The 137,470-nt window shown below is 41.2% G+C and overlaps 1 protein-coding gene across 1 annotated transcript; it reads left to right on the top strand.

Moving 5' to 3' along the window:
- The first annotated feature begins 41,052 nt into the window (after window positions 1-41,052).
- AP4E1 (adaptor related protein complex 4 subunit epsilon 1) lies at window positions 41,053-111,121 on the top strand. The gene is made up of 21 exons (XM_070422944.1): window positions 41,053-41,232; window positions 44,117-44,188; window positions 47,920-48,043; window positions 55,144-55,217; window positions 57,330-57,451; window positions 62,228-62,387; window positions 64,251-64,417; window positions 69,827-69,900; window positions 78,638-78,760; window positions 78,863-78,972; window positions 80,165-80,304; window positions 81,781-81,893; window positions 81,996-82,114; window positions 86,690-86,992; window positions 88,864-88,978; window positions 92,975-93,098; window positions 98,229-98,484; window positions 101,861-102,412; window positions 103,603-103,793; window positions 106,678-106,835; window positions 108,050-111,121. The coding sequence occupies exons 1-21, from the start codon at window positions 41,083-41,085 to the stop codon at window positions 108,208-108,210; spliced, it is 3,408 nt and encodes a 1,135-aa protein (XP_070279045.1). The 5' UTR covers window positions 41,053-41,082; the 3' UTR covers window positions 108,211-111,121.
- Window positions 111,122-137,470: the final 26,349 nt, after the last annotated feature.

Genomic DNA, 137,470 nt, shown 5'->3' with positions numbered 1-137,470 from the left:
TCTTCCTGTTCCAGATTATCGCCGAGTACCACTTGATTCCTTGGGGGTGGGAAGCATTCAGAGGGGAATGAGTATTGCTCCAAGTTTATCTCCTACATTCTCTCCATCACATAGATAGAGTGTAAAAGCATGAATCCTAACCACATTTTAAGCAAGTCTCTCTTTTATATTTTATTGGTCATAATAGAATTTTATCTGCAATACAAATATAACAAGTGATTTATACTTTCCTTCTAGTAATTGGATGTAGGAATCACATACTCTCATTAAACTATTCTCAGCAGTTTACACTGTAACTTCAGTTTAGGACAGTGCCTACCTGCAACAGCCACCAGATACTCCCCTCCCTGAAAAGAATTTTCTTCTCTTGTGCTTCCTTTGCTCTTTTGTGTATAAAATTCTTTTGATATACTTTCACGGTTTGTCGGAATCCTGCTGTCTACGCCCTTCCTTTTCCTCGCCGGGTTCAGAGGCTTGGGGGTGATGCGAGTCCTGGGCTCCTCCCTCTTCAGTGGATTCTCTGGTTCCTCTGTGCTCTTTCTTCTCCCGTCTCCTGCTCTCTTGTCACTGGCATCTCCAACCTGCCTTTTCTTTTTTTAAATATGTTTTATTAATTTTTTACAGAGAGGAAGGGAGAGGGACAGAGAGTTAGAAACATCGATGAGAGAAAAACATCGATCAGCTGCCTCCTGCACACCCCTTACTGGGGATGTGCCCACAACCAAGGTACATGCCCTTGACCGGAATTGAACCTGGGACCCTTCAGTGCGCAGGCCGACACTCTATCCACTGAGCCAAACCAGTCAGGGCAACCTGCCTTTTCTTATCTCTTTCCTCCTTTGCCCAGCTTTATAGTACCCTCTAAGAAGTGTTTTTAGCAGGAAGAAGGTGCCTGTATAATTTCTTCTTTGGCTATCCAGTTGACCCTTGAACAATGTGGAAGTTAGGGGCACCAACTCCCATGCAGTTGAAAATCTGTATCTAACTTTTGACTCCCCCTGAACTTCAGATTGGTTCCAAGACTACCACAGATAATAAAATCAGCGGGTGCTCAAGTCCCCTACATAAAATGGCATAGATCAATGTATATGGTCATCCCTCTGCATCCATGAACTCACTACCACAGATCAAAAACCATACAGATATTTATTTGATTTTTTAAAAAATTGGTTTCTTTTTATTTGTTTAAACATGTTTTTATTGATTTCAAAGAGGAAGGGAGAGGGAGATAGAAACATCAATGATGAGAGAGAATCATTGATTAGCCAATGCACGCCCCACACTGGGGATGGAACCCACAACCCCAGCATGTGCCCTTCACCAGAATTGAACCCGGGACCCTTCAGTTCGCAGGCCGATGCTGTATCCACTGAACCAAACCAGCTAGGGCCATACAGATATTTACAGAAAAAAAAATCCACATATAAGTGGACCACGCAGTTCAAGCCTCTATTGTTCAAGATTCAACTGTAGTTTTTGTGTAGGATCTGAAATTTCTGTTGCAGTAACATTTCATGGAGGATAGTTGGGCACTAAGGAACAGAGAGGGGAAGTTGGGCAAAGAAAGAAAAGAGTGAAGGGGTGGCCCAAACAAGCTAGCATGGGGTACTTGGGAGTTAACCCTGAAAATAGACACACTTTTATAATATTTATCATTTATAAAATGCTTTTCACATTTGTTACCTGAATTATTTGGAGCATCCCTATGCTTCTTCACATTTTGTAGATGAAGAAACTGGGGCTTTCCATTAAGAATGATAGAACTGTGGCCCCAGCTGGTTTGGCTTAGTGGATAGAGCGTTGGCCTGCGGACTGAAGGGTCCTGGGTTTGATTTCAGTCAAGGGCACATGCCTGGATTGTGGGCTCGATTCCCAGTAGGGAACGTGCAGGAGGCAGCCAATCGGTGATTCTCTCTCATCATTGATGTTTCTATCTCTCCCTCTCTCTTCCTCTCTGAAATAAATAAGAATATATTTAAAAAAAAAAAAAAAGAATGATGGAACTGAGGAGATGCAGCTTGTAACAGCAGAATTGGGATTTGGAACCTCAGCTCTGTTCCTCTGTTGGCCATTCCATAGTGCCAGGAGAGATGAGGAGGTTGAACGCGGGGAGAATTAGGTCATACAGGCTATGCTTTTCACAAATTTAAAAAACCCAAGAGTCAAGACTTAAGCCCTACATTATTGTAATTAATTTTTCTGGTGGTAATCAGATAATTTAAAAATTAGGCATGTTTGTTATAGCATCAAGCAGTGAATTATTGTCCAAATTGGGAATATCCCTTCATAGTCAAAAGAATAAGTAAAAGTGTGAAAGAGCAAATGTGCCTAAAGATAAATACGAGATAAATGTGCTGAAATTTAAAACATTCCTGAGACATTGACAGAGTACTCGACCTGATTTCCCAGTGGGCAGGAAGCTCTCTGTCCAGAACAGCTTTGCTGTGGTCCTGTGTAGAGGCAGAAAGATGGGCGTGGAGGCCACTCGAGGTCCCCTCAGCAAGTCGGGAATGGTGGACGTAGTAGGGGGTCATTTTTGTGATTTCAACAGTCTGGCAGATCCTAGACTCCCTCCTTTCTGTGCCGACGTGAACTGCTTGTCCTCCTTGACAGCGCCTCAGATCCACCAGGGCAAACATTCTGAGCAAGGAGCTCACTGAATGTAAACGGGCCGCCCTGTCACCGCATTTGGCAAGCCATCATCTTAAGAGTTTTGAGGTGGGTGAAAGAACCAGCACGACAAACTGACACCATGGCCTCCGCAGCCGACCTGATGGGCGTGCGTTCCTGTTAGGAACCTGAGCAGAAGCTCTGGCCCGGAGGCCTCTATTTTGCTGGAATCCTGCCCCAATTTAAAGGTCAGATTGCAGCTCTCCTGAAAAATACTCCGTAACAGGCTGCACTGCAGAATTGAAAATTCCAACAAAGCACCAAAATGTCTGAGATAAGAGAGCTCCTTGTAAATTAAGGAGAAAAATAAAGGACATCAGCACAATCCTATCTCTCAGCCAAATCTGGGTAATGTTAAAGGACTTCCAAATAACACCATTTAACTCCTTCTTTGCTAGAAGTACAAGAATCTGCTCTTAAAAGGTGTTGTTGTTTTTTTCCCTCAGCAAAGCAAGTAGCAACACCTCGTGAACTTACTATTTAAACTGTGGGGAAAATGAAGGAGAACAGCGGAAATGAAGATAAAGTGAGAAAACAGCAAGGAGGTGACCCACTCTTAAATACTTAAAAAAAATTGCAATGCTGATATTTGCTTAAAGAATTTCTACCCCCCATTATACCTTTACTTCCCTCCTTAGGCAACTTTGATTCATGGTCCTCGAATACACCCCGTTTTGTGGCCCCTCTTTCCTTCTATAGTATTTGCCTGCCAAAGCACTAACTCCAATTAAAACAAGCTCTGTCTAGCCCTAGCCAGTTTTCTCAGTGGTTAGAGTGTCGGCCTGTGGACTGAAGGGTCCTGTGTTTGATTCTGATTAAGGGTACAGACTTTGGTAGCAGGCTCCACCCCCAGCTCCAGTTGGGGTGCATGGCGGAGGCAACTAATCGATGTGTCTCTCTCATATCGATGTTTCTCTCTCTGTGTCTCTCCCTCTCTCTCCCACTTTATGGGAAAAAAATATCCTCGGGTGAGGATTAACAACAACAAACAAGTAACAAAACAAAAAAAACAAGCTCTGACTATTTCACCTGTAAAAACGTTGGCTGAAAAAATACAACCACTGGACTCCATTTAAATTTATGATCATGGGTACCCCAAGCTGCCTGACTATTCCATTGCATGGCCTGCTCCTCCGGACGGCTAGTTGCACCTGCTGCTCCTTTGTGCTTTGAGGGTCACCTTGATTACTATTTCCTTATATGAATAACCGGAGGAAACTCCCATGTGCTCCCATTACCCCAGTTCCTCCATGACTCACATCTCGTAAGCCCTTGGAAGATGGGGCCCAGCATTGTGTTCATGCTCCTACTCTAGTTGTCATTTACTTAAACGGCAGGATATTTACTGAGGTTAAAACAATCAGAGAGTACGAATCAAGATAGCACCTCCCTGGGCATGCTCCCTGGTAGCAGTACACCTTTGCCTCCTGTTGCTGAAGCTCTTCTGTTTGAAGCTTCAGTAAGTGAACGCAGGCCTGTTTAAACAAGGGCCCGAGGGAATGTCCCCTGCCTACATTTCTTCTGAACTCCAGGTGACATGCCTCCCCGAGCCAGCCCTGAGAGAATGCTGAGTGTACAGACCGCTTTTGGTTCTCACCACTGCTGTTAACCATGTCCAGATGCCTCCCAGAGCTCTGCCCAGGGGTTGCAGGTGCATGCCCCAGAGGGAAGGTGGGACCAACGGACAGCACCTGCACAGGGCTGCCCACGGAAAGTTACTTTATGAGAGCTGCCCTGCTTTCTGCCGCTTCTGATGTCTGCCAGAGAAAGAGACCATGATAGGGCTTAGGAAGACAATACTGGCTATATTCATAATATCTACCACGATCGAGTATCTGTTATGTGCCAGAGCCTTAGGTGCATTAGCTTACTTAATTCCCACAACCACATTCCAAGGTGAGTTTCATTGTCCTTACTTTCTAGATGTGAACACCCTTGTAGTCTCTAGGGCCTCCGTTTCAGATTTCTAGATAGTAGTTTCTCTGGCAAGAATAGCCCCCGCCCCCGTTTTTTTTTTAAAGGTACAAGCAAGAGGCTGCTTTAATTGGTTTAGATTCATATAGAAAGACACGAGACATTACCTCCACCTCAGAAGAGACAAAGCAGAAGGGATGAAGCACAATCTCAGAAGTCAACAACTATGTTACCAACGAGAACACCTCCGCTGCGAACATCTGCATGTAGGTTTCCTCAAAGTGCTCTCCATGACCCAGGAAACTATGAGTTTCACTTTTTTTTTTTTAAATATATTTTATTGATTTTTTACAAAGAGGAAGGGAGAGAGAGATAGAGAGTTAGAAACATCGATGAGAGAGAAACATCGACCAGCCGCCTCCCGCACATCCCCCACTGGGGATGTGCCCGCAACCCAGGCACATGCCCCTGACCGGAATCGAACCCGGGACCCCTCAGTCCGCAGGCCGACGCTCTATCCACCGAGCCAAACAGGCTTCGGCAAGTTTCACTTTTTATAAAGGGTTCATTTCACCAGAACAAACGGTGACATCGATGAGTAGTCAATTTTTTGCCTCTTCCAGTGGTTCTCAACCTTCTGGCCCTTTAAATACAGTTCCTCATGTTGTGACCCAACCATAAAATTATTTTCGTTGCTACTTCATAACTGTAATGTTGCTACTGTGATGAATTGTAATATAAATATCTGATATGCAGGATGGTCTTAGGCAACCCCTGTGAAAGGGTCGTTCGCCAAAGGGGTCACGACCCACAGGTTGAGAACCGCTGTTCTAGACTAAAACAATAGCTTTTCCTCACCTTTTAAAATCTTACAATGTCTGGGCATCCTGTTGAAAAAACTCCATTCCAAAGATTAGAAAACTGAGATTTAGAGGCTTGATATCTTGCTCAAGATCTGCCAGGACATGAGCCCAAATCTTTAGGTACATATATTCCCTGCATTCTTCATTGTGGAACGCTGTCAGTTTAAACTACTATAAACTCAAAGACTTTGAGAGACATTCCTTAATAAGGCCTCAAGTTTGAATATGCCCCTGTGTATTTTTTCTATGGAAAAAAACTAGCCCTAAATCTCCACGTGACTATAGGTGGAAAAATAAGTACTGATGAATTCTACACCATTGGAGCTTAGAGGTGTAAGCAAATTCTAGTTATTATTTAATCCAAATACATCATAAATTTTAAGTATAAGGAAAAACTCAGAATAGCCTTATTTAAAACAAAAACATGCCTTTAGATAGAAATAATGCTATTTTCATTGATACATTATTGATACATGAATATATTGAGACAAAAATTATATTAGGATAAGATATCTCTGAGGCCATGACTGGTCCTTTTTATATTAATGGTAAAATTACAGGTTCAAAATAAATGTTAGGATGAAGGTGAAAAAAGTTACTTTATGAGGACTGAAAATATAATGAAAGTTTTGGCTTTCATACAAGGTTTGAATTTGTTTTGTAGATTCTTCTTTATAATTAGATTTAGGGTTTAGATTATCCCATGTGACTCTTACAAAAATAGAAGTTTTAGCCAAGCACTGACAAGCAAAATATAAACAAACATCTTTTTTCTTCAGGGACTAACCTAGCTATAGTTTTAGCTGGAAGTTCAGTAATGCATATACACATATTATGGCAAGTATATCTAGCTCCTAATAAACTTAAAGTTAAATTTTAATGTCCTTTTATAGCTGGATAATAAATTATGTAAGTGAGTCATAGATGGAGACCTTAGTTTATCAAATGTCAAAAGATAGGACTGATGGATACACTGCCAAGAAAAGGGGCCTTAGAAATCTTATCTAACTCTGCCCCCACAGGTCCTTAGCCAAATCACTTAGCTTCTTGATTTCCTCATTGGTAAAATACGATGGTTAGGCTCGGTAATTGTAACATTGTCACAATTACTGTACTGTGTACAGTACTTAAGTCTCCAAAGCTCTTCTCTGTGCATGGTTTACCTTAATGCTTTAATTCTGCGAAGTAAGGATGATTCTCATTAAACAGATGAAGAAACTGAGGCTCACAGAGGTAAAAATACACGACCAAAGCCTTGCAGTTTGTAACTGGTGGAGCTGGGGCTCAGACGCAGAGCTCCAGACACAGTTCTGTGTGGGTGGGTGCACACCGCGCCTACCACCTCTAAAAGTCCGATAGAATAAAATCGTGTTTAGTCATTACTCAATTATAACCAGACTTTTAAAGCACCTTAAACACTATTCAACAGGTACAACATGTTCTCTAGCCTGCAGGACTGAATGCTCTTGTGATTCCACTGTAGGAGGATCCAATTAAGTGCTAAGTTAATAGCCAACTTTATAGCCACGCTAATAAGAAAAGCCACATTACACTGGCTCCATCTTGTCAGACCAGCCACTTTTAAGACTTCGTGCTGATTTATGTCCCCTGATATTTGTTGGAACCTCTAGATTGCTGGGGGAAAAAAAGCATTCTCCCATTGCTTTGTTACTGAGACGTGTTGAGTCACAATAGTAGCCAACTAGTTACACCCTGGCTGGTTTGGCTCAGTGGATAGAGTGTCGGCCTGTGGACTGGAGGGTCCCTGATTTGATTCCGGTCCGGGGAACATGCCCAGGTTGTGGGCTTGGTTCCTAGTAGGGGGCATGCAGGAGGCAACCAATCAATGGTTCTCTCTCATCATTGATGTTCCTATCTTTCCCTCTCCCTTCCTCTCTAAAATCAATAAAAAATATATTTTTAAAAAAAAGAAACTATGCTAGTTAATTCTGGTCAGGGGCACATGCCTGGGTTGTGGGCTTGGTCCCCAGTAGGGGGTGTGCAGGAGGCAGCCAATCAATGATTCTCTCTCATCATTGATGTTTCTCTCTTTCTCTCTCCCTCTCCCTTCCTCTCTGAAATCAATTATATATATATATTTTAAAGTTTGCTTGTATTATCATCTTAAAGACAAACAATGTCCCATACACTCCTTTCTTCCCAATCATAAGAGAGAGCATAGAACAGTAGGGATGTTAGGAGATCCTGCTGCTCTCCTTAACTTGCTGTATTCACTATTTCGTTTTATACTTATGAAACACCAATGTGTAGGTTGAAGTTATTCTCTGAGGCCTCCAAATAGCTATTCATTTATTTACTTAGGCTCTGATTTTCTGTCTGTTTTTAACCCATTGGGGCATTCTAAACATTGAAGAATGAATACAACAAGAGGTCCATAGAACTTCCATGAAGATAACAGAATGAAGAACAGTAAAGTGTGCTATAATCCCCCTAAAGTCTGTAGTGCTTGGAAGCAACAATGATAAAATAGAGCAACACGTGTTTCAAAAGCTCTAAATCAACTTAAAAAACATAACCGAGGTTTAGCAAATGTGTAATTTGAAAGGATAAGAGAAAGTTGGTAGGAATTGACAAAGAACACCTTTGTAGAAATGCCAATAACAAAGAGGCCAAAATAAATTAATACTACTTATTTTTAAAAGACAAATAAAGAATTGAACACAACTTTACCAAAATGCATAAATGGTCAACGTAAGAGAAGAGAATGTGGCATGATGTTAATAGTTAGGTATCATGATTTAATAAATAATCCTTTTCATAACAATGTTTTAAAGATTATTTGAAAGTGCTAGTTTTTACAAAGAAGAAACATAGTCTGAAGGCATATATACCACTTTATTAGCAGCAATTGTCAAGGAGAGAATATTTATTTGTATGGACTTTCATCTGATCTCACACAGAAGTTTCCGAATGTTCTTGAAATGAGTGACAGTATTCTCTTTCATTCATAAGACAGTAGGCTCAGTCTGCTTTAAAAATCCCAGCTGGAGAGCGACTGATCTGCCCGTGAACTTACCGTCCCTTGAGACATTTTAAAAGTCAGTGTGTTTCAATCGTGGGCCCGTCAGAAGTTGGCTTTGTGCCTTTCTCATACATTCTAATGAGTGAGGGAGAAGGAAGAGAGGAGAGAATAAAATCTAGAAGTCACAAGATGGAGGATAAAATATTATGGTCGTATTTTAACTTATCCAGGAGCAGAGCGAGGAGCATTTTAAGTCGAATGTTCATCGTAGTGTATTTCAGAATATTCAGGGCTTCCTAGCCATTTTATATCCGGAAAGGCTCCAGACAAAGCCCAACGTGGTTTATTGCCTTTTGGGGACTATCTGGCTCCGGGCTGGAGTTGTTTTCCTCATCTGTCCCCTCTGAGTGCACCTACGTGGCCACCTAGTGGCTGGGTTAGGAATTGCAGCTTCCCTGTAACCAGGGGCAGTTGGGTCCATTCAGATGTGGGATGAGAGAAATTAGGTTTGCAAGCCTCTCCCTAACAGAGATGACCTTAATGACCCACTTTGCAAGTCTGTCTCTTTGTCCAGAAGCATCACTCAGAGAGCCTTAAATTCTCATATTACCTAACAAGGGGATAAGCTGAAATTACATAAACTGGAACATATAAATGTAGTTTTAAAATTACTGCTATTGTTTTTGTTAGTCAAACCCTAGGACTAGGTCACTGAAGAGCCTTGTTAAGAGCTAGTATGTCATAAAATCAGAGATGCTAAGGTAGGCAGGCTTGAGAAACTGATTTCAAGAATGAGGAAGAGGCCCTAGCTGGTTTGGCTCAGTGGATGGAGTGCCGGCCTGTGGACTGAGGGGTCCCGGGTTTGATTTTAGTCTGGGGCACATGCCCAGGTTATGGGCCGATCCCCAGTGGGGAACGTGCAGGAGGCAGCCAATCAGTGATTCTCTCTCATCATTGATGTTTCTGTCTCTCTCCCTTTCCCTTCCTCTCTGAAATCAATAAAAATGTTTTTTTTAAAAAAAAAGAATGAGGAAGCAGAGGCTCAGAGAGGGAACCTCTACCAGTGGTTCTCAACCTTCCTAATGCCGCGACCCTTTAATACAGTTCCTCATGTTGTGGTGGCCCCCAACCATAAAATTATTTTCGTTGCTACTTCATAACTGTAATGTTGCTACTGTTATGAATCATAATGTAAATATCTGGTATGTTATATGTGTTTTCTGATGGTCGCGACCCACAGGTTGAGAACCACTGGTAGGCCCTAGAGTCTAGGGCTTTATACTTTCACTCATTTCTTTATTAAGAGACTAGAGGCCCTTTACATGAAGAGATTCGTGCAATAGGCTTCCCTTCCCCTAGCTGCTGGCACCGGTTTTCCTCGGGCACCCAGGACCCAGGCCTTCACTCCGGCCGGAGCCTTCAGTCTTCACGGCTCCGCCACTTTGCCCCTACATATGCAAATTAACCACCATCTTTGTTGGGTTAATTTGCATACTCTCCTGATTGGCTGGTGAGCATAGCGGAGGGACGGTTAATTTACATGTTTGCCTATTATTAGGTAAGATATTATTCACTGAATTTCTACCCCAAGCTAGGTGCTGGGGAAGCAGAGATGGAGAAGGCACAAGGGGCACTCTGTCTAGAGGGGAGTCAGATTCAGAAGCAAGTGAAAAAGAGTGTGGCAGGGCAATGGTGGAGCAGAAGACCTGCTCACACCAGACCCATGGGGGACACTGGATTCCATATAAAGAAACACACTTGCCGAAACCGGTTTGGCTCAGTGGATGGAGCGTCGACCTGCGGACTGGGGGGTCCCAGGTTCGATTCCGGTCAAGGGCATGTACCTTGGTTGCGGGCACATTCCCAGTAGGAGATGTGCAGGAGGCAGCTGGTCGATGTTTCTCTCTCATCGATGTTTCTAACTCTATCTCTCTATCCCTTCCTGTCTGTAGAAAATCAATAAAATATATTTTAAAAAAAAAAAAAGAAAAGAAAAGAAACACACTTTAAAAAGCACACAGAATAAACAAAATGTGGTACATCCATACAATGGAATGTTATTTAACTTTAAAAAGGAAGGAAATTCTGACACATACTACAACATGGGTAAACCTTGAGGGCATTATGCTAAGTGAAATAAGCCAGTCACAAAAGACAATGCTGTAAGATTCCACTTATGGTTCTTAGAGTAGTCAAATTCATAGAAAGTGGAGTGTTGGTTGCCAGGAGCTGGGGGAGGGGCAGATGGGGAGTTATTGTTTAATGGGTATAGAGTTTCAGTTTGGGAAAATAAAGAAGTTCTGGAGATGGATGGTGGTGATGATTATACAACATTGTGAATATACTTAATACCATTGCATTGTACTAGTGGTTAAGAAGGTGAATTTTATGTTATATATATTTTACCACAAATTTTTTTTAAAGTATGTAGAAAACAGAATGAACCAACTATGGCTCCACATATTATGACATGGAAATCTCACAATGTTGGACAAAGGAAGTCAGACACAGAGAAACTGAAGAGGAATCTGTAGGACAGTGGAGGGACTTTAAACCTTCCTAGGAGGAAAGGTTGAATGTTTTCAAGATGGTCAAAGTAGTTTGTAGTCTTCAGACATCTGAAGGAGTGGCATGCGAAAGAGGTTAAGAAGGTGTTTAACTCTGTAGCCTCAGGCTTGTGAGATTTCCATGTCATAATATGTGGAGCCATAGTTGGTTCATTCTGTTTTCTACATACTTTAAAAAAAATTTGTGGTAAAATATATATAACATAAAATTCACCTTCTTAACCACTAGTACAATGCAATGGTATTAAGTATATTCACAATGTTGTATAATCATCACCACCATCCATCTCCAGAACTTCTTTATTTTCCCAACTTTGCTTGCTATATCAAGAGGAGTAGAGTTTGGAGGTGGTGGAGGGGAGAGGCAGACAAATTACAGCTCATTATAAAGGATGCTTCAATTGCAGGGTGTTGGGGGAGGAGCCCCAAAAGTCTAAATTTAGGGTCCACTATGAAGAACTGACATGTAGTCTTATTCAAATTCATAAGAGCTTTAATAGGAGGAACTTACAGACACGGGCACAGGGGTGGCTAGCCAGGAATTATCCAGATTCCTCCCAAGACAGGGTCTCTTTTTTATAGGGGGTTAATAGTAAAACCATATGGGGGGGGGAGGTTAGTCCTGTAGACCACCAGAAAGAACAGTGCATTTCTAAGGTAATAGGTAGCATCGGGCAGTTATCCACACTCTGTAAGTTCATTAACCTCCTTCCTGGGGGCATGTTTATCTTTGGACAGAATTCCAGATTTCTAGGCGTTCAGCCAAGCCTGAGGCTACAGAGTTAAACAGTCACAGAAGGTTAAGCAGAGTGCAGCATTTCCCAGATGCCTTTGCTGCTGGCATCATATTGCATCTCTAAGTGAGTTCCCCTCTAAAGGGTTAGGATGGGGTCTCTCAGGAGATCACAGTTAAGTTGAATAAGCACCCACTTCTGGGCCAGCTGTACCTGGGTGTGAGCCCTGGTTCTGCCACTGGCCTATGTCACTCTAGGAGTCTCAGTTCCACATTTGTAAAATGGGGCTAGTGCCAGCGACCTTGCTGGGTTACTTTCAGGAGTCGTGACAATGTCTACAACATGACTAGCACGGGCCTTGGCCCATAGGAGGTTCTGAATAAGTTAGAGAAGTTATTTTCAGTAGAAAATTAAATAGAAGGTGGATAACACCTCAATAAGGTGTTAGAATATGTATTCAAGCATTAGTCACTTCTGAGTCCAAGAATTTATGATTCTTTGTACTGTTCTTTGTAACTTTCCCAAGATCACACAGCTACTAAGTGGCAGGCCTTCTGTCCTGAGAGCAGTCTGCTCTGTGGGGCTGCCTTAGGCAAGAGGATTACTAGTTGTTAATCAGTAGTCACATCCACAGCAGGCCCTGAGAAATAGGAGCCCGTTCCTTTAAATTTGAGTGTTCTCTGGAAAAGTTCGGAGAGGGGAAGGTCGTTGAAGTGGTGGCTATGAACACACAGGCTTGAGGATACCATGACTCTGGGGGTGGGTGGGTGGGGAAGATGGGAAATTGTTTTTAAAAAGTGAATTAAACAAAAAATTGGAAGACAAACAGCCTGCCTCACCATTTTCCAGGGGATTAGATTAATACATCATCAGGCATAAATGAAGAGATGCTATTTGGAAAACCAGTTTCTTCATTTGCAAGGAAAGCCATAGATTCAATCCACATAGACAAGAAAACCTGGGTTAGTGGTAGCACTTTGGGTTAAGTTTTCCCAAAGCCTCTTTCTTACTCTGACTCTAGGCTTCTTTTTTAAAAATATGTTTTTCTTGATTTTAGAGAGAGGGAGAGGGAAAGATAGATAGAAACATCGATCAGCTGGCTCCAGCATGCCCCATACTGGGGATCAAGCCCACAATCCGGGCATGTGCCCTGACTAGGAATCAAACCAGCGACCTTCTGGTGCATGAGTCAATGCACAATCCACGGAGCCACACTGGCCGGGTGACTCTAGACTTTTTAACCTTTACATTTCCAAAGAAAAGACTTGTTGGAGTGGGACCTCTCAGTTTTACTCTAGGCTCCTTTCCTGACCCCTGTTGGGTATTTATTTCCTGAGGAAACAAAACATTTAGAAACAGTGTCTCCTTGTTTTAGGCCTTGTGCACTGTAGCCAGACTCACTTTTTGAACTTGCTTATTCTCTACAGCTGCTCGAATGCTATATCTTGGCCCATACAACTTTCATATTGGATGAAAAATAAAAGGTATGAATTTAGCTCGCTATAGCTTTGGCCTTAATTAAAGGACAGAAATACCAGCAGCTTCCTTCGGCAAGCAGCAACTTATTTTAGCATTTTCCCCTGTTCAGACTAAAGCCTTTGGTAAAAACCAACATTACAGCCCAAGCCCACACAAAAACCTCAGATTTTAGTCATATGTCTCGCAAGGATGTTACATCATTTCTCAGTTTACTAAACACAGACATTTCCTGAAACACAGAGACCCATTGCAGAAGTTTGCCTAAACCATTTGGGATGATCTGAAACTAGATCTCCTTACTTAGTTATCCCATTAGCACAGTGGTTCTCAACCTTTCTAATGCCGCGACCCTTTAATACAGTTCCTCATGTTGTGGTGACCCCCAACCATAAAATTATTTTTGTTGCTACTTCATAACTGTAATTAATCATAATGTAAATATCTGACATGCAGGATGTATTTTCATTGTTACAAATTGAACATAATTAAAGCATAGTGATTAATCACAAAAACAATATGTAATTATATACGTGTTTTCTGATGGTCTTAGGCGACCCCCTGTGAAAGGGTCATTCGACCCCCAAAGGGGTCGCGATCCACAGGTTGAGAACCACTGCATTAGCAGCTATTTCTCCTCCTTGGACAGCGGGCCTGTTTTTTTCACAGGCAGAATACAAAGCAGTTGTCTTATTTTTGTGATCCCAAGAAGCCCCTAAAAGATGATGTTAGGTCCTGTGGAAACGATGGCACACTCAAAATGAGAAATTTGAGGAGACTATGACAAAAGGACTATTTACAAAGATAAACAGAATTTTTTTGGAGGGGCGGGGGCGGGGGAGGGAGGGGGAATAACAAGGGATTGGACAGTATCCCAGAGTTAGTAACTGCAAGTAAAGGAAAGGGAGCGGTTAGTGTCAGCAGTGGTTTCAAACTTCACAGGCATCAGAATCTGGGCCTCACTCTGGACCTTCTGCTTCAGTGGGTTTGGGGTAGGACTGGGGCATTTATATTTCTCACAAAGTCCCTGGTGATGGTGAGGGAAAGCAGAGTTTGCACCCCAAAATATGCTTCTTCGGATATTGATTATTTAAAGCTGGTTAATTTTAGGAAACAAAAGACTCAGAAAGGACCTTGACCCTCTCCCTTACCTGCCTACATGAATTTAGAGATCCTGTTTCAGGGAACTGTTATCATAGATAAAGTACAGTTTAATAGGAACTGAGTGTGATAGACAGGGAGGGACCTCGCAAGGTTGATCAAAGTCCTCTCTGTGTCAGATGTTAAAGATGATGGCCCAGCAAACATTTGTTTACCAAACTCATGTGAATTGCCTTCCTGTCCTTTGAAGTCCCAAACTACAACCCCCGCCCCCCTTCTTAGCTCAAGGTGGCAATTTAAGCCTCAACTGCCCGATTTGTCCTCTGCCCCCATAGTCTTGTGGAACCCCTGTATGTACATACATAATAAACTTGGTTATTTTCTCCTGTTAATCTGTCTTATCTCAATTTGATTATCAGGCCAGCCAGAAGAACTTAGAAGGGTAGAAGGAAAATTATTTTTCCTCCTGCACAAGGGCCGTGCTGCTGGGCTGGGAGAAAACTGTATGGAGAAGGCAGTGTGACTTGAGCTGGACCCTCCATAGGGAGGTGCAGCCACCCTGAGGAGACCCAGCAAGGAGGATGCTGGTGGAATCGAATCCAATCAGAGGAATAGCTGCCCCTCCATTCCCCTCTGTTGCTACTCAGCCATTAAATTCAATCAGCAGCCAAAAGACAAGGGAGACCATTAGTTCAGTTCAGAAAAAACAGCCTGCAGGACACAGACCAGAGTGGAGAGTGAATCTGGAAGAGCAAATGGCGAATAGCAGCACTTTCACCCAAAATGCCTTCATGTACCTTGTCTTCACCATTTTTTTCACACTATGTTCTTTTTCTGTCATGCTTTCCAATGTACATGAACATGCGTGTACAAGGTATTATGTGATTCTCACAGTAATCCTACTGGGGAGGTGGAAATGATATTTATGCTCATCTATACTAATAAAAGGGTAATATGCAAATGGTCGGGACGTCCTCACACATAGACTGATCAACTGGAGGCTGCAAGTGCAGCAGGCGCGGGTGGGCAGGGACTTGCAGCATTGGGGATGGGGGCGGGGCCACGGTGGAGGCCTCCTCCGGCTCTGGCCTACCTCTTTGGGGCAATTCATTGAGGAGCCCTGGATGGGTGGGCAGGCCTACCTCCTTGGGGTGATGGATCGTGGGGGCTCCCACATTGTGACAGGGCACAGGCCAGGCTGGGGGACCCCCGCTCCCCGAGTGCATGAATTTTGTGCACCAGGCCACTAGTTTACAAATAAGGAAACTGAGGCTCAAAATGCTGCACTTTGGATGAGCTGGAACTTGAACTCAAATATTCTGGTTCTCAATTTGGAGCTCTCACCAAGACTGACTTCACACTTGGGATATGAGGGAGTCTGGTAGTGACGCTGGTCTCTCCACCCCAGGCTCCTGCAAAGCTGTCTCTTCATCCCTCGTGTGCAAGCCCCTCAAGCTGCATTGTCTTCTAGAAAAGGTGCCTCCCTTTCTAACTGAGAAGCTCAAGGGCATTTGGTGAATTTCATCTCCTGCTAGATTCATTTCTTTGGGTTATTCTCTGGTTTTCAAACTTTTCAGTGGCAGGGCTACTTAAAGTCTTGATTTGGGGGCTTTGAAAAGTCCAATAAACCACAGCTCTTACCCCTCCATGTTCAGAACCTTTTGAGAAACAGGCACACAATCAGACACAGGGAGATACAAATGTCAGCTTTGATGGGGTGAGGCCAAAGTGGAGGAGAAACCAGACTTTCTAAAACTCCTCCCCTCCCCCCGACCTTCTGGGGAAGCTGGGGAAGCAGGAGTGTATGTGTGTGAGGGGCTTGGGGCTGGATGCACCTGTCTGCTGGGCAGGCTAGTCCCAGGAGAAGGTGCAGACGGGGCGCACATGCTCAGCTCCTTTCCCAGTGCCTCTTTAGATGGGCCACTCCTCCCTCGGGGAAAACTGAGAGGGGAGTAACAGGAAGGTAAATGCTCTTCACAATTTTAAAGTGGAAGTTTCTATTTTATGGAGCGAGGAGAGGGAGATAATGGCTTCCCCCAGCAATACTGCCCCTTGAAGAACATCTTGCACTTAGCAGTAGGTAAGAACAATCGATGTGATCGATTCTGTCAGACGATCTAGATACCGAATTTTTAAAAATTCTTTATTGTTGAAAGTATTACATATATCTCCTAGGTACTGGATTTTTAAAGACCTGGCTCTCATTAGTACATTAGTAGAGCTTTGGGCCTCAACAGTACTATCACCTGTGGAATGCTACTTTTGCTTCCTTTAAGGTGATTCATTTCTTGGTCCCTTGATCACTTTCTTTTTATATATATATATATATATATATATATATATATATATATATATTTTATTGATTTTTTTACAGAGAGGAAGGGAGAGGGATAGAGAGTTAGAAACATCGATGAGAGAGAAACACGGATCAGCTGCCTCCTGCACACCTCCTGCTGGGGATGTGCCCGCAACCGAGGTACATGCCCTTGACCGGAATCGAACCTGGGACCCTTGAGTCCGCAGGCCGACGCTCTATCCACAGAGCCAAACCGGTTAGGGCGCTTGATCACTTTCTACAGTGCTTTGGGATCAGGGCCTATTTGAATATTGAGAGTTCCCATGGTTTCCTTCTGAGAAGATTCTTGCTTATCAAATCTACAGCCTATCTCTTTTTCTTGTCCAGGATTAGGTAGACTATTGGGAAAAGTCCTTACAAAGACTTCTTGGGAACTGCATTTTTAAAACTGCATGTCTGTGGGAAAATACTCTCCAAGTGCAGAGGGGGCTCTGTTTTTGCCTCCACTTATTTCTCAGGCTCCTTGGGGAAAAGAAACTATTACAGGTCAAGTCTTTTCACAAGTAAGCACCACTGGACTATACAAATACATGGTATGGATTAGAATTTTGTTTCATTGACTACAGCTTGAATTAGGTTAGACATACCCTGGGCTCTGGAGGACTCCTCGTTAAAGATGTGCATTGCGAAGGTATTTGTTGTAGGGGAGTTTAACCTGCTAAACATAGCTCTCTCCCAGCTGATGTTTTTACCAGGCTGATTCAGAGTGGGGAGCAGGAGTGGGAAAACGCTGTGTACACAGTCTGCTGGCCAGCAATCAGGGCAGAGGAAAGAAAACACAGGCAAAGGTCTGTGTGAAATGTGCATCTGAGTCACAGAGGGAGAGGAAGAAAATAGCATGTGTCATCCTGAAAAAGCTACTCTCAGGGCAGTTTCTTTTGGCTGTACCTGCTGCTTCTCCCCTGGAGAGTCACAAGGCCTCACTTGGCTCTTTCTGCCGCCTTTTCAGACTCAGAAGGAAGCCACCTTCAGACAAATTCCTTCTTCTGCCCAAGAAAGAAAATAAACGGAAATTGAACGTCCTGGTCTCTGAAGAACCTGGGTTGGTTTTTGAATGAACCCAGGAGAGTGCCCTGCCTTCAGGGGCTGGGAAGGCCTATGGGCACAACTGGGACTTGCTCCTCTGGCGCCCCCTTGGGCATGAGGGTGGAAGTGTGTTCTTTAATGTTGCCTAAATCCCCACCGTTTCAGTCCCTGCAACTCTATCCAGTAAGTCTCCCTTTCTAATCCTTGCCTTTCAGCCTAGATAGTTTCCTCACCAACTTCCGGCCATTCCCAAGGCTGATCTCTTGAATGTTTTCTCTGGTTGTCCCAGCGGTTCTCAACCTGTGGGTCGCGACCCCTTTGGTGGTCGAACGACCCTTTCACAGGGGTCGCCTAAGACCATCCTGCATATCAGACATTTACATTACGATTCATAACAGTAGCAACATTCCAGTTATGAAGTAGCAACGAAAATAACTTTATGGTTGGGTCATAACATGAGGAACTGTATTTAAAGGGCCAGAAGGTTGAGAACCACTGCTAGACCCTCCTCAGTATTACTATTTCTTAAAAAATTCTTTCTCTTTCCATGTCTGCATTCATCTCTGGTCACTAAGTCCCAGAAAAAGCCTGGAGCAAGCTGTCAATTAATAATAATAAGTATTTCTGAAATTCATTAAAAATTTTTATCATTTTATTGAAATGTAACTTATATACCATTAATTTCACCCATTGTAAGTGTATAGTCAATTATTTTTAATAAATTTATAGTGCTGTGCAACCATTGCCAACAATCTAGATTTAGAACATTCCCAAAACCTCATAAAGTTCCCTCATGAGTATCTGCAATCAATCCTCAATTTCACCTCCAGTTGCAGGCAATTACTGACCTGATTCTTTGGTCAGTTTTTGCAATTGGCTTCTTTCACTTAATATGATGTGTTTGAGTTTCATTCGTGTTGTAGCATGTATCAGTGCTTTATTGGTTTTATGGCTGAAAGATAGTCAGTTGTATGGGCATACCACATTTTGTTTATTCATTCATCCGGTGATGGATATTTGGGGTGTTTTCGGCTTTTGGCTATTATGAATGGTACTGCTTTGAACATTTATGTACAAGTCTTTGTGTGGACATACATTTTAATTTCTCTTGGGTAGATACCTAGTAGTGGAATTTCTGGGTCTTATGGGAAGTTTGTTTAAAAAACTTCCAAGATTCTTTCAACAGTGTGGCTGTTCATTTTGCATTTTTGCCAGCAATATATGCAGATTTCCCCATATCCTCTCCGATACTTGGTATCATCTGTCGTTTTTATTATAGCCCGTGGGTAATAAGATGTAATGCTAGAGATCAGCCAAAGGACTCGTATGCATGCCTATAAGCCTAACCAATGGACACAGACACCAGGGGGGTGAGGGCATGAGTGGGAGGGTGGGAGGGACATTGGGAGGAATAAGGACACATATGTAATACCTTAATCAATAAAGAAAAAATTATTTAAAAAAAAGATGTAATGCTATCTTATTGTGGTTTTAATTTGCATTTCCCTAATGACTAATGATCTTGAGAATCTTTTCAAGTGCTCTTTAGCCATTCATATATCCCCGCTGGTGAAATCTACATTCAAATGTTTCACTCAGTTTTTAATTGGATTGTTAAACTTATTAGTGGTTCTTGGTATATTTTGAATACAAGTCCTTTATCAGATATATAATTTGTAAATATTTTCTCTTAGTCTCTGTCTTGTCTTTGTACCTTATTATGAGTATCTTTTGAAGAACAAACATTTTCATTTTGATGAAGTCCAATTTATTACTTTTTGTGTGTGTGAACTGTGCTTTTGATGTCATATTTAAGAACTCTGCCTAGTCCAAGGTCATAAAGATTTTATCCTATGTTTTCTCCTAGAACTTTTTTAGTTTTACTTTTACATTTAGGTGTAATCCATTTTGAGTTAATTTTGTATATGGTATGAGTTAACTTTTTTTGCACATGAATTTCAAATTGTCCTAGCATCATTTGTTGAAAATAATGTCTTTTTCTCCAAACTGTTAGCTAGTTCCTTGAAAATCAATTGACCATAAATGTAAGAATTATTTCTGATTCTTAATATTGTTACATTAATTCATATGCCTACCTTTTTAAAAATATACTTTATTGATTTTACAGAGAAGAAGGGAGAGAGAGATAGAGAGTTAGAAACATCGATGAGAGAGAAACATCGACCAGCTGCCTCCTGCATACCTCCCACTGGGGATGTGCCCACAACCAAGGTACATGCCCTTGACCGGAATCGAACCTGGGACCTTTCAGTCAGCAGGCCGACGCTCCATCCACTGAGCCAAACTGGTTACGGCATATATGCTTATCTTTATACCAATACCACACTGTATTGATTACTATAGGTTTATAGTAAATTTTGAAATTGGCAATTTTAAGCCATCCAGCTTTGTTCTTCTTTTTCAAAATTGTTTTGAATATTCTACATAAAAATTTAGAATCAGGTTGTCTGCTTGTGCCAAAAAGGCTACTGCAGCTTTGCTTAGAATTTATAGGTCAATCTGAGGGAGATCTGCAATCACAATATTGGTTCTTGCCAATCCATGAACATGGAATATCTATCCAGTCACTTAAGTCTATCTACTGTTAGAAGCAAAAACTGACAAAATTGAAGGGAGAAATACAGGCTACAATAATAGTTGGAGTCTTCAATATCCATTTTCAATAACAGTTAGAAAACCAGACAGAAATGTAATAAAATGGAGGCCTTGAACAATGTTGTACATTACTAGACCTAATAGATATATACAGAACACTCAAGTAGAATATACATTCTTCTCAAGTGCAGATGGAATAGTCTCTAGGATAGAGTATATGTTTGGCCATAACACAAATCTTTTAAAATATATTTTTATTTATTTCAGAGAGGAGGGGAGAGAAAGAGAGAGGTAGAAATATTTTTTTTTTTTTTTTTTTTTTTTTTAAATATACTTCACTGATTCTTCACAGAGAGGAAGGGAGAGGAACAGAGAGTCAGAAACATCGATGAGAGAGGAACATCGATCAGCTGCCTCCTGCACATCCCCCACCGGGGATGTGCCCGCAACCCAGGCACATGCCCTGGACCGGAATCGAACCTGGGACCCCTCAGTCCGCAGGCCGACGCTCCATCCACTGAGCCAAACCGGTTTCGGCAAGAGAGGTAGAAATATTAATGATGAAAGAGAATCATTGATCAACTGCCTCCTATTGGTGATCGAGCCCGCAACCCAGGCATGTGCCCTTGACTGGAATCAAATCCAGGACCCTGCAGTCCGCAGGTTGATGCTCTATTCACTGAGCCAAACCAGGTAGGGCCCACAGTACAAATCTTAATGCATTTTAAAAGTTTGAAATCATATGTGCATGCAAAGTATTTTTTTTCTCACCACAATGAAATGGAACTAGAAGTCAATAGCAGAAGGAAAACTAAAAATATGTGGAAATTAACATACTCTTGAATGATCAGTAGGTCAAAGGAGAAATCACAAGGGAGATTAGAAAATACCTTGAGGTGAACAAAAATGAAAACACAACATACCAACACTTATGGGATAAAGAAAAATCGTGCTAAGAGGGACATTTATAAGTATAAACATATACATTAAAAATGAAAAAGGAGCCCAGTTGGTGTGGCTCAGTTGGTTGAGTATAATTCCATGCACCATGAGTCGCTGTTTTGATTCCCGGTCAGGGCGCATGCCCAGGATTTCAGGCTTGACCTCCAGTAGGGGGCATGCAGGAGGCAGCCCAATCCATGTTTCTTTCTCTCCCTCTTTCTTCCTCTTTTTAAAAATTAATAAAAACATACTTAAGCCCTACCTGGTTTGGCTCAGTGGATAGAGCGTCGGCCTGAGGTTTGAAGGGTCCTGGGTTTGATTTCACTCAGGGGCACATGCCTGGGTTTGCAGGCCCGATCCCCAGTAGCGGGTGTGCAGGAGGCAGCCGATCAATGATTCTCTCTCATCATTGATTTTTTATAGCGCGCTCTCTCTCTCTCTCTCCTTCTCTCTGAAATAAAAAAATATATATATTTAAAAAAACACAACAAAAAAAACATACTTAAATAAAAGAAAAAGGTTTTCAAGTCAGTAACCTAATTGTACATGTTAAAAAAAGAATATTAAAAAAAAAAAACCCAAAGCTAACAAAAGGAAGAAAATAATAAAGACTTGACCAGAGATAAATACAATGGAAAACAGTGAAACAATGAAGAAGTCAAAATATCAATAAAAAGATAAACAAAATGGACAAACCAAATTGACTTAAAAAAAAAGAAGACCCAAAAAAGTCAAATCAGAAATTAACAAGGGGACATTATAAAATGATGCCACAGAAATATAAAGGATTATAAGAGTATACTATGAATAATTGTACACCAACGAAATGGATAACCCAGATGAAACTGATAAACTCCTAGTAACACAAACCTACTAAGACTGAATCATGAAGAAACAGAAAATCTGAACAGACTCATAATTATTAAGAAGATTGAATTAGTGCCAGGACCGGTTTGGCTCAGTGGATGGAGCGTCGGCCTGCGGACTGGGGGGTCCCAGGTTCGATTCCGGTCAAGGGCATGTACCTTGGTTGCGGGCACATCCCCAGTGGGAGATGTGCAGGAGGCGGCTGGTCGATGTTTCTCTCTCATCGATGTTTCTAACTCTCTATCTCTCTCTCTCTTCCTCTCTGTAAAAAATCAATAAAATATATTAAAAAAAAAAAAAAAAAAAAAAAGAAGATTGAATTAGTAATCAAAAGATCCCAATGAACCAGGCTGGTGTGGGTCAGTGGTTCATCGTCAACCCATGCACCAAGGCACATGCCCAGCTTGTGGGCTCTTTCCCCAGTATGGGGCATGAGGAGGCAGCCAGTTGCTGTTTCTCTCCCATCAGTGTTTCTATCTCTCTCTCCCTCTCCCTTCCTCTCTTTCTAAAATTGAAAAAAAATTAAACAAACAAACAAGCAAAATGTCCCAACAAAGATGAGGGTCACTGTTGAATCGACCAACATTTAAAGAATGAACACCCATCCTCTTCAAACTCTTCCAAAAAGGAGAAAAAAAAGGGTCACTTTTCCAAACTCAAATAAATCAAGAACCTAGCATTACCTTGACACTACAAAGTCAAAGACACTACAAGAAAAGAAAACCACAGATCAATATCTCTTGTGAACATTGATGCAAAAAATCTTCAACAAAATACCAGCAAACAGAATTCAAAGAATGTTAAAAGAATGATACACAATAACCAAGTGGGCTTTATTTCTGGAATATAAGTGTGATTTAACATACAAAAATCCATCAATGCATTATACCACATTGATAGGATGAAGAAAATACAAGTAGCTCATACAGATTTAATATAATTATAAATATGGTTGGATTCATGTCTGCCATTTTCTATTTGTTCTCTATATGTCACGTGTTTTTGTTCCTTTTTTATTGTCTTTTGTTATATTTAATAAATATTTTTGTATCCCATTTTAATTACTGTGTTTATTTTTTCCTACATTTTTGGGGTTATTTTTAAGTGGTTGTTCTAGGAATTACAATATGCATCTTAATTTATCACAATATATTTCAGATTAATAATAACTGGAATAATAATAATATTTCAGTAAAATACTATAGAAATTTTTCTTCAATATAGTTCCTTACTGCTCTTTCTTTTGTGTAAATATTATAATACACATTACATCTGTATATGTTATAAACCCAAGAATAGTGTTATGATTTACTTTACAAAATCTTTCATTTTTTAAAAGTTCTTAAAATAAAAGAGAAAAGGAGAGTCGACCAAGATGGCGGCGTAGGTAAACACCGGAGACCGCTGCCGCAAACAACCATTTCAAAAATACAACTAAAAGACTGAACGGACATCACCCAGAACCACAGGAAGGCTGGCTGAAGAGAGACTCTACAACTAGAAGGAAAGAGAACAGCAAATCGAGGCTCAGAGGCGGCGCAGTGTGGAAAATACAAAGGTACCGAGGTGCGCGCGAAAGCGGGCTGGTGGCTGAGGGCGCGGTTGTCGTTTTCTGTCGGGACTGAGTCTCAGACTCTGGGCTCCAGATCCGGGCGAGTCTCTAGGGACCCAGACTCAAACGGGAGAAGCGGGATTACCCGGCATCAGTTGGAACCTGAGGGCAGCTTTCTCTCCGAGGTTTGCAGCGGCTGCCGGGGTTCTGAGAAGCAGAGCCTCTGGGAACGGGACTGAGCGTGGCCATAACTGCTCCCTCCGCCCGCCCTGTTGATCCCGCCCCGCCCAAAGCCTGCGCACAGCCATTTGCTGATCGCCTCAGGCAAAGGCTGGATTAGCGCCTCCCCAGAAGACAGAGTTTTCCGCACAGCTGATTACTATAGCCAGCCGGCCTGAGGGTCAAATCCCCCTAGTGTTAACTACAACAATTAAGGCTTGGCTAGAACAAGACTGCGCACAGAGACCACAAGGGGGTGCACCAAGAAAGCATAAAAGATGCGGAGACAAAAAAACATGACAGAAATGGAGGATATGGAGCTAAGAATCGCAATTTTGAGGGCTTGCCATAAATTTGTGCAGAACCTCACGAAAACTAATGAGACCCTCGATGCTACGATAAAGAAATTAGAAAGTAAGCATACACGGACTGAAATAAAGAATATTATACCCAATAGCAGACCAGAGGAGTACAATAATCAAACCAAAGATTCGACAAAAAACACCCAATTGGAAAAGCAAAATGAAAAAAGAATCCGAAAGTGTGAAGATAGTGTAAGGAGCCTCTGGGACAGCTTTAAGCGGTCTAATATCAGAGTCATTGGAGTGCCAGAAGATGAGAGACAGCAAGATATTGAAAACCTATTTCAAGAAATAATGGCAGAAAACTTCCCCCACCTGGTGAAAGAAATGGACTTACAGGTCCAAGAAGCGCAGAGAACCCCAAACAAAAGGAATCCAAAGAGGACCACACCAAGACACATCATCATTAAAATGCCAAGAGCAAAAGACAAAGAGAAAATCTTAAAAGCAGCAAGAGAAAGAGGCTCAATTACCTACAAGGGAATACCCATACGACTGTCAGCTGATTTCTCAACAGAAACTTTGCAGGCCAGAAGGGAATGGCAAGAAATTTTCAAAGTGCTGAATACCAAGAACCTACAACCAAGATTACTTTATCCAGCAAAGCTATCATTCAGAATTGAAGGTCAGATAAAGAGCTTCACAGATAAGGAAAAGCTAAAGGAGTTCATCACCGCCAAACCAGTATTATATGAAATGCTGAAAGGTATCCTTTAAGAAGAGGAAGAAGAAGAAAAAGGTAAAGATACAAATTATGAACAACAAACATGCATCTATCAACAAATGAATCTAAGAATCAAGTGAATAAATAACCTGATGTACAGAATGAACTGGTGATTATAATAGAATCAGGGACATAGAAAGGGAATGGACTGACTATTCTTGGGGGAAAAAGGGGTGTGGGAGATGCGGGAAGTGACTGGACAAAAATCATGCACCTATGGATGAACACAGTGGGTGGGGAGTGAGGGTGGAGGGTGGGGTGGGAGCTGGAAGGAGGGGAGTTATGGGGGGAAAAAAGAGGAACAAATGTAATAATCTGAACAATAAAGATTTAATTAAAAAAAAAAAAAAAAAAAAAAAAAATAAAAGAGAAAATATATATTTATAATCTATTTATCCATATATTTACCATTTTTCTGTGCTCTTCATTTCTTTGTATAGTTTGAGTTGCTATCTGGTGTCATTTCCTATTATCCTGAAGAAATTTATTGAGTAGTTCTTCTAAGGCAAGTGTGCTAGCAACAATTCTTTGATTATGTTGAAATGTCTTTATTACACTTTCTTTTTTTTAAACAGGAGAAAAGCATACACATTATTTAAGTTTTATGTGAAATGGGAGCCTTCAAAAAGAAAGACCTTCACTTTCATTTTTAAAGGTCAGTTTTACTGGATATAGAAGTCTTTTTGTTTCTTGATTGATTTTTAAAGGGAAGAAAGGAGAAAAAGAGAGAGAAAGAGATTGATTGATTGATTTGTTGTTCCACTTATTTATATAGGCATTCATTGGTGGTTTCTTGAATGTGCCCTGACTGGGGATTGAACCTGCTTCCTTGGTGTAATCAGGATGATGCTGTAACCAACTGAGCTACCCGGACACAGCTTTGGATATATACTTGAATTTTCAGCTCTTTGAATATATTACCTCACTGTCTTCTAGTCATTGCTTCTGATGAGAAGTCAGCCATAACCGAATTGGTTTTCCCTTGTACATGATAGATTGTTTTTCTCTTGCTGTTTTGAATATTTTTCTGTTTTTTAAAAATCAGATGTGAGAAGTTTTTAGCCATCATTTCTTTTAAAAAATATATTTATATTGATTTCAGAGAGGGAGGGAGGAGAGAGAGATAGAAACATCAATGATGAGAGAGAATCACTGATAGGTTGCCTCTTGCATGCTCCCACTGGGGATGTAGCCCTCAACCCAATCTGGGCATATGCCCTGACTGGGAATCCAATCATGACCTCCTCGTTCATAGGTCAACGCTCAACTACTGAGCCACCCGGCCTGCAATGGTTTAAGTATTCTTATTCCCTCATCCTTCCTCATTCTCTCTAAAGATAAATAAAAACATATTTTAGAAAGAAAATAATACAATAATTAACAAATAATGATACAAGAATAAACTGTTTTGTGTACTCACAACTGTAAACTTACCTTTGCCCCACCCTGTGTTTGTTCCACAGTTTAAACAGCTCATCGATCCCAGCTTTTACCAAATGGTATTTTTAAGTTGTTAATAGATATTTATTATAAAAGGTAATCTGTGGCAAAATTCACTGGAAAATGCTATACACTGTGTTCTGCTCACAGCCTTGCTCTTGGAAATATGGACTAGGTCTTGTCATATACATGACATTTTGGATTCAGACTATTTTGACCTGATAATAAATAATATGATCAGATTTCTAAGATACAAAGCTCTCTCTGAATGTTTGGCTGAAAAAAGAAGCTGATAATAATGGGTGACTAATTAGAGTATTTTTATAATAATCCAGGACAGAGATGAGGTAGCTAAAGCAAGATGGTGGCAGAGAAAATGGAGCAATGGGGGTGTATTAAGCATGTTATTAGAGGTAAAAAGAGGCAATTAGCTATAAATGGGAAATCAGAATTATTGGTCAAAGCTGACAAGGGTTTTGCAGGGAAAGCATTGCCAAATGTTAAACCCATAGGGCAAAAGAATGAAGAAACCTAAATAGAGTTGAGATGTCTAGGGGGTTGGGAATAGAATGGATGACTTGGAGCCTACTGAAGAGTCTGGCCAAGGACAGAGGGTGAGAACTGAATGGATATGTGTGTGTCCTGGAACTCTCCTTTCAGATGGTTCCCAGGCAAATTCCCAGAATGGCATGGCAGCCTGGGGTAAGTGCGCATGAACAACTGCTGTCAGTCTTCAACAGGTCCATTGAATGAGGGCAGACATTTTCAGAAAGCTGTTACATGAAGGAAAGCTTCCCTAGAGATATATCCTGGAAAAAAGGGGGCTGAATTCTCTGTGGACATGGGGGTGGAACCTAAGACTTTCAAAGAGAAAGCTAATGTTTATGTATAAAATATTTTTGATGAAATAGATTATGCCGGTTGCTTTTAGGGAGAGCAAGTGGGTCGCTGGAGGATGGGAGGGGAAAAAGACTTTTCTCAGTATAACTTTTTTCACAATTTGTATTTTTAATAAAGTGAATTTAACATCTATTCAAAATAAAATATTTTTATTTTTTTGTTAATCCTCACTCGAGGCTATTTTTCATTGATTTTTAGAGAGAGTGGAAGAGAGAGGGAAAGACAGAGAGAAATATCAACATGAGAGAAACACCTGAATAAGTTGCCTCCTGCATGTGCCCTAATCAGGGCCCAGGCTGCGGAAGAGCCTGAAACCGAGGTTCGTGCCCTTGACTGGCCTTTGGTCCGCAGGCTGACACTCTATCCATTGAGCCAAACTGGCTAGAGCAAAGATTTTTATTTTTACTTTAAATATATTTTTATTGATTTCAGAGAGGAAGGGAAAGGGAGAGAGAGAAACATCAATGATGAGAGAGAATCATTGATCAGCTGCCTCCTGTAGGCCCTCTACTGGGGATTGAGCCAGCAACCGGGGTATGTGTCCTGACAGAGAATTGAACAGTGAACTCCTGGTTCATATGTTGCTGCTCAACCACTGAGCAACACTGGCTCGCCAAAGTAAAAGATTTTTAAAAGTTAGGAAATACACTGAAGAGAAATAATTTTTTTTTATTGTCCTTTCACACATCTGCATGTATTTCTAAGTGAGTCAGCCCTGCTTGGAAAGTTTGTGGTGGGGCTGCTGATATTCTTATGGGGAATACACTAGTTTGTGTCCCGCACCGCCCCCCGCCCCCCCCCGCCTCCCCCCCGCCCAATGTCCTAGGACCACTGCATCTTCTCTTCATAAGGAACATGCAGCTCATTCATGTACTGAGTCACTTCGCTACCCTATTTTTAGCTCAGTGAAGCTGCCCTCCTCCCTGACTGGAAGAGACAGAGGACGTCCAGTTCTACAGGGTTTAATTTACTAGGTGCAATCCCCGTGATAGTATGGCTTTCTGAGTGAAATTACCTGGGACAGAAGGAAAGATGGGAAAAGGAGGAAGAAGAGTCCATATTTACGGGAAAAGGGACAGTCCGAAATTATAAGCTTAAAAGAGAACATCCATCCCCCCTTCATTTCAGGGCAGGGCTTGGAGCCAGAGTCTCAGAACAGGAAGCCACAGGCAACCACTTAGTTCTCTGTCAATAGCATGAAAGTATGGGGAAAGGAAGTCGGGTAGGGTGTTGACAAAAGCTCCAGGCTCAAAGTCTACCCCTAAGGTTGTGCGACTTTGGTCAAGTGACTTCCAAAGCCTGAGTACAATATCTTTTTTTTTTTTTTTTTTTTACAAAATTAGGTAATTAGATGGGTTGATGACCTCCAAATTTTCTTCCAATTTCCATATCCCATTTTTCTAAATATCAGGAAGTCCTGCTATATAATTTTATAGCATTTCCTACCAAGAATTTCACTTCTGGGCTTTTGACATTTGTTTCTTGGCTTTATTTTCAATTTTTAACGTTTAAGGTAGAAGCTTGAAAAGGAATGGCAGGAACTGATGAGAATTCAACGATCTTGGTGTCTAGGTCACAGGGTAGAAAGCTCTGAAAGTTGCTCCAGCAACTTCTTCATAACCTGGTCAATTGGAATAGTTTTGTCTTTTAACCAAATTTCTCTTTTCTAAGAATTCCTTTGTCTTTTCTTGAAACCATTCACCTTACCCCTAAACTCTTTTTGCTGTTCACTAGCCTATACTCATATATCAATTGATGTGACTGAATGATAAATATAATGATTATTTAAACAAATAATCGAGCACCTACTATGTACTAGATAAGCAGTTTTCAAACTTTGTGATCTCAGGACTCTTCTACATGCTTAAAAATTGAGGACCTCCAAAAGCTTTTGTTTATATGGGTTTTATCTATGATACCGAATTTTTGGACTGGAACCGGATTCTTTGTCCGCCGGAATCGAAGAATGAATCCACAGAGAGAAAGTGGTATAGCAAAGGTGGAGATTTATTGAAGAACAAGTACAGACTCCCACGTGGGGAGAGGGAAAGAGTCCCACAGAATGGACTCCCAAGTAGGGAGGGGGAAAGGGTCCCACTGAGTTCCTGTTTTCATGGTTTATAAAGGCTGCAGTTCCTGTGTCCTGATATCCCCTCTGATTGGTCAATATTCCCCTTTGAATTGGTTACTATAGTGATTCCTGAGGCCCTCCTCTCTCATAGTCCTTCCATTCCTCTGGGCTTTCTTCTTTTCCATCTGAATGAAGGGCTTCCTTCTCTTTATTTTGTAAATATAGACCTTTCTTGGCTACTTCCAGTTCCCTTGTCTTATGGAAATATACCTGTTGTTGCTTCCTTGTCTTATGCAGATGTAACTGCACCTGGCTTCCTTGTGTTATGGAAATGTACCTTCTCCCAGTCTGTAGCCCTGTGTTTTTCCATGGACCCCAATTCTAAAAAATCCTTAAGCCTGCCCATATTCCCCTAAAATTCCTGCTTCATTTATAGGTATTTATTGAATTAAAAAATAAAATGGAGAAAATTTTAAGCCATTAATTGACTTTAAAATAGCCACAATAAATCCATTATGTTAATGTAAAAAACCACTGAAACCTGTAAAGAATTTTTGTGAGTTTATTTGAGCCAAACTGTCGACATATGCCGGGAAGCAGAACCTCCATGAATTGAGATAATGCTCCGGAGAATGGCGGGTTACATCTGTATTTATACATTGCAATCAAAGGAAAGGGATGTAGATGGGTTACATGAAATCCATTGGTGATAGACTAGAGAGGCAGGAGAAAACAAAGCAGAGAAACCCCTGAGATTAGATAAAAAGTAGAATGACAGACACATACTTAAGTGGATGCAGGAACAATGAACATAATAATGAAGGAATCTGTGGTATCTGTCCTGGAGCCCAGGCACATTAGGTTGTGCCCCAAGGGGTCCAGAAAAAGGGAAGTTACAAGTTACCCAGACATTTCAAGGGTATCTACACTAATAAAAGAGAAACATGGTAATTAGCGTACAACCGCTACCCTTCCCATTGGCTAATCAGCATATCCTTATGCAAATTAACTGTCAGCCAAGATGGCGGCCGGCAGCCAGGCAGCTGGAAGCGAACATGAGGCTTGCTTGCTCCAGTGACTGCAGACTCCAACGATCCCCGCCTGCGCTGCCGGCCTCTGAGCTGGCAGTTTGAAACTTTGTAACAAATATAGAAGCTAAACAAAACCCCAGAAACCAGCTTTCAGCCGGCCGGGATCTCAGAGCTGGAGTTATACATTGTTTCAATTATAGAACGCAAACAAACCAGCAGCGGAAGCCTCAGAGCTAGAGCCAGAGCTAAAGCTGGCCCAGAATAAAAAAAAAAAAAAAAGAAAAAAAGGAGCGGTTGGGAGCTTCAGTCAACAACTGCCAGCCTGAAAGCAGCCCTCAGCCCCTCACCCAGACTGGCCAGGCACCCCAGTGGGGACCCCCACCCTGAAGGGTGTGTGACTAGCTGCAAACAGCCATCATCCCCTCATCCAGGCTGGCCAGGCACCCCAGTGGGGACCCCCACCCTGATCCAGGACACCCTTCAGGGCAAACCAGCCGGCCCCCACCCATGCACCAGGCCTCTATCCTATATAGTAAAAGGGTAATATGCCTCCCAGCACTGGGATCAGCGGAGCAGTGAGGCCTCCCGGCACCGGGATCAGCGTGACAAGGGGCAGCGCCCAAACCCCCTGATCGCCCTGCAGCTCTGTGTGTGACAGGGGGCGGGGCCACAACCTACCTATCTGCCCTGCTCTGTTCATGACAGGGGAAGGCACCCCAACCCCCTGATCAGCCCTGTTCTGTGCCTGATAGGGGGGAGCTCCCCAATCCCCTGATCGCCCTGCGGCTCTGTGTGTGACAGGGTGCGGCGCCCCAACCCCCTGATTGGCCCTGCTCTGTGTGTGACAGGGTGAGGCGTCGGCCCCCCCCCCCACTCCACGGGCCTTGCTCTGTGTGTGACAGGGTAGAGCCATAACCTCCCCATTGGCCCTGCCCTGAGTGTGACAGGGTGCAGCGCCCCAACCCCCTGATCCACCCTGCTCTGTGTGTGACAGGGGGCGGTGCCCCCACTCCCCTATCGGCCCTACTCTGTGCATGACAGGGGGGAGCTCCTCAACCCCCTGATCGGCCCTGCTCTGTGCGTGACAGGGGGGAGCTCCCCAACCCCGATTGACCCTGCTCTGTGTGTGACAGGGTACGGAGCCCCAACCCCCCTGATGGGCCCTGCTCTGTGAGTGACAGGGGGCAGCGCCCCAACCCCCTCATGGGCCCTGCTCTGTGAGTGACAGGGGGCAGTGTCCCAACCCCCTGATTGGCCCTGCTCTGTGCATGACAGGGGGTGGTGCTGCAACCTCCCCATCGACCCTGCCTTGAGTGTGACAGTGGGTGGTGGCCCAACCCCCCAATCAGCCCTACCCTGAGCGTGACTGAGGGTGGCATCGCAACCTCCCCATTCGCCCTGCTCTGTGCATGACAGGGGGCGGCGCCCCAACTCCCCAATCGGCCCTGCTCTGAGCCTGACCAGGGGCTGCACCTAGGGATTGGGCCTGCCCTCTGCCACCCAGGAGCAGGCCTAAGCCAGCAGGTCGTTATCTCCCGAGGGGTCCCAGACTGTGAGAGGGCACAGGCTGGGCTGGGGGACCCCCGTACCCCCCCCCAGTGCACAAATTTTTGTGCACCGGGCCTCTAGTCTACACTAATAATAGACAAATATGTAAATTGACCGTACCTCTGCGGTGCCCCACAGCCAATCAAGAGGGAATATGCAAATTGGTGGGACAAAGATGGCGGTGGCCACGGAGCCAGCCAGAGCGGGAAGGAGGCTTGGGTCACCCCCAGTGATGGAGGAAGCCAAGCTTCCCACCTGCCTGGTCCGGGTGCTGAGGGAGGGGCCTGCAAACGGCCCTCAGCCCCTCACCCAGGCTGGCCATGCCACCATTGGGGTGAGGGTCCCCACTGGGGGGCATGGCCAGCCTGAAAACGGCCCTCAGCCCCTTACCCAGGCTGGCAAGGCCTCCCAGTGGGGACCCCCACCCCATGGGGGTGTGGCTGGCCTGAAAACTGCCCCAGCCCCTCACCGAGGCCGGCACCATCCCCAGTGTGGACCCCCTCCCCAATGGGGGCATGGCCTGCCTGCAAACCACCACAGGCCCCTCACCCAGGCCACCCCACCCCCTAAGGGAACCCCCACCCTGATCCTGGGACCCCCTTCAGGGCAAACAAGCTGGCCCCCACCCATGCACCAGGCCTCTATCTATACTAATAAAAGGGTAATATGCTAATTAGACTGGGAGACCTTCCAGGAGACCTTCCGGACATTCTTTTGGACAAAGCCATGGTGGCGGAGCTGAGGTAGATGTGGTTAGGGGCCATGAGGGGAGGGCAGTTGTGGGTGATCAGGCTGGCGGGGGGTGGGGGGGCTGTTGGTGGTGAGCAGGCTGTCGGACATCCTCTGAGGGGTCCCAGATTGGAGAGGGTGCAGGCTGGGCTGAGGGACACCCCCCATGCACGAATTTCGTGCACCGGGCCGCTAGTGTTATTATAGATGCAAAAAGGCAGGCTCAGTTAAGGTAAAGGTTGACCTTGTCAATGAAGATACCGGCCTAGGATGTAACTACCCACCATAACTGCTTTTAGTTAAATTTTAATTTCAGACCATCCTTTGTGGTTACTTTAGGTCTCTGAGTTTGCAAGACCGCCATGCAGGCCTTCCCTGAGCTTGTCAGGTTAGCATTGAAACAGGAATTTTAGGGGAACATAGGCAGGTTTAGGGGATTTTTAGAATTGGGGTCCATGGGAAAAAAAACATAGTGCTACATGTTACATTTCCATAAAACAAGGAAGCAGCAACGGTATATTTTCATAAGACAAGGGAGCAGCAACAGGTACATTTCCACTACACAAGGAAGCCAGGCGCAGGGAGCAGCAACAGTTGCATTTACATAAATCCAGAGAACTGGAAGAACAAGGTCTATATTTATAAAATAAAGAAGAAGGAAGAAAGCCCAGAAAGAAAAGAACAATAGGGAGGAGGGCATCGCATGTCCCATGTGGTGTTTGACCTTTGAATTCAGGAGTTGCTATAGTGACCAAATCAAAAAGAGGGATAGTGGCCAATCAGAGGGGATATCAGGACACAGGAACTACAGCCTTTATAAAACATGGAAACAGGAAGTCGGTGGGACCCTTTTCCTCCTCCTCACGTGGGAGTCCATTCTGTGGGACTCTTTCCCTCTCCCCACGTGGGAGTCTGTACTTGTTCTTCAATAAATCTCCACCTTTGTTATACTGCCCTCTGTCCGTAGATTCATTCTTTGACTTTGACAGACAAAGAATCTGGGTTCCAGTCCAAAAATTCTGATTTCGTCCATAATTACATGCCAACAACTTAAAAAAACACACAACAGCTATATATTTAAAACAGAAAAAATTTTAGTGAGAGGAGTGGCCTTGTTCTGCAATTTTTGCAAATCTCTTTACTGTCAGGCTTAATATAAGACAGCTGGATTCTCATGCCTGGTTCTGCATTTAATCTTTTGCTTTGGGGTTTGTATGTTTCCTGGGGCTGCTGTAAGAAATTGGCTCGAAACAAGAACATAAGATGCCTTAGCAGGTTTGGATCAGTGGATAGAGCATTGGCCTAAGGACTGAAGGGTCCTGAGTTCGATTCCAGTCAAGGACACATGCCCGGGTTGTGGGCTCGATCCCCAGTAGGGGGTGTGCTGAGGACAGCAGATCAATGATTCTCTCTCAGCGTTGATGTTTCTCTTTCCCTCCCCTTTCCTCTCTGAAATAAAGAAATAATATAAAAAAAAACAAAAAAACACAAAAAATAAGAACACAAGAAATCTGTTCTCTTATAGTTCAGGAGGTGGGAGGTCCCATGTCAGTTTCACTGTGCAGAGACCAAGGGGTGGGCAGAGAAGCGCTCCCTCTGGAGGTTCTAGAGGGAAATTCGTCCCTTGCCTCTTTCAGCTTCTGGTGGCTGATGCTCTAATGACTGAGGACACCCGCCAGGGCAAAACTGGATTAAAAAAAAAAAAAGTGAGTGTGTGGTGGTAAAGAGTACAGTTTGGAGCTTCTGCCTTGATTTGTGTTAAGGTGCCAGTGATTTTTAATACCATTAGTGCAAATACCATAGTTTTTTCAGGATAAACTATGAGATTTAAAAAAATTTGTTCAATACTTATTTCTGCACCCCTGTGTCTAGTGCCAAGCATTTATATTAAAGCTCTTCTTCAAGGATTTGTTGTTGCTTGTATTTAATAGATACAAACAAAGCAACAAGTCTAGCTACATCTGTAATTATATAATTGCTGTCTATCTGAAAGGCAGTATAATTCTGCAGATGAGATATTAATTCAGTCTTTGTGTTTGAAACAAATTTCCTAATTTGGTGAGTTACTGCATCTTTGGAGAGTAGCACTGCAACGATTTCTTTGACTGACTTTTCATGTAGCAGACATTCATTGAATAATGTACAAACTTTAATAGTGTCTCAGTGTGCCCTTCTCTAGCCAGTGCAACACAAGCATTTATCCAGTAAGATGCTTCTGGGGGTTTTTCCTTTCTAGTTTGAAAAGTGGTAACACAAAAGTTTTGGCATTTAAAGATCTTGTCATGTTTAAAATCTTAAGTTCCCTTTCCTTTAAGCTGAATTATTGGTCTCAAAATGATGCCTTAACTTAACTGGAACCATAATAGTATTTGAAACTGTCTTGTTGAATAAGACAAGATAAGGTAAATTATTAACATCCCTAAAGCCAAGGAAAAGAAAGAAGCTTTTGTTATGCTTCCCTTACTTATTTGCAGTTTCACTCAGATTCTTCCCTTTACCAAAGTGAGAGAATTCTCTGGTACTGATGTCAAGGTCATCCTTTTCAGCATCTTTAGATGTGGGAGGGTTGAGAAAGCAAGTCTTCTAATCTCCCTTTTGTAAGCCAATGAAATCCTAAAAACAAAACAAAACATAAACAAAATTTTATTTTAGAACTAGAGGCCGAGCACGCACGAAATCGTGCACAGTTAGGGTCCCTAGGCCCAGCCTGGACTCCGTTGCATGGCCTCTGCTGCTCTGCGATACTGTGTGAAGCTCCCCGCCCCAGGACGCTCCTTGATGCTCACGGCTCCTCGACTGCTCGGCAAAGCTTGCTGCCGCACCACGAAGCTCACGGTTGGATGCTCTGCAAGACTCCCTCACCCTGCGACTGCTTCGCAAAACTCGCTGCCGCCCTGGTGACTGCTCCGCTAAGCTCACGGCCACCCCGGGAAGCAGCCCGCCACTGCCGCTGCTCAACAGTCCCCAGCCTTGTCCCACCTCCAGCCCCCCATCATGGTGAAGGGCTCAGGGGCCTGGGGAGGGGGGGACCGAGAGGTGCTTCATGTACTTCATGGTGACCGGTTGCCCATTCGGTCGTGATGGCACCTAGCTCTTTATATATATTAGGATAAGACATTAATGTCGGAGGAGAACCAAGATGGCGGCATAGGTTAATGCCGGAGTTTGCTGCCTCGAACAACCACTTCAAAAATACAACTAAAAGACGCAATGGACATCATCCAGAACCACAGGAAAGCTGGCTGAGTGGAAGTTCTACAACTAGGAGGAAAGAGAATAACATACCGAGACTCAGAGGAGGCGCAGTGCTGAAGTGAAATACTAAGGTGCGGAGTGCATGTGGAGAGGGCTGGTGGCGGAGGGCGCGGTTGTTGTTTTCAATCGGGAGGGAGTTTCAGACTCTGAGCTCCAGATCGGGCGAGTCTCTAGGGACCCAGACTCAAACGGGAGAAGCGGGACTGTCTGGCTTGGGTCGAAAATCGAAGGCAGCTTTCTCTCCGAGGTTTGCAGCGGATGCTGAGACTCTGAGTGGCAGAGCCCCTGGGGACGGAACTGAGAGCAGCCATAACTGCTCGCTCCGCCCGCCCTGTAGATCCCCAGGGACCCGCCCCGCCCAAGCCCTGCACAGAGGCATTTGCCGGATAGCCTTAGGCAAACGCTAGATTAGCACCGCTCTAGAGATCCAGCACAGAAATTCTCCTACTGCAGACACAGCTGATTCTCATAGCCAGTTAGCCTGGAGGTCAAATCACCCCCAGTATTGCCGACAACAATCAAGGCTTAACTACAACAAGACTGCGCACAAAGACCACAAGGGGGTGCACCAAGAAAGCTTAAAAAATGCGGAGACAAAGAAACATGACAGAAATGGAGGATATAGAGCTAAAAAACACACTTTAAGGTCTTTCAATAATTTTCTAGAAACCGCCGATAAATGTAGTGAGATCCTCAAGAAATCTAGTGAGACCCTCAATGTTGTGATAAAGAACCAACTAGAAATTAAGCATACACTGACTGAAATAAAGAATATTATACAGACACCCAACAGCAGACCAGAGGAGCACAAGAATCAAGTCAAAGATTTGAAATGCGAAGAAACAAAAAACACCCAACCGGAAAAGCAAAATGAAAAAAGAATCCAAAAATACGAAGATAGTGTAAGGAGCCTCTGGGACAGCTTCAAGCGTACCAACATCAGAATTATAGGGGTGCCAGAAGATGAGAGACAGCAAAGATATTGAAAACCTATTTGAAGAAATAATGACAGAAAACTTCCCCAACCTGGTGAAAGAAATAGACTTACACGTTCAGGAAGCGCAGAGAACCCCAAACAAAAGGAATCCAAAGAGGACCACACCAAGACATATCATAATTAAAATGCCAAGAGCAAAAGACAAAGAGAGAATCTTAAAAGCAGCAAGAGAAAGAAACTCAGTTACCTACAAGGGAATACCCATACGACTGTCAGCTGATTTCTCAACAGAAACTTTGCTGGCCAGAAGGGAATGGCAAGAAATATTCAAAGTGATGAATAGCAAGAACCTACAACCAAGATTACTTTATCCAGCAAAGCTATTATTCAGAATTGAAGGTCAGATAAAGAGCTTCACAGATAAGGAAAAGCTAAAGGAGTTCATCACCACCAAACCAGTATTATAAGAAATGCTGAAAGGTATCCTTTAAGAAGAGGAAGAAGAAGAAAAAGGTAAAGATACAAATTATGAACAACAAACATGCATCTATCAACAAGTGAATCTAAGAATCAAGTGAATAAATAATCTGATGTACAGAATGAACTGGTGATTATAATAGAATCAGGGACATAGAAAGGGAATAGACTGACTATTCTTGGGGGGGAAAGGGGAATGGGAGATGCGGGAAGAGACTGGACAAAAATCGTGCACCTATGGATGAGGACAGTGGGTGGGGAATGAGGGCGGAGGGTGGGGCGGGAACTGGGAGGAGGGGAGTTATGGGGGGGAAGAGGAACAACTGTAATAATCTGAACAATAAAGATTTAATTAAAAAAAGACATTAATGTCTAAAAGGAGAACAATTTCAGGTAAAATTTAAATATTTAAAGAAGTTTTCAATAAATTTAAAAATGTTCTCCTAAAACAAGTCAACAAAACCGACCTTTTGCTTGTGTTTCTGCCTAGGTACTAGGACAATTTAGGGATTTCAAAATACCATTTGTTGGAGGACTAATGAGGACAGAGATTAGGTATAAGTGAAGATGTGAAGATAGTGCATAAGAACACACTAGAAGTACTGAGGACAAATTGAGTTAGTTTCTGAAAACTAACATTATATATAGACTAGAGGCCCGGTGCATGAAATTCGTGCACAGGGGTGGGGGCGGTCCCCTCAGCCCAGCCTGCACCCTCTCCAATCTGGGACCCCTTGGGGGATAGGGCCTAAACCAGTAGTCAGACATCCCTCTCACAATCCTGGACTGCTGGCTTGTTACAGTAATAAGTTTAGCGAGTATAAGATAGTATAATCAAATTTCATTTCTTTATTAGAGTGAATTTTAAACTTTACTTAGAAGTGAAACTTAACTTGTGTGTGTGTGTGTGAGACCCTGATAAGTAACTTGTAACGCCCTGCAAGCTAACTCCTGACAAATTACTTGTAAACAACTCCCAGCATGTTAACTCCTGATAAGTAACTTGTAACCCCCTGCGGGTGCATCCTGATAAGCCCAGAAGGCCACCGGAACACACTGACAAGAGACACTGAAGAAGCCTGTTATAGTAATAAGTTTAGTTAGCATAAAGTAAACTTTATTTTGTATTAGCATAAGTTAGCATAAGTAGACCCCATTTTATTCTTAGATCAAAACTTGTAAACAACTCCAAAAAATAAGATGTATGTATGATTGATAAGCTTTGAATATGGTCACAACTTTCCCGCCTGAATGTATACCTAGATAACAGGGCGGCACCCGTGTATAGCACCCGATATGAGACACTGAAGATGCCCAGCTTCAAGGATTTAAGGAGAGCAAATCCGCTGCGGTTCAGACGCTTGTCTGCCCTCCACAGACAGGATGCTCTCCTCCCCCCTGGAAACTGCGAAACTGCGAAACTGCCATTCTTGCTCTGCCTGAGCCCAAACTGCTAGAGGCCTCTCTTCGAGTCAAGAGACCGAGCTACTTGCTGCAGTGTATTTTGACGACCTCCGTGTGTCTCCTCTGTCGGTGAGTGTCTCCGGGTGGCCTGCCAAGGACTGAAACCCATCAGCTCTTTGATAAATAAACCTGTGTGATTTCTTGCATTGTTTATCTCCTGTGTGTCTCTCTCTCTCTTATTAGTTTTTGGTTAAGCTCGGCCATATTAATTAATAGTAAGTACCCTCTGACGTTTGTATTGGTATATCCAAATGAAACGAATTGGGTCACCTGTGCATACGTTCCTATAGATAATTAGAACATGGCTCCTAATTGCTCACCTGCCTGCCTGCCTGGTCGCCTCTAACTGACGCCCCTGCTGGCCTGATTGCCCCTCACTGCCACTGCGTGCCGGCCTGATCGCCCCTAACTGCCCCCCCTGCTGGCATGGTCGCTCCTAACTGCTCCCCTCCACCAGCCTGGTCACCTCTTACTGCCCCCTCTGTGGCCTGTTCACCCCCAACTGCCCCCCCAGCTGGCTTGGTCTCCCCCAACTGTCCCCCCTGCCAGCCTGGTCGCCCCTCATGGCCCCTCCGCTGGCCTGGTCACCTCATGCAGCCTGCTGTTCAGTCGTTTGGTCATCCCTCACTAACCCCCCTGCTGACCTGTTTGTAGGCAGCCATCTTGTGAGGGTGTGAGGGTTAATTTGCATATCACCTCTTTATTATATAGGATACTAGAGGCCTGGTGCACGGATTGGTGCACCAGTAGGGGGCCCCTTGGCCTGGCCTGAGGGAATCGGCAGAAACTGACTCTGACATCCCTGAGGGTTCCCGGATTGTGGGAGGGCTCCCGGGTGTGTGGGGCCTGACTTGCTCAGTCCCGATTGGCCAGACCCCAGCAGCAAGCTAACCTACAGGTTGGAGCGTGTGCCCCCTGGTGGTCAGTGTGCCTCTTAGCGACTGGTCCAACGGTTGAACGAATGGTTGGATACTTAGAATATTAGGCTTTTATTATATAGGATATACATATATATTCTATATCTATATCTGTATATACATATATATGATGTTAACCTTAGAAGACTCTAGAAAACAGGATTCAAGCACACATTTCACTTGCCAATAGAGCGACTGTATATTAGCTATTCTCTTGAAAACTTCTCTGGACACTCCTGAGAGGATGCGAGTAAAAACAACAAATACCATTTAACCCTTTGAGTGCCAACCAATACCCTAGGAACTATGCTAAAATTGCCAAGACATTTTTGCTGATTTTACAGCAGTTTAGGAAAAAAAATTATGAATCGCAAGTAAATGAAGTTACATATTCAAAAACTTAAGGAAACCTTTACTACATTGACATATTTAGCAATATCATCATCACTAATAAAAGCAGACTTAGAACTGGACGCCCTTTCGAAGCTTTGATAGCGCCCTCGGCACTCTAGGGGTTAAGTAAGATGGATACAGTTTTGACTTCATGGATCCCCGGGAAGGGTCTTGGGGACCCTCAGAAGTCACCAGCCGCACTTTGAGAACCGCTGTCCTTTATTCCGCTCCAGGTAGCAACTGAGGCAAGAGCAATAGGTAATCTCTCTGGGGGGAGACATATTCGCGCAGTGGAGGCCGTGATCAGTTCCTCCCTGGAAAAGCAGGCGCTGTGGCCGAGGACAGGGACCGCATCCTGGCTGCCTGGGGCCGGGGGGTCCCTCCAGCAGAGTGACCGTGACCCTGCGACCCGAGCAGGAGGTGGCGGGGCGGGCCTGGCGGTTTCCTAAATCCCAGAAGAGAGGGACGGACTTGTAGGGCAGCGGGGCCGTCTGTCACTCAACACCGCCGGGGTCCCCAGCACCGCGCGGACAGGGCGCACATGGCGCCTCGGGGTGCGGTGGAGGGAGTGAGCGCTGGCCCAGCGGGACCAGAAACAGGCACCTGCCCTTGAGGCGGCCTCGGGCGGCGCGAGGCTGCCAGCCGGAGAGGGACACGGAGGAGGACGAGGTGTAGGAGGGACGGGTCCCCGGGGCTGCCGCTGAAACGGGCCCTTTCCTCCTTTCCGACGTCAAACCGCGCGCGCAGGCGGTGCGAGTGCCTCTCCCCGCGGCCTCTCGCGCCCCCGCGCGGCCTCTGCCGAGAACTGCACTGTGCTTGTCCACGCGGAGCATCAATAAAGATTTCTGCTTCAAACAAACAGGAAGTGCCTACGGAGGCCGGGCGGGCGGCGGGCTGGGCCGGGCATGAAGCCGGGCGGCGGCCGGGGCGCGGGCGGCGGCGGCGGCGATGAGCGACATCGTGGAGAAGACGCTGACGGCGCTGCCCGGACTCTTCCTGCAGACGCCGGGGGCGGGCGGGCCCGTGGCCGCCAGGGCGCCCTTCTCCTCGCGGCTGGGCGGCCTCATCCGCGGCATCACCGCGCTCACCTCCAAGCACGTAAGCGCGGGCCGGGCCGGGCCGGGCCGGAGGTCGGGGCTCTCGGGAGGCCCCGCGCGGGGAGGCCGGTGTCCGCCGCGAGCCCGGGGCTGGCCGTCCGCGGGGCTCGGGCAGCGTGTGTCGGCGCATCTCTGCGTCTGTGTGGACGCGTCACTCTCCCGCCGGGACTGACAGCTGGGAGGCCGGTGTCCCTGGGCCCTGACGCCCACTCGGCATCGGCGGGCAGATCGCTGTTCCTGAGCCTGCAGGTGTTTCCTGGGCGCTGAGTGGGAAGAGACCATGCATGTTCCATAGGTTGTTGGGAGGACTGGGCGAGACATCACGGCGTGAGAATGCCAGCGGGAGCAGGTGTCAGCGCGCACCGCCCGCGAAGTTTCTCCCTCCTCGGTTCCTTCTCTCCCCCAGCTCTTCCCTCCGCCGGATGCCACCCCCGGGAGCAGACCCTGCCATCTGAACCCGCTGTCGAATATCTTGGGGGAGCTTAAAGGTGTTTAGTTAGACCAGTGGTCGGCAAACTCATTAGTCCACAGAGCCAAATATCAACAGTACATCGATTGAAATTTCTTTTGAGAGCCAAATTTTTTAAACTTAAACTATATAGGTAGGTACATTCAACTTTAAGTTCATGGTTTTTGTCTTGCGTTTTTCTTTGCTTCTTCTTTGTAGCCATCTCAAACAGGGCACCTAAAAAATGTTTCATTTTATTTTTATTTAAAAAAAATATATATTTTATTGATTTTTTACAGAGAGGAAGGGAGAGGGACAGAGAGTAAGAAACATTGATGAGAGAGAAACATCAATCAGCTGCCTCCTGCACACCCCCCACTGGGGATGTGCCCGCAAGGAAGGCACATGCCCTTGACCAGAATCGAACCCGGCACCCTTCAGTCCCCAGGCCGAGGCTCTATCCACTGAGCCAAACCAGTCAGGGCAAATGTTTCATTTTATAGTAATAAAGCCACCAACACAAAAGAATTACAATTCTTAAATTGGTGACAAAAATACCTGTAGGATTTGCAGCTGGTTGGAAAAATACAGGTAACTTTATGCTTCGAGTAGGTACTTTTGTCACCTGCGCGCGATTTGCAGAGGCGACTAGCACTAACCACGGCACAGTGAGACTGCTGACTGACTGGCTCATTCAACTCCTGCATGAATCGTGCCCCCGCCCCCCCCCCCCCCCTCGCTTCGTATCCCTCGGCCCATGTCTCCTGTCGCCCGACCAACCGACACCCCCCCCCTTCTAACGCCACTTCTTCAAAATAGACTCGCCCAGGCCAAAAACCGACTTCTGCGCATGGGCCACGAAGTTTCAATCGCAGTGTAGTGCGTGCCCGCACGTGGTATTTTGTGGAAGAGCCACACTCAAGGGGCCAAAGACCCGCATGTGGCTCGTGAGCCGCGGTTTGCTGACCACTGAGTTATACCAATGGGTAGGGCAAAGAAAAAAGCATAATTCTTCCAACATGTACAATTTGCTGCTTGAGTCACTGCCTCAGATGGGCTTTGAAGTTGAGCAGTTAATTTGCAAGTGATTACGTTCCCACAACTTTGGGTAATTGCACAGGTTGTGCAAGATACTCATTCAAAGCTTCAAGGAGCTTGTATCTTTACAAAATCACGTTACTGTGTCATAATTTGTTCAGATGTATTTATGGAAGAGGTTATGTGGGAGACACGGAGGAAACAGAAAAACACACTTTCTCTTCCCAGGGAGTGGGTCGTTCCTTTTGGGCTTGGACGAGTATAAGAGTATACAATGATGTAAGTGCCAGGAGAGCGGGAAAGGCAGAGAGGGAAGGCTTTTCTGCAGAGTGCTCTGGGTGTTGCAAAAGTTCTTTTAACTGAGATAAGATGCTGCTGTACTGGGAAGGGTCTGCTTCACATTCAGAATTCATTATTTGTGGACTTAATATTGTCTTAACATTTGGTCCTTTGCTAATTTTTATAAGATGCTGAATGAAATAAAAAAAAAATTTGGTCCCAAATTGAGGTTTGAAACTATATGTAAGGTATCTATATGTGGTAGTGCTTTACCAGTAGTTCTTGGTTAGCCAGCAAATGCACACCTGCTAATTCAATGTGTAATTTAAAGATAGCATTATATTAGCCAAAAATGGGGCCAGTTTTCAAGTGCCTTTAAGAAGATAAAATACAATGCAGAGAGTGGAAGTGGCCACATTGGTGTATTTATAGGGAAAGGTTGTGAGAAATAAGGAGGAAAAGATAGAGAAGAAGAATATAGTGTAAGGGAAACCGACTGATTTTGTGTCTGCCTTACCCTGTTTCTCTATTCCATGAAGGCTTTTTAATTTTAAGGGAAAGGTGTGAGAACCTTTTTGTTGGCCAGTACATGAAGAATTTCTTTTCTTTTTCTCCACTGTTTATTAAAAAAAATTTTTTTTTCTACTAAACTGTCTTTAAGGGGTCAGTAACTGAGTGAAGAAAGAGGAAGATGGGTTAGACTGGAAATATATATTTTTTCCAAGAACGAGAGTCTGAAGATTGGATAGATGCCTTTAAGCAAATCTTAAGCACATAATTTTTATAACTCTCCTTTAAAATAATGTTTATTTTTATTGAAAATATTATAAATTATATTTTCCCTTTGAAAATACTGTTACAGTCCGGCCAATGTTGCTCAGTGGTTGAGCATTGACCCGTGCACCAAGAGGTTGCCCGTTGGATTCCCAGTCAGAGCACATGCCCGGGTTTCAGGCTCAATCCCAGTAGGGGGCCTGCAGGAGGCAGCTGATCGATGTTTTTCTCTCTCTCCCTTTGTCTAAAATCAGTAAAAACATATTAAAAAAATAAAAAGTTTAAAAAATACTGTATAGTTTAAAAAGACAGTTGTTCATGCATTTAAATATGCTCACTTTTTCAGGAGGAAGAGAAACTAATCCAGCAGGAACTAAGTAATCTGAAAGCAGCTGTTTCTGCTCCTACAACAACACTGGTAAGTTTGCATAGTCAGCGCCAGCACATTTGGAATTTGAAATCTGGTCCACTGTGGACTCCATAGTGACATCTAATTGATCACTTGCTAAAATCTAATTTATCACAATCAGTTATGGATGGTAGCAAGTCAGATGTTAACTTTAGCCTTTTATTATTGACTGACTGCATGGAGCAAGATTTGCTTGACTAAGTCATTTTCGTGCCAATGTGATGATAATTACATAAATGTGGCAATACTCCTGGAACCCTAGTGCTGATCTTACTGTTTTAATATTGTGCTCTGGAAAAAGGTGAATATATATCATTTAAATTAATATTTTCAGATCCAAATTGACACATTGTAGATCTCATTTTACTGTTATATATCTTAGAGTATAGGTTTATATATCTTGGAGTATAGGTTGACTGACTGACAAGATAACAAAAATGTGGGTTTTTTTTTTTTTGCTATAAAACTAAGTATATTGCCTAGCAGCTAAATCACAATCCAGTTGTTTTTAAATTTGGTTCTACATAGTTAGATTTTTCAAACAGCATTAATTTCATCAACTTTTTTTGTTAATCCTCACCTAAGGATATTTTTTCCATTATTATTTTATTTTATTTTTTAGAGAAAGTGGGATGGAGGGAAGAAGAGGAGAGAGAAAGAGAGAGAGAGAGAGAGAGAGAGAGAGAGAGAGAGAGAGAGAGAAACATCAATGTGAGAGAGACACACTGATTGTTTGCCTCCTGCGTGTATCCTGACCAGGGGCTGGGGATCGAACCAGCAACCCAAATATGTGCTCTTGACCAAGGATTGAACCTGAGATCCCTCGGTCTGTGGGCCTACACTCCAACCACTGAGCTAGACTGGCCAGGGCACATAAACTTTTTAATAAGTGGCTACTTTATGCAGGTCACTATAGGACTGTTCCTACATTGTTAAATTAAGACCTATGTGGTTTTTTTCTTTGCTAATTTTTTTTTTTTAAAATATATTTTATTGATTTTTCACAGAGCGGAAGGAGAGGGATAGAGAGTTAGAAACATCAATGAGAGAGGAACATCGATCAGCTGCCTCCTGCACACCTCCTACTGGGGATGTGCCCGCAACCAAGCTACATGCCCTTGGCCAGAATCGAACCTGGGACCTTTCAGTCCGCAGGCGGACGCTCTATCCACTGAGCCAAACCGGTTAGGGCTTCTTTGCTAATTTTAATATGGTTTCACATAATAGATTTTCCCAAGCAATATTTATTCAACAGAGTTTTAGTGAGTGCTTTCTGTATGTAAGTCACTGGGAATGTTCTCCCTCTTCCTCTAATAAAAATATTGGGTGATCATTTTGCATGAGTACATGCCTGTACATGAATAGCACTTGTAAAGTCTGAGAGAATGTATATATTTCCTTTTATCAAAATATGTGGACAAAGGAGACTCAAAACATAACTAATTTGATGTATCTATGCATACATGTTTGTGTGTGTACATAAGTCTGTGTACCTATAATATCGTGTTTCATAGTACTTGATAAGAATGTTAAGCAGAAATGGTTTCCCACTTTTTTACTATGTTAGATTTCCATTTTCTATAATTGGCATCAATAAATATAATTTTTCTTGCTACCAGGCATAAACCTGATGAGGGCAGAACTAAGATAAATAGGTAGAAGTTAGGAAGGGAGATGTTATAATTATGGCCATCCAACTATGGACATGCTTTACAGGGTAGTCTGTCCCTGAGGTGTTCATGAAGAGGTTGGGTGAGTTTGTTAGACAATTGTAAAGAGAATTCCTGCAATGGGGGATATACCTTCTTCTCTAAAACTAAGAGAGTAGCAATGTCTGTAATATAAATTTAAGTACATAATGACTTTTGAAAAACTCTGAGATAAATGTTATAAAACCAAGGTTGATACTTAATGGCTTAAGTGAACACTTTCACTTCTAATTTATATAGAAGCCCTTTGAAGAGGGTCTTCCAGTATCTTATAAGCTTGTTTTTTTAGTATAAATAGTGTATGGTGAAGGGGGATGGGGGCGGGCTAGAAGGGGTCAATGAGGGGAAAAAAGGGACATGTAATCTCTTCAACAATAAAGATTTAATTTTAGAAAAATCATAAAATACTTTGTTTCCTAAGGATTTGTGATTCAGTAATCCTATAGTATACTCACTTTAATTTTTAAATATTAGAAGTCTGAGCTTTTTTTATTTTGAAACACATTTTATTTTTATTTCTGATTAAACATGCTATAAGTATTAAGAATACTCAGTGATGCAAATACTTAAAAATGCAAATATATTAATAGAATCTTCTAACACAACTTATTCGCTTGTGTTGTAAATATTGAAAGACCCAGTTAAAAGATTAAAGATTGGAATGGCTCTACCATTAATGAAATCATGTCCTGTAGTTCATAATAATTGTGAGAGTTTTGGAAAAAGAATGCCTATAAAGCTAACTGTTGAATGTTACATACAGCATAATAATTCTGAAGAAAGTTCACATGCAATTATTTATTATTTTTCTGTGTTTTTTTTTAATCCTCACCGGAGGGTATTTTTCTTTTCTTTCCTTTTTTTTTTTTTAGAGAGAGTGGTAGGGAGAGGGGAAAAACAGACAGAAATATTGATGTGAGAGAAATATATTGATTGGTTGCCTCCTGCACGAGCCCTGACCAGGGCCTGGGTCGGGGAGGAGCCTGCAATTGTACCCTTGACTGGAATTGAACCCAGGACCCTTCGGTCGGCAGGCCGACGTTATCCACTGAGCCAAACTGGCTAGGGTGCAATTTTGTTTTTAAATGTGAAAAATATTTTATTACAGAAACTACTACCAACTTGTGGGAATTTTATGAATGTTTTCAGTTGATAAAATATATTAAAATAGTGTGCTGCATTCTAAAAGCCAACTCACATTACTATGGGCAATATTTTGTCTGAGGATCAATCATGTGTCTCACATTATGACCAAATTTTACATGACAGTCATCTAGAATTATAAATAGCTACAGTTGATTTATTTTATAGTATTGCGACTAACAAAATATTGAAATTATTTTACTAAAATGAATACTGTTGGTAGTTAAGTTAGGGAACAACTTTCTTAAAAAAAAAATATATATATACATATATATATATATATATTTTTTAATATATTTTATGGATTTTTTACAGAGAGGAAGGGAGAAGGATAGAGAGTTAGAAACATCGATCAGCTGCCTCCTGCACACTCCCTACTGGGTATGTGCCCGCAACCAATGTACATGCCCTTGACCGGAATTGAACCTGGGACCCTTGAGTCCGCAGCCCGATGCTCTATCCACTGAGCCAAACCAGTTAGGGCTTAATATATATTTTATTGATTTTTTTACAGAGAGGAAGGGAGAGGGCTAGAGAGTTAGAGACATCGATGAGAGAGAAACATCGATTAGCTGCCTCCTGCACACCCCCCACTTGGGATGTGCTCACAACCAAGGTACATGCCCTTGACCGGAATCGAACCTGGGACCCTTCAGTCCACAGGCCAGTGCTCTATTCACTGAGCCAAACTGGTTAGGGCTATGGAGCAACTTTTATTTATAAAGTCTGACTTAAGGTGATTAATTTATCACACACACACACACACACACACACACAAACTCTTTTCAGTGCCAGGATTAAAGGATTTCCTTGTTAAATGATTACAACAGAATAAAAAAATAAAACATTCTATTTATTTACACAGTTACTGGATATTTTTCTTTTCAGAAAATGATGAAGGAATGTATGGTGAGACTTATATATTGCGAAATGCTTGGATATGATGCTTCCTTTGGCTACATACATGCAATCAAGTTGGCACAACAAGGAAACCTTTTAGAAAAAAGAGTAGGTATGTATGTGTTCAAGACTTAATGTTGTCTTTAAAGTTCCAATTACTATATAAAATGAATGATGGCAGGTATCTACATATATAAAAGCCTAAGTGACCGTTAAGACCAACTGGTTGACCAGTTGCTATGACGTGCACTGACCACCAGGGAGCAGACACTCAACACAGGAGCTGCCCCCTGGTGGTCAATGCGTTTCCACTGCCAACCACCTGCGGTCCCTCCCCCCGGCTGGCCAACCTCCTGCAGCCCCTCCCCCTGGCTGTTCAACCTCCTGTGACCCCTCCCTCTGGCTGGCCAACCTGCCGTGGTCCCTCCCCTCAGCTGGCCGGCCCCGATTGCCCTGATTAGAACCTCCCGATTGGCCCCGGTTGGCCCCGATCAGGACTGGACGAGATGCCCCAATCGGCCCCGATTGCCGGCCAGGCTGAGGAACCCCACCTGTGCACGAATTTGTGCACTGGGCCTCTAGTATAGTATGTTTTTAGAACATTGCTTTGTAGTTTCCAAAGCTCTAAAAAGGTAATAGTACTTCAAAACTCAGAGCCAATAAATAAAGTCAGTTTTCCTGATGCATAGCATTTTGGAGTTATAGAGATTAAAAATTGCCTGTTCTTATGATGGTGGTTGAATGACTATATATATATATTTGTCAAAACTCATTAAACTAGGCCTGGCTCAGTGGTTGAATGTCGACCTATGAACTGGGAGGTCATGGTTCAGTTCCTGGTCAGGGCACATGTCTGGGTTGCAGACTCGATCCCCAGCAGGTGGTGTGCAGGAGGTAGCTGATCAATGATTCTCTCTCATCATTGATGTTTCTATCTCTCTCTCCCTTTCCCTTCCTCTCTCTGAAATCAATCTATAATAATAAAAGCATAATATGCTAATTAGACTGGATAGGTGACGACCTTCTGTAGGAAGCCGCTGCTGCGAGGGCCGAGCCCCTTGCACGAATTTCATTTTGTGCATCAGGCCTCTAGTAAAAATATATTTTTAAAAAACCTCATTAAACAAAAATGGGTGAACTTTCTTGTATGCAAATTATATAAACCTCAATAAAGCTAATTTTTAAAAGCCTGTCTAACCTCATGAACTTAATGATCAGAAATGTTTCTTTATAGAATAAAACTGAAATTGACTTGAATAATTTTAAATATCCTGTTCTCAGTTTCATATACGTTAGCTATAAGGATTAGAGGCATCTTTTTATTTATTTATTAAAAATTTTTATTTATTGATTTGAGAGAGAGAGGGAGAGAGAGAGGAGGGAGGGAGAGAGAAAGAGCGTTTTGTGTGTTCCACTTATTTATGCATTTATTGGTTAACTGTATGTGCCCTGATGGGGATCAAAGCTACAACCTTGGCGTATGGGGACGATGCTCTTACTAACTGAGCTACCTGGCCAAGGCCTAGAGGCATTTAAAAAAATTTTTGTCTCTATAATCAACCTTTAGGGCTATTAAGGAAAATTCTTTCAAGGACTTAAAAAGTTCTATTCATATAGATTCGGCTTTATATCAGAATCCCAAGAAGGAAGCACTTTAGAATAATATAGGACCAGAGCATGTTGTTTATTGAAAGGAGTTGATAGTGTCATATTGTCCAGGACCAGCATTCTTCACAAGTTGTAGTGACTTGTGCTGTCATATGGTGGGATGGGGTGGGAGATGTCTTGGTAAAGATTCTTAGACTATATGCATACGATACTCCACTTGTTGAACCTCACTCTACCCAAAATAGGCTTCCAATTCTAGAGTTGTTTTTTTCCCTCAAGTAGAATGTCCTTTGGCATCCTGTCTCTTCTTTTCATATTCCAAATCAAGTTTGAACTCTTCTGTCATCATTCAGGTGACTCCTACCATCTATCTTATGGTGTTGTCTTTTCACATATTAATGTTTTAGTTCCCAAACTAATTCTAAGATCTCTAATGGCAGGAAATTTTGACGACACTAGATAGTCAATAAATATTGGATGGTTGTTGTTGGTGATATTTTGTACAACTCTTTCTATATTCTGCTTTTTAGACTTTCATGTAATTCTTTTCATTTTCACTTATTTTAAAAATATGTGGCCCTAGCCAGTTTTGCTCAGTGGATAGAGCATCAGCCCACGAATTGAAGGGTCCTGGATTCAATTCTGGTCAAAGGCATGTACCTTGGTTGCAGGCTTGATCCTGGCCCTGGTCAAGTATATGTGGGGAGACAGCCAATCTATGTGTCTCTTTCACATCGCTGTTTCTTTCTCTGTGTCTCTCCACCTTTTACATGTCTTCATTTTGGTACTGTTGTCTCATTAACTCTCGTGAGATTATTAATGCTGCTTTTGGTGTTTTCTCTGATGAAGAACGCCTTCTTATTTTTCATATTACTATTGTTAAGTAACTGAATTTCAGTACCCATTAAGTTAGGCATTATGTTAGGTGCTTTATCTTGTGAGATAGTATTTCATTTTACAGAGGAGAAGATGGAGGCTCAGAAAGATCAAGTCACTTGTCCAAGGTCGTAGAGCTAATGAATGGTGGAGCCAGAATGTGAACCCAAATTTCTATGAGTCAAAGCCTATATTCTTATGCTATACCTAACTCTTAGTCATAGCAAATATACTCTATAATCATAGCTGTCATTCTTTGTTTTTGTGAAACCATTTTCACTCTTTTGTCATAGAATATCTTTTCCCCTCCGTTTCCTGATTGTGAAACAGGAAATTTTTGTAACAGAATTAAGATTTCATGTAGATAGTCTTTGGATTGGTTGGTTGTTCTTGTAATTTGACGTTGGTGACTTGGGTGTGGGTGATACCCTAGCTGAACAGATAAGTTCTTAGCAATCTGATAAGACCTAATCTCCGCTTTAATGTTCTCTAGAGTTTTTCTCATCTCTTTCTTGGCCCTGGTTAGGATTTTATTTTCCCTTTCATGATTGTGCGAGTAACAGCACTTCCTATGACCTTCAGTGAAGATGTTGCAGTGGGTCACACTACTTGGTTGTGAGAATAGGAACTTTCTTGCTTTCTTTTTTTAATCTTTATTGTTGAAAGTATTACATATGTCCCCTTTTTCCCCCCATTGACCCCATCCAGCCTGCCCCAGGCCTTTAGTACCCTATGGTCTGTGTCCATGGGTTATATGCATATATGCATACAAGATCTTTGGTTGATTACCTCCCACCTTCCTCTGCCTTTCCTCTGAGATTCCACACTCTGTTCCATGCTTCCATATCTCTGGATCCACTCCATTCATCAGTTTATTTTGTTACTTAGATTTCACTTATGAGTGAGATCATGTGATACTTGTCTTTCTCTGACTGACTTATTTCACTTAGCATGATACTCTCTAAGTCCCTCCATGCTGTCTCAAAGGGTAAGAAATTCTTCTTTTCTTACTGCTGCATAGTATTTCATGGTATAAATGTACCACAGCTTTTTTATCTACTCATCTACTGATGGGCACTTGGGCTGTTTCCAGATCTTAGCTATTGTAAATTATGCTGCTATGAACATAGGGGTGCATACATTCTTTCTGATTGGTGTTTCGGGTTTCTTAGGATATATTCAAGAGATGGGATCACTGGGTTAAATGGCAGTTCCATATTTATTTTTTGAGGAAACTCAATACTGTTTTTCATAATGGTTGCTGTTAGAGTCACCAAAGGAGGAACACATGAGGCCAAAAGGGGTGAAGAATTATAAATTTACTAGAGGTCTGGTGCATGAAATTTGTGCATGGGCGGTGTGGGCGGGGGAATCCCTCAGCCTGGTCTGCACCCTCTCCAATCTGGGACCCTTCGGGGGATGTTCAACTGCCGGATTAGGCCCGATCCCGCCCTCTCGCAATCTGGGACCACTGGCTCCTAACTGCTCACCTGCCTGCCTGCCTGCTGCCCCTATCTGCTCCCCTGCCGGCTTGATCGCTCCCTAACTGCTTCCTTGCCGGTTTAATTGCCCCTTAACTGCTCCCCCTGCTGGCCTGATTGCTCCCTAACTGCTTCCCCCCCGCTGGCCTGATCGCCCCTAACTGCCCTCTGCTGCTGACCTGACTGCTCCTAACTGCTCTCCTCTGCCGGCCTGATCACCCCTAACTGTCTCTGCCTTGGCCCCCCCCACTGTGGCTTTGTCCGGAAAGACATCCGGAAGATGTCTGGTCTAATTAGCATATTACCCTTTTATTAGAACAGATTAGGTCATCTGGATACCAGATGGGCGGAGCCCCAGAGGTTTTTAAAGGACTCTAGACTGGCTTTTTCTGGATGGAGAATTCTCTGTGCAGGTCTGGATTCTGGAAAACTCTGGAGGGGAGAGATAATGGTCTTAGCAAGTGGAATATGGTCTAAGCAAGTGAAATGTCCATTGTGAAGTGGCCTAAAGGTCAGTTCCCAGGAGAGGGGGCATCAATTCAATTATTTGATCAGACCTAACAGTTGCACCAGTCTGCATTCCCATCAGCAGTATACTAACGTTCCCTTTTCTCCACATCCTCGCCAGCACTTGTCATTGGTTGATTTGTTGATGGTAGCTGTTCTGACAGGTGTGAGGTGATACCTTATTATTGTTTTAATTTGCATCTCTCTGATGATCAGTGACTTTGAGCATTTTTTCATATGTCTCTTGGCCATCTGTATGTCCTCTTTAGAGAAGTGTTTATTTAGGTCCTTTGCCCATTTTTAAATTGGATTGTTTGTCTTCCTTTTGTTAAGTTGTATAAGTTCCTTATATATTTTGGATATTAACCCTTTTCAGATGTATCATTGCCAAATATGTTATCCCATACAGTGGGCTCCCTTTTCGTTCTGTTGATGGTTTCTTTTGCTGTACAGAAGCTTTTTATTTTGATGTAGTCCCATTTGTTTATTTTCTCCTTAGTTTCCTTTGCCTTAGGAGATGTATCCATAAACATATTGCTATGAGAGATGTCTGAGATTTTGCTGCCTATGGTTTCCTCTAGGATTTTTATGGTTTCACGACTTAAATTTAAGTCTTTTATCCATTTTGAGTTTGTTCTTGTGTATGGTGTAAGTTTATGGTCTATTTCATTTTTTTTGCATGTATCTGTTCAATTTTCCCACCGTTTATTGAAGAGACTATCTTGACTCTATTGTATGCTTTTGCCTTCTTTGTCAAATATTAATTGAGTGTAATGGCTTGTGTAGATTTCCTGAGTTCTCTGTTCTGTTCCATTGATCTATGTGCCTGTTCTTGTGCCAGCACCAGGCTGTTTTGTTTACGGTGGCTTTGTAGTATAGCTTGAAATCTGGTATTGTAATTCCTCCAACTTTGTTTTTCTTTTTCAAGATTGCTGCGGCTATTCAGGGCCTTTTTTGATTTCTTATAAATTTTTGGAGTGTTTGTTCTAGCTCTGTGAAATATGCCCTTGATATTTTAATGGGGATTGCATTGAATCTAGATTGCCTTGGGTAGTATGGACAGTTTAATGATGTTGATTCTACCAATCCATGAAATTATGTGGGTCCCCTTCTCAGTTCTGGTGCTCTCTGCTGGGGGTTGGCAGAGGGCTCAGCTTGGGGATTAGACCCCAGAGTTCTCAGTGGCAACTCCCCACAGCTGAAATATCTCTCTAGAACTTCAGTTGCTGTCTGTGGGTCCCAGACAGCCTTTTCATGCCTCTGCCCCTGCTACCAGTCTCTATTCGGTCTCCACTTTTGGCCCTTGGGTATCAGGGTTCTCTCCAGCGAGTCTCCCATTGATTATTCAGAAAGTTTTTCTGTATTTTAGTTGTAATGCAAGTTTGTTCCTGGGAGCCTGCCCGTGCCCGTGCAGCATGCACTTATTCCGCCACCATTTTTAATCCTCTCCAGAGCTTCTTTTAATAGGTTTCTGTACAGATCCATTTGGCATCAACTCCCAGTCTCTGATGATAGTGTCAACAGAAAAACATCCAAACTTGTAGAGAATTTTTATAAATTTATTTCAGCCAAGCAGAGGATACACCTGAAAGCAACATCTCAAGGGACTCAGAATAGGAACTTTCCATATTTTTCCCATGTTCCCAAACACACACATATAGTGTAGGCGCTCGGTGATGATGGGTATACTTAACAATAGAAACCCTAATGAAAGGGCTGAAAAGAGTTGGGAAGAATGAAAAACAGTGACGACAGGATTCAGGGGATAGGGCCTCACAGTAGACTGTGTGGAGAGAAAGAACAACATAGGGGTTAAAAACATGAACTATCTCTTCCTGGCTAGGTTTGAGCCCTCGCTCTACCTTGTAATAGGTATAGATCTTGGGCACCTACCATTTGGGGGCTTCATCATTATATCAGGGGTAATAACATCTATCTCATAGAGTTGTGAGGATTAAATGAGGTGACGCTTGTAATGTAGTTGACCCATAGTAACTGTCTAACAAATGTTCCAGTATGAAGGGTGACTAGTATGTCTTCAAATTGAGGAAATAAGGTATTGTTTATGGCTTAGTATATGATTTACATCATATGGCTTGATATTAGGAGGTAGCTCATTCAACAACACAGATAGCCAGTAACACACTTAACTCTAGTAGCTATTAGTTTTTGAGTAACTCTGTGTTTGGCTACAGGACAGAAAATGTTTTGATAGATTATGTAGAGATATGCACAAAACAGCTTGTATTTCTAATGTCTACATGACTTTAAGTTGGTACACACAGTCTCTTTTCCACTTTAGGTATATCCTATGAAATATGTAATTCTGGAATATTTCAGGATGAAGAACTCTTGAAATCTTCCTTACTAGAGGTTTTTTTAAAAAAAAATATATTTAATGATTTTTTACAGAGAGGAAGGGAGAGGGATAGAGAGAAACATAGATGAGAGAGAAACATCGACCAGCTGCCTCCTGCCCACCTCCTACTGGGGATGTGCCCACAACCAAGGTACATGCCCTTGACCGGAATCGAACCTGGGACCCTTCAGTCCAGAGGCCGACGCTCTATCCACTGAGCCAAACCGGTTTTGGCAAGAGGTTTTCATCTTCATATTTTACAATTTGTTTTCATATTTACCTACAACTGGTATCTTTGACACTTAATTTTGGAATATATGATTGCTTTGTTTAAATTCTTGGGAAACATTGTGATGAGACTTTTCCCTTCAAATTTTATAGGTTATTTGGCAGTGTCTTTATTTCTACATGAAAGTCATGAACTGTTGCTTCTCCTTGTGAATACAGTTGTAAAGGTACTGTATTGTATGTTGGTTATTATGAAGTCAGAAATTATTTCTGCAGGCACCTGATATTTTTCCTTAGTCATATTGAATTAGATACTTTTGGAAGGAGGTAGGTTTACAGAATGGGTGTAGAAAAATCCTTTTATTATTTATTTGTTTGTTTGTTTATTTATTTATTTTAGAAAGATCTTTTAGATCAGTGTCTGTATCTGCAAAATGGGGATAATAATAGAACTTAACCAAGTTGTGAAGGTTGTACGAAACACTATGAAAGTAGTAATAGCTACTGCTGCTGTTATTGTTAGACTTATAACTCAGATCTCCAGACTCTTAGTTCTGGATATTTCCATGTTGTTGTCTCTTTCTCTGGGATATGTTCTAAAGGGATGTAGATGTAAACTGAATAATTATTTTAAATTCTAAAAGTAACCCTATATAATAAAAGCCTAATATGCTAAGTGTCTAACCATTCATTCGACTGTTCAACCAGTCGCTGTGATGTGCACTGACCACCAGGGGGCAGAAGATCCAACTGGTAGGTTAACTTGCTGCTGGGGTTCAGCCATTGGGACTGGGCGATTCGGACTGACATGCCCTAGAGCCCACCTGGAGTCCCTCCCCTGCCTCGATGGTGCACCGGTGGAGTCTGTTGGCCTGGCCTGCACCCTCTCGCAATCCAGGACTCCTCAGGGGATGTTGACGAGCTGGTTTCGGCCCGATCCCCGCAGGCCAGGCTGAGGGACCTCACTGGTGCATGAATCCATGCACCGGGCCTCTAGTAGAATATAATTGGTACTGGAATGTACAGATAATAAAAACACAATTTAATCCATACTCACAATATTTTTTCCTGTTAAATTTTTAAAAATTTATTTCTTTGAAAATATATTTTTATTGATTTCAGAGAGGGAGGGAGAGGGCGAGAGAGATAGAAACATCAATGATGAGAGAGAGTCATTGATAGGCTGCCTCCTGCATGCCACTTACTGGGGATCGAACCTGCAACCTGGGCATTTGCCCTTGACCCGAATTGAACCCAGGATCCTTCTATCCACTGAGCCAAACTGGCTAGGGCTCCTGTTAAATTTTTAATCAAAATTGGTAATGAAGTATAATTGAATTGTTGAGTATTTTCATGTTTACTTTGTGTCAGTCTTTTGATGTGTGGGTCTGTGTGTGTGTAGTACTTTCTGAATTTTAAGTCTTACACTCTGTTAAGATTACTAGTAGCTTAAATTTTTCCAAACTTTTAAAAACAGTTTTTCATTTTCTGTTAGAATGATTAATAAAATTTGTGCATATCTAAGTATGTATGAATTCATGCCTTTTATTGTATAGTAGAGGCTTGGTACACAAAATTGTGCACTGGGGGGGGGGTCCCTCAGCCTGGCCTACACCCTCTCGTGGTCTGGGACCCCTCAGGGGATGTCCGCCTGCTGGCTTAAGCCTGGTCTCCCTGGGGATCGGGCCTAAGCCAGCAGTCAGACATCCCTCTCGCAGTCTGGTGCTCTCGCAGTCCAGGACCCCTTGCTCCTTACTGCCTACCTGCAGCAGAGGTGGGAGAGGCTCCTGTTACTGCCGCTGCGCTCGCCAGCCATGAGCCCAGCTTCTGTCTGAGTGGTGCTCCCGCTCTGGGAGTGCACTGACCACCAGGGGGAAGCTCCTGCGTTGACCGTCTGCCCCCTGGTGGTCAGTGCATGTCATAGTGATTGGTCATTCTGCTGTTCAGTCAATTTGCATATTAGGGTTTTATTATATAGAATATTTGAGAATTACTTCCTTTTAAACTTTCACTCATTGTTTAACAAGGACAATTGATAAAGTTGGTTTGCTATTAGTTTAGAAAAGTTTTAAAAGCTGTTCTAAAGGAAACTACTTGGGCCATTGTCAGAACAGAAATACAGTTTCCTTTTGGATCAATTGCTTCTTGGCTGTGTTTATTTATTGACTGTTAAAGCAAATGAAACAGAGATATTCCTATAAAAGATGAGGTAAATGTACAACTTAATTATAAAGTTAGTACAAAACTATTAAGTAAGTGGGGCCATTGCAATGTTGCACTCACTATACCTAGTTTCAAACTTTGCACTGAATGTTTTCTTTGCTTAATGATTGTGTCAGGACTTGCAGAGCACTAACCTGGTGGAAGTATGTATGGCACTTACTATCGTTAGCCAGATTTTCCCTCAAGAAATGATTCCAGCTGTTCTTCCATTAATAGAAGATAAACTTCAGCATTCTAAGTAAGTAAATTCTTTTGGATAGGTGTATATACTGTGTATATTTCAAAACAAAAATTTATGCTAAAAATTCATTATAACTTACTTAGTGCTACCAAGGTAGAGGATATTCTTTGTCAGATAAAATACAAAAATCCCTAATAGCATCGTCCTTTATTTTTACGTGGATTTAGAAAAATACCAGGCAGCTTTCTGAAGTTAAACTAAGAGGCAGTGAGGAGCTTAGTGTCAGGAGTCCTTGGCTTTCCTCCCACTTCTACTGCTAGCCAGCCGTGGGCCTGGTTTTCCCTTGGTTGTGTGGGGTTGCTTGAAGCTCCTTAATTCTCATAAATGGTTTGAAGATACAGTCAAATAATGGAAAACATTTAGAAATAATTCAAATGCTATGAATGCAGAGAGCTTCGTGTATTGGGGATGCTTTTATATTAAAACTGCAGTATTCAAATACTATTTTATAGTAGAATATATCCTAATAAACCTTAACTTTTAGTATTTTGCTAATCTTATCCTGTAAGGTTCCATAACTCTTTCCTTAATGCTTGGCTTGTTTTTTCACCATACTTGAATTCTTTTGTCTTTACCATACTTGAATTCTTTTTTTTTTTAAATTTTGTTTTATTGCTTAAAGTATTACAAAGAGTATTACATATGTCTCCTTTTTTTCCCCCCCTTGACATTTCCCTGTCCTCCCCTACCCCCCACATACTTGAATTCTTTTGTTTCTTAACTTTGTAACCTTTAAAGCTAGGAAAAAATTTGCAATTATTTTCTTTAAATATATATTTTATTGATTTTTTACAGAGAGGAAGGGAGAGAGATAGAGAGTTAGAAACATCGATGAGAGATAAACATCAATCAGCTGCCTCCTGCACACCTCATACTGGGGATGTGCCCGCAACCAAGGTACATGCCCTTGACTGGAATCGAACCTGGGACCTTTCGGTCCGCAGGCTGATGCTTTATCCACTGAGCCAAACCGGTTATGGCTGCAATTATTTTCTATTTTTCCTTTGTGATTATAGTATTTTAGTTATGCGTACGTTCTTGATAAAGATTTATGTGTTACTCAACATTTCTGTATTTCATATGCCTCTTTAAGTCAGTGTTTTTAGTGTTCTAAGGTTATAAATTGTTGACTTATAGTTTTGTGGGTTTTTTTTTTAATCCTCACCCGAGGATATTTATTCTATTGATTTTTAGAGAGAGTGGAAAGGAGAGGGAGAGACAGAGAGAAACACTGATGTGAGAGAGAAACATCGATTGGTTGCCTCCTGCACACCCATGACCAGGGCCGGAAGCCTGCAACTGAGGTATGTGCCCTTGACCAGAATCAAACCCTGGACCCTTCAGTCGGCAGGCCAACACTCTATCCACTGAGCCAAACCGTCAAGGGCTGTTTGTTTTTTTAAAACATATTTTTATTGATTTCAGAGAGGGAGAGAGAGAGAGAGAGAGTTAGAAACATCAGTGATGAGAGAGAATCATTGGTCAGCTGCCTCCTGCACGCCTCCTGCTAGGGATTGAGCCCACAGCCTGGGCATATGCCCTGACCAGAATCAAATCATGACCTCCTGGTTCATAGGTTGATGCTCAAACCACACCAGCTGAGCATGGTTTGTATTTTTTTAAAAATATATTTTATTGATTTTTTACAGAGAGGAAGGGAGAGGGATAGAGAGTTAGAAACATCGATGAGAGAGAAACATCGATCAGCTGCCTCCTGCACAAACCCTACTGGGGATGTGCCTGCAACCAAGTTACATGCCCTTGACCAGAATCAAACCTGGGACCCTTCAGTCTGCAGGCTGATGCTCTATCCACTGAGCCAAACCAATCAGGGCATGGTTTGTATTTTTAGAGAAAAAGCTAAAATGATAGTTTCTCCTACTAAGAATGGTAGAATAACTTTATAGGTTTTTCAGACTTGTTATAATGTTTTTTTTAATGTCAAACCTGTTAGAACAAATGCTGGGTAATGACAGTTAACTACTGGAAATAATATATTAGCTTTTCTTAGATAATTATAGTTTGATCTGATCATAGCAGAACATATTTTTATATAATATTTTTATACCACCACTCTGTGGTAATCATACATTCTGATTCTTTATATGAAACTAGAGGCCTGGTGCACGAAATTCATACATGGGTAGGGTCCCTAGGCCTGGCCAGCGATCAGGGCCGATTGGGGCCTTCTGGCTGCTGGCTGGGGCCTTCCTTCTCTGGCTGCCTGCTGCCAGCTGGGGCCTTCCTTCGTTCTGCACCGCCTCCTGGTGGTCAGCGCACATCAAAATGAGCAGTCGAACTCCCGGTCTCTGGTCGAAGTCCTGAGGGGACACTTTGCATATTAGCCTTTTATATATATACTAGAGGCCCAGTGCACAAAAATTGTGCACTCGGCGGGGGGGACGTCCCTCAGCCCAGCCTGTACCCTCTCGCAGTCTGGGACCCCTCGGGGGATAACCACCTGCTGGCTTATCCACGGGAGGCCCGGATGCCAGCAGGGTGGGTGGCGGCTCGCGCTGCCCCACCCCGCTGCCCCGGGTCACACACGGGAGGCCCGGATGGCGGCTCATGCTGTCCAGCCCCGCCTGCAGTATGCAAATTTAATGGCCATCTTTGTTGGGTTAAGTTGCATACTCTTCTGATTGGCTGATGGGTGTAGTGAAGGTACGGCCAATTAGCATTTTTGTCTTTTATTAGTGTAGATAGATTCTTCTGGGAATTGATTTTTTTTCTTACTGTTTCCCATCTATTCTATTTCAAATCCTGGACTTCCTGTCTTCTACTAGTTAAAGTTTAGATTTGAAACTCTGATTCTGCAGTTATGGCTATATCTATTCCATGTTATAGAGTGAAGCTAAAGAATATGGGACAGAGCTACAGGTAGGCTAGTGGATATCACAAAGAACATGTGAGACAGGGTTTGGACTCGACTTTGAATCCCTGCTGTATTTTGGCATGCCCGATTTAGAGCTCGAATCCAGGTCTCTTAAGGTCTTGTGTTAGTACCATCACTTAGGGCCAGGCTTAGGCATTCCTGAGCATGTTCAGAGTTCGTTTTTTTCTGATCTCACATACCTGTTCTCTCCCAGATTAACTAATATTGCTTAATACCCACTAGCAATACATTGGGATGTTGTTTACAGTCACCATACTATTAATACTAATGACAAGTGTGTTGTTAATTTTTTCTACGTGAAAATAACTTTTCATCATGGCATAGTTTGGCTAGGAAGATATGAGTTGCTTGTTAATGGAATTTAGCAGAAGCTAGATGACCATTTGTTAGGAATCTGGAACACAGAGGATTGCTTTGAATAATCTCAATTTTGATATTCTCTGATTTTAAGTAATAACAGTACATAAAAGTAAAAGCAAGTACTTTTCTTTTGTGCCATTTGCTGCTGCTGTGAGCAGTGCCAGCAAAGTCTGTGGCTATGAGATATGTAGACATGGCATGAGAGAGAATAACAAGGAATATGGTACTCTCTTGGAAACTGCATTTTGAACATAGGGTAGGAACTCTATTTTTACTTCTTGTGTTAGACATTATCTGTGACAAGTGAAGTGCAAGACTTGTGTATGTTTTCCTTTTCATTGTAATGAGGTTTTTGAAATATGAACTGAGCAAGGAGAGGAGTAACATCATTTACTGTGAATCCCTTCTTCCCCTGCCACCTTAAAATATTTGGATTATGTTTGCTCATAATATAAAAAAAGAAAGATAAAAAGCTAGAATGTTAAAGAGACTTAATATTAATAAAGACTTTAATATTACTAGCTGTAGTTACCTCTTACTGATTTAAACTTACTGTTGCTTCTTTTCCCAATTTCTAGAGATACGGCTTTTAAAAATGGAATAGGGAATTAAGGAATTTATTTATCTTTCTTGTTTGTTCTGGTTTTAAAAGTAACATGTGCTTGTTACCCCAAAATTCCATAATTAGATAAATATATAATATGGGCAGTTAAAGTCTCTTAACATCTAACCTCCTAGAGAGAACCACTTTTTATAGTTTGGTGGATTGGAATAAAGAAATTAATAATAGCCCTGGCTGGGTAGCTCAGTTGGTCAGAGTGTTGTCCCCATAAGCCAAGGTTGCAGGTTCGATCCCTAGTCAGGGCACATATAAGAATCAACCCATGAAGGCAAAAAGAAGTGGAACAAACAAATCAATGTTTCTCTCTCTCTCTCCCTCCCTTCCTTTCTCTCTAAAGTCAATAAAAATAAATTTTAAGTGTGCTGAGCCAGCTCAGCCAAGGGTTCGAAAGCTTGAGTGAGTGCGGTGAAGGATGAAGAAATGACAGACAGAGAATAAGCTGGGTAGGTGGATCTTCCTGTGCCTGGCTGAGGCCACAGAGAGAGATCCAGAGGCAAGCTGAGCCTTTATTTTATAGCCAGAGGTAAACAAGGTAGTGGTCACCATAGTTACAATGTTCTTGTGAGTTTCACCTGTTTTGGCAGCACTTGCTACTCTCCCTCAGCCCATTAGCTTCCCAGATAAGCTCTAGGGAGGGTCATAAGGTCAAGCCTAATTATGCTAAGAGGACTGTGCCCCCTAAGCTGGGACTTGTTTGTGGCTTTGCCAACAGGTCAGTCCGAGGCTTAACCCTATAGCTGCGCCCTACGTTTAAGAAAGGAAATTAATGAATGTGTATTCCTCTTTTTAGATTAAGGTGATAGCTAATATATTGAAATCATTTGGTCTGTAATCTTTTAAAATTAAATGCCTGAAAATTCAGATGGTTTGTTCAGATTTCATTTTTTATCTTTAGGGAGATTATACGAAGAAAAGCTGTTCTGGCATTATACAAATTCCATCTCATTGCTCCTAATCAAGTACAACATATCCATAGTAAGTTTCAGAAAGCACTTTGTGACAGAGATGTTGGGGTCATGGCTGCTTCCTTGCACATATACCATAGGATGATTAAGGTAAGTTGAAAATTTCAGTAGTTGCCATTAGAAAAATATAATTATGGCATAATAAAAAAACCCCTCAGATTTTTCAGTTAAATGCTTAATTTTAATGTTTTATTATTGACTTTTATTTTTTAAAAATATATTTTTATTGATTTCAGAGAGGAAGGGAGAGGGAGAGAGAGATAGAAACATCAATGATGAGAGAGAATCATTGATCAGCTGCCTCCTGCACGCCCCCTACTGGGGATCAAGCCCGAAACCTCAGTATGTGCCCTTGACCAGAATCGAACCCGGGACCCTTCAGTCCATAGGCTGACACTCTATCCACTGAGCCAAACCAGCCAGGGCTATTATTGACTTTTAAATAGTAATCTTTGCAAGTTGTTGATAGCTTTCGTAGTATGCACATTACAGAATTAGTCTTTTTTTTTAAATTCTCACCTGAGCATATGCTTTTTTTATTGAGTCTAGAGAGGAAAATAGAGGGAGAGACAGAGAGAGAAACATCCATGTGATCGGTTGCCTCCCATATGCACTCTGACCAGGAATTGAACCCATGACCTGGGTATGTGCCCTGACTGGGAATTAAACCTGAGAACAACCAGTGCTCCAACCATTGAGCAACACCTGCCATGGCAGTCTTTTTTTTTTTCTTTTTTTTTAATGCCTAAAATTTTTTCATGTTACTGAAGAAGCATAGAAAAATGATAGGTAGGAAAGTGATTGAAATTTTCAGATTTGTGGTTTTTTAAGTAGTGATTGTGTTTTATACAACTTTATGTGATGGATAACAGCTTATAGAAATGAGCAGAGCCTGTAGGGGTTTTGCAAGGTAGAGACTAGTGTTGATGCCATACATTGATACTGTATCAGAAAAGCTAGGAGGGTTGAATGGTATGGTAAAAACATTTTCTAATTGGTGACATGGATTTCTACTATTTCAGCCACAGTGAATTGCCTGAAACACTTTATATCTGAAAGTATATATTTGTGAGAGATTTCATGAGTACCTCATAATGAAATGGAATATGCTATTGAATTCAATTTAAAATTATAGAATTGAAGGTATCTTTAATGCATTGTGTTCTAGAACAATATGATATAAATAGATATTTGATATTGAATCTTATTTTTCCTCTAACATTTACCAAACTTTGAAAGAGCTATTATTTCCTTTAAAAAAATGTGTCCTTGATATGTAATAAAATTATGATGACGAATCTAGTGTTCATTTTGAGGAATGTGTATTTAATTCCCCCAGGCCAAGAGATTAGTCAGGTATATAATTAAGGTACACTCATTCAGAACCCCAGCATACTTAAGTACTGTAGGGCTGATTAGTTTTTAATAGACAGATTCACTGACTTTGGAGGGTTTAAATGTTTGAGTAGTCTTAGCTGTGCTCTATGCTCTTCTACCCAGAACACATTTAGCTCATTTACATGAGAAGACTTTTGCAAAGTTTAGAGATTGCAAACAGGTCTTAATTTTCCTCAAAAGTAGAGATATTACAGCCCTTTTTCAGTATGCCAGTTCTTTTTATCTTTTTATTTATTGCCAGTATTGACTATTAAAAGTTCTATATAAGATGTAATTATAAGAACTTTTGAAATGTGATTATACTGTGTGTGGGAACAAGTAGGGAGTGGTGGAAGCTTTTTGGGGGATGATTCAGCTTTGGATCAGTGGCCAGAGGAGTTTCATCATGGAAGAAATTAATCAGACTGGAACACTTTCATTAAATGTGAACATGGAACTTCTAAGTCAACATGTATTAAGTTAGATTCTATACGGCATTTCAACCAAGTCTATTTTATATGTATTAAGACATTGTTATTAACAGAAGGTTTTTTGTTTTTTATTTTTTGGATGCAGGAGAATTCATCTGGATATAAAGATTTGACTGGGAGTTTTGTAACAATTTTGAAGCAAGTAGTTGGAGGAAAGCTCCCAGTAGATTTCAATTACCACAGTGTCCCAGCACCATGGTTACAAATCCAGCTCTTGAGAATACTAAGACTTCTAGGAAAAGACGATCAAAGGTAAACTTAAGTAAATTTGATAATCACCTGGAGGTTTCAAGATAAGCCAGATTCTCCTAATGCTTTGGGTTGGCTTAGTAGTGACAAATAAACCACTTTATAAGAAGTATATAATTCAGGTTGCTGGGATAATCCTGGCTCTCTGCTTATCTAAATCCTACTCATAGTGAAAGGTACCGGTGAAGCTTTATGTCTTCTCTGAAGCTTTCTTAGTCATTCTACTTTAGAGGTTGGGATACATTTTTTGTCAAGGGCCAGATAGTAATAAATATTTAGGCTTTGTGAGCTATATGTTGCCTGTTGCAACCACTCAACTCTGCTCTTGTATAGCTCAAAAGCAGTCATAGACAGTACACAAATGAGCACAATTAATAAAAAAATCTTTTTATGGACATTAGAACTTGAATCTCATACATTTTATGTGTTGTGAAATGTTACTATTTTGACCCCTCCCCCCCCATTTAAAAATGTAAAAACCATTTTTAGCCAGCAGCCATACAAAAATAGATGACCAGCAAAGTGAGCCTGTGGACTATAGCTTGCTGACCCTCGGCTCTAGTTGGATGCTTCACCTTAATTCATTTGTCTGAATACTCCTTTAACCAATAATTTATATTTTATGGGTATCTTACCTATTATATATATTTCAAACTTACAGAAAAGTTCCAAGAATAGTACAAGGAGCTCTCTTATGCCCTTTATCTAGATTTATTGTTTGTATTTTCTCTCTTTCTGTATGTGCATGTGTGCACACATTATTATTATTATTTTAAGCCTCACCCATGGATATTTTTCTGTTGATTATTTATTTATTTATTTAGCATATTAGGCTTTTATTATATAGGATTTTTTTATTTTAAAAATTAAATCTTTATTGTTCAGATTATTACAGTTGTTCCTCTTTTTCCCCCCATAGCTCCCCTGCACCCAGTTCCCACCCCACCCACCGCCCTCACCCCCCACCCACTGTCCTCATCCATAGGTGCACGATTTTTGTTCAGTCTCTTCCCACTTCCCCCACACCCCTTTCCCCCTGCCCAAGAATAGTCAGTCCACTCCCTTTCTATGCCCCTGATTCTATTATAATCACCAGTTTATTCTGTTCATCAGATTATTTAGTCACTTGATTTTTAGATTCACTTGTTGATAGATGTGTATTTGTTGTTCATAATTTGTATCTTTACCTTTTTCTTCTTCTTTCTCTTCTTAAAGGATACCTTTCAGCATTTCATATAATACTGGTTTGGTGGTGATGAACTCCTTTAGCTTTTTCTTATCTGTGAAGCTCTTTATCTGACCTTCAATTCTGAATGATAGCTTTGCTGGATAAAGTAATCTTGGCTGTAGGTTCTTGGTATTCATCACTTTGAATATTTCTTGCCACTCCCTTCTGGCCTGCAAAGTTTCTGTTGAGAAATCAGCTGACAGTTGTATGGGTATTCCCTTGTAGGTAACTGAGTCTCTTTCTCTTGCTGCTTTTAAGATTCTCTCTTTGTCTTTTGCTCTTGGCATTTTAATTATGATGTGTCTTGGTGTGGTCCTCTTTGGATTCCTTTTGTTTGGGGTTCTCTGCACTTCCTGGACTTGTAAGTCTATTTCTTTCACCAGGTAGGAGAAGTTTTCTGTCATTATTTCTTCAAATAGGTTTTCAATATCTTGCTCTCTCTCTTCTTCTGGCACCCCTATAATTCGGATGTTTGTACGCTTGAAGCTGTCCCAGAGGCTCCTTACACTATCTTCGTATTTTTGGATTCTTTTTTCATTTTGCTTTTCCGGTTGGGTGCTTTTTGCTTCTTCATATTTCAAATCTTTGACTTGATTCTTGCGGTCCTCTAGTCTGCTGTTGGGAGTCTGTATAATATTCTTTATTTCAGTCAGTGTATGCTTAATTTCTAGTTGGTCCTTTATCATAACCTCAAGGGTCTCACTAGATTTCTTGAGGATCTCATTAAGTTTATCGGCGGTTTCTAGAAAATTCTTGAAAAACCTTATAAGTGTGGTTTTGAACTCTATGTCCAGTAGTTTGCTTTCCTCCATTTCTGTCATTTGTGTCCTGTTTCTTTGTCTCTGCATTTTTTTATGCTTCACTGTGTCAATAGAGTGGCTTTCTGTGCTAGGTGTCCTATAGGGCCCAGTGGCTCAGCCTCCCCAATTACCTGAGGTGGACACTCTTGGTGCACCCCCTTTTAGGCTTTGTGCACAGTCTTGTTGTAGTTAAGCTTTGATTGTTGTAGGTAACACTGGGAGGGATTGACCTCCAGGCCAATTGGCTGTGAGAATCAGCTGTGTCTGCAGTGGGAGAAATTCTGTGCTGGAGACACCCCTCCGGGGCAAGACTTGCTTCAGTGGGGCTTTGGTGCTCACTGAGTCTGCCCCCTGAGTGTCTCCTTTATGGATCCGAGGAGCTGCAATCTGGATGGTCCCACTCTAACCACCGGGCACACTGGCTCCTGGATCTCTAAGGAGGTGCTAATCTAGCCTCTGCCTGAGGCTATCCAGCAGTAGCCAACTGTGATGCAATGCAAGTTGCCCTGGGGCCTTGGGCCAGGTGCAATTTGTTAGGTAATTATCAGATTGCAAAGGGCCAGGCCTTTCATATGCAAAAGCCTCCCTGCAAGGCTTGGGTGGGGTGGGGTCCCAGGGGATCAACAGGGCGGAGCGAGCAGTTATGGGTGCTCTCAGTCCTGCCCTCAGAGGCTCTGCTTCTCAGTGTCCCGGCAATCGCTGCAAGCACCCCCGAGAGAAAGCTGCCCTCAAGTTCAGTTTCTCCCGTATGAGTCTGGGTCCCCAGAGACTCGCCCAGAACTGGAGCTCAGAGCTTGAGACTCCCTCCCGGTTGAAAAAGACAACCGTGTCCAGCCCTCTACGCATGTGCCTCCGTACCTCTGTATTTTACTTCCGTACCGCACCTCCTCTGAGTCTCAGTATGCTTTTCTCTTTCCTTCTAGTTGTAGAATTTCCACTCAACCAGCCTTCCTGTGGTTCTGGATGATGTCTGTTCCTTCTTTTAGTTGTATTTTTGAAGTGGTTGTGCGGGACAGCAATCTCCGGTGTTTACCTATGCCGCCATCTTGGTTTCTCGATTTTTTTTTTTTTAGAGAGAGTGGAAGGGAGGGAGGAGGGGGGGGGAGAGAGAGAGAGAGAGAAACATCAATGTGAGAGAGACATCGATTGGTTGCCTCTCACATGCACCCTGACCCTGGCTTGGGATTGAGCCTGCAACCGAGGTACGTGCCCTTGACCAGAAACAAACCCCAGGGCCAGTGCTCTAACTGCTGAGCCAATCCAGGTAGGGCACACATTCTTTTCATTTTTTTCTGAACTATTTGAGAGCAAGTCCAACTAGATTTTAGTTCCCTTGAGAGTAAGGACCATGGCTTTCGTCCCTGAAGAGTTTCAGTGTTTTGACTTTATGAGATTCAGTTCTCTTTTATGCAGTAGGATTCATTTACATTCTGATTCTTAGCCTCTCTTTACGAAGGGATTGTCCTCGAGGATGTTACTCCTAGTAATGCCTTGTCAGCATCCATTTGCCCTTTGCACTCCTGATAAGTGCTAACTGGGCTATATCACTCTTGTTGTATTGCTATTTTACTTTTTTCTGTGTTTATGAATCTCAACCCTGATTGAAACTAGGGATCTCATGGAGCAGACACACATGAAAAATGTTTGTCCTAAATACGTATTATTTTATGTAACCCAACCTATCTTGTTGTGGAGCTCTAGTTGGAGTTCACTGGAATTCTCTTTTAAAACCACAAATTTCATAGTAATGCACCCAGGTCTTACTGGTCTAAAAAGATTTAAAGCCATCATATGCTGTCAGGAAGGAACTTTGAGGCTTTTAGTGAATTTACTAAATGTAGTAACTCATCATCTTCCCTTTCTTTCATGGATGAATTTGGAGCATACATACAAAGATGACTAAGAGCGCTTACCTTCAAAGGGCTCAGTTGAATAGAAATTAGGCACAATTAAAGTGACTAAAGATGGGAACTCTTACAATGTTGTGGAACATTAAAATGTTTTCTCTGTTGTTCCAACTCTAATGAGATTTTATGTTAACATAAACCTTATATTAAGAAATGATTAACTCAATGTGGCAAAGAAAAAATGTTATGTTATAACAGATTCTAATGTATTTAGTTGAAAGAAATAATTTAGTAATTATTTATTGATGGGTTTTTATATCTATTGTTTGAGTATTTTCTTGTGTTTTATAGCATTTTGCTTCTTAGGTTATTTATATTTAGCTTGATCATGCCTGCAAATGTTTCTACATTTCATGTGGTTAAATATGATTTATGCCAGATATTGGCTTTTATAATTAAGAAACTAGATTGTAATCCAGGTGAAGAATTACTAAATTGGGGAGCGGGGGAGAGAATTTGTAACATCTACTATATGGTTATTTTCTCTGGAAGAAATGCTTCCACAATAAAATGAAGGATTTTAGAAAATGGTTATGGATTCTCACTGGATATTTATACTTTGATCAAGGTGGAATCAAAGTACACACACTTCAGATTGAATTTGATAGTTGTGTATTGGAGAAAAAGAAGAAATTTTTGATAAAGATACAAATGATTAAGTAATTTGTGTAGCCCCAGATTATTTTGATGTTTTTGCTTGTTTGCTTTACAGTGTACTTTCTCTGTAAGACTACTATGTGCATGCTAGGTTGAAGTAGTTTTTATTTCTGTCAGTAGTTTTTGAATTTGTAAAACTAAAATACCAGCTGAGAAGCTGTAGTTTTCACATTGGCATCTTGTAGAGGACTTTTCTAGGCAGGAGGATGAGTGCTAGGACTCTGTAAAGTATCGCATTTCTTACAGCATCTACCTCCACCCAGTTATCGCAACAGTAATCAGTGATCATAATGGCATAGGAATGGACAAATTTGTTAATTTTCTTTATATTTAACACAAATGAAAGCTAAAGTTTTCTTTCTGAAGAACTCAATGCTGCTCATAGACTAGTGTTTGAATATTTTAAAAAATTATGTGGTTTAAATACAGAAAATGTATTGTCTGGAATAATCTGGATCTGTGAGGTATTACTGTAGTAACTTGAAACAGGTAGGAATATTTTATTATAAAGAAAACTATAAAAGATAGTGTGTTCAACCAAACAAAACCCTGACTTGTAAGCTAGGTACAGGGTTAGGAAAGAGTTGATTGACATGTTTATCTTCATTGACTAGTCAACTTCGATAAAGCAGGAAGTTAAACTCATGAAAAAGAACAAATGGAATTTTTAAAAAGTGACATTCCCATAGCTTCAAAAAATGATTTTTTTTCAGTTCTTTTCTGTAGATCCTCAGTTTTAAAGAGGGAGAAGTTTGAAAAACTATGTTTTATTGGGTTATAATACTATAATTTTACTGCAAATAAAATATCTTTTAAACAGGACAAGTGAATTAATGTATGATGTTCTTGATGAATCCTTACGAAGAGCCGAGTTAAATCACAATGTCACATATGGTAGGTAACATGTGAATGCTATTCTAACGACTAACAGTATTTTTCAGTATTACAGCTGAATCTGTGTTAGAATACTACAAATTCCAATAGAATTTTATGTCAATTTTTAAGGTGATTCTTTGGGTCATTATTTTTCTTTCTTTTTTTTTTTTTAAAAAAGTCTATTTTTATTGATTTCAGAGAGGGAGAGGAGAGAGAGATAGAAACATCAATGATGAGAGAGAATCATTGATTGGCTGCCTCCTGCATGCCCCACACTGAGGATTGAGCCCGCAACTCGGGCATGCACCCTGACTGGGAATCAAACTGTGACCTCCTGGTTCATAGGTCGATGCTCAACCACTGAGCAACACTAGCCGGGTGGGTTATTATTTTTCAATGGAAGCATTGAATAACTAGTGGAAATTACTTGAAATTATGGCATTATTATTATTTTTTTAAAATATATCTTTATTGATTTCAGACAAGAAGGGAGAGGGAGAGAGAGAGAGAGATTGAAGTATGATGAGAGAGAGAATCATTTTTTTTTAAAAATATTTTTATTGATTTTTTTACAGAGAGGAAGAGAGAGAGGGAGAGTTAGACACATCGATGAGAGAGAAACATCGATCAGCTGCCTCCTGCACACCCCCAACTGGGGATGTGCCCGCAACCAAGGTACATGCCCTTGACCGGAATCGAACCTGGGACCCTTCAGTCCACAGGCCGACGCTCTATCCATTGAGCCAAACCAGTCAGGGCAGAGAGAGAATCATTGATCGGCTGCTCCCCGCACGCCCCCCACTGGGGATCGAGCCCACAGCCCGGGCATGTGCCCTTGGCTGGAATCAAACCCGGGGCCCTTCAGTCCGCAGGCCGACACCCTGTCCACTGAGCCAAACTGGCTAGGGCTGTGGCATTATTTTAAATGTTGACCTAAATTCATTTTTATATTTGCCTCTCTTTTAAGACTTTATTTTTTAAGAGAAATTATCTTTTTATTGAAAATACTCATCAACTTAGTAGACCTGTTCCATATTTAATAGGAAAGTTCTTAAATACATCAATTAGTCAACTAGTTGTGAAATATTTTTTAAATTTCTGTATTTTGTCAGGCCTTGTGCAAGATATTTGGAATACAGCTGTGAATAAAACAGTGTTATCATTTAGCTCACTTACTCGAAAGGGCCAGGTGCTGTAAATGTTATAAAGGAGAATTACAGGGTGCTGTGGGAGAATACAGCAGCTAGTCTTAGGTGAGGGGGAGAACAGGGAAAGTTTTTATGAAAAAGTGATATTTAAGAACACAACTGAAGTATGAGTAGGATATAGATAATGTGTGTGTGTGTGTGTGTGTGTGTGTATTTTGTGAAGAGACAGTAACTCTTTATATATATTTTATGTAATCTGAAAAGGTAATTTAGTGATAGACAAGTTTGAGGGGAGAAGGGGGGAGAACTCAGAAAGGTAACCAAAAACACTTCCAATCGTAATAGCCAGAGGGAGGAACTGTTAGTTCTCTATTGATCAATGTGAGAAAGCTGGGTGAAGAAATTGGGATATTTAAAAGATAGATATGAAACAGTTTGAATTTGCATGCCATGCAGAAGGGTAGTAGAAGAGGCACTGAGAGGTATTAACTCAAATGAGAAGTAATTTCTTAATCTGATGAAGTACCATGAAGATGGGGATGAAGAGTGTTGCTCTTTCTTTCAGACAATGATAAACTGTTGATCTTTAAGAATAATGGTTATAGAAGTGTAGGGTAGAGGGCAGAAATTGAACTAGTTTAATTGAAGTAAAAGATTGACAAAGATGCAGTAGGAATAAGGAGAAAGGTTTGCGTGCGTAAGACTCATGCAGGAAAAATAATGCAAGTGGTAGTGAATTGGGATAGTAAATTTAAGAGGATAGAGTTAGGTTTTGCATGTATAAATGGTGATTAAAGTCAGTAAGAGTGGTTTATTCATTTGTTCAACCCGTATTTATTGAATGCCTACAAAACAAAACAAAATAAAACAAAACCTTGATTTGTAAACTAGGTACAGATTGAGGAAAGAATTAATTGACTTATATTTCTCCATGCTCAGTATGGGAGATTAAAGGAAGAATAAGGTAGACACAGTCCCTGCACTTATGAGTATATAGTATAATGAACAGTTGACATTACAGTGGTCGGCAAACTCATTAGTCAACAGAGCCAAATATCAACAGTACAACGATTGAAATTTCTTTTGAGAGCCAAATTTTTTAAACTTAAACTATATAGGTAGGTACATTGTTATTGACTTAATTAGGGTACTCCTAAGCCTTAGGAAGAGCCACACTTAAGGGGCCAAAGAGCCCCATGTGGCTCGCGAGCCGCAGTTTGCTGACCACGGATCTAGGATCCTGCTATGTAATGAGAAGACTAAGGGCCCAGAGGTAAGGATGACCCTTACGGAGGCAGGTGGTTTGGCTAGGAGCTGTCAGAAGATACAGAGAAGTGTCAGAGTCTTTCCAGGCAACTAAAGGAAGTTAAAAAGCTTTCCTGAGATATAATCAGTCATTGTCTAAGGTAAAAGTTTTAAAGGCTCTCCAGGAATTCTGTTTAAAATTAGTTAAGAATTTATTTTTCACCGAAACTGGTTTGGCTCAGTGAATAGAGCGTCGGCCTGCGGACTGAAAGGTCCCGGGTTCGATTCCGGTCAAGGGCATGTACCTAGGTTGCGGGCACATCCCCAGTAGGAGATGTGCAGGAGGCAGCTGATTGATGTTTCTCTCTCATCGATGTTTCTGACTCTATCTCTCTCCTCTCTGTAAAAAAAATATATAAAAAAATTTAAAAAAAGTTAAAAAAAAATTTATTTTTCTTGAAGAAAGCCCATTTTTTTAATAATTGCATTTTAGCTTTAATGTTTTTATTTTTTCGAATAGGTAATATATGCACATGGTTCAAAATCCAAAAAGTACAAAAGGGTATTCAGTGAACAGTAAGTGTCCCTTCAGTCCTTATCACCCACCACCCAGTTCCCCTTTCTGGAGATAACCGCTATTACCTGTTCCTTTTGATTTGGAGAATACTGTATACCTGATGAGATATTTTTTAATGTTTTCCATGTGCATATATTACCTATTCGAAAAAATAAAAACATTAAAGCTAAAATGCAATTATTAAAAAAATGGGCTTTCTTCAAGAAAAATAATTTTTTTTTTAACTTTTAAAAAAAAATATTTTATTGATTTTTTTACAGAGAAGAAGGGAGAGGGATAGAGAGCTAGAAACATCGATGAGAGAGAAACATCAATCAGCTGCCTCCTGCACACTCCCCACTGGGCATGTGCCCGGAACCAAGGCACGTGCCCTCGACCGGAATCGAATCTGGGACCCTTGTGTCCTCAGACCGAAGCTCTATCCACTGAGCCAAACCGGCTAGGGCGGGACACCCTTCTCTTATTAAGATTGCTGGAACCAGCCAACACCAACAGTTTGCTTCTTTGTAGGCTGTCAGTCCAGCATATCACCTTCTACAGAAACCTTACGGTTTCGGTTGTTTTGTTTATTTCTATCATTATGCTTTTTATTCCATATTTATATTAATATAGTTTATAGCTAACATGGGTTTTATCAATAGTACTCTCTAGTAATTCTAATATAAATATTTGATTGCTTAAGAATGTGAATTTTAAATTATAAACTTCATAGGGAAGGGACTGTGTCTGTCTTACTCTTCAGCATATCCCAGTATCTGGCACTGGATTGATCAATGAGTAATATGTTTTAACTGAATGTAAGGAAGAGGAAGTTATTTTACTTTTATTGGTTGTCTGTTTGAGTTTCAGTCTTGATATTTTCTAAACCATATTTTTGTGAAAGTTCCATTATTATAAGTAATGGAAGATATAACTTACTTATGAAAGCATAATACCAATATAAGACAGAATGTAGAGGGATGGTACTGGGAGTCAGTATTGCAAGAGTTCAGAGGTGATGGAGATCATGGGGCTTTATTAATGTAACTAGAGGCCTTTTGAATGTAATTCATGCAAGGGCCTTGGCCCCAGCCCCCGCCTGTCATGGCCGCGGCTGGGGGCCTTTTGCCACCTCTGCTGCAGCTCCTGCCTGCTGCAGCTTTGGAAGGAAGGACGTCCGGTCTAATTGGCATATTACGCTTTTATTATTATAGCTAGGACCCTAAAAGGTAGGTAGGATTTAGGTAGCCAGAGGGATGTTGAGGGGAATTCTAGGAAGAAGGAACATGAGAAATGGTGCAGAACTGGAGATATTTAATACACTTTCAGAGAACACTGACTTACTAGCCTGAATGGACAGCTCATAGTGGGAGCAGGGGAAAGGCCATGTTGTGGAGGTCTCTTCATGGTAGCCAAATGAGTTTGGACTAGTAAATCTGGAGGTATGGAAGATTTTTGGGCAGGGTACTGATAAGATGAGAATGACATTTTTAGTAGACTGGTAAATTGGGAGAATTATATAAAATGGAGTACAAGATACAGAACCATCAGGAGTAGATATAAGTACCTTTCCCTGTTTTTCGCCATAAGTATACCTACAAACCCTGGACATCATATGTAAAATAAACATAAGACTCTGAAAGGTGGAGAAATGAAGGTAGACAGGTTAGGGACCTTAGTACACAAGGAATGACACCATGGTGAGTATTGGGTTTTCTTTTTGCCTCGCACACCCCAGACAGCAACCTGGAAATGCCAACAGGTGCAGACAGAACACCCCAAGAAGAAAAGGACAAGCTAGCGAGATAGAAACATTTAGAGAATAGCCCCTCTATCCTAACCAAGCACCACACAGGAAAACTGTGGGTCCACCAACTGCAGCAAAGGCTTAGAGGAGAGCTGAGATTTCCACCCTCACCAGGTGTAAGGAGTTGCCCCAATCCTCCCATTGGGCTGGTGGCAGGAAAGCCCAGAAGGGGAGTAGGAATTTCATTCCTGCCAGATGTTAATGGAGGCACCCCGCTTCATTATCAGTGGAGATAATGTGGGAAGCCTGGATTTTCTTTATCCAGGAGTAGGGAGGAGCAAGGTACCCCTCCCTCCCTTTGCTGGGCTGGTGTTAGAGGAAGCTAGTGAAGGCCACCCCCTCAGTGTCAGTGGAGGCAGCATAGGGAGCAGTAATGAAGTACCCCTTCCTCTCCCAGGCAGGGTTGTGTTAGCAGCTACTCGCACCTCCCACCCAGAATGAATCAGGATTCCCTCCTCTGGAAGTGTCATAGAGGCAGCGGGGAAAACCTGGGCTCCATTGGGTGGTACCCCATCTCCCTGCCAGAGTGGTGTCAGTAGACAGAGACATAACTTAAGTAAAAAGAAAGTAACGTCATCTGAAGGATAAGGTACCAGTAGAACTTCTTCAAATGTTGTGCATATTCCAACCCAACATATCTATGATAAATTCACAATGTCATGGATGTTAGAAAGCTATTAATTTTTAATTTGGTAATTTTCACTTGATGATATTTTGGTTAGGACCTGGGTTGCTCTGGAAGAGTAAATAAAGCTCCAAGCTATGTTTTTTTATGTTTAGAAATCTTCAGAAGCACGTTTATCTTAACCATTGTGGAAAGAAGACCATTTTTATGAACTTACTGGTGGCCCAGTGCACGAAATTCGTGCACCGGGGGTGGTGGTGTGTCCCTCAGCCCAGTGTGCACCCTTTCCAATCTTGGACGCTTCTGGGCATGTCCAACTGCCCTGTGGGATCGGGCCTAAACCGGCAGTCGGACATTCCTCTCACAATCCGGGACCGGTGGGCCCCCGGCCCGGCAATGCCGCGGGCTTGTGCGCGCCCCTGCTGGTGGCCGCTTCCACTGGGGGCCGCTCCCAGGCCAGGTGACGCAGTGTGCTTGCTTGCAACCCCTGGCCGGGCAGCCTCTGGGCTGGGTGGTGCTGCAGGCCCATGCGCGTCCCCACCGGTGACCACTTCTGCCAGGGGCCACTCCCGGGCCATGCCTGACCGGTTGTGACTATTAAGTGCCTGACTGGTCGTGACTGCTAAGGCATCTGGGCTAATTAGCATATTCCTCTACTATTATATAGGATATTCAGATTTTGTAAAGTTGGAGAATAAAAGGACTTAGTTCTAGGTGGGAAAATAATTTAAACACCTATTAAATTCATTTTCATCTCATTTACACCTAAGTTGACTAGTAAATGCAGTTTTTGAATTATTAATTTTACCTATACCAACTTTCTAGAAATCTTATGAGCATCTATATATAAAAGTTTAGATTTCAGATGAGTAACAAGAAGTTTTTGTAGTAAAATAGAGTTCTGAATGGCAGGAATCCAATAAGGAAGAAATGCCAATTATGACAGAAAATGGAGCACCATCATTTTTAAAAAAAAATGTATTTTATTGATTTTTTACAGAGAAGAAGGGAGAGAGATAGAGAGTTAGAAACATCGATGAGAGAGAAACATCGGTCAGCTGCTTCCTGCACACCTCCTACTGGGGATATGCCTGCAACCAAAGTACATGCCCTTGACCGGAATCGAACCTGGGACCTTTCAGTCCACAGGCCGATGCTCTATCCACTGAGCCAAACCAGTCAGGGCAGAGCATCATCATTTTTAATCTTGCTCAGGGCTGGCACATTATTAGTTCAGGGTTTGGTAAATATTTTAGGCTTCGTAAGTCACATACGTTTCTGTCACATATTTTCTTTTGTGTGTGTTTTCTTTTGTTTTTTTTTTACAACCTTTAAAAGTGTAATTAGAGCCAGGCTGGAATGGCTCAATGGTTGAATGTCGACCTATGAACCAGGAGGTCACAGTTTGATTCCCTGTCAGGGCACATGCCTGGGTTGCAGGCTCGATCCCCAGTGTGGGGTGTGCGGGAGGCAACCGATCAGCGTTGTTTCTCTCTCATCATTGATGTTTTTCTCTCTCTTCCCCTCTCCCTTCCTCTCTGAATTAAATAAAAATATTAAAAATAAAGTGTAATTATATACTTGAAAGTAATATAATGTTATATGTCAACTAGAGGCCCCATGCATGAAATTCATGCAAGAGTAGGCCTTCCTTCCCCCGGCTGCTGGCACCAGCTTCCCTCTGGCACCCGGGACCCGGGCTTCCCTTGAAGCCCAGGCTTCATCCGGAAGGTCATCTAGAAGGATGTCTGGGCTAATTAGCATATTATGCTTTTATTATTATAGATTATATCTCAATTAAAAAATGTAAAAAGCATTCTTAGTTCACAGGCTTACAAAAATAGGCTGAGGGTAGCTGGTTAAGGCTCTGTAGTTCATAAAGTTGTAAAGTCCACTTTTTCATAGCACAGAGTAGACATTTTATAGTGAGACATCCAAATATACAAAGTATCTTTTTAAGTTAACTTACTTTGTAGGTTTTTCTTTAATTAAAGAAAAAAAAGTTTGACCTTTTTTTCCTCCTGTTTTTTTTTTATCCTTACCTGAGAATATATTTATTGATTTTAGAGAGAGGGGGAGAGACAGAGATAGAGACAGGCATCAGTGTGAGAGAGAAACATTGATTGGTTGCTTCTCCTATGCAGCCCCATCTGGGACTGAACCCACAACCTAGGTATGTGCCCTTACGCAGAATTGAACCCGCGATCTTTTTGGTGTTTGGGACGACACTCCAACCAGCCGAGCCACCTGGTCAGGGCAAGTCAGTTCCCTTCTTTTTTTTTTTTTTTTAAGTCAGTTTTTTTCTTAATTAGCACTTTATATTTCTGATTTCTTCTTCTATAGTAAGGGTTTATATAAATTTTTTTACACAATATTTATGTGTGCCTCAATTGATAGGCAAGTATAAAAAATAGCTAGTTGAATATTCAGAATCTATCATGCATGCAAAGAAGTGTCCGATTGTTATGTTTTAAACTTTTGCAAATAGAGAAGGAGTGATTCTGTCAGGGACACTTGATATGCTTCAACTTGCATTAGAACTGTTTTTAAGGCTGCAGAATCTGTCTCACTTCTCATGCTATGATTGCAATAGGCCATGCAGGACTTAGTGGTGCCTACTTGATTCTTCTTTACCGTGGCAAATGCTCTTTAAAAGAGTTTGAAAAAAATGTTAGTGTCACTTTGATCACCTGTCATAGTTACCAGATCTTTGACTATATAAGGAAATCATATTGAACACTATCAAAGTGTTCAATAGATTGTTTTATATTCTTTGTGGTTAATTTTTAAAGAAGTGATTTGAAGATTTTTGAGCGGTGACTCTACTTTGAAATAAATGCTAAAGTATCCCAAAATGATTATATTGAAATAAATCACATATAGAGTTTTTGTATAGCAGTGGTAGAAACTGCCTGAAAAGAAATTATTTTAAATAAGTAAATTATTTTAATAAATTATTTTAAAGCATTCAAATAGAAATATCTATTTATATGGGAACAATGAAAACCTATGTGTCATTGGACTGTGAGCTCCCTGAGGGAAGGGTTTTTTCTGTTCTGTTCACTGCTGTATCCGTACTACTAGAACAATGTCTGGCGCATAGGGGTGTTCAGTAAATAGTTGTTGCATGAATGAATGCATTATTTTTATCTGTTACTATACATAATTCTCTTTAAATTGTACTCTGTTAACATAATCCTAAAAACTGTATAAGTCTGAAAACAGTAACGTTTATATCTTTGAAAATTTTCCAAAAAGATTTTTGACTACAACTGGCCTTCTAATTAGTTTACTTTGTTATGAGTTCCTCACAAATATTTTCTTTCATTATGCCTTAACATGGTCCCTGACATTTTTATGTTTTCTTTCTCTAGCCATTCTGTTTGAATGTGTGCATACAGTCTATTCTATTTATCCCAAATCAGAATTACTTGAGAAGGCTGCCAAGTGCATTGGAAAATTTGTCCTGTCACCTAAAATAAATCTCAAATATTTAGGTAAGATGATTGGTTCTTTTCACAAAAATTACAAAGAGAGCTTTTGAAATTTGCTGGGTATTTGTTGCAAGTCACTTCATATAACGCGATTTTTGCTTTTAGGACTGAAGGCTCTTACTTATGTTATCCAACAGGATCCCACTCTGGCTCTTCAACACCAGATGACAATAATTGAATGCTTAGACCATCCTGATCCCATTATTAAAAGAGAGGTAAACTGATATTTTGAATTATGTATGTGAAAGTATTACAATTTTAAAACTTTTTGTTACCATTATGGAGAGAAATTAAAGTGGTGGGCAGTGTGTGTGTGTATTTTAACTTTTGAGAGCATTTTATTCTTTCTGCTAAATTTAAGGAACTTTTCTAAAAACTTCTTGTGTTAGTATCCACAGGAATGGTTTTAAATTATGAGTTGGAGAAATTAGGTCCAATTACCTGTATAGATTCATTAACATCTTTTTGGTCCAAGATATTATATCAATAGGAGACCTATTAGTACAATTTTAAGATATATTATATGATGATTAATAATCTTTCATTGTTCTCTATAAGATTTGTAAAATGGGATAATGCATTCCCTATTACATATGTAGGAATGTGTGAAACATTCCTAAAATGATGTTAACTTCTTGGAAGGAAAGGTGTATTATTTGCTTAATTTTCTTCAACTTTTTCCTTTTATAAAATTGCTTGGGTGTCTATATAAATATTTCTGTTAATTCTCATGTTAGAGAATTTCTGATTTTAAAAGTACCAAAGATAAAAAGAGCCACTAAACATGTAAGTTACTTAAAAGCAATGAGTTAAAAATAGTTATTGAGAGAACATTGTATTGCATTAAGCAATTGTAATTTTAAAAAAATATTAGTTTTAAAAGGTACTGTGTTTGAAACAAAACTGTTCTTATTATTGATGTATTTATCCTTACCCGAGGATATTTTTTTCATTGATCCTTAGAAAGAGAGTGGAAGGGAGGGAGGAGGAGAGAGAAAGAGAAAGAGAGAGAAACATCTATGTGAGAGAGACACATCAATTGGTTGCCTCCCACACACATCCGGTCCCAGACCAGGGATCAAGCCTTCAACTGAGGTACGTGCCCTTGACTGGAATTGAACCTGAGACCCTTCAGTCCGTGGGCCAATGCTCTAGCCACTGAACTAAACCAGCTAGGGCCATAATTCATTTTATTAACAGTAATTTTATTTTTCTTAAGTTCTATTTATTTCTAATAGTTACCATTATTAAGTTCTGTGCATTTTTTGCACACCTATTAAATGGCCTGCTCAGGAGATCTACATAAAAGTGGAAGAATCAACCATGTTATAAACATATGTTACTGTATTTATTGGTGTTATCATGCATAGTTTTATAATATTGTTTTTATTTCTCTTCCTTAAATAGACACTGGAACTTCTTTACAGAATTACGAATGCACAGAATATAACAGTGATTGTCCAGAAAATGCTTGAATATTTACATCAGAGCAAAGAAGAGTATATTATCGTCAATTTGGTTGGCAAAATAGCTGAGCTGGCTGAAAAATATCCTTTGTTTGAACCATAATCATACAATGCCTTTAGTTACACAGTGGTTTAAAATGATTGCTATGGACATGTTCACTTGCAAGTTGAGTTCAGAGACCCAGCAATAATTTCCATTCCTGATACTTAAGCCTCTCTGGTCAAAAATAGGGATTTGTGTAGACTTCTTAGGGGATGGCTTTTTTTTCTGGCTCTTTTCATTCAGTTGGTCAGTATTATGAGCAAGAAGATACAGGAACCTCTGCCTGATTTCTCTATCAGTCCCTCCTTTTCTTTGACTTTACTTCCTGCTCAGCTTCTTTTCTGAGTAAAAGTTCTTGTTGTTGTTGTTTTTAGGGGTGTGTGGGTTGGGTGGAGGGATCAGGATGCTAACATTTATCCAACTGCAGGGGTTGGCAAAAGTAGGTTTACATTGTATGGAAAATAATACAATAATTAATGAATAATAATATTCTGTTTTGCATACTTACAACTGTAAATCTACTTTTGCTCACCCCTGTATTGTTTATATTAGAAATTGTCATAATAATGTAGTTGGGAACTCCATTCACATGTTACTTTTCTTCACATTAGTTTTTTAAAAGTCAGAGGAACTTCTACTGGTCAAGACTTAATGCTTAAGACAACATAAATTGCCCTGACTGGTTGGCTCAGTGGATAGAGTGTCGGCCTGCGGACTGAAGGGTCCCAGGTTCGATTCCAGTCAAGGGCATGTACCTTGGTTGTGGGCACATCTCCAGTAGGGGGTGTGCAGGAAGCAGCTGATGAATGTTTCTCTTTCATTGATGTTTCTAACTCTCTATCTCTCTCCCTTCCTCTCTGTAAAAAATCAATAAAATATATTTAAAAAAAAAAAGGCAACATAAATTTATTATCTCATAGTTTCTGTGGGTCAGGAGTATAGGCATGGCTTAGCTGGATTCTCTGGTTAGGGCCTCTTAGGATTGCATTCTCTTTAAGATGTCTGTTGTTAAAGCTAAGGAAGAATGAATGAATAATGTTAATTAAATTATCTTGGAAATTGCTTAAATCCTAGCCAGTGCTCTAGGTTTGGCCAGCAAAATGATAAAATATTAGAACTGAAGAGAAGCAGATTAGATAGGAGGTTAAACAACTTGTTCAAGTAGATACATCACGACATTCAGTCTCTTTGGAGTGTATATTATTTTCCATTATGTATTGTCCGTAATTCGCTGTAACATTTCTTTCAATTACTTTACATTTATTTATTGGATGCCTGTTATATACAAGGCAGAGTGCTAGATAAAGCAACATGAACTGGTTTTTAAAGTTTATTAAATAAGATTTATTGAGCACCTATTTTACATAAAACTGGAATATAGAACAATTTATTGGCAGAGATTAAAGGTAAAAATGCCAAACTAGGATGAATTGGTTATTTTTAAAAGATTGATGCAGAAATATAGTTTTAATAACTGGCATTTGAAGAGTACTTGTTCTTAACACTGTGGACACATATGCTCCTGATAATGCATGGTTTATTCAGACAATGAATGCTGTGTTTTCAGTAGGAGGAGATGTGATGAATCCTGATATTTCCAATAACTTCCTGAGACTGCTAGCGGAAGGTTAATAAACAGTTGCATTCTGTAAAGACTTTTAAAGGTTTTAACTACAGAGTCCTTAGAGAGTTTAATGAAAATTAAAATGATGTATCAATTTCTTTGTAGGTTTTGATGATGAAACAGAAGATCAACAATTAAGACTTTATGCAGTTCAGTCTTACCTCACTTTACTAGATGTGGAAAATGTGTTCTATCCACAGAGATTTCTTCAAGTTATGAGTTGGGTGAGCAAAGTACATTCAATCATAAATGTTTATAAAATTATATTTTTACAAAAGCAAATGCTAACAATATATTTCCTTCAGAAATCATTCAGTTTTACTCAGCTAACACCTTCAGCTGTCAATTCCCCCCTCTCTCCCCAGTGGCCAGCTACCTTCTGTCACTTAACTATTTACTTATCTGCTCATTCTCCCCGCTATCTCACATTTCTAGTCTTTTAAATATGGGTATTTGTTTAGATTTCTCTGTCTACAACACATTTGTTGTGTTTCCTTTGTGAATCTATATTTGAATGTGTGAATACTTATGTAATGATGACATATTAGTTAACAATGGCTGTAAAATAATGTTACCACAGACTTAATGCTTAAAACAACATAAATCTGTTATCTCATAGTTTCTGTGGGTCAGGAGTATAGGCATGGCTTAGCTGGATTCTCTGCTTAGGGACTCTTAGGGTTACAGTCAAGGTATTGGCTGGGGCTGCTGTCTCATCTGACATTTGACTGGTAAAGAGTCCACTTCCAAGCTCAGAAATCAGTTTCTTCGGCTGTAAAACTGAGGGTTTGAGGTTTATACTGTTAATTGTAGGCTCCTAGAATGACCTTTAGTTTCCTGCCATGTGAGCTTCCCAACATGACTGTTTGCTTCATGAAAGCCAGCAAAGGAAATCATCTCTTTGTAAGATGAAAGTCACAATTTTATGTAATTTAATCATATACAATCACATATATCCCGTCATCTTTGTGTATTCCTTCTATGCATATGGGTAAGTGTTTATAGGGGAGATTTGGAGAAGTGCAACTTTTGGGTCATAGGATATGCACATTTTAATATTTTATAGTTTTGCCAAAACTTAGCATGTTAACTTAAATTTTATCTAGACTTTTATTTAAGAATTTTAATTTTCTTATCTGTGAGAAAGTTGAAAGACTAGTAATAACAAGTACCACTATACTTTTCTTCTAGATTCCCAGTTATTATTATTATTTTATTTTTTAAAATTACTGATTTCAGAGAGAAGAAGAGAGAGGGGGATAGAAACATCAGCAATGAGAGAGAATCATTGATCAGCTGCCTCCTGCACAATTCCTACTGGGGATTGAACCTGAAACCCAGGCATTTGCCCTGACAGGGAATTGAATTATGACCTCCTGGTTCATGGGTTGATGCTCATCCACTGAGCCACACTGGCCGGGCATCCCAGTTATTATTTTTAATCATCTTTGCTTTATTCTATCAACACCTATATCTATATCTAGGTCCATCTCTATACAGTTTGTTTTACTGGACCATTTAAAATTGAGTTGCAGACATCATGACCCTTGACCCATAAAAAATTGAACATGAATCTCATAAGAATGACATTATTCTAGATAATGATAAAACCATTATTATACTTAAGAAATATTAATTTATTAATATCACCTAAGATACAGTTTATATTCAGATTTATTCAGTTGTCAAAAAAAAAAAGTCTCCTTAAGGCTGTTTTTCTGCTCTTCCCAATCCTAGATCCAGTAAGGGTTTGCAAATTCTATTTATTTATATCCTTTTAGCCTTTTAAGAATTTTATAATGAGCCTCAGTTTCTTTTTGTTTTCCTGACATTGATTTTTTTGGATGAATACTATTGAGTTGTAGAATGTCCAACATTTCTGAATTTCTCTGATTATTTCTGGTTCTGTTAAACATTTTTAGCAAGACTTCTACATTGGCAATCACATGTACTTTCTACTGCATCATATCAGGATGCATATAATTTCAATTCCTTCAATTATCGGTGATTGTAAGTTTGTTTGGTGAAGACACTGACCTTTAGATCTCTCCATTGCCAAGGAGTGCTTTCTCTTTAGTAATTTATAACTAATCTGTGAGGTGATTCTGTGAGGCTCTGTGAACATCTTTTCCTCAGCTCTCTTTCACCAGTGCTTTTAGCATTGATAATCCTTATGCTAAATTGGTTATTATATTTGGTGGCCATTTGTTTTTTACTCCATGAACATGACATGTCATTTTATTTATTTATTTATTTATTTATTTACTTACTTACTTACATTCCATATATTTAGAGTGTTTTTATTTCTACAGTATATAAATCCTGTACATGTTTTGTTAGATTTATACTTAAGTAATTCATTTTCTTTAGAGAAGTAGTAAATGTATTTTTAATTTCGGTTTCTATATGTTTGTTGCCTGGCAATCTTGAATTGTTTTTGTAGATTTCTTGAAACATTAAGAATTTTTTCATTTCTGTTCATGAGGGATATTGGTCTGTAGTTTTCATATTTCTTCTCTGTTTGGTTTTGGTATCAAGGTAATCCTGGCTTCATAAAATGAGTTGAGGGTGTTCTTTTCTATTTTCTGGAAAGATTGTGTAGAAGAGAGTTGTTTATTTTTAAGTGTTTGGAAAGTTTCCTGTTATCTTTTATGTTACTGATTTCTAGTTTAATTCTATTGTCAGAGAAAATACTGTGTGATTTCAGTTCCTTTTAAATTTGTTGAGGTTTGTTTTACGGCCTGTGATATTGTCTGGGTGGTGCTATGTTCTCAGGGTGCCTGAAAAGAATGGGCATTCTGCTGCTGTTGGGTGGTGTGTTCCATAAATGATGACTAAATTCTTTTGGAGATGGTGTTGCGACAAGGGTGTTAAGATTAAACAAGTGGCCTCTGCTGACGCTGTGAAGGGGTGGCCTTGTTATTGCTGAGCACTGGGGAAAGTGCTGTCTCTCCACAGGCTTCCCCTGACTGCACCCCAGCCGAGAGCGGAAGGGCACCTCTTTATACCTGGGTGGAGGTGATGTAGGCTTCCTGTGGGGCCTTCAGGGACACTGCCATAGAGTGGGCCTCTGCAGCTTGGTGGGATGCAAGTCCTGACCCCCCACTCGGCCTTCTCGGTCACCATCCTTGTGGGGGAGTTGTGCCTCTTACAGCCTGGCAGGGGTTGAAGTCTGGCCCTTCTCTCTGCCTCTGCTGGTACGGGTAGGGCTGCAGTTTTTTTCTGTATGGTGCTTAGTTGGAGTCCAAGCTTTTTATCTTCCTGGCTATTTGGCTAGAGGGCAGGCTTTTCCTGGGACTTTTTTGTTTGAGCCCATTGGTGTTTCCAGGTTGTTAGTTCTCCACTATCCAGTCTGGGGTGAATGAGGCAACAGATAACTCACTGTATTGTTCCTTAGGTCCCAAGGTCCTTAGCGATTTGCCTTTTCTTCACCTTTCAGAGTCATTTTACATGTGTTTTATTTACAACATCAAGGATTTTTAGGTGTATTTCATGGGAAGAATAGGGGAAAAATGCTTCTATTTCATCTTCCTAGAAATATAAATTCACCAATTTTTGAACTGGGATTTAGGTTACCTGCTCTTCTAGAGAGGTAACTACGTTTATTAAAGCACTCAAAAATTATCTTATTATTTAAGGATTAAACTTAATGAGTCGCATTTCTTTTTAAAAAATATTTTTGATTTCAGAGAGTAAGAGAGAGGGAGAGAGAGGTAGAAACATCAATGATGAGAGAGAACCATTGATTGGCTGCCTCCTACACTCCCCCTACTGGGGATCGAGCCTGCAACCCAGGCATGTGCCCTTGACTGGAATGGTACCCAGGACCTTTCAGTCCACAGGCTGACGCTCTATCCACTGAGCCAAACCGGCTAGGACAATGAGTCGTATTTCTTTTTCCTCCTCTTGTTACTAAGCAATACATCTTCCCTTGACTGTTACCTCACCTCCCTTTTTTTTTCTTGCTAGTGCCAAGATTACACCAAAGACATGAAAATACTTAATAAATATTATTTAGGAAAGGTCTCACACTCCATGAGTTATCAGTTTATTAGTGATTTTTAGACGAGTAGGATTATATATCTCCTGGATAAGTTAGATGTAAGAAAAATGATATGTAACATAGATCACTGTTCTTCAAAGTTCTGTGGGTCATCTTCATCAGAATCAGCTGATGCTTGTTCAAAATGTGCAGTGCAGATTATCACCGCAGGCATGCTGTAGTTTCTGTAGGTTGGGATTTTTCTCATATTAGTGTGAGAGAATTTGAGAGCTTTGGTTCAGTAGTGATCCTAATCAGGAATTGAAGAGTGTCTCTTCTGGAGCACTGCAGTGAAGGGATTTGTACTCTTTGACAATCTCTTTTAATATATCTGTGGTCAGAACCTAGAAATCTATATTTTAATGAAACACTTCATGTGACTCTTATGCATGCTAGCATGTGAGAACCGCTCATTTAAATACTTTATGGGAAAGTAATAATAGAATGTGAAAATGCTGGTAAAAACCAACAGCCAAACCTGGAAGTTCAGAAGAAGGCTAACTGGTAAAGGTGTCTGTTTTGTATATTGTTAATGATCAAGATGTAGAAAACATTTTTGTATTAAGTTCCAATTCTTGGTATAATTTTGAACTAATATGTACAATTTGATCTTTATCTAATATATTTTTTTACCACGAGAATATGTTTAATCTAGATTAGATTCACTTCAGCAGTAGGCACTTTGTTTAGATTTCCAAGTATAGTTTGGTGTATAACTTGATATTTCTATATAAACATCTCCTTGTTTTACTCATAGGTATTAGGGGAGTATTCCTACCTCTTAGATAAGGAAACGCCAGAAGAAGTTATAACCAAGCTCTACAAGTTACTTATGAATGACTCCATTTCTTCAGAAACAAAAGCCTGGCTAATTGCTGCCGTGACCAAGTTGACACCGCAGGCACACTCTTCTAACATTGTTGAGAGATTAATCCAGGAATTTACGGTATCTTTGGATACTTGTCTGAGACAGCATGCATTTGAACTAAAGCATTTGCATGAGAATGCAGAACTTATGAAGAGTTTGCTTCCAGTTAATAAAAGTTGTGAAGACATGGTGGTAAGACATCTGTGTTCTACCTTTTTAAAAATTGCATAATCTTTAAACAATAATTTTTGCATTTGTGATATGTCAGAAATGTATCAAAATATAGTTTCTGTAGGTTGGAATTTTTCTCTCATTAGTAGAAGAGAATTTGAGAGCTTCTGTGCAGTAGTGATCCTAAGTCAGGAATTGAAGAGTGTCTCTTCTGGAGAACTGCGATGAAGGATTTGTGCTCTGACAATCTCTTTGAATATATAATAATTCAAGAATTTTTATCTCCTTTGAACTCTAATATGTCCTTTTATTATTCCGCTCTTTTCTTTGAGAATGTAAAAGATAGTTCTCCATTTTATTTTGTCCATCTACTGTCTAAATGCTTTAACACTTTGGAATCTGACCACCAACCTTTCTTTCTCCCACCTCCTTTTAGCTACCACCCCTTTTAACCCAGTGCACTCAGTCTGTCCCTCAGATTGGTGTAAATCAGAAAACTTCTAAAAGGAAACCAGATTTGCTCAAATTTTTGTATGTTAGATGTCATATAGTTGATAAAGAGGAGAGGATGGGTGGTATTCCCACTAATTCTGAATCAGATTTTCATGACTTGTATTAATTTTGAAGCTTTGTTCCTTCGTTCTCTCAATAGGTCCTCAAAGGCAGAACCCTTGCTTTAACATTTGGTAGATATTTCAGAGGCATTCATTGAGATGATCAATAAATATGCTGCATATAAAATTAAACTAGGAAATAACCACACTTCCTCTTTTCTCCAAGAATCTTAGTGAAACTAAACCTTTCCACATTCAGAGTGTGACAAGCCACTTAAATGTTTGAGAATTACTTGCTGTTCTAAATTATCTGAGTTGTTTGCATACGTTTGGCTAAATCAGGAGAAGCTATTTTGGTTTCTGAGGTTATCACTACTATCCTCTTGTGTATATCTCATTTTTCTTTCTCTTCTTACTTTTTCTCTTCTCTTTTTTCTGTTACTCATTCTCCATCTCTTGTTTTGTTTTGTTTTTTTCCCCATTTAATCATTCTCTAGTACTTTTCTATTCCTGTTGAAATTAGTTAAGTAATTTTCCATAGATTTTTGAAAAAGCATTTTCAGGTAGAAAGGAATTGGATAGTTAAATCAAAGGCACTGTGGGAGGCCGAATAATAGCTCCCCAAGAGGTTCACATCTCAATCTCTGGAACCTGTGTGTATGTACCTTACATGGTAAAAGGGACTTTGTAGATGTGATTAAGATAAGAATTTTGTGATGGGGGCATTATCCTGGATTGTCCAAGTAGGCATGAGATAATCACAAGGGTCCTTAGAAAAGTGAGGCAAGAGTTCAGTGTAGAGAAGGCAGAGTAGCTATAGAAACAGATCAGAGGGATGTGGCCACAGCCAAGGTATGCTGGCAGCCCTCTAGAAGCTGAAAGAGATAAGGACCTTATTCTCCCCTGGAGCCTCCAGAAGGAACTAGTGTTATCAGCACCTTGTTTTTATCCCTCAACAGCTGGAAACTAATACAGATTATAGCTTTAGTATATGATGTGTCTTCTCCTCTGGTAGGTTACAAGTCTCATGAGGGCAGGAACTGTGTCTTCTTTTGTCTCTATCATAGGAGCTAACATGATGCCCTAATATATTGGATGCTCAAAATATATTGCTCGGTGCAGTGAAACTCAGTAATAATTGCAAATGACTTAGCTGAGTGATTTGATTATAGATGTTTCAGAAAGTTACAGAGTTAGGTAGTACTTCTGGAATTGAATCTGCTTTTCACCTAAAAAATGTTTTTAGGATATATGGGCTGAAAGTACCTATGTGAACATACAGTCTACTGTTTTAGGGCAAATTTTTTAATTCCTGATTTTTGCTTCAATTTAATATAGGTAGATGCTTCCTTATCTTTTCTGGATAGTCATGTGGCTGAAGAACTCAGTCAGGGGGCAGCACCTTACAAACCTCACCACCAACGGCAGGAGGAAAAGCTTTCCCAGGAAAAAGGTAATTTTTATGAGTTTATAGGCGAGGTTATAGGGATATCTTTTTTTTTTCTTAATGGAAAAAATATCCATGGGTAAGGATTGATTTTTAGAGAGAGTGGAAGGAGGGGGAAGAGAGAGAGAAATATCAATGTGAGAGAGACACATCCATGGGTTGCCTCTTGCATGTGCCAGTACTGGGGCTGAGGAATGAACCTGCAACCAGGTAATGCCCTTGACAAGGAATTGAACCTGTCACTCTGCCATTGAGCCACACCGGCCAGGGTGGGGCATCTTTTTTTATGTGTGTAAGTAAATAATTGAGGGTATTTACTTTTATTTTTCCTCTTTAAATCTGTTGTGACTTGTTTACCCTGACTAGGTCGTTGGAAACCCAGGAAAAAACAGTTAGCCTAGAGGTATTCCTAAAGTCGTAGGCTCCCTATACAGCAGTGCCTAAGATATGACAGCCATCCAGGAATTTCAAAAGACCTGCTTGGCAGGTGGAATTATCATGTTGGTCACTGTGATAGAGGGCTGACAGTAGTGTGAGCATACCTGTGAAACAGTTTTAGGAAAAAACTGGTTCTATGGACTAGTGAGTTTCATTTTCATTCTGTGCAGTCTTGTATATCTTAAGTGTGTTAGAACACTTCCTCCAACAAAATATGTGATCAGTGATGTTAGGAACAGCTAAGGCAGGAAAGAATAACTTAAATTACATTTAAGAAATGTAGCTGTCAGGGAAAGATTTCTGTCATGATTTTAGTAAGGAGGAAGTTATTTAATGACTTAAATAATTTAATGGTTTTGTTGAGTGCTTAATATTTTCTAGGTCTGTGCTAGGCATATAAGTACAACTAAATGGTTGATCCTAAAATGAGACCAAAAAGCACAAACACTAATAATAGGCATGATGTTATCTTTTTGTAGAAGTATTTGTTCTTTTAAAGTTTGTGACATATTTTTTAGCACAGTGATACCCTGTATTGATAGAATGTGTGTGTGTGTGTGTTGCGGGGAGCGGGGGGGGGGGGGGGGGGGGAGGAGGGGTAAATAAATTTTGAGTTATAATTGCCCGACCTGTGACTGTAGTGCATATAGAAGCCTTATGACATCCAGGGCAAGGAGTGAAAATCTGGAGTTCCAGAGTGGGAGATGTGGTCCATTTGCCATATTCCTTATTTTCAGTGTGCCTGGGCCATCAGCCTGCTATTACTACAGTTGAAGGGTTGGGTAGGGAAGGGGAGATAGGATGAAGAACCTGGTTCCTAGCACTGCCTGTCTCTATTCTTAAAATAAGGTAAGTGGCTGATATAAATATAATAGATAGTCCTGGAATTCCCCAAATGAATGAATTCTTTTGCCAAGTACTTTTTCCCCCATAGAACATCATTATAAATGGGGTTAAGCTCTCAAATTAGGCTCTTCCCTTTTCTTCCAAAATCTATTTTTCAAAAGTTTTTCGGCCCCAGTGTGGTAGGGACAACTCCGGTCAGGTTGAAACAGCCCCGGTGTGGTAGGGACAACCCCGGTGAGGTTGAAACGGCCCCCGTGAGGTAGGGACGACCCCAGTCAGGTCGAAACGGCCCCGGCGTGGTAGGGACAACCCCAGTCAGGTTGAAACGGCCCCCGTGAGGTAGGGACGACCCCAGTGAGGTTGAAACAGCCCCCGTGAGGTAGGGACGACCCCAGTCAGGTCGAAACGGCCCCGGCGTGGTAGGGACAACCCAGGTCAGGTTGAAACGGCCCCCGTGAGGTAGGGACGACCCCAGTCAGGTTGAAACGGCCCCGGTGTGGTAGGGACAACTCCGGTCAGGTTGAAACAGCCCCGGTGTGGTAGGGACAACCCCGGTGAGGTTGAAACGGCCCCCGTGAGGTAGGGACGACCCCAGTCAGGTCGAAACGGCCCCGGCGTGGTAGGGACAACCCCGGTCAGGTTGAAACGGCCCCCGTGAGGTAGGGACGACCCCAGTCAGGTCGAAACGGCCCCGGTGTGGTAGGGACAACCCCGGTCAGGATGAAACAGCCCCGGTGTGGGAGCGACAACCCCAGTCAGGTTGAAACGGCCCTGGTGTGGTAGGGACGACCCCGGTGAGGTTGAAACGGCCCCCGTGAGGTAGGGACGACCCCGGTGAGGTTGAAACGGCCCTGGTGAGGCTCAGACGGCCCTGGCGAGGTTGAGACTACTCCAGTGAGGTTGGGACAAATAAAGGGGACCAGTATGGACTGATGAACAGGTGTAGATACAGAAGCAGAGCAACATGGAACAGAATGTTAAACTACAATGGGGAGCCTGGGGAGGGTTGGGGGGGGGATTAAGAGACCAACTGAAGGACTTATATGCATGCATATAAGATTAACCAATGGACACAAGACACGGGGCGGGGGGGGGCGGGGGGTAGGGGCCGGGGGAATGTCATGGGGGGGAAAAAGGAGACATATGTAATACTCTTTGTAATACTTTAAGAAATAAAAATTATAAAAAAAAAAAAAAAAAAAAAAAAGTTTTCTAAAGTAAAATCCAAATTTCATGAGTTTAGGCTATCTGTTACATCATGGGGAGAGAAATCAGTTATAAGACAGGACATAGCCCTATCCCTATACCTTCTATATCTAAATATCTGAAAGCTTGGCTGTATGTACACAAAGGTCTATGGGTGATGGGTGAAGTCAGCTTGATTCTGATTATCAAATCAGCATTTGGAAATGCTGACCTAGTCTGAACTCTTCACTTTATAAAGAAATGAAAGTCTAGTTCATATACCTAGTTAACACCTGACCAACATCAAGAGCTCAGTTTTCCTGATTATCAATTTGCCCATTACTTTTTTCTACTGCACATTGCTTCCTCTTCTATATCATTCATTTAGCTAACAAACAAACATTTACTTGTTACTCTTTGGGTCACGTACTCTTCGTCAGTGAGGGAGATTTCACATTGAGGGCTATGTTTCTTTGGAAGAGGCAATGTAATATAGTAGTTGAGTGTGAAACTCTGGAACCAGGATATATGATTTCTTTTTTCTTTCTTTCTTATCTGCCTGTATCATTTCCTTTCTTTGTAATCTTGGGTAAGTTCGTGGCAACCTCTTTGCCACAGTTTCTTCATTTGTAAAATGAGGATATCAACATATCAACTTTAATATATTCGTAGGTACTTTTTATGATTTAAGAAGAAAAAAGATAAATAAGGTAGTTAGGAAAACAAATAAACATAGTGGGACCTTATACAAAGCAGAAGGTTATTGCTCTTTCCCATTAAAGAAATATCATAAGTATCTAGCCTAGGATTGATGTTGGCTTCATGAATATAGGAGAGGAAGGGAGGGAAGAAAGATGTTAAAGGAGTCTGGAAATGCCATCTCTTTTCTGGGTGGCCATGTACCTAGCTAAGAATCAAGGGTTCTGTTACTTAGAAAGTAGAGAATGTATATTGGCATCTGCTCTACCACAATAACAACATGAATTTTCAAGGCTCTGGTTGAGTTCATTTGGGTATAAGGCTCAATGGAATCCGAACCTGAGTAAACCTGTTCCTCATCGAGAAGGGAGATTTCACATTGAGGGCTATGTCAGTCTGTTCAGTACAGGAATGTGCCATTTTGTTAAGCAAAATGCAGTCATCTCTTCGTTCATAGCTGCTTAAACATTTTTGCTTGAGAGCAGCAACTTTTCAGTAGATCTGGTTTATTAGCTGTCTTTCCTAATTGAATTTTTTTTTTAGGTTCTAAGGGAGGTAAAATGATAAAAATGAAGTACTGTCTTTGATCAGCTAATAGTATGAAGACTGTAGTAGTATTAAATAAATCATAGCTGCTTTGTTATTATTATTATTATTATAAATATTTGGTTAGATCATCTCCAAGTTCCCTTCCAGTTTAAAAATTGTCACTGGATTCTAGTCTTCAGTTATTTTATTTTAGTAATGATGGTAACTTTGATAATTGTTACCTTTTTAAAAATAATTTTGGCTTTGTTTTAAATATAAACCATTCTTATTGTTTTAAATTTCTAGTTCTCAATTTTGAACCATATGGACTCTCCTTTTCTTCATCTGGCTTTACTGGACGACAGTCTCCTGCTGGCATTTCTCTGGGTTCAGATATATCTGGAAACAGTGCAGAAATAGGGCTGAAAGAGTAAGTTCCTTTCTTATTAAAATTGAGAACATGGGAATATTTAAATGTCTTTAAATGTAGAGGGGTTCCTGAAAGATAAATTCTGCTTGGGCTGTTGTTTCTATTTCTTGCTTTCAAAAAAGTATTGATACGATACAGTATGTCTTTACACTTTAAGAGAGTTTGCGCCCTAGCTGGTTTGGCTCAGTGGGTGTAGCATCAGCCAGCCCATGGACTGATGAGTCCCAGGTACGATTCTGGCCAAGGGCACACACCTCGGTTGCAGGCTCAATCCCCGGCCCTGGTCGGGGTGCATGCGGGAGGCAACCAATCGATGTGTCTCTCTCACATCGATGTTTCTCTCTCTCTCTCTCTGTCTCTCTCCCTGTCTTCCATTCTCTCTCTCTTTTTAAAAAATATATTTTTATTGATTTCAGAGAGAAAGGGAGAGGGAAAGAGAGATAGAAACATCAATGATGCCCTAGCTGGTTTGGCTCAGTGGATAGAGCATCAGCCTGCGGACTAAAGAGTCCCAAGTTTGATTCCTGTCAAAGGCACATGCCCAGGTTGTGGGCTCGATCCCCAGTGTGGGGACGGGGGTGGGGGTGGGGGGAGACGGGGGGGGGTGTAGGAGGCAGCCAATCAGTGATTCTCTCTCATCATTGATGTTTCTATCTCTCCCTCTCCCTTCCTTTCTGAAATCAATAAAAATATATTTTTAAAAAAAGAAACATCAATGACGAGAGAGAATTATTGATTGGCTACCTCCTGCACACCCCCTACTGGGGATCGAGCCCACATCCCCAGCATGTGCTCTTGACCAGAATAGAACCTGGGACCCTTCAGTCTGCAGGCTGACACTCTATCTACTGAGCCAAATCAACTAGGGCTGTTCCACTCTCTTTAAAAATCAATGGAAAAATATCATTGGGTGAGGATCAACAAAAAAATAAAAGAGAGAGAGAGAGAGAGAGAGAGAGATTGCTTATTTCCAAGACAGCATAGGATGTATACAACCTTTACACATAGTAATGATGTGTGTATTATTACTACATATTGTATGTATATGTGTGTATATAGTATAATATATTTAAAGAAGTATATCACAACTTATATACCCAGGTGAATATTGAGCATATAATTCTACATTTCTCATAATCGACTTTTTATAACAATCTCATTGGAAGATTGACAGATATAGAGATGAACATAAAATAAGGTGATTGACTTCACCTGAGGAAGTTGTGTGCTTTACTCAAAATGCTTTTAGAGTTCCTTTCCTTGAAAATTGGTGATACAGATGTCTAAATGTCTTATGTGCAGCCAAATGATAACCTTTTTAAGTAGGTTTTGATTTTGGAAATATAAATAAGTTACTCTCAGAAAGATGATTAAATTAAATGAGATAATTATGCAAAGTGCCTCATATAGCTGAGTACATAGTGATTAATAAATGGTAGCTGTCATCATTATCATTATCCAAAAGCTGAGTTTACCAAATAAAATTTCTGATCAATCTGGATGACTTTGGTCACTATTCTGTTGAGATATGAAGTAAATGAAAATGGCCTTCTTGTTTGTGTAGGAGCTTCTTCTAAAAGAGTTCAAGTGTTTTGAGTAATGGCAGCATTGTTGGAATAAATGTGATAAAATCTCAAAGGTGACAACTTTCAAAGATGACATTTGAATTTTTAGTTTTCATATATTCATTAAGGAGTCATTCACCTTATTTTATGTTCATCTTTACATTTGTCAGTCTTCCAGGGAGATGGTTGTAAGAAGTATTTCTCAGAACAAAAACACATAGATCATGAGGAATGTAGAATGATATGCTGAACGAAGTGGCATAAGTTCAAATTCTCTTCCTTAGCTTTTTTTCCCTGCTCTGTGGACACCCATTTCTTTCTCAGACATTCAATTTTTGGCATTCCAAGCATGGAAAGCAGGTATGGTTTGTAGGCATGTGATAGTGGAGGTGATAGCAATTAAGTGCCCCAAATAGGGAACTGAGGGGCAAGGGAAGGAGAGACAAGAACGCTCCAAACCCAGGGAGGAGACATAGTCCCTTTACCTGCACAACAATTGACAGCATCTGCTTTTTAGTATTGAACTAAATATTAAACAGGGCCTTGTAAATTCTATGTGCAAACATGTTCTACTCTCAGAGACAGGGCATTTGGCAAAGCAGCTAAGGAATTACACATATGCTGTATTACCATAAAATGGAACACAAGGGTGCATTTAAAATCCTTTTCCAAAGAGGACCACAGCTCACGCATTATTTCAGATTAGAAACCTCAGTGGTAATTGGCCAGGTGACTCAGCTTTAGGGAGGAGACTGGCACTCTGCTGCAGTCTCTGGCAAGGTGATAGCGAAGCAGTTGCCAGCCCAGTTGAGAATTTCTTACCCCAAGTCCTATCATAGGCAGCGCCATACCTCATGGGAATTCCTAGAGCTGAGTGTAGAATATGTCCCCAGTCTTTTGAAGGTTGCTTGGCCAGAATTTACTTCTGTGTTTGAATGGTCTGAGTCAAAATAATACAAGGTATACCATTTGTATTAGGTTTTTATTATTATCCAAATCCAGACCAAGATGGACTCATGTTTAAAAACATTTTTTTACAGTATGTTTTACATCATATTTTGTATATGAAGGCTTTATGCTGCTCTCTTATTTACTTGTCTGCTTTTTAGACTGTTTGTATATAATGTATGACAGAGAAAATTTATGTTGATGAGAAGCATGTTGTGCAGATGAAATGAGCCAGAAAAACCTTTAAAATAGCTACTTTTAGGCTTACTTTTAGGCTTACTTTTAGGCTTACTTTTCTTCCCCTTTCTCGTTTTGCCCTTTGTTGGGGGTTGGGTTTCCTGAGAAGCACACAGTGTGGTGGAATTTAGCGTGTAGAATATTAAGGAGTGCCCTTAGTTCAATACCAATGGAAGGAAGGGGAAAGAAGCAGGTTTGGGCAGAGGAAGTAGTTAAGATGCCATGCAGTGCAATGACAGATTTTACTGACCCCATGGGGAGCTCTGGAGCTAGAATGGGGTTATCCTCAGGTGGACAAAATGGGTGGACAGGGCTCTGTGCTTACATTCATCAGTCACTGCGTGCGGGTTGCTCTGGAAGCAGCGTTATCTTCGGTGAGGTGGCCCTCTGCCCCTAAGGCAGTGGAGGGATTGCACTGCTAACAGCAGGGACAGTACAGTTCTGCATTGAAGGGAGATCTGTATGGAGCATCCTGGTGTCCAAAACACCTGCCTTTTAAAAAAAAACTAATATTTGAATCATTTATTAGTAAAACTTGGGGACTTGCTTTTAAAAAAAATCATTAAAGGATATGTCTTGGTAAACTGGGTTATAGAAGCTCTATAATCCTGCTGTGAACATTATGAGTCCCTTTGAATTGCTGCTGGTGAGCACCCTAGAGATACCGGGGGTCATTTTAGTGGCTGCCATGAGCACTTTTGGATCTGCTCATGCAAGGACAACCAGTTTTCTTGTAAGAGGTTGATAGATAATAGTTTTTATTTTTTAAATAACTTTTTATTTTATTTTATTTTCTTAAATATATTTTTATTGATTTCAGAGAGGAAAGAAGAGGGAGAGAGAGATAGAAACATCAATGATGAGAGAGAATCATTGATAGGCTGCCTTTTGCAGGCCCCCCATTGGGGATTAAGCCTGCAGCCCAGCCTGGGTATGTGCCCTGACCAAGAATCGAACCATGACCTCTTGGTTTCTAGGTTGATGCTCAACCACTGAGCCATGCTGGCCAGGCTATTTTTATTTTTAAAAAAATATTTTTATTGATTTCAGAGAGAAAGGGAGAGGGAGAGAGAGATAGAAACATCAAGGATGAGAGAGAATCATCAATCGGCTGCCTCCTGTACATCCCCTCAGGAATTGAGCCTTCAACTTAGGCATGTGCTCTGACCGGGAATCGAACTGTGACCACCTGGTTCATAGGTGGGCACTCAACCACTGAGCCACCCTGGCTGGGCTTAATAACTTTTTAGAAAATTCTTTGGTACCTGAAAGAAAGAGAGAAATGGAGATACTTGTAAAGGACCATTTAGCAGCAAAATTTATTGAGGAGGAATGGACTGATTCCCTGTAGGTCATTCTTTATTAACATTCAGATTTTCTTTCAGCCAATTAGTACTTAATAGCTATTAGCTCTTCACTCAGTATGAAGTATAACTACCTATTTTTGTTTTCTGGCATTATACAGAAAATCAAAGTGATCACGATTCTCACTAATTAGAAGGGAATAATAATCAGTACAAACATTTCTGAGTCTTTCTTTTATGATCTGCCTATCTTGTAGTGAAAATTTCCAAAATGCTATTTTGGACCACAACAGGGCTACTTAAACGAGCCAAGTGCCAAGGACACACAGTTCTTATATGAACATAATAGAGGCAATCTTTGGCTGTTTCAGCCTGTACTTATGGTTATATTAGACACTGCAGATTCATAAGCTGTCATTTTTGGGACAGCAGTAGGTGAGTCCAAATTCTAATCCCTACTTTAATTCTTCTTCAACTCAGGTATAAAAACCTCCTAATCTTCATGTTTTTTTCAAAAATCTTTTTTCTTTTATAAGTCAAACCTCGCTTCATTTTTATAAATGTAGCTAGTGTTCATATCAAGAAAACCTTTAGGATTAAAGGTAAGTTTATACATTGGAGTGGATTTGAATGATTTTTTTTTTTTACAACAGGATTTTATTTGATGAATTTATGTAGAGTTAATTCTTTCATTGAGTGATTATAGCTAAAAAACTTAAGTTTAACTCATCAGAATTGAAGATATTTTGCAAAGTCATTGGGGTTAAGGAACTGATACAGTAGTTCTATTTGTGGACACCTTATGTAAGCAATTAAATGAAAATTAAATGATCTAAATTTTAAACTATGTCTAGAATTCTGTTGCCTTAAATCCTTTGTCTGAATGATGGTGGGGGGGGGGGTTGGCTGTAACTAAAATAAAATCTAGAGATCTAGATTTTGCTTTGGGCATACAAAATAAAATAAAAAGCGGTTTCTAAAAGGCCGTGGCAACGACAGTTTTTTAAAAATGCCTCAAGAAAGTAATTGCTTAGCAGTTACTTAAATTGACTTGATTTCATTATCAATCTCCTTAGGACAAGTAGCTTGAAGCTGGAAGGTATACAGAAATTGTGGGGGAAAGAGGGCTATCTTCCCAAGAAGGAAAGCAAAACTGGTGATGAAACTGAAGCTCCGCCCGTTTCTCAAGAGAGCATAATAGAGAATGTCGACCCAACTATAACAAAAAAGGACCCATCTCAAGTCCTTACCCAATCTAAAGAGGAGAAAGAAAAGCAGCTGCTGGCATCGTCATTATTTGTTGGGCTAGGATCAGAAAGTACAGTCAATTTGGTAAGTAGCCAGTTATATTCCTGAGAGTCTGTGTCCCCTGTTTCATATAAAAAACCTTGCTCTATGAAAGCTCTTGGCCATTACCTATCTATCTATATATATAGTGGGAAATGGCTTTCCCAGCTCCAGAGCCACCAATGACACTTTTGTATTCCTGAAAGAGAAAATCTAATTGGCTCAGCTTGAGTAAGGAGTTCTCTCTAGTCTGTCTAGTCAGCTAGGCAAGGGGCAGGGCCCAAATAAAGTTATAACTGTAACTAACAGTATTCTCACCCCAGTGGGTGGAGGACAGTTCTCAGTGGGAGGGGTTTGATGGAAATACTGTCAACAATAATAGTTCAACAATATTGACTTGTCTGTGAAAAAAGTTCTTCTCAAAATGATGTTTTTAATAGTGAAAAATAGGAGTCAATTTAGGTGTCTAACAAGAGAAAGGGTACATAAATTATATTAGCTCAGAATACTACTCAGCCATTAAAAATGATAACTACTGCATTGTAAAATAAAAAATACTTAGGATATATTAAAAATAATATAAAATTCTATTTACATCTTGCCTATAACTGTTAAGAAGATAAAAGTGTTTTGAGATTGAATGAATTATAAAAAAATGGAAACTACATTCAGGCATTACGATTATAGCGATTTTCAAAAGTTTTTATCCTAATGTATTATTCTCGTAGTAAAAGAAGGGCAGGTGCGATTTTTAAAAAATATATTTATTTTTATTGATTTCAGGGAAGAAGGGAGAGGGAGAGAGAGAGATAAAAACATCACTGATGAGAGAGAATAATTGACTGGCTGCCTCTTGCACTTCCCATACTGAGAATTGATCATGAAACCTGGGCATGTACCCTGAATGGGAATCAAACTATGATCTCCTGGTTCAAGGGTCAACACTCAACCACTGAGCCACACCTGCTGGGCAAGGTACTATTTTTGAGTGTCTGAAAATTCCATGTCATTTTCCATTTGGCGGCCTGATGAACATACCTAGTGCAAAATTGTGATTAGAGCTACATTTTCTTCATTTTACATGATCCCAGTTCTTTCATCCTCCTTCTCCCTTAGTGGAATTTTCTCTCCATCCCTGTCAACACTAGGCTAGACTCCAGGCTACATTCTTTACTGTATCTCTGTCTTTTACAGATCCCATTTCTGTTAGACTTGATACTCATTCCCTCCTAAGAAAAAACAAATTTAGCCTAACAGTATTGCTTGCAGTAAATGGCTTGGTGTCACTCGTTTCAGGGGATCCTTTGCTGAAGTCTTTGTGTAGGCTTAGTACTTTCTGGAGCAACACATTACCATCATTTAAAACATGTTTCCTGTTCATGTCTCTCAGCCACAAATTTAATGTGTTTTCTATAACTAAGTACTTTTCACTGACTGTAGCTGTAACTTTACTGTTTGAGTTGCTACCACAGTCTAGTACAGGGGTGGGCAAACTTTTTGACTCAAGGGCCACAATGGGTTCTTAAACTGGACCGGAGGGCTGGAACAAAAGCATGGATGGAGTGTTTGTGTGAACTAATATAAATTCAAAGTAAACATCATTACATAAAAGGGTATGGTCTTTTTTTTTTTTTAGTTTTATTCATTTCAAACAGGCCGGATCCGGCCCGCGGGCTGTAGTTTGCCCGTGGCTGGTCTAGTACAAATTTCTTTCTCCTTCCCCACAGTTTCACAAACAGAAGCTTTGTTCCTAGCAAACTCAGCATATGATTTTTTTTTGTTTGTTTCTTACTAAATCAAGAACTTTCACCTTTTCGTTTAAAGGAAGCACTGTATTGCTTCTCTTTGGCATATCTAAATTGCCAGCTTCACTACTCTTGTATTTTGGGGCAATTATTAAAGTAAAATATGGGCACATGAATTACAAGCACTGCAGTACTGAGACAGTTGATCTGATAACCCAGAGGGCTAAGTGACTAATGGGTAGCTATCGTATACAGCCTGGATATGCTAGACAAAGGAATGATTCATGTCCTGGGATGTACGTAGCAGGACAGTGAGAGATTTTATCACACTAATATGAATGACGTGCAATTTGAAACTTATGTATTATTTATTTCTGAAAACTTCCATTTAATATTTTTGGACTGATGTTGACTGTAGGTAACTGAAACCATGGAAAGCAAAATCACAGATAAGGGGGACTACTGTATGTCTAATTCAAGTCCCATGGCTACTGGAATGGAAATCCTTTCCCCCCCCCCCCCCACCCCCCCCACTTGTTTTTGTCTTAAAACAGTGTAAGTTTTTGTGTAATGACTTCTGAATTGAAAGGGAGGAGACAGACTCATCCCTTACTTTTGAGAGTTGGAAGAGGTATTGGGACTTGAAAGAATGAGAGAATATGGACAGGGACCTAGAATTCTGGTAAACTAGAATCATGTGAAGGGTAGCCACGTGGTGTTACAGCCCCCGGAAGGCGTAGGCATGGACTTAGACTTAGAGCAGTGAGTGCCAGTCTGTTCTACTGATTTTAGATAGGACTTTGAGAGGCAAGGGGACACTTGAGTCACTCTTCTTACATAGATTTGCAGGCCATTCCTCAGGAGGGTTAGCTCAAGGATGGCAAATTTACTGGTCCCATCTCTAGAATCCATAGCAAACATCACTAGTCATTTATAGAATTCTTTACTGCTTTGTGTTCCAGTCAGCCATTGCCAGTTGATTCTTGAGGTAAAACCAGTTTTTCTTCCCTGTTTATTGACTCATAGGCCATGAAATCATGATTATTGTATATTCCTGAGTCAGAGTTTGAGGAGAACTCTATAAGAAAACTCAAGAACAAAAAAATAGCTGGGTTTCTCACTCTTTTTAATTTGCGCAATTCTGTACTCTAGTATTCTGAAATCTAGCAAGTTTTTAGAATTGTTTACATTGGAATTTTTAACATTTCTTTTATGTGTTATTTATTTACTTTTATTTTTAAAATATATTTTTATTGATTTCAGAGAGGAGGGGAGAAGGAGAGAGAGAAACGTCAATGATGACAGAGAATCATTGAACAGCTGCTCCCTGCACACTCCCTGCTGGGATTGAGCCCACAACCCGGCATGTGCCCTGACTGGGAATGAAACCATAATTTCCTGGTTCATGGTTGACACTCAAACACCCACCCATGGCCAGGCTGATTTTATGTGTTATTAAATGAGAAATAAGATTTAGCTAGTAGTTCAATGTTACATAGCTGTCAGAATTTCAGGGCTTAACATTTTATTTATCTCTGATTCTTTTTTCAATCTGTGCTTTATAGATAGAACTTCAGCAAGCTATTAAATTGGTCATTTGAAATTATAGAAAAATGTTTAAAACTCATGACTAGAAGAATGATTTCTTTTTATATTATTATGTTTCATTTTCACAGCTAGGAAAAGCAGATACCATCTCTCACAAGTTCAGAAGGAAATCAAAAGTCAAAGAAGCCATAAGTGGAGAAAAAACCAATGCTCATAATATGACCCGTTCTTCCTTTAGTTCTCCTACAAATGTGACTTATGAAGAAGATTATTACTTGGATAATTTGGGGGATAGAAGAGACAAAGAACTAGAGAAATTTGCTCTAAGTGCAGAACTTCTGGGTTCCGAGGCACTCGCAGAACCGCCCTTGGTGGAGAAACTCTCAGAGTGCAGGCGGCCCGCACCTGCCTTGTTTGCTGATGATATGGAAGTGTTTCACCCTCCCCGGTCCACCTCCGCCTCACTTGCCAGTGAAAGCTCCTTAGCTTCTTTGTTGGAAGAAACTACTGAGCACATGCATTCGGATCTTACGGAGGTCTGCAATACTGAAACCGTGTCATTGTCTTCTTACAAAATTTGGAAAGATGATTGTTTATTGATGGTGTGGTTAGTTTCTAGTAAGAGTGGTTCAGAATTGGAAGGTGTTAACTTAGAAATTGCTCCTGCAGAAAATTTCAAGGTATGACAATGAATGGTTTGTTATTTCTTGTCTTAAATGTACAGTGCTTGCTTAGTGTTTCTGCTGTTGGCTCTTCTGATGGTTTGTGCATTTTTTTTCACATTCTTCCTTCCTCTTTAGCAAAAAAAAAGTACAAGATATGACAGATTATTTAATTTGTGTAGGGGTGAATTATTCAAAAGATTCAAGGAAACATAATAAAGGTTGTATTGGAGAAGGCCACAAATACAGGGGGGACAAAAATAGGTTTACAATTGTGAGTACGTGAAGCAGAGTTTATTCTTGTATTATTTATTAATTGTTGCATTATTTTTCATGTGAACAACTGTAAACCTACTTTTGCTCCACCCTATATAAAATGAGTTTTGATAGAGCACAAATATAGACTCTTGTCTCAGACTGCTTGCCTTTGAATCTTGCTTCTGCTGCTTTTTAGCTGTGTTCCATGGTCAAATTATATACCTGCTTTGTGCCATAGTTTCCTGGCATTTAAAGTGAAGATATTAATAGTGCTTTTGCATCATAGAGTTCTCAGGCTTCAGTCATTTCTTGCCTGGCTCCAAGAGACCTCATTGTGATTTCTGGAAATAATGCTGTTTGTGTTATTATGTGGTTGTTCTTGGTGGAGTTATAATGAGATTTGACCAGTAGATCAGTATTCCATAAAACTGACCTAATTTCTTCTATGAGCTAGATTGTGTTGAATGGGATATTACCTTGGCCTGACCAGGGCAGAAGTTCTAGATTTGCATAAGAATCACCTATGGAACTTAAAACAAAACAAAACCCAATTCAGTTGCCTGAGCTCTACCACCAGTAGTTGAGTAAGGGTGGAGAATGGAAAGGGAAGGCACCTGTATATATCTTTTAACTCTCCTAGCTTTAAAGATCTGGTGCTAGCCAGAATTGAGAGCCACAAGACTAGAGTTTAATACATATTTTTTTGTTCTCAAATTATACAGAGGCTTTCATTGTAATGACATTTGTTACCTTTTTTTTATCTGTGTACTATTAGTTCTTGATTATCTGTGCTAGTGAATTTTTCTCAAGTGAAGTTGTTAGTCATCTTCATAATGTAGTTATTAACATCTCACAGTAATGTGCTTTACTTGACTTAAATAGAAATTTGGTATTCATATGATAGTCTGTATCGATCCCTTCTTCATCCCTTGTGTTACTTTTATCTACAGATCACTGAGCAACCCGGATGCTGCTTGCCTATAATAGAAGCAGAGAACACAAAAAACTTTCAATATAGTGTGCAGATGGAAAAACCTTTTACAGAAGGGAATCTTTCTGGTTTTATAAATTACCCAATGATGAACACTCACGCTGTTCAGCTAGAATTTTCAGTAAACTTATCACTGTTAGATTTCATTAGGTAAGTATTTTCTGGAATGTTAACTCAGGTTATTCAGTCATTCAGCATATGTTCATTGGGCCTCCTCTCTGGACAGAAGTACTATGCTAGGTGCTAGGGAGTATAACAATTCAGACACAGCCCCTACTGGCCAGCCTAAGGAGGAGACATTGAACAATCATATCAACGCATATGTAATTGTGAATTATAGAGAAAATAAATGGTACAATGGCCAATTATTTTTATTTATTTATTTATTTATTTATTTATTTTATTTATTTATTTTTATTGCTTAAAGCATTACAAAGGGTATTACATATGTGTCCTTTTTTCCCCCCCACCCTTGACAAGCCCCTGCCCTCCCTTACCCCCCAGTGTCTTATGTCCATTAGTTATGGTTATATGGATGCATACAAGTCCTTCGGTTGATCTCTTACTCCCCTCCCTCCTGTCCCCCAACCCTCCCTGGCCTTACCACTGAAGTCCAACAATCGGTTTGAGGCAGCTCTGCCACTGTATTTATTATTGTTCAAAAGTTTGTAATGGTCTTAATTATCCATGAAAGAATGAGATCATGTGGTATTTTTCCTTCATTGACTGGCTTGTTTCACTTAGCATAATGCTCTCCAGTTCCATCCATGCTGTTGCAAATGGTAAGAGTTCCTTCTTTTTAACAGCAGCATAGTATTCCATCATGTAGATGTACCACAGTTTTCTAATCCATTCATCTACTGATGGGCACTTAGGCTGTTTCCAGATCTTAGCTATGGTGAATTGTGCTGCTATGAACATCTGGGTGCATATATCCTTTCTGATTGGTGTTTCTGGTTTCTTGGGATATATTCCTAGAAGTGGGATCACAGGGTCAAATGGGAGTTCCATTTCCAATTTTTTGAGGAACCTCCATACTGCCTTCCATAGTGGCTGCACCAGTCTGCATTCCCACCAGCAGTGCACAAGTGTTCCTTTTTCTCCACATCCTTTCCAGCACTTGTCGTTTGTTGATTTGTTGATGATGGCCTACAATGGCCAATTATAATATGGGACCTGATTTAGGTTGGAGTTGGTTGGTGATCTTGGAAAACTTCTGAGAGAAACTGATATTAAAGTAATGTTTAAACTGAAATAACTTTAAAGATTCCACATGGCTTTTCTTAAAGCTTTTCAAATTTTATTAAGCTTTAGAGATCTGCAAGAAAATTACTCAGCAAAGTTATACTTTTATTAGACATTAGAGGCCTGGTGCACAAAATTCGTGCACTTGGGGGGGGGGTTCCCTCAGCCCAGCCTGCGCCATCTCGTAGTCCAGGAGCCCTCAGAGATGTCCGACTGACAGCTTAGGCCTGCTCCCTGTGAGGAACGAGCCTAAGCTGTCAGACAGACATCCTTAGCACTGCCACAGAGAGGGGAGAGGCTCCTGCCACCACTGCTGTGCTTGCCAGCCATGAGCCCGGCTTTTGGCTGAGCGGTGCACCCCCTGTGGGAGCGCACTGACTACCAATGGCAGCTCCTGCGTTGAGTGTCTGTCCCCTGATGGTCAGTGTGCATCATAGCGACCGGTTGTTACTCCATTTGGTTGATTTGCATATTAGCTTTTTATTATGTAGGATTATGTTAGTATTTAGCATTATACTAGGCACTGTTCAGTGTTACCAAAATAATTGAAAACTGCCTAACTCGTCTCTCATTTAGTGTTACGAATATATTGTACTGTATTCAAACATTTTTTTAAATTTATTTTTTAATCCTCACCTGAGGATATTTTTTCCATTGACTTTTAGAGAAGGTGGAAGGGATGGGGGAGGGAGGGAGGGAAGAACAGAGGAAGAGAGAGAGAGAGAGAGAGAAAGAGACATCAATGTGAGAGAGACACATTGATTGGTTGCCTCCCGCACATGCCCCTACCGGCAGGGATTAACCTGCAACTGAGGTACAATGCCTTGACCAGGAATTGAACCTGGGACCCTTCAGTCCACGGGCTGATGCTCTAACCATTGAGCAAAACAAGCCAGGGCTGTATTCAAACATTTTTTTAAATGAAGACTGCTTGAACCAAGAATGCAGAATACCAGGGATTGTCTGTAAAACTTTTAAACTCCACACTCTGGTTGTGTTACACTACTTCAGTTTTTGCCTACTCTTTAATGTCTTTCAGTATGAACATGTCTATTAATCTGTCAGAGTATTTATACTCATGTTGCTATATAAGAACTTATATTCTTTGACTCTGAGGTGTCTCCCATGGTGTGCATTCATAACCCGAAGAAGCACAATATATATAACAATTCTGTGTTTATTAATAAAATCCTCTGTCTTTAAAAATATTTTCCTAATTATAAATTTGATATATACATAAAAATTTAAATGCTGTAGAAAAATATAAGTAGAACATAAAAGTTCTCTATAATTCCACCTTAGTATACACAGTGTTAGCTATTTGATCTTCAGTCTCATGAATCATTTCTAAAATACGTACATTTGCTAAAATCTTTTCTCTTGGTCTAATTTACTTAAGGTGCTGAGTCTTTATATTCATGCTTCTGTATATGACTTTGATAGAGTGTCTCCTTATCCCCCAATCCAGAGTGTATATGAAAGAAAAGTTTTATGTTATATTTGAACGATTCATGAAATTACTTGGAAACATTTTACTGAAATCGCTAATACCCAGAAAAAGAGCTAGCTGACTTATTGAAAAAACATTTGCACTAACATTTCTTGCTCAGGTTGGAGGGTGAAAAAATGATTAGCATTCTAATCATATTTAGTTTAAAAACATAATTTTTTGTGGGACCGAGATTTACAGTAATTGTTTTATTCCCAGGAATCATTTAAAATGTATGTTTTTTGTTTAGAATTATTTCATTCTTTTGGACATCAGTCTAATTTTAAACATTATTTTCAGACCATTAAAAATTTCAACTGAAGACTTCGGCAAACTCTGGTTATCCTTTGCAAATGATGTGAAGCAAAATGTAAAAATGTCAGAATCTCAAGCTGCTCTGCCTTCTGCCCTGAAGACACTGCAACAGAAACTGAGACTTCATGTTGTTGACATTATAGGTTCGTAGAGTTACGAAAAGGCAATCCCGTGTTTATGAGGGCTTTCTCACAACCAGAACACAGATCAACTCTCACAAGTGTCAGATTTCTTAGAGCCATATTTCCTGTTATTGGTATCTTTTAGAGGAGTGTGTTCTTCAGATTTTATTAAAGAATTTTTGTGGTAAAATATACATAACAAAATTTGCTATTTTAACTGTTCTTAAGTGTACAGTTTAGTGGCTTTAAGTATATTCGTGTTGTTGTGTAACTATTGCCACCATCATCTCCTGAGCTTTTCTTTCTCCCCTAACTCAAACTGTACCCATTAAACAATAGCTCTCATCATCTCCCTCTCCAGTCCCTGACACCTACCATCCTATTTTCTGTCTCTATGAATTTGACGTTAGGTACCTCATAGAAGTGGAATCATACAATATTTGCCCTTTTGTGATTGGCTTATTTCACATAACATAATATCTTCAAGGTTCATCCTTATTGTGGCATGTGTCAAACTTTCCTAATGAATACTATTCCATTGTATGAATATACCACTTTTTTTTTATCCATTCATCTATCGATGAACACTTGAGTTGCTTCTACTTTTTGGCTACTGTAAATAATGCTGCTCTGAATAGAGGTGTACAGATATCAGAGTTCAAGTCCCAGAAGTAGAATTGCTGGATCATATGGTAATTCTATATGTAATTTTTGGAAAAGTAATATCATTTTTTAAATGTTTTTTATTGATTTTTGAGAGAGAGGAAGGGAGAGGGATAGAGAGATAGAAACATCGATGAGAGAGAAATATCGATTGGCTGCTTCCTGCACACCCCTTATTGGGGATTGTGCCTGCAACCAGGCATGTGCCTTGACTGGGAATTGAACCAGTAACCTCCTGGTTCATGGGTCAGTGCTCAATTACTGAACCACACCAGGCTATCATATCGTTTTTCACAGCAACGGCACCATTTACATTCCCATCAGCAATGTACAAGGGTTCAAATTTCTCCATGTCCTCACTAACCCTTGTATTTATTTATTGTGATAATTGCCATCCTCATGGGTGTGAAGTGGTAAGTGGTATTTCATTATGGGGTTGATTAGCATTTCCTTAATGAGCAGTGATGTTGAATATCTTTTCATGTGCTTATTGGCCATTGTGTATCTTCTTTGTAGAACTGTCTACTGAAGTTCCTTTGTATTAAAGAATTTTTAATTTTTGTTGTTTGTAGGCAGTGAAGGGCTGTTGGCCTGTCAGCTGCTCCCATCCATCCCCTGTTTGCTGCATTTCCGAGTTCATGGTGACGTATTAGCCCTATGGTTTAGATCCTCCTGCTCTACTCTTCCTGACTATTTATTGTATCAGTGTCAAAAGGTGATGGAGGGATCCTAGCAGAAGCTCTTATATTTTACTCCAGCAAAACAAATGGTTTACATACATAAACTTATTTACCAAAGTAAATAATTCATGGTACTTCTAATGAAAATGGGGATAATTGCAAATTGTGGTATTATGTGTTTCCTTTATGATTCCTGATCAAGAAAGATCCCCAAGAAACTGTATCCTTAATCTTTTACTCAGGATTGTACAGTATGTTTGGGTCCTAAAGAGTGACCTGAGCTAATGTTATAAACTGCTAATGCTTTATATATCACTTAGTGTAGAGGGACTGAAAATATTTATTTTGTTATAAGTAATTTTATAGCAAATTTACTCTAGTGCTAGCCAATTTGTAGTAAAGTCAAGTTTGAGTTCTGCATTGATGTGGGGGAGACATGGAATTGAAAACCCCAGACCTAATTCACATTTGGCTTTGGAATGCAGTGTGTGCTTTTTGGTAGGCACGTCATTACTTTCAATTATGTTTTGCTTAGTTCGATGTTGAACTAAGTTGGCACAGCACACACTTAGTTCAAGAGATCCATGAGCATGCTGGGTATTGGGGATCCAATCTGTGATACAGTTACTATAGATAACTTGCTATACATAAGTGCAGATAATTTGGCTAGAAAGTTTGTTTTCCATTTGTGTTTATTTTTAATATTAAGAATGAATCACTGTATTTCTATGTTAAATACTCAGAGCCATTTACAGAATATTATCATAGAGAAACAAAACCCACAAGAGCACACATATAAAAGGACTAAAGCAAACATATAAAAGGACTTCTTAGTTATGGCAAATCTCTTAGTTAGTTACCACTTTGGTTCTTTTAGCAAGTTGAAATTTGTGATTAGAGTATAAATGATAAAACCATTTTCCTGGCCTTTAAATCCACTGGTATGCAGTGGATGCCACCGCAACAGTGACTAAGTATACCATACAGGTCTTCAGTAAAAGACATCATTTTCATGTTATAGTTGTACCTTTGTGGCCTCTGTCAGAACTATTATCAGTCTAATATGGACCAGAATCTTGAGGTTGTACATTAAGGTTAAAAACGGAAATTATATTTTATAAAACCTTATGGTGCTGTGGAGATATTTATTATTTCTCTTTTTCTGACACTTCACCATGGAGACTATTCAGGTAATATAGTTTTAAGTTATTGAAGCTAATGCTCTGGTTACTTGGTACTGTGTGTCGCCCAGGTGTGGAATTCTGGTTTTAGGTTATCTCACTAATCATAGCTGATCTGAAAGACGCTAAGGGGATTCCCCAGAGCCGATAGATTTCATTAGTTATTTGTGTCTAGCATATTCCTTCCTAAAAACAAAACAGTATTTTTTAAAATTAAGTTTTAAGTTATTCATTTAAAAAGTATGTCATACCTTGTTACTTTCATGCTTTTAAAAACAGCAAAATCTTGCTATAAGAGCAATGAAAAGTGACTGGAGTTTCCTGTGTAGGTTTCTCCTTTTAAATAGAAGGTGAGATTCATCCTCAAGCTCCTAGCAGTGTCACGGTGAAGGGGACATGCTGTCTGTGGAGGTGTGGTGGGCACTGGTGGCTGCATCATCAGCTTCCTCTTTATTCCTGCCTCTGTCAGCAGCACCCCCACCTGATTCTGCTGTTACTCTGACAAAGAGATAGGAAGTGCCCTCTCACTTTGCAGAGGGATGCAGTTTGTGGCACAGGAGATGCCCCGATTTTTTGTGCCCTTACTTGCATGTGTTTGCATGGTCACTCAGGCTGGGTTGAGTGTAGAGCAGTGGATGTAAGGTGCCCAGCAAACCCGAGGACAGCTGATCTGGGAGAGATTACAATGAGCTGCTGCGTTGTTACAAGGGTGCAGCAGCAGTTGTCATGAGAGACATGCTTGGCCTATAGATTGTCCCGTGGGGAGAGACGTGCAGTGGTAGGTGAGGGCTGGGAACATGATTTTGGGTCTTCCAAAGGGGGAGAGGTGTTATTTTGTTCTTTCTGAACCCACTAAATAAAAAGTAGGGTTACAGGATTTCTCCTGAAATGTTTAGTAGAATGTTTACAATTTTTATATTTTTATGGTTTTAAAAACAATAGTAGGAAAGAGATTTTAAAGAACTTCAGAGCACTATATTTTCTGTCTAAACTAATTCAGTGTTTTAAGTTCTAAATCAGACATCACTAACGTTTTTTGTATTATAGATGTGACTACAAAGTAGGGAGAATGATTGCTGTTGGTAGATCATCTCCTCACCTTATAGTCATCATTTAGTCAAGTTGAAGGGGCATCATCTGGAATAAAAGCTAGGGGGTGGGGTTACTCACCTGTGTGAATTTTGTGCCAGGCATCTTTGCTGAGAATGCAGGTGGCAGCAAGTGTGAATCTGGAGGGAATAAAGGGAAGGCAGCAAAGTCTTAAGAGCAGGTAGAAGGATCAAGCTCCCAGCAGAATAGTCCCTGTGGAGGCAGGCAGAGCAGGCTCAGGGAACGTGGGTCTGAGTAAGGATCCTTCTAAAAAACTACAGATGGGAGCTGAGCAGGTACCAAGTGCTTAAGTGCCAAGCATGCCAACCACAACCTGTGCTCTGCAGAGGAGCATTGTTTTAAACAATATTCTATCATCTACCAAATAGTTGTGGTAAAAATGCAGTATTTTATTTTTTTCTTTATTTTATTTCATGTTAATAATATTTTAAAATATCGAGCTATTTGTCTTAATTTTTATGGATAAATGTGGTCTTTGTCTCATGATTGTGAGCCACTAAAGTGCACTGAACCTATTCATATGTCTTTAAGGTGTTTTGCTGAGTTAAAATTTTAGGAGGGAAAAATGCAACAGAATAATAACTTAGTAAACATTGATTACCTTGTTTTGGAGTTGAATTCTGTAATTTGAAATAATTCAGTGAAACATCTAATAAACACAAAGTGATCTATATGGTTCTTTGGTCTGTGTATTTTTTATCTAAATAGCTGAATAATAAATAGTACTATTCAATAATTTGATAAGCATTAGCTAAAAAGAGGAGAAACAATTGGAATGGGATGAAAAGAGTAAGTTACTCATTAAGGCCCATAAGAGTCTGGTCTAATGGGTTATTAAAAATAAAGATATTGCTGTTTTTATGTTATGTTCCGAGAGAACTTTGTGGGCTTCCGACAGGTTAGAGTGTGGATGATCCTCAGGTGCCTGTCCAGACTCCCAGCTTTCAGTCTAGCCTGGCCAGAGATCCCAGAGTTCTCTTTCTGTAATGCCCTCTCCTTACAGCTGCCTCCAGATGAATGAACCACAGTAAGTCAGATAAGACTCTGGATCTTTTGGCCATCTTGTTGTATGCATATTGTAAAATACAAGGCTAGATCAGAAATGGCTTTTAAATCTCACTGATTTATGTCTCCTATTGGCTAAAATGGAGGGCAGGAAAACAAAGATTTGAAGCTTCATCTTTGGGGCACTGAGGAGTTTCAATGCCCACAGTAGTAATTGAAAGGAAAAGGGCTCTTAAAGGGCAGAGTGGCTTGCAACCAAATGGACCAGGGTTAATGATTGAATGAAAATTATTTGTTTGTGTGCATAATGAGAGACTGAGCTTTTTATGGTTGGAACCATCTGTATATTTTTATGTCCCTTTTGTCTGGTACATAATAGGCACTCAGTAATAGGCAATTGGTTTATTGAATGAATGACCTACCCCCTCAAAATAAGTAATCTGAAACCAAATAATGTCCAGGGATTGATTTTAGTAATACTGTGGCTCTCTCAGAAATCAAGTGATCTGATGTGGTTTACAGATACAAATCAGTGAAAAAGGTTCCAGTGAAAATACCTTGTGCCAGTTTGGAGAGAAGAAACATAACTGCTTGGTGAGAGTCTTGCCAGCCTGAAGGCTGTGAAAACTTCCATGGCATTTAAGAGATCTCTTAGAAATTATGACTTGGGCCTGGCCGGCATGGCTCAGTGATTGAACATTGACCTATGAACCAGTAGGTCACAGTTCCATTCCAGGTCGGGGCACATGCCAGGGTTGTAGGCTCAATCCCCATTGTGGGGTGTGCGGGAGGCAGCCGATTGATGATTCTCTCTCATCATTGATGTTTCTATCTCTCTCTCCCTCTTCTCTGAAATCAATAAAAATATTATAAAGAAAGAAAAAAACAGAAATTATGATTTGGAGGAGGGGGACCTGAGTTATGGCAGATGTCCGTAAAGTTTTACTGGTCTAAAAGAACTAGTGCTAGGACAGAAAGCAGCAGATATTTGATCAGTGAAGTTAAAGTTAAATACTGGGAGCTAATGACTATGACAAAGCAGATTTACCAGCTAAATTAGCATCACCTGTTTAGAAAAGCACACTGATCACGGAAGAGACAACTATATTGACATTAATAGGGTCAGTAGCATCAGGAAAGTAGGGAAGGAGCAGGCCCTCTGGGATAAAGCATCAGGAAAAGGAGATACTTAAAAGGAAATGTGTTTCATTTGTGTCACTTGGGAAAATGTATGCTAGGTGCATGAATCCAAGATAGGAGGGTACCCAAAAAATGAGCCCCAGAGAACCCTGAGCGCTTGAAGATGGGCCTGGTTGTGAGATAAGTACAGATGATGTCGAACTGAGGAGTTGCTTGAAGCAGCTGTAACGCTGAAAAAGCAGTGGGTTGCAGCTTGTTTGTGGGCTTTGTTCCAAGGGAAGGAATCAATTTCCTTTAGTTATTTTAAACTATTTTCCTAAGTGGATGAGTACTTTTACTTCCCTAAAACATTAAATTGCCAATGTGACTAAATGGCTGACCTCAGGAAGTTTTTCCCTAATGGGGTCTGGCAGGACATGTGCCAAATGGTTAGAGGCTGGAGCCAAGAGATTATTTATATTTCGGTGAGAGGTAATTAGAAAGCTATTTAATTGTACATTTCTCTATCCCTTATGAGACAAGTAAGAACAGAGGCAAGGCATGGGTGTTCTTAGGGAGAGGCATTTGGTCTGAATTGTTACCAGGTAATTGAATGAAGGTAAGGGCAAAACCAGTGATTAGAATGAGCTGGTCCCTTGATGATAGATTATCACGGTATAAGAATTTATTTTTTCGCCCTAACTGGTTTGGCTCAGTGGATAGAGCATCAGCCTGCGGACTGAAGGTCCCAGGTTTGATTCCGGTCAAGGGCATGTACCTTGGTTGCGGGCACCTCCCCAGTAGGGAGTTTGCAGGAGGCAGCTGATCAATGTTTCTCTCTCATCGGTGTTTCTAACTCTCTATCCCTCTCCCTTCCTCTCTGTAAAAAACCAATAAAATATATTTAAACAACAACAACAACAACATGATTTTAAAAAAATAATTTATTTTTTCATCTAGTTGACTGACTAATGGTTGATGGGGTCAAATAGAAGAGTTATTGTGAGCTATGAGAAAAATGAAATGATTTGAACCCAAACATTGGACCAGTCTTCACCTACAGAAGTGATGAGTAGTATCTTTTGTTACTCCTAAGGAGCCTTTTTGAGCACACCTGGGTTTATGCTCATGAGGTGACGGAGTGGGGCCTGTATTTAGCCTCAGAATGAGGTTGGTCACCAGAAAGACCAAATGATTAGAGTTGGAACTTTCAGCCCCATCCACTGACCTCAGGGTTAAGCTCTATAAAAACAATGGGATTTGATGAGTTTCCATGTTGGTGAAAGTATCCACATCCTGGGAGGGTGATGCACCCCAGCTCCATGGGGACAGAAGTTCCTGCACTCAGGACCCTTCTGTTTCTCACCGTGTGTACCTCTTCATCTGACTGTTCATCTGTAACCTTTATAATATCCTTTGTAATAAACTGGTAAACCGAAGTACCTGGTAAATATTTCTCTGAATTCTCTGGGCCACTCTAGCAAATTAATTGAGAAGGGGGTTGTGGGAGCCTCCAATTTATAGCAGTTGGTCAGAAGCACAGGTGACAACCTGGGCTTGCGATTGGCATCTGAAGTGGGGGCAGTCTGGTGGGACTGAGCCTTTAACTTGTGATGCTGTCTCCAAGTAGATCGTGTCAGAATTGAGTGTATTTGTAGGACACCTAAGAACTAGAGAATTGCTTCATGGTGTGGGGAAAAAAGCATCATTTAACAAAAATGATTTATATTTAGGTTGTACAATGTGGTTTTTTAAAGGTGTATAACATGATGATTTAATTAATGTATATACATTGTGAAATTATTACCACAATCAAGTTAATTATCACATCCATTACCTCATAGTTACTTGTTGTGTGTGTGGTTAAAAACACAAGATCTTAGAAAATTAAGTATATAATACAGTATTATTAACTATAATCACCATGCTGTCCATTAGACTGGGGACCTTTTAAAAATTCCATACCCTAAGCCATTAAATCAGAGTCTCTGAGGTGTAGGACTCAGGCTTCAGTAATTTTTAAACTCCACAGGTAACTACAATGCACAGCCACTACTCCTGTTTTAGATGCAGTCTCACCCTCCTCTTCCTCAATGGGATTGTTTGTGATTGTGTTTTCCCCATCCCCATACCTGCAATTGAGATCGATTACAAGTAATTCGCTATTGAGTGTTTGGGAGGTAAGTAAGGGAATTATTTGGAAAGATTGGGCAGGTATGGGGGAGGAATCTTATGTGAGTATATAAAATGTTGTAGGTCCTGGGGAGATGGTGGCAGTAGCAGTTAGGGTTTGAATTTCCCTGAATCTCCACACAAAAATGGTCAGAGAACTAGATAGCAAAACCAAAAACCCACATACAGTTTTTCAACAAAACTAAGTGACAGGGTCTCAAAATGCAAGAAGGTGGTAACAAGTCATCAAAGCCAAAATATGTGCATCTTATTTGCATCTTTGCAGGAGGAAGCAAAGGGAAGCAATGGTTATCTAATAGACCCGAGAACAGGACAACTCAATAGCCAATAGGTCTGCGGAAGGCACAGTGAGTCAAATTGAGGTTAGCATCTGAAACGGGACAGGGTCTTGCACAATTCACAGGGAAGGAGTGCAAGTCACAGTAAGGTCTCAAGCATTCTAGACTGTATGAACCCTTGAAACTGACTAGTTATGGTTCTCTTCCAGAAAAGGACAACATACTGAGTAAAAACTGCTTGGAGAGGTATCAAAATTGAGCAAGATACATAGGTGCTGGTATCATATTGTTAAATTTGATTCCTGGCTCCACTTATTACTAATTTGTACCTTTGTGGAAATTACTTAAATACTCTGTGCTCCAGTTTCCCATCTGTATAATGGGGATATAATACCTACCTTATAGGACTGTGAAATGAGTTAATGCACATGGTGGTTCGTGTGATCATGATCTGTCAGTTTCTATATCAGTTTCTTAGCATCATTATGAGAAAAGAAACAAAGAGAAGGCAATAAATATGCAGGAAAAAGAAGGTCCAGCTAAAAGTGGGAAAAGTTAACAGAGTCAGAAAACATCAGAAAGCAAGTTGCCATTTTACTAGTATTTTAACATTATAAAAAACACACAGAAAAAAGCTTTGTAAAGTCAGAAAAGTTACTCTGAAACATGCCTCCTAAATATTTAGGAAAACTAATTTTATAGAGATATAAACAACAGAAAAAGATACTATGGTCAAATCCCATATAAACTCTGTAGGGGTGGGGGTGGGAGGGAGAGAGAAAGAAAGAGGAAGAACAACATAAATTAGAGCTATATAAACTCAAATGAAGTGAAATGGTGGTAAATATTCAAAGGAAGTGTTAAATATTGAAGCTAGGCAAAGAAGGTCCAACATATGGATTGTAAGAGCTCCTATAGAAGACATTCAAAGCACAGAACCAAAACTAATATGAAGCAATAATTTCAGGAAACATTCCTGAAAGTGCAATTTAAAAAAAAAAATGATTTGAAACTAAAAAGACAGTGTATACCCGAGGACCTCAACTGGCAAACACCAAGACGCCATTCGAGTAAGATTACGAAACCATTTTAAAAATAGAAAAAAATTGTTGGCCTCTTTTTTTTTAATCTAAGACAAAAGAGCCAGTGACTTATAAGGAAAAGAAGTTAGATTATTATCAGACTTTTTGACATTTGCTTTATACCAGAAGAAAATAGAATAATACATTTTTAAAATTCCAGGAAAGATGTAAACCAAGAATTTTATGCTCAGTAAAATTGATCTTCAGGTACTAGTATAAAGAGCACAAACTGTTGTCAACATATAAGGAGTCACAGAATACTGTTCCTATGAACCCTTTCTGAGGAACTTCCTAGAGAATGAGATTCAGAAGGGCTGGTTGTAAGCATAAAATACATGCAGAAGTAGGAATAGAGAGAATTAAAAGGAGAAAATACAGTATGTGATGGCTATGTGCACTGACAATGTAGATACAGTACAACTGAAAAAAAGGGAAGTAGAAAAAGCATATGCAAAATTTAAAAAGCACCTTTAGTAATTGGTAGTGGTAGTATTATCTAAGATTCTAATGTGGGATAAAACAAATGATTGATTATGGGCTATATTAATTTTGTCATAATCTGTATCTTTGGATTCTCAGTGGAAGAAAGTAAACAGTTATAGAAGAGGGTGAGTAAACTCTGTAGTTTTCATTTTGTGTTGAGGATACACATACACACCCCTAGTACCCACATTATGGTCCTGAAATACTATAACACCATGTCCCACTGAAAGAAGCTAAGGCTTCTTGTAGAGATGGTTCATTCCAGGTCTGGGGCAGAAATTGTACAAAATGAGCCTAGAATGCCTTTTATACCAGATGGTAAATAATCTATCAAAAACTACTAAGTCATAACAAAAGACACAGTAGCTAACTTGAAGAGACTCCCACTGGCCAAAAATTACACAATTTGAGCTTCAGTACAGGTATGCGTTGAAATCCAAATATGCTTAAATCCTTGAATTCATAATGCTTACTAGGGAATAAATTCATTGTCTTGAAAACTACCAAATACAGAAATTAAACCACTGGGTAGCAAAATAGATGAAGAGAAGCATCTTTTAAGTATTCCTCCTAATAAATGAAAACAAATGATGGAATACTTACACTTTGCAATGCTCAGTGTATTAATAGACCTAGGCAGTGGACACCAATTAATGACTGCTAATATTGAAAAGAAAGGCAACCAGATGTTTTGTGTCTCCTGATGAAAGAATACAAATCACCTGTGGACTTATCCAAAATGATAGAATAATGTGAGTTTGTTTAAATCTTTAGATTGAATTGCCAACTTGCAACTCAAAATACAGAGGGCAGAGGAATAAGTTTAACTGCACCACAAGTTTGCAATCAGCAAAATTCAGACTAGAAAATCCTAGAGGCCAAATGGCCTGGGTTCTTCAACATTTCTGCCAGTTTAGGCCTCACTCACATCCGCAGCTGGCGCCGGAGCCGCTGCTTGCACTCACTGCTGGCACCGGCCATGCTGGCACCTGCAGCCGGTGCCGGAGCTGCCCCTCGCACCTGCTGCCAGTGCCCAGCGTTGGTCCCAGTTGCTGGGCGCTGTCAGCAGGTGCGAGTGGCAGCTGCCAGCCCCGATTGCCCTTGAGGGTTTCTCCACCTCCCCCTGCTCCTGAGGGGCGATCGGGGCAGTGACTGCCGCTTGCACCCACTGACTGCGCCGGCCCCACTTGCACCCGCTGCTGGCGCTGGCCCCAATTGCTCCATGCTCTCAGTGGGGGTGAGCAGGGCTGGCGCCATCAGTGCATGGGAATGGTGGCAGCGGGAGTGGGGCTGCCGGCAGACAGGGGACTGGGGCCATGGCGGGAGGGGGCGCAGAGGATGGGCCAAGACCTGCCCCTGTGCCCACTGCAGCCTTGCAGCCCATAGTTCCTTTCAAGGTGCACAAATTTGTGCACTGGGCTCCTAGTTAAAGATATAAGCCTACATTTAGAAAGTTAAATTAGGATAAAAAGGAAGAGCCCCTTATGTGTCTGGCATGGCAGTAAGGTATTGCTTAAGAAAGCAGAGTGGAGTAGAAAACAATTTCTGAAATCTCATCAGAATGAAGCCTTTGAAGTTTTGCATCCACAAGCACTGCCTGACAAGCCAGGAGGGCACAAGCAGAGGCAGCCTCAGGCTAAGAATTCTATGGTAGGCTGGTCTGGGCTGAACTCTCCCTGGCATCGGGAGTGGTATTTGGGAATGTTCTTTGTGGGAGAATACTGTGGACTTTGAACTACTGATTTGTCTGTGCATAATAATAGGAGCTTTTTTTTTTTTTTTTTTTTTTAGAGAGAGCGTTCTTATTTTTAAAGTTTCCTAATGGACATGAAAGTTACACATGTTGAAAATGTTGTTAGTTCCTGGGCTGCGCAGCAGAGTTTCCCTTCCCAACCTCTTCCTCTGTATTCACGGTGTCCTTGTCACACTGTGGATCTGACCGGTCTTGGCATTTCTGTTAGATTTTTCTTTAAACGAAGTGGTTCTCTACTAAATTATTTCTTGGTTTAAGAAGTAGTATTACTTGTCTGAGTTTCTCTTGTGAAGTTGGCTACCACAGCCAATGGCAGGTGTGTCCTTGGTTCATAGAAGATCAGGAATGGAGGGTGCCCTCACTTCCTCTTCTGAGCTCAAGGCAGACATTGCAACCTACCACATTCCTCCTACCACTGGACTCAAGACTCAGCTTCAGTTTCCTTCCTACCACAGCTCTTCAGGCATCCATCACTGGTTAGTCTGAGTTAGCTATTTGAAATGAGCCTATTTGCCCTCTATCTTAAGGAGTACAAAGTTGGTTTAAAGTATCAAACTCCCTCACTTAGAGGGTTCCCAGCTTGTAGACTGCAAGTACCCCTCAGTCTTACCTCTCTCTATAATTTATCTGCTAGCTTATATAATAAAAGGCTAATATGCAAATTGACTGAATGGCAGAATGACCGGTTGCTATGATGTGCACTGACCACCAGGGGGCAGACGCTCAACGAAGGAGCTGACCCCTGGTGGTCAGTGCACTCTCACAGGGGGAGCCGTGCTTAGCCAGAAGCCTTGAGCTGGGCTCACGACTGGTGAGTGCAGCAGTGGTGGTGGGAGCCTCTCCTGCCTCCGTAGCAGTTGGACATCCCCTGAGTGCTCCTGGACTGCAAAAGAATGCAGGCTGGGCTGAGCCCCCCCCCCCCCCCCCAAGTGCACGAATTTTGTGCACTGGGCTTCTAGTCTAGAATAATACTCAATCCCTAATTAAATCCTAAAGGTCTCCAAAGAAATTGATTTGTCATTACAAAAACAAGGAAACATTTATTGAGTGCCACTGGGTCAAAAGCTAATCCAAACACAGCCATGTGCTTGATCTTCCTAAATCCCTGAACACAGATACTATTTTCCTATTTTTTAAAAAAGATTTTTTTATTGATTTTTAGAGAGGGGAAGAGAGAGAGAGAAACATTCATGTAAGAGCTGCATCTATCAGCTGCCTCCTGCATGTACCCTACTGGGGATTGAGCCTGCAACCTGGGGATGTGGACTAACCAGGAATCAACTGGCAACCTTTTGGTGTATGGGACCATGCTCAACCAACTGAGCCACACCAGCCGGGCTGTTTTCCTATTTTATTAATGAGAAAATTGAGGCTCAGAGAACTTAAGTGACTTTCCTAAGGTCATACAGATACATAGCAGTAGAGATAGTACTTAGACTGGGATATTATGATCGTCCTTAAATATCCTCTGCCTATTTTATTTCATTTTTTTTTCCTTCCACACCTCTTGGCTTTGGTGAGAAGCAGCTGGCCCTTTGGGAGTTCTGCCAACTAGAAGGTGCCATAACTCATGTGAGCAGATTCACATGCCTGTCGCTGGATGGGTTCTTCCATTTTTGCTCGAGAGAGACATGTTTTACGTTTTCTTTTCTTGGTTACTTCCAGATTTAAAGCTGTTCTGAATGCTGAGAATCTAGGTAGTCTAAAGAAAAATGAGAGATTACAGTCATTTTTTTAAATTTTAGATTAATTTGGCAGTTGTCAGGAAATTAAATTATGCTACAATTACTTTATTTAATTGAAGCAGGTAATTGTGAATCCAGAGGAATACTATTTTCAATGAGTCATTCATTGATAATTGATTATTCACTGATATTTTGTGTGTATTTTGAATTAGAACAACCCTCACCTAAAAGTAAGTGATAATCAGATTAATCTAGAATACATACACAGATACACCCACAGGTATATGTATAATTATTTAATAAAATAAATGTGTTTGAAATTATTAACTCTTTTATTTATATACATGAAATACCTTTTTTTTTTTTTGCTTAGGAAGTTTTCTTTTCTTTATTTTATTTTATTTTTATTTTTTTTGCTAAAAGTATTACAAAGGGTATTACATAAGTGCCCTTTTTTTCCCCCCCTCCCTTGACAAACCCCTGCCCTCCCTTACCCCCCAGTGTCTTATGTCCATTAGTTATGCTTATATAGATGCATACAAGTCCTTCGGTTGATCTCTTACTCCCCTCCCTCCTGTCCCCCAACCCTCCCTGGCCCTCCCACTGCAGTTTGACAATCAGTTTGAGGCAGCTCTGCCTCTGTATCTATTATTGTTCAAAAGTTTGTAATGGTCTTTATTATCCAGGAATGAGTGAGATCATGTGGTATTTTTCCTTCATTGACTGGCTTGTTTCACTTAGCATAATGCTTTCCAGTTACATCCATGCTGTTGCAAATGGTAAGAGTTCCTTCTTTTTTGCAGCAGCATAGTATTCCATCGTGTAGATGTACCACAGTTTTCTAATCCATTCATCTACTGATGGGCACTTAGGCTGTTTCCAGATCTTAGCTATGGTGAATTGTGCTGCTATGAACATAGAGGTGCATATATCCTTTCTAATTGGTGTTTCTGGTTTCTTGGGATATATTCCTAGAAGTGGGATCACAGGGTCAAATGGGAGTTCCATTTCCAATTTTTTGAGGAAACTCCATACTGTCTTCCATAGTGGCTGCACCAGTCTGCATTCCCACCAGCAGTGCACAAGTGTTCCTTTTTCTCCACATCCTTTCCAGCACTTGTCGTTTGTTGATTTGTTGATGATGGCCATTCTGACAGGTGTGAGATGGTACCTCATTGTTGTTTTGATTTGCATCTCTCGGATGATTAGTGACTTTGAGCATGTTTTCATATGTCTCTTGGCTTTCTGAATGTCCTCTTTTGAAAGGTGTCTATTTAGCTCCTTTGCCCATTTTTTGATTGGATTGTTTATCTTCTTTTTGTTAAGTTGTATGAGTTCCCTATAAATTTTGGAGATTAGGCCCTTATCAGATATGACGTTGGCAAATATGTTTTCCCATGAAGTGGGTTTTCTTGTTGTTTTGTTGATGGTTTCTTTTGCTGTGCAGAAGCTTTTTATTTTGATGTAGTCCCATTTGTTCATTTTCTCTTTAGTTTCAACTGCCCTAGGAGCTGTATCAGTGAAGAAATTGCTTTGGCATATGTCTGAGATTTTGTTGCCTTTGTATTCTTCTAGAATTTTTATGGTTTCCTGTCGTACATTTAAGTCCTTTATCCATTTTGAGTTTATTCTTGTGTATGGTGTAAGTTGGTGGTCTAGTTTTATTTTCTTGCATGTATCTGTCCAATTTTCCCAACACCATTTATTGTAGAGACTATCTTGACTCCATTGTATGTTCATGCCTCCTTTGTCAAAAATTAATTGAGCATATTGGTTCGGGCTAATTTCTGGACTCTCTATTCTATTCCACTGATCTATATGTCTGTTCTTGTGCCAGTACCAGGCAGTTTTGAGAACAGTGGCTTTGTAATACAGCTTGATATCTGGCATTGAGATCCCACCTACTTTGTTCCATGAAATACCTTTTTAAAATAAATGAATTATTTTAGTTACATCAATTTGAGACCCTTTGAATATAAAGTTTCTCAGCTAATGTGCCCTGCCTGCTCCCAACAGGGCATAATATAGAATCATCAGACCACCAGCTCCTGTCCAGAGTGCTGGGAACAAGCCCAGTGCTGCAGGACTGGAGTTCAGGATGGTGTCTTGGCCAGGGGTAGGGCCGGCTGTCTGAGACCACATTTTGAGGTTTACTGTCTGGTCCAGGGGAGGTGTGGTTGCCAGTCCCAGAAGCCTAGAGAGGAGAGGGAGCAAGTACCAGTGGTCACACCAGGCTTCCCATGTTGTCCCCAGGCCCCCCATTGGAGAACAAGGTGGGCATGGCCTGTAGAGCAATGTATTCAAATTTTTCCACATCCTCAGCAACACTTGCTATTGTCTGTTATTTATATTATATTCATCCTAGGGGTGAAGTGGCATCTCATTGGTTTTGATTGCATTTCCCTAATTTTATGATGTTGAGCATCCTTTCATGTGCTTAACACCACTTTTAAATTGGGTTACTTGTTTTATTGTTTAGCTATAAGTTCTTTAGATATTCTAGATACTAGACCAGGGGTGGGCAAACTTTTTGACTTGAGGGCCACAATGGGTTCTTAAACCGGACCGGAGGGCCGGAACAAAAGCATGGATGGAGTGTTTGTGTGAACTAATATAAATTCAAAGTAAACATCATTACATAAAAGGGTACGGTCTTTTTTTTTTTTTTTAGTTTTATTCATTTCAAATGGGCCGGATCCGGCCCACAGGCCGTAGTTTGCCCACGGCTGTACTAGACCCTTATCAGATGTATGATTTGCAAATATTTTCCCCATTCTGTGGTTGTCTTCCAACTTTCTTAATAGTATCCTTTGAAAGCACAAAGGTTTTTAATTTTTTGTTCAGTTGCTTATGCATTTGGTGTCATAGCCAAGAAAATGTTGCTTAATCCAAGGTCACACAGATTTTTCACCTATATTTCCTTCTTAGCATTTTCAAGTTTTAGCTCTTCAAAAAAATGAAAATTCCAGGACACATACTAAAAAGATGGGATACCAGGACAATAAGTGTATTACAGTTGTCCCAGGCAAACCATGACATCTGGTCTCCGTACTTCGATGGACTGTGGGAGAGAGCCAGCTTGGGGTAGGTGAGGGCAGGGGCAAAGGTTGATAAAATCTTTTATGTTTTTATATTAATATTAGAGGCCCAGTGCACGAAATTTGTGCACTCGTGACGGGGGGTGGAGGGTGTGGTCCCTCAGCCCAGCCTGTGCCCTCTCACAGTCTGGGAGCCCTCGCTCCTTATCGCCCGCCTGCTCGCTGCTCCTTACCGCTGGGCTCGCTCCTCCTTAGTGCTGCCGCGGAGGTGGTAGAGACTCCCGCCACTGCCGCTTCGCTCGCCATCCATGAGCCCGGCATCTAGCTGAGCGGTGCTCCCCCTGTGGGAGTGCACTGACCATCAGGGAGAAGCTCCTGCATTGAGCGTCTGCCCTTTGGTGGTCAGTGCATGTCATAGCAACTGGTCGTTCCATCATTCGATTGATTTGCATATTAGCCTTTTATTATATAGGATAAATGATTATTATGTTAATAACAATATATACAGGATGAGGCAAAAGTAGATTTACAGTTATATGCAAAATAATGCAAGAATAAACTGTTTTAGCCCAGCCCGCATGGCTCAGGGGTTGAGTGTCGACCTATGAACCAGGAGGTCATGGTTCAATTCCCAGTTAGGACACATGCCCAGGTTGAGGGCTCGATCCTTAGTGTGGCGCATGTAGGAGGCAGCTGGTCAATGATTCTCTCTCATCATTGATGTTTCTCCCTCCCTCTTCCTCTCCCTTCCTCTTCGAAATCAATAAAAATATATTTTTAAAAAAGAATAAACTGTTTCACATACAACTGTAAGCCTACTTTTGCCACACTTGTATTTGTTACTCTCCTTTATATTTATTCAAAGATCTAAGAGGATCCGGCATTTCTTTGTTACCTAATGGAATCTAGACTGATGAGGTACAATGGCTTTCTTTGACCTTTTAAGTAATCTATAAAGAAAGCTTTGCCCCCCCAGGCTGGGAGTCCTGAAAAAGGGGATTACATGGAAATGGAGGTTGGAATGTACCCAAAATCTGCTTCACATTTTTATCCAAACTGGATGCCCTTGCTCCTGAGAGCAAGTAACATTTACTCCTTTGCTTGGTCTCTCCAGCCCTAAAGATTGGTGGAATTTGGGTTTATGGTTATTTCCAATCTCTGGGGTGCATTACTGTATCCTGTAAGGCTTCTTAGCTCTTTCATCAACTTGATAATCAATTCCCTGTACTAAACCCTCTCTGTTTGAAATGTCTGGAGTGCTTTTTGTTTTCCTGATTGAACGTTGTAGGTTCAGACAGCTCCCCTATTTTCTTTTGGTCATAATTCTTTTGTGCTTAATGTTGCCCACTTCACCTTCACCCCATGGTGATAATCTCCTTAGGGACATTGAGCCATCCCTCACTGGATTTTCTGTATTTCTGTAATTGTGTTTGAGCTCCAGAGCAATGAGGTCCTAGCTCTTGTGGGGATAACCAGCACAAGGATAGAAGCAGAAGCGAGTGCACAGTGTGACTCCCCACCTACCTCAATGCAGCTGAGGTAGGACAGCAGAAACCACTCTTTACCTGGGCAGGTGACAATGACTGCACCCCTTTACATGTAGCCTGGGCTGCCGCCCTCCAAGATCACCCTGCTTTTAAACTGCCATCCCGAAATTCTCTATAGGAGAGAGTAATGTCAAAGTGACCTACAGTGAGGGATTGAGCCTTCCAAAGCCCTAAAAGCAGCCATTACCCAAAATAGGCATCCCACCTTTTCATTTATAACTTGCCGTAAATTCCAGCACTAGCAATCTTATCTTTGTATGAGGAGTTGACTTCACAGTGTTTTAGAAAGCTACAACATCATAAATATCCATGAATATGTTATTTCATCTGCTCACATAACTTGTCTGCTCTGTCAGCGTTCTGGCCAATTTTAGAAATTTCTATGTAAATATCTGAATATAATGGGTACAGAAAAAATGAAAACAGAACAAAATGAGGTCAAGTATCACATTTAATCCACAAATATTATGATAGAATATGAAGTTGTTTTATGGGTGGTTAAAGTAAACCCTTTTTGGGGGTGGCGGGACGATGATGTGATTATCGCCATGTCTAAAAAGGAAAAGGATGCCTAAATAGGGAATGTGAGGAGCAGGCATCTTTGGAAGCTCCTCTTTTCTCTGGTGATGGTGTCCATCTTTGTAAATGATTTGGTGGTGTCCTGAAATACTAGGCCCAGCACATTTATGTACATACTAGAGGCCCGGTGCACAAATTCATGCACAGGTGGGGTCCGGCCAGCCTGTCCCGATCAGGGCCAGCTGGGGGGAAGGGCCATGGGCATTTGGCAGGCTGGCCCCACCCCCGATCAAGGTGGGGTGGCCTATTGGGGGCGGGGACAGCCAGGGGGAGGGGCCACAGGTGGTTGGCTGGCTGGCCCCGTCCTCTGGTCACACTCACGATTGAACTCCTGGTCGAACTCCCAGTCAAGGGGACAATTTGCATATTAGCCTTTTATTATGTAGGATTATTAACTATGTTTCTTATACTGTACTTAGAATTTGCTTTTGCTAAAAAGATCATTATTGGGACATTGAAGGAAATCTGAATAATGACTGAGATCAGATGATAGAATACTATATCAATGATAATTTCCTAATTTTCATACCTATACTGAGATTAAGTTAGAAAATGTCTTGGTTTTTAGGAAATATCCACTGGAGTGGGATAAAGGGATAAAGGGACATCATGTATGCAATTTGCTTTTAGTTAAGTAAAAAATATCTATAATAATAAAAGCAAAATATGCAAATATACTGAATGGCCAAACAGCAGAATGACCATCTGCACGACCACACTATGACATGCACTGGCACCAGGCCAGCCAAGGCAGGTGCGATGTGATTGGTCAGGGAGCCCAGGCCACCGGCTGGCAGGATGATCAATTGCGGGACGGGGGAGGGGGGGAGGGCTTTGTGACCTCCCCAAAGAGGGAGGCCCAGGCCACCCTCTGCGGGGCAATCGATTGGGGGGCTCTGCGATTGATTGCCCCACAGAGGGAGGCTCAGGCCAGCCAAGCAATTGCACCCCATGCCTGCTGCCCACAGAGGGAGGTGACCAGTGGCAGGGGGGAAGGGAGGACGGTGCTGTATAGATGGCAAGCAGTGGCAGCAGTGGGGGTGGGCCAGCTGCCGGCAGCTGGGGGAAGGAAAGCCCTGATAGGCCCTGATTGCTGGTCAGGCCTAGGGACCCTACCCATGCACTGCGGAGTCCAACCAGCTGGATCCAGGCTTGGCTCCCCCAACCTTCCGCAGCCCCTCCCCCACAGTTGGCCCTCCCCACTTCTGACTCTGACAGGAGGGAGGAGGGAGCCCGATTCCTTGCGGTTCCTCCCCCCAGCTGGCATCAGCGACAGAATATGTCTGAAAACCAACTATTTCCTCTAATTAATTCCTTTCAATGTGCACGAATCCGTGCACCAGGCCACCAGTGTATAAAATAAATATTGTACAGTAGTGTCTCTATCCATGGGGGAAACATCCAAGGCCCCTAGTGGATGCCTGAAACCTTGAATAGCACCAAACCCTATATATGATATTATTTCTATGCTTACAAAGCTATGATAAAGTTTTATTTGTAAATTAGGCACAGTAAGAGAATAACAATAACTACTAATAAAATAGAACAATTATACTAGAGGCCCGGTGCACGGGATTCATGCACTGGTGGGGGGCATGGCCTGTGGGTATCGGCCCACTGTGGGAGCGCACTGACCACCAGGGGGAAGCTCTTGCTTTGAACATCTGCCCCCTGGTGGTCAGTGCATGTCATAGTGACTGGTCGACCAGTAATTCTGGTTGTTCCACCATTTGGTCGCTGGGCTTTTATTATATAGGATAAGTTTAAGCTGACACTTTAAGAGGAACACAAAATGTTACTTCACAACACTCAATGCCCTATGACATGCTGGAAGTGTGCCATAAAGAAAACTAATTCTGAAATGGAATCTGTTTCCAGCTATGGTCACTAAAAGTCACTCAGATGAAAATGAACAGCTCAGGCCTGACTCTATGGAGGTGTTGATTAAGAGAGCAGTTATGGAAATGGGTTAACAATTTTTTCTTTTTTTTTTGGTTAATCCTCACCTGAAGACATTTTTCCATTGTTTTTTAGAGAGAGTGGAAGGAAGGGAGAGACACACAGAGAGATGTGAGAGAGACACATCAATTGGTTGCCTCCCGCATGTTCCCTGACCCCTGTGGGGGATGGAGCCTGCAACTGAGGTACGTGCCCTTGACCAGAATCGAACCTGGGACTCTTCAGTCCGAGAGCTGATGTTCTGTTCACTGAGCCAAACCAGCCAAGGTGGGTTAACAATTATTGATCACTTTAATTTTCTTTAAAAAGACGCCTAGGGTGTTATCTGTGATTTTCTCTTCCTTCTTTGGGTCTGGAATCCTCCTTTGCTCCCAATTACATTTCAAGCTATTTAGGACTCTTTGGGGGAACTGGCTTGATGCCTCTCATCCCCAGATCTGCTGTAGGTCTGGAGCAGGCAGGTTTCAGGTTGAGGAGGTCTCAAGTCTAGTACCTAAGGAGACACCCTGGGGAGGATTTGGTTGCTGTAGGAATGTCCATGTTGTATAGGTAAACTGGTGGGAGGGTAGATTAAAAAAACCTCTGCTTAGTGGTTCGCTGGCAACTGGCTTCCTTTCGGTCTTACAGTGAACCCAGTAATAGTATTTCCAGGAGGGTGTGGGAGTGAAGGTGGGGAGGGTATTGGTTTGGGACTCAGAGGAAAGCCTGGTCTAGAACACTTGGTTCTCCCTTGAGACTTGTTTTTAAGGGCAGGAGATGTGGCTTTGGAGAGCAGGTATCTGCCATATAATCTGCTTTGAAACTAAGCAACAAAGACAGAATGAAAACAATGACAACAATAACTAATGTACCATTTAGTCTAAAAGAAAAAACTGTACTTTGTATCTTCCCAATTTCTCAAATTAAAGAAGTTTTTGTAACAGGGGTAGCTCCACAGCCTCTTTGCATAGTGAACACCCTCGGCCGATACCTTCCACACGCCGCCCGCTGGAGCATTTGTTCTCTCTCATCCTGGTTTCAGTGGAAACGCAGCAACCTCTGGGCCCTCTTACAAAGCACAATCGGGGGCTTACAAAGAAAGAAGACAGAGTTAGGAACATTCACAAGTAAATACACCCAACAGCCGAGGGGAGGGCTGTAGGTGAACACACTGATATTCAGGAAGGTTTGAAGGCGGAAGGTGAGGCACAGTGAGCTCATTGTACAATCTGGTAGAATTCAAGGAACCATTTTTAGATAAACACCCTTATTCAAATGCCACAGACACACTGTTTCCCTACACAGAGAGACTTGGGGCCCAGCAGTTTTTATGTTGGAGCAAAAGATTTGGGTCAGAACCAAAGTTTTAAAGACTTACTGAAGAAGTTCAAAGATTCACTGGCCAGCAGCCAAGTGTAGTCTGGTTTGTTTGCATTTCCTCTGGGAACTCACAGGCAAGTGAGGAATTGGCCAGCCTCAACTGTGAGGGACACCCACTCCCCTGTAAGCCTTTTCTCCCAGGGCAGTTACAAAGTGGGGGAGGAGAGTCAGGGGGAACAAGTCCCTCACAAAGGCCTAGTTCAGCAGCCCAGTAAGTTCCCTGCTGAATGAAGGGGTCTGCAATCTCCCCTCACATCAACCCAGTGTTAATTGGTCCACAATGAGACCAACATCATCCAGAGGGTGAGAGGCAGAGAGAGGAGAGGTGGGAGGTGAAATGTCACCACTTGTCTCCACTACTGATGGTCAGAGAACCTGCTCCAAGTTCAGAGGCATCAAGCACGTGTGCTCATGGGCTGGCTTTTCTTGTTCAAGTTCTTGGAGATGTTAAGTTTTGCCAAGAATCTTTCAAGCAATCCTGTTGTTTGTAGTTAACTCGAAGAGGTTGGGGAAATGTCTCAATAGGATTTTACACTAAAAATATATATTCGTGGTTTTGGGAGCTAGAAAAGAAGTTTTTGTACATCCACACATATGTGTACACATACACAAACACAGCATGAAGATCCTCTCTTTTTCTTGGGATTTTGATCACATTGGTAGGAAATGTGAAAGGATGCATGATTGAGGAGCTGAGAGATTTAAAGAGGTGGGTCCTTAGTCCTCCCTAGACTGATAAATCCTGCATTTGGCCAATGACCATTGCTGAGCAAAATTCACGACCCCTTCAATGGTTTGGACACCTAAGTGGCAGGAGGTACATATCCATGACCTACAGGAAGAATGGAGGTCATGGATATGTACATGTGATAAGGCATGGGAGAGTAGGCAGGAGACTCTAGAGCAGTGGTTCTCAACCTTCTGGCCCTTTGAATACAGTTCCTCATGTTGTGACCCAACCATAAAATTATTTTCGTTGCTACTTCATAACTGTAATGTTGCTACTGTTATGAATCGTAATGTAAATATCTGATATGCAGGATGGTCTTAGGCAACCCCTGTGAAAGGGTCATTCAACTGCCAAAGGGGTTGTGACCCACAGGTTGAGAACCGCTGCTCCAGAGTAAATGTGCCAAGGATGATTCTGGGAAGATGGTGGAGTAAGAGGCAACAGGAAATGTCACATAGACAACAATTTCATTGGCAGAAGTTGTCTGATGTAAACTATTTTGGAACTCTGGAGTCTATCAATAAGGCTTACAACTTTTATGAGAAGGCTTGGATGGTTAATTTTGGTCAATTTCAGCTCTTAGCACAGTAGCAGCTACTTACTCCCTATTCCCAGCCATGTGGCAGGCAGCTTTGCACATGTTCAGTTTTGAGCAGCTTGCACAAAATTGCAGGAATCAGGTTGGTCAAAAAGGATCCTGTCTTCCAAATATGGGTTCTGATCACGGATTGTGACTTCGGATCACAGAGATGCAAAGAGGCAGGTGGTCATTGTTGCTGCACCTCCCATAATTGTGTTTACCTTCCAGCTGGTGTGACTTCCAGGGAATTTAAAGAGCTGGTGATACCAATTTTTTTGTTTGGGTCTGAGTTTGTTGTCTTGTGAAGTTGAACAATGAATTCATGGACAAAGAGGTAAATGAAAACAAAATTTTATTGAGAGAGTTAGACTCCCCACAGTGGGGAGGGGGCCCAAGGTTGTTGCCAGTGAAGCTTCTTTGTCCAGGGGTAAATATATGCTTTGCTAGCTCCTGATTGATCATTTCAAATAATTCTGCCTTAGCAACATCCATACATTTTAAAGCTCAAGTTCCCACCGGTGGGACGGACCTGATTGAGGACTGACATGTCAGGTCTGAAGTGATGTCACTGTCTTTTCCTCGCTCAACTGGGGTCAGCCCTGGGTCATCTTGTTTATTTCTGTGGTTTTTCTCAGAACAGGGCACAGCCAGCAAACTCTATCCTGTCATGTCTGCAATGTCCTGATATTCTTGGATTTCTCTATTTAGTTTCCCTTCTCCAGGACCCATTCCTAACTGCCTAGCTACCTTCTATCTCCTCACCAGCACCTTCTCCTCTGCATATTTCCTTTCTGGGAGCCAGATATTAAAGACAAGGACATTCGGAAAAAACTACATGTATGGGGATAATTAGAAAGTGACTGTGCATGCCCAGGGAAAGGCGAAGGCTCAGAAAAGATCTTACATTTATACCTCAGGCTGATCCTTATCACAGAGACAGCCTACAACAATAAAGCAAGAACACCCCCCCCCTCCCCCACCCAAAAAGAAACAAGAACAAAAAGAAAACCCACAAAAAAACAAAAACCAACCAAACAAAAAAACCTAGAAAACCCTGGGAAAGGGGGAGAAGCAGATATCCAGAGTTACCACATTTTTAGATCCAAATGTCCAGTTTTTAACAACAAAAAAATTATCAACCAAGAATCCTATGTCTGGCAAAACTGACCTTCAAAAGTGACAGAGAAATTAAGACATTCTCAGAAAAACAAAAGTTGAGGAAGTTTGGTATCAACCAGGCCTAGCCTGTAAAACAAAAGCTCAAGGGAGTCCTGCAAGATGAAATGAGAGGATGAAGAAATAAAGATCACAATAAAGGTAACTACACAGGCTGTTATAAAGGCTAGCATTATTTTGAACATGATTTACAGGACTAATACATTTAAAATAATTATTAATTTATGTTTTTGGACACACAACGTAGAAGGATATAATTGTGTGACAACAATGAAAGAGGTGGGGACAGAGCTGTAAAGGAGCAGAGTTTTTGAATGCTGTTGAAGTTAAGCTGGTATAAATTCAAATGAGAGTGTTTAACTTTGGGACATTAAATGTACTCCCCATGGTAACCACAAAGGAAATAGCTGTAGAACATACACAAAAGGAAATGAGAAAGGATTTTAGCATTTCACTACAAGATCTCAACTACACACAAAATAAAGAGGAAATGCAGGGACAAAAAGCTATAGGCATGTAGAGAACAAATAGTAAAATGACAGAAGTCCTTTCTTATCAGTAATTACTTCAAATGTAAATGGGTTAAACTCTCCAATCAAAAGACAGAGATTGGCAGAATGGAAAAAACACTCATGATCCGACTATATGCTGTTGACAGGAGACTCACTTTAGATCCAAAGACACAGGTTGAAAGTGAAAGGATAGAAAAAAATATTTCATGCAAATAGTAACCAAAAGAGAGCAGGAATGGCTGTACTAATATCAGGCAAAATAGACTTTAAATCCAAAAAGTTTACAAGAGACAAAGAAGAATATTACATATTAATAAAAGGTTCAACACAGTAAGAAGACACGACAATTATAAACATTGATGAACTTAATGATAGGAAGCAAAAACTGATAGAATTAAAGAGAGAAGTAGATGATTCTATAATAATAATTGGATACTTTAATATCCTGGCATCCTTAGACTTAGATGAATCCACCTCCTCACAGAGGCCACCCTTTAAGAAGGTGATGAGGCTTGTCCTCCCAGGAATGGTGCAGAGGATGCTTGAGGCTCAACCTGGATGTGCACGAGTCTTAGTTACGCATGTCATTGGGATTTGTTTGTTCTGAATCTACACCCATAGTGCAATTCCAATATTGAAAAATTATTATGTGTGATGTATAGCAATATAAAAGAGCAACTTTTATATTGCTAGTAAGGCATCAATGGGCAGAGGGAGATGATAGCTAAAGGGTACCAGGTTTCTTTTTGAGGTGATGAAAATATCCTAAAATTGTGGTTATGGTTGCACATATCTGTGAATATACCAAAATCCGCTGAATTGCATGCTTTAAATGGGTGGATTGTATGCTATGTGAATTATATTTCAATAAAGATGTTCATTAATAAAGAGTTCACAACACTGGGGTGCATAGTATGCAACATAAAGACATATATTAGAGATATTTCAAAGAACGCTAGTTGTATATATGAATAAGGATAGTGTTATTTCAGTGAGAGAATGAGTTCTCCACACTGGGGTACATGGAATAAACTGGGGTGCACGTCATTGGCACAGAGTGAATGCTGAATGTATTAGGGTTATGTTAGGAGGGAAAGAGCACTCTTCCATCCCCTGGCTTGTGAAGGAAGAGCTTTTGGACTGTAATGACATGTATTTAAAATGTTTCAAACAGTGGGGGGAGAAGTTCTGAGAACTTCATAAATGTTCCATTTATTGGGAGAATGGCCTTATTAATATACTAGAGGCCCAGTGCACGAAATTTGTGCACTCTAGGGGGGGGGGGGCCTTCAGCCTGGCCTGCGCCCTTTCGCAGTCTGGGAGCCCTTGGGGGATGTCTGACTGCCAGCTTAGGCCCACTCCCCATGAGGACGGGCCTAAGCCGGCAGTTGGACATCCTTAGTGCTGCTGTGGAGGTGAGAGAGGCTCTCACCACCACTGCTGCACTCACCAGCTGTGAGCCTGGCTCAGGGCTTTTGGCTGAGTGGCGCTCCTCCTATGGGAGCACGCTGACCACCAGGGGGCAGCTCCTGCATTCAGTGTCTTCCCCCTGGTGGTCAGTGCATGTCATAGCGACTGGTTGTTCCACCGTTCGATCAATTTGCATATTAGCCTTTTATTATATAGGATTTAAACCTAATTCTGATAATTTACTATGATATTTGACTCAAATCAGTAATGACTTATTCATGACTTTGCTTATCACCCTGCTATCTCTACAAAGATGTGTTGCTGGAGTCTGACACATTTTGATTTGAAATGTGTATCTCAGTAGAGGGTCAGTCCTAATGTTGGATCCCAGCGAGCACCTGCTAAGCTGGTGACTGGCTGACTACCTGGGCCCACATTGCAGCTCACTGGTCTTCATGGATTGATTTTTACCCTGCATTTTCTGGCTTAAAGCTTTTCCCTTTTGAAATCATGAACTTAGACCTACGGTCAGAAGTCCTAACGGGGATCATCGAGGAGTCATTCCTCAGTCTATTTGGAAGCCATTTCTTCATTTAAATAATGAATAGCTTCCCTCTAAGAAACCTGCAATGAAGAAATGTCCAAAGCTTCTCTCCTGTGATGCTCAGAATATGGAGCTTTGGAACTGGAAGGGTTCTTAGGGACCTTGTGCAACTTTCTGTCTCCCAAACCCAACTATCAGTTTCTAAAGTCAAGTTGTAGCAGCTTCTGATACAGACCAGGGCAGCCCATTCCCATCACTAAGGAAACATGACCCTCTTGGCAGGGAAGACGTTGCTCTGAGAGGTGGACGGAGGGCGCCCAGTCACCCTCAGGACCTAGCCCACAAGCTCTTCCTTCACCAGCCAGAGGCTGGAAGAGCGCTCTTTCCCTCCTAACATAACCTAATTGCTGCTTCCCCGCTAGCCTGGGCATTCAGCATTCGCTTTGTGCCAAGCTCTGGCTCCCACCCAGCCCCTCCTTGAGGTGGAGCCAATCCCCAGGCTCCCCTTTCCCAGGAACTGGTCCAGAAAGGCCTTAGCAGTCAGCAAGGAAGAGTCCTATACCACAGCCTGGGGGGTCCAGTTGCCCAAACTCTGGCTGCCTGGGTGGGCGGCCAGCACACCTCCTCTGTAGAGACCTACCCCAACTCAGCAAAAAAAAAAGGACAAAAAAAGGAAAGGACATGTTAGTGTGGTACTGAGGTGCTAATGAGGTTGGGGTGTGAGAACTGCTTGCTCTGGCTAACCCCCTCCTCCTTCTGGGACTGGGAGGCATTCTGAGTGCCACATGCCTTATTCTTCAATTCAACCAAAGATTAAGCTGTTGGGATCCTGGAACCACACACATTCTTGACACCTGGGAATCTGCATGCTGCAGGTGCAGCTGGAACTGGGACAGTGTGGACAGGTCCAGGTCACTTCTCCTTGCAAGGAAGCTGTGCAAGCTTTCTCCACTATTCCCCTCCCTGGGAGCAGCAGTGCCTGGCATGTCTGGCGATGGCCTCTCCTGCACCTTTGAGATTTATTGTTAGGATTTCCAGGACAGGTTTGTCCACCCTTCGATTTATGTGTGGTAGCTCTATCTGGCCAGTTTTCATGTGGGAGTCTGCCCCTTTCTGCAGCAGGCCTCTGTGTCCCTCAGACACAGGTTTACCCTTCAACCTTTGAGGCCCACAAATGAATCGGCATCAAGGGCAGGGTGACACTCATTCTCTGCAAGCCTATACTTACATATGTAGTAGCAACATTTCTCAAAATTGAGAACTCACAGATGCGCAACTAGGCCTGCAGACCCCTAGGGGATGCCCAGGCCTAGGTAGAGAAACAGATTAAGTTAAATAATTTTCTCTCATTTGAGTTGATCAGTCAGCATGAATGACATTGTAAACACAAAGAGGAACTCAAACCCTGAAGCCAGATGGCACCAGCTCGTTATAAGATAGTCATCCCCACATGATTCGGAAGCTACTGATGTTGATCTTGATTTTTTTTAAAGTTAGGATGATACAAAAATCTTAAAACTCCTTTGAGAATTCATGGACTCTTGCCCCTTCCAGCTCATCCACCTCAGAACTTCCAGGATTCCTAGGTGCCATTTTTGAGGACAGCATTGTAGAAAAGTCTTTTCTCTGACAAGCAAGGCAACCTTCTAAGGAAAGAGCAGGAGGTGGGCCTGGCCTGGGTTGTAGCCCCTAGAGCAGGGTCGGGCTAAATAAGGGAAACCCACTGACCACAGAGTTCTGAGTTGGGAGAACCTCGCAACCCTCTCCTTCAAGGTCATCTGACTCATGACTCTTATCAGTGTCCCAGCCCATTACTGAACAGCCCCTGTTAATGCAGTATCTTGGCAGCCAGTTGGCTGCTCTAGAATTTTCACTGATTGGTTTTGCTCTTGACATCTGGGGCCATATAATAATAATAATAAATAAAAAATCCCCGAAGACATTGAGGTGGAGGACATGAAGGCCTGATTTGAGTTTTTTTCTTTTATATAAATGAATACAAGAAATTCACTGGAGCAGCCAGTGAATGTACTGATTTGCTTCTGAGAAATGTACAGATGGGGGAGATGAGAGTTTGGAGAGACGCACAGATGGACAAGTCTTTTCATTTTCATTTGTCACTGAGCAGAGACCTGGAGTTGCTGAGGGTGTCAAGACTCACAGATGCAAACACAGAGGAAGAGTGATACAGACGTATGGCAGGCACAGCCGGCAGGGAATGTGTTCCTGCAGGGTTCAGATTCACGGAGGACACCTCATCAGGGTGGGGTGGGAACTTCAGCACGCATCCCTCGTGTCCTTCCGTGGGGACAGAGCCGAGTGCTCAGGGATGCTCAGAGAGTTGATGTTTCCAGATAACAGACAAGCTGCTCTGCCACCCCTTCACCCCCCTTAAAGAATGAGTCCTTTCCCTGCCTTAGAATTGCTCAGCCAGGCATCGCTCTCTCGTTTGTGTGGGGCTTGATCAACTGAGTGATTTTGTACTGTTACTTGTTTTGAAATCAGTTTTATTTCAGGTGCCACTTACATGTAGACATGCTAACGTTGTTTTTGTGGGTTCTCATTATTGAAAATTTTGTACAGGATTCTGAGCAAAATGCACATGCACAGAGTCCTGTTTTTGAAAGCCTCTGCTAGCCTGTCATACTTTTTTTTCCCCCCCAGCCAAAACAGCTTTTCAGGGCCACTAAGTGACATAGTTAGAATCCTGAGAATAAACCAATAATTAGATCCTTTCTTTGGTTACTGCATTGTTATGTAAAGTATCTGAAATTTGTAACCATTTCATTTGGCTGAGGAAACTTGACAGTCACTTGAATTTATATGCCAATGGTATGTTGAAATGTATATATAGGGTTGGGTTAGAGCAGTGGTTGGCAAACCGCGGCTCGAGAGCCACATGCGGCTCCTTGGCCCCTTGAATGTGGCTCTTCCACAAAATACCACGTGCGGGCACGCACGTACAGTGCGAATGAAACTTCGTGGCCCATGCGCAGAAGTCGGTTTTCGGCCTGGGAGAGTCTATTTTGAAGAAGTGGAGTTAGAAGAAGTGGGGGGTGTTGGTCAGTCGGTAGGGTGAGGGGAGACGCAGCGCGGGGGAGGCGTGCGCAATTCATGCAGGAGTTGAGTGAGCCAGGCAGTCAGCAGTCTCATGTGCAGTGGTTAGTGCTGGTTGCATCCGCAAATCGCGCGCGGCTGACAAAAGTACCTACTCGAAGCATAAAGTTACCTGTATTTTTCCAACCAGCTGCAAATCCTACAGGTATTTTTGTCATCAATTTAAGAATTGTAATTCTTTTGTGTTGGTGGCTTTATTATTATAAAATGAAACATTTTTTAGGTGCCCTGTTTGAGATAGCTACAAAGAAGAAGCAAAGAAAAACAGAAGATGAAAACCGTGAATTTAAAGTTGAATGTACCTACCTATATAGTTTAAGTTTAAAAATTTGGCTCTCAAAAGAAATTTCAATCATTGTACTGTTGATATTTGGCTCTGTTGATTAATGAGTTTGTCGACCACTGGGTTAGAGGAACGGTGGGTCTCCTGTGCCTGGGTAGCCCAGCTCCCTCTGACTGCTGTTGATAAGCTTGAGATACACCCCGCTGGCCCTGCAGTAGAGAGAGCTGCCTGGCTGCCACAGTGGGGAGGCCTGAGGTCGTAGATGTCCTGGTCTACACTCTGCTGTTGCACCTGCTGAGACCTGCTGCTGGAAGTGCTGCTCCTTCTCTGAGCAGAGCAAGGAGGACCTAGTTCCTGCAGAGACTCATGGGTTGTCAGAACCTGCTCGTCCCTCCTTTGCCACCACTGCTGTGTGCCATGGCCTGTGGAGCAGGGAGACCCTGCAATCAATCCTCTTTGGCGGGGATCCTGCCTTCTGCCCTGCTGTGTCTCAGATGGACAGATGACAGCTCCACCCATTCTTTTTTGGGCCTCAGTTCTCTGGATAGGTACACCTGCTTAGTGAAAAAAGCACCAGCCCTCAAACTCGC

Source organism: Myotis yumanensis, unplaced genomic scaffold, assembly GCF_028538775.1.
Source record: "Myotis yumanensis isolate MYYU_CA2020_CCGP unplaced genomic scaffold, mMyoYum1.0.hap1 SCAF_1, whole genome shotgun sequence".
NCBI classification, from domain to species: Eukaryota; Metazoa; Chordata; class Mammalia; order Chiroptera; family Vespertilionidae; genus Myotis; species Myotis yumanensis.
Note: the sequence above shows the minus strand (reverse complement) of the source record. Positions and strands in the feature narration are given on the sequence as shown.

Excerpts from the sequence above, each read along its gene's own strand:
- AP4E1 (XM_070422944.1), top strand. The coding sequence starts at position 41,083 with ATGAGCGACATCGTGGAGAAGACGCTGACGGCGCTGCCCGGACTCTTC. Across the intron at positions 64,418-69,826 it reads CTAGGAAAAGACGATCAAAG|GACAAGTGAATTAATGTATG; the intron begins GTAAACTTAAGT and ends TCTTTTAAACAG. Across the intron at positions 86,993-88,863 it reads AAAGTTGTGAAGACATGGTG|GTAGATGCTTCCTTATCTTT; the intron begins GTAAGACATCTG and ends AATTTAATATAG.